Raw genomic sequence first — 121,896 nt, 5'->3', positions numbered from 1 at the left:
AGGAATCGGGGAAAGAACAGAAAAAGAATGAACAAAGGAAGCCACAATGGGATCCCTTTGTGTTTGCCACCCCCATATACTACTCCCCGGAACAAGCCTACAGCTCTCAAAGTAGAACCGAGTCCAGACACAGAAAGGGGAACGGACTCTGAACTAAAAGATGCAGAACCTAGGAGGCCCAGAGTCACTCGAGCCACCACACGTAAAGGAGGGGCAGAGATAATGGAAAATGTAAAATTATGTCCCTTACAAGAGGTTCCGATTGGGGAAGGTACAATCTGATATGTAAACGCTCCCTTAACTAGCAGTGAAGTTAGGGTCTTTAAAAAGGAAATGAAAAGTTTAATAGAGGATCCGTTGGACTAGCCAAACAATTAGAGCAATTCCTAGGGCCTAATTTATATACCAGGAGAGAACTGATGGCAATTTTAGGAACGTTATTTTCAGGGGAAGAACGAGGTATGATTAGGAGAGCGGCTTTATAGGAATGGGAAAAGAAGCACCCAGTTGAGGAAGAAGGGGCCCCAGCAGAACAGAAATTCCCAAATGTTGACCCTCATTGGGAAAATAATGACAGAGAAGATAGGGAGTCAATGTGGGATCTATGAGAAATGGTAATATTAGGAATTAAAGAGGCAGCACCTGGATCACAAAACTTTGTAAAGGCCTTTGAAGTGTGACAAGAGAAGGATGAAACCCCTTCTGCATTTCTTAAAAAGCTGAAGGAGGCCACAAGGAAGTATTCGGGAATGGATCCCGATAATCAGATAGCACAGGGACTCTTAAAGATCCAGTTTGTAACTAAATCATGGCCGGACATACAAAAGAAATTACATAAATTAGATGGATGGAGTGAAAGACAGATGGAAGAACTGTTATGTGAGGCACAGAAAGTGTATGTGAAAAGGGAAGACAAGAAGCAGAAACAGAAAGCCAAAATGAAGGTGGCGGCAGTAGAAGAAATAACAAAAAGGAGAATGGGATCAGGGGATAACAGGAAGGGTAGGGGAGGACACGAAAGACAAAGGTCGTACACCCGGGAAAGGAGGCAACAGGCAGGGTATTATCATTGCGGGAAAGTGGGGCATTTTAAAGGGAATGCCCGGAATTAGCACGAGAAAAGGAAGCCGTTTCCCTAATGACTTTAGATGAAGATTAGGGGAGTCAGGGGTTCCTTCCTCCTGAGACCCACCAGGAACCCTTGATAAATTTAAAGGTGGGACCTGAAAGGGAGGAGGCAATATTTTTGGTGGACACGGGAGTGGCACAGTCATCCCTAAGTTTTAGACCTACCGGCATTAAATTGACTAAGGAGTATCTTAAGGTTTCCGGAGTAAAAGACGAAGAATTCTTGGTACCTATTTTTGAACCAACCCTAATTAGAGGAAATGATGAGGAAGTGATAGGACAATTACTATATATTCCTGACATTGGAAGTAATCTATTAGGTAGGGATTTGATTATATTGCTGGGCTTAAAAATTGGGGTGGAGCATAGTGTAGTAACTGTAATGATGGCTATGACAACCCAAGGAAGATGGATCCTTCCGGATGGAAGGGAGTTATTAAGTAAACCAGTCATGAGAAACATCCTAACCACCTTGCACCAAGGCAGTCATTGGGGCTCCCAAGCTCTGTGTGACATAGTGTTAAGGAAGTACGGATGTAAAGGGATATACACATAGCCAAGCAGGTATGCACAGGATGCCCGACTTGCCAAAAGATTAATAAGAAAGTAACGAGGAGGGGGGGGGGGGGTGGGCAAGAGGTGGAAGAAACCCTGGGGTAAGACCTTTTCAAAGATTACAAGTAGATTATACAGAATTTCCCCCAGTAGGGAAACAAAAAGTACTTATTAGTCCTAATGGATCACCTAACTGGGTGGGTGCAGGCATTTCCAATGTGGAAATGTGCAGGCATTTCCTCGATATGGAGTGGTGGAAAGTATAGATTCAGACCAAGGTAGCCATTTTACCTCTAAGATCCTACATGAAGTAATGGCGGGATTAGAAATCTCTTGGGAATTCCACACTCCTTGGCATCCACCTTCCTCTGGACGGGTGGAACGAATGAATCAAACCTTAAATATTGTCTAAGCTAGTCCTAGAGACTCGATTACCATGGACAAAATGTTTACCTATCGCGTTGCTATGCATTAGGACTGCGCCTAGGCGTGATATAGGCCTCTCTCCTTATGAGATGATGTTTGGATTACCTTTCTTGGGTGGAAAAGGGGAATTGCCAACTGTAGAGTTCAATGATAAGTTTTTAAAGAACTATATTGTGGCGCTCGGCTCTTCTTTGTCTGTCCTTAGGAAGAAGGGTCTGTTGACCCAGACACCTCTACTTGAGTTCGCCGTACATCGAATACAACCAGGTGATTGAGTCCTGATAAAGACCTGGAAAGATACCAAACTGCACCCAAGCTGGGAGGGACCATTCCTAACCCTCCTGATACTGAAACAGCTGTTCCGAACTGCTGAAAAAGGGTGGAGTCATCACACTCGTGTTAAGGGCCCGGTGGACGCTCATTCCCCTCCGGCAGAGTGGCAAGCACATCCTACAGACAACCCTGTGAAAATCAAGTTGAGCAAAAAGAATGGACTGAGATAAGAGACTATTAAGTATTGGTTAAAAAAAACTGTATCTCAAAACAATTGTAAGTGTTGCATGGACTCACTCCTCCCTGGTATACAAAGGGTTAGGGAATAGACAGATAGGGTTGTGAGCTGAAATGAGTGGTCAGCTTTATATTGTCACAATAATATTGGCACTAGCTGCCAAGGGGAGTGGGAAAAATCATTTTACCACTTTATGTCAGAATTATGCTAAACTAAAGGGGCGTACCGACTGTTGAGTACGTGCGGAGATCCCACACCATGGGGAATCCGGAATTCCTCTCACGGTAATACCACTTACCAAAAGAGAAGTGTACGATGTACAATTTGACTCGGATTCAAACAATACAAAATGAAAATCTGACACAGGTAATTATAACTTTGTGGGATGGTTCCCTCGACCAGCCCCGAAAACTCTGGGTGCTATTGATGGCCTTAGAGTTTCCCCACTGAAAGGAGCAGTAAATATCACTTGTTTCTGTAATCAGAATAATACCGCACCCTTCTGATTAGGAAAATCATCTTGTGTCTACACCAACCATTACCCAAGTATTAAATGGGACATATTGGTTGGGTGGCTTAAATTTATCCCCGGCGAGAAGTACATTCGGAGTGGCGGATGTAATGGGAATGGGTGATGGGACCATCCAGTTCAGACACTACCTCAAAACCAGAAAGGTGGAGTGGCTGCTGCTACCTTGCCTTTATAATTCCCCAGTTGAGGCTGTTAAAGAGAGCCCCAAAAATACCTTGGAATAAACAGGGAGGAAGGCAAGTAACCGAAGGAGATCGCCTCCTCTGGACTTTGATATCTATGTATAAGACCGCTTGAACAGGAGTAGAAATAAAAAAGTTGGTGTCTTCCCTGGAAGAGTTGGCCAACAATACTGCTGCTGCGTTGGCCGAAACCCAATCCCAAGTAGCAGCCATAATGACCGAAATGATTGCCACTAGGCTAACAACTCTTCAGAACAGGATGGCTCTAGATTATATTCTGGCAGAGAAAGGTGGTACCTGTGCACTAATTGAGGAAGGTGGTTCGTCAATCTGGCTATCTATGGATTATTGATATTAGTGGGTCTAGTGGTAGGATTCAATGTCCTAAAATGGGTAATGAGCCGACTGATGACATCTCTTGGGGAAGGAACCCAAATAAATCATCAGATGCTTTTACAATCAGCAGGTGATATGTAAACAAAGAGAAAGTCAAAGAATGCTTTTAGAATTCGAGGGACGAACAACACAAATGTAAAATGTAAGATTGTGAACCTCATCGCCAAAAGGCGTAAGAGGAAAGAACATAAGAAAATGAACTGAAGGAGACTTAATAAGTGCAGAAACAACAGTTTTAAAAAAAAAGTAAAGGGGGAATTGTGGGAGGTTAGAAATAAAGTTTCTGCAGGTGGGAGGGGTGGGACATTATACAAACGGTCGTGGAATTCTTGTAGCATGTAGCATACTTAAGGCTCAGACTTTAATGAATACAGAGGGTCTTTTAAAGAAAATAGTTTTAAGCTAGGAAATAACTTTAAAGTGTTGTAGTTGACCACAAAAAGAAGCAGCAGGGGCATTTCACAAGAAAGCTTATAGTATGATAAGAGAAACTGGATAAAAGAACAAGCTGTAACAAACAAGGAACAAAGAATGCAAACATACAAGGACAGCAGATGGCCAGATAAGTGTGGGATATAGGTAAATTAATGTTACTTCTGCAATTCTGCAATTTCATTTTACAAAGTAAAATGAACTCACACCAGTGTGTAATTGTTTTAGCCAAGAGCTGAGTCAACAAGAATGGAAACGATGTGGAGGAAATATATAATTGTTTTTGTATTAGCTAAATACAAGGTAGAAGGTATGTCAGAAGGTAGACATTACGGGCAAATAGACAAGATGTTGTGAGGGGATGAAGTTAAGCTAGATACGCCTGTACAAACATCTGTTTCCCACTTTTACAGAGACAGAGGAACAAACCCCAATTAAAAGGGTCATAGGGATCAGAATGGCCTCGGGAAAGGCACAGATGGAGGGGGTAGATAATGATGAAGAAAGAATATGCCTAACAATGACCTACAGCGGGGTGAGGCCAGGAATAAGCATTTTGTCACAGACAAGGCCAGATAAGGCAAGCGATAAACAGGGGTAATGGGGGCCGGTCCTAGGGAAATGGACGATGTAAGCAGGGGAGGAGCAATGTAAAACAAAAGACATCAAATCATATAAATATTATGTATAAATTGAACTTGGTGTGTGTATGTCCTCTACCTTATAGGCACTGGACATCTCACCCACTTGCAAGTGTAAAATAAAGGACACTGCTGATTCAGATTTTGTCTCGGACTGCAATTATTGAGGTGTGTGAGCTTTATTTCTCACATAAGAAAATAACGAGAGAAAAAACACAAGTGAGGTAGTTGGCTTATGATAGGCTGGGAAAAGGGAGGTGTGATTCCGCAACTTGTAAACTGAATAAGAAAGCTAACATGCTCTGTTTTTGCGTGTATTTCTGCTTGATTGAAGAAGCGTCCTGTACTTGCAAGGCTGTAATAAATTGTTCTTGTTTCCGAGGCTTTGTCTCAGGCCGATTTATGAGTGAGTTCTGTTTCTCACATCGCTGATCATAGCCAAAGGCCTACGTAACAGGATAACTTGTTAAAGATTTATGGGAAGTGTTGAAAGAAAGATAATTTGATTGGAAAACTTTACTTTTCCATTTGATTGCTGTGAAAACACCTCTTGAAATGTTACAACATCACTGTTTTGAATGCCAGTTTGCAGAAGACAATCATATAATTGTGACAGTATGGAAGCAGGCCATTCAGTCCATCAATACCACACATCCCGTAACACACTGAATGGGGTAGCAGCCTCTTTGTCTTATCTCACGTGCAAGTTCAGTTTTCTATTTCGTGTGGTGTTGCAGTTCCTTAAAAAAAAACTTGTAATTTTTCATTCATGTCCTTTGTAGTAATCAACTAGGAGAAAGTGAGGTCTGCATATGCTGGAGATCGGAGTCAAAAGGTGTGGTGCTTGGAAAAGCAGAACAGGTCAGGCAACACCATACTACTCGACTCCCTTGTAGTAATGACAAGAAGATTTAATGGTTAAATTAAGTCTGGGGCCTGTTGATGTTCGACTCGAGTCCTCCGAGACTCTTGGAGCAGTACAGTCTCCTGGTCTACTCTTGACCACGTTCGTACAGTTGTTGGCGTCGCTGCGGCCAGCCTCACAGCTGACAGCATTGTTTTGGTGGGCTTGGCCACCGGCCAATGAGAAGTCCGATTACATCAGCGAACGGGTAGAACGCCGCCGGTCGCCGAACTAACGTTCGATCTGATTGGTCTAAAGGAAGTCCCCTGGGAACCTGATGACGTTGCGGCCACATCGGCTGAGTGGAGGTGAGAAAAGGCCGACAACAGGATGGAGCGGCATCGTACAGAACTTCGCTGCTAACGCACACTCAGGTACCTACCTGGTCGTCATGAGAAACTGCCTACGTATACGGAGCCTGAATGGCTGTTCGCGTATCTTCGCTTTCCGGAGTTTTTGGTTGCTACTATATGGGCCGTTTCGTGTCGAACTTTTCAGAGGTGACCTGCCGTTTAATAGATCCGGGCGAGCAGAAGCTCTGAGCGGTGGTTGATTGCTTGTTGACCCGTAAGAGTGCTGACCCAAGTTGGCCCTATCGGCGGATACTAGGCCGTTCGTCCTCCTTTCATCAACTACAACCTGCCGCTGGGCCTGTCTTGTTGACCTGCTGCTGATTGGTTGGTTGTTCAGGCTTTCGTCCAACAAAGTCGCGACAGGGGTGGGCGCGCTTTCTGAGTGGTCTGATTAACTGTCACTCAAGGAGCTGTCAGCTGCTGTCTGAGGCAGATTCTGCTGTTTGGAAACTGGAAATGACACTCTTTCAGCTGATGGGAAACTTCAAACAATCTGCGCATAATACATTGCAATTTTGTGTTGTCATTACGTTAGAAAAATTACTCAATTCGCGACTGATCAAAAAATCCCATTTATCGAAGTAGTATCAGTTTTGTGTTCCCAGTTATGTTAAGAACTGAAAGATTTTTCCTCTAGTCGTGCGTCTTCTGATTTAGCTTATGTTTTGTGTGGGACTGATCAAACATTGGACGGTGACTTCCTCAAACGTTCAATTATTTTATGCTCTGATTTGATTCAAGAACTCATTCTAAACTAAAACAAAGAACTGCTGATGCTGGAGATTTGAAACATAACCAAAAATTGCTGACAAAACTCAGCAGGTCTGGCAGCATTGATGGGAAAAATAGTTAATATTTCGAGTTCAATAATTTTTAGAATAGAATCATAACCATTCTGATTAAATGTCACCAGACTCCGCTTTCTTCAGATGCTGTCAGATCAGCTAGGTTTCTCAAGTAATGTCTGTTATATTTCAAAGACTCATTCTGTCTGTTTCATAATTTATCCAAGTAAATTTCCCATAAATGATCTAGCTAGGTGTTAGCTTTTCCTTCCTATGCCTTAAATAATGGATTACCCAAAGACACTATTTCTGAATCTTGAGAATTTTGTAAAACCTGACTAATACATTTGGAATTTACTCACCTAAACTATCTCTAATCTATTTGTTTGCTTCCTCCTGAGTCATATTTTATTTCACTAAAGAAAATTTTAATAATATTCTGATCAAAATGGTTCCCTTAAGGGAAGGCAAGTGAAAGAGCACATCCAAACAGTCTTGCTCACTGGCAAAACATGATGTTGTCAGAATTCTTGGAGAATGGGATTTAGCACCAGCCCTTGGGGAAATAGAATGTGAGATTCCAACATCAAAACTGGTATTGTATCATTAAACTTACACTGGACCAAAGAAAAGACTAGTTTAAGTGCAAGGTAAAATGCTACTTTCCTAGATTAGATTAGATTAGATTACTTACAGTGTGGAAACAGGCCCTTCGGCCCAACAAGTCCACACCGCCCCGCCGAAGCGTAACCCACCCATACCCCTACATCTACCCCTTACCTAACACTACGGGCAATTTAGCATGGCCAATTCACCTGTTAGTATTGGCACTGAGCTCACATGCAAACACCCAGCACCAGCTTTTGTGTTTGAACTGGTGTCAGATGGAACAATTCTGAAATGTTTACTTAATTTTCTTCCCATTTCCCTTTCTTAGAGGTTACATGCTTTCATGTCAGCTTCCAGGTCTTCTAAAGTAGCATTTGGGGCAGAAAGTAAAGAGATGTGGTTTTACAGAAGAATTTCAGTGGACTTCACAGTTATGAAAACCAAGCTCGCAGAGTAATGAAAGAAAGTTCTTTTTTCAATATTATTTCTGTCATATTGTTGTTGCACTTGAGAAACAGTAGGAATGTTATTTTCTTGATCTAGTGTACTTTGTTTTTCCTGACAGGTGATACAATGGATGTTTTTCCAGTAAGCAAGAAAAGTGAGTTTTGTTAAGGAGCAGCTAAGAGTCAAACAGAGTGCGTTGTTTTCTAAAGCACAGCCACTCTCTTTCTTCCAAGTTCATCTTTGAGACTTTAGAAAAACTTAAATCTCTTGGTGGTTTGGAGCTGCTTTCAAAGATATAAGTCTAGAACCATGTTTGCAAAATTAAAAAAGAAGATTGCTGAAGAGGCAGGCAACACCTCACGTCCTGGTATGGGACGGATTCCAAGATCGGTCAGCAGAGACTCCATTACATCAATAGGAGCTGACTCTGGAGATGATATCGTATGTATGGTGATTTCTATAATTCAATATATTTTGCATGTCTAAAATTGAGATGTTGGAAGGGGCTTTGTGGATATACTGTAATTTCATTAGGCTGAATCAATAGTTACAGTTAGAGTCATAGAGCTGTATTACTGGATCCAACTTGTCCATGTTGGCCAGATATCCGAAATGAATCTAGTCCCATTTGCCAGCATTTGGCCCATATCCCTCTAAACCGTTCCTATTCCTATACCCATCCAGATGTCTTTTAAATGTTGCAATTATACCAGCCTCCACCTCTTCCTCTGATGGGTCATTCACCACCCTCTGTGTGAAAAAGGTTGCCTGTTAGCTCACTTTTAAATCTTTCCCCCCTCACTTTAAGCCTATGCTTTCTAATTTTGGACTCACCCACCCCGGGGAAAAGACCTTGTCTATTCACCCTGTTCATGCCCCTCATGATTTTATAAATCTCTGTAAGGTCACCCCTCGACCTCTAATGCTCCAGGAAAAGTAACTGCAGCCTATTCAGTCTCTCCCTGTATTTCAAACTCTCCAACCCTGGCAACATCCTTGTAAATCTTTTTTGACCCCTTTCAAGATTCACAACATCCTTTCTATAGCAACGAGACCAGAATTGCACATAGTCTTCCAAAAATGCTCTAACTAGCATTCTCAATGCACTGCCAATAAATGCAAGCATACCACTGTCACTGTCTACCTGTGAGTCCACTTTCCAGATCTCTTTTTTTCAGCAGCACTACCCAGGACATTAATATTAAGTGTATAAGTCCTGCCCTGATTTGCCTTTCCGAAATGCAGCATCTCACATTTATCTAAATTGTACTTCATCTGCCAATCCTCAGCCCATTGGCCCATCTGATCAAGATCCTGTTGTACTCTGATGTAACCTTTGCTGTCCACTACACCTCCAACCTTGGTGTCATCTGCAAACTTACTAACCATACCTCCTATATTCACATCCAAATCATTTATATAAATGACAAAAAGCAGTAGATCCAGCATTGATCATTGGATCCAGTAATGCAGCTCTAATACAGCAGTAATCCAGTAATATGACTCTAACTGTAACTGGTCACAGACAGTCAGTCTGAAAAGCAACTCTCCACCACTGCCTTTGAGCCAGTTCTGTATCAAATGGCTCATTCTCCCTGTATTCCATGTGATCAAACCTTACTGACCAGTCTACCATGAAGAACCTTGTCGAACCCTTTATTGAAGTCCATATACAGAGGAAGCTCAATTATCCGAATACTGAATATCCAAAAATCGGATTATTGGGTGGAGATGTCGAGGTCCCAACAGAAATATTGCACCAAAGACGTGTGTCCAACATTGATTGCGTGTTTAGATTAGATTAGATTACTCACAGTGTGGAAACAGGCCCTTCGGCCCAACAAGTCCACAACGCTCCGCCGAAGCGCAACCCACCCATATCCCTACATCTACCCATTACCTAACACTACGGGCAATTTAGCATGGCCAATTCACCTGACCTGCACATCTTTGGACTGTGGGAGGAAACCGGAGCACCCGGAGGAAACCCACGCAGACACGGGGAGAACGTGCAAACTCCACACAGACAGTCGCCTGAGGCGGGAATTGAACCCGGGTCTCTGGCGCTGTGAGGCAGCAGTGCTAACCACTGTGTCATCGTGCTTTTGTTCACAATGATTGGAAGTGCTGCCGAGAACAGTCCTGGACTGATGGGAGCGCAGACACTGTCTCTAAATGACCTCCCACCCCCTCCCCCTCTCTCCCCACAATTTCCCTGGAGTTCCACATAGGAGTTTACCCTAAACCCCCCATTCCCCAGATAATCTCTCCAACATTGTCCTGTACAGGGCAAAGGTGGACACTACGAGGCATTTGATGCCCATGTCAGTTTTTCTGCTGTACACGAGGCCCTGCGTGCCCTCTTCATTCTACCTCATCAACATTTCGTTCCGTTATTTTCTTCCCTTGTGTGTTTATCTAGCCTCCTTTTAAGTGCATCTGGCTATTTGCCTCAACTGTGTGCGTGAATTCCACATTGTCACCACTCTCTCTGTTAAAATAAATTGTTTGAACTTTCTGTTGAATTTATTGGTGCCCATCTTACATTATTTTTACAAAAAACGCTTGTGAGGAAATTAGAAACTAACATTCATTCAATCTTTATTGAATTTGCTCTTTTTAAAACCAAATATAGTTTATTTGAAATATAAAATAGAGGTTATGATTGCAACCAACATGACAGTAATGCAGTACAAAACTGAAAGTATCGATAAGTATATATTTTGTCCTCTTTTACTTTCGATTGTATCAAGCTCTCAAGTTGGTTTCATCTCTGTTTTTCACTTTATGCTAAATGCATGCCAAACTTGTGATGATCCGGTCACCATTAGTTAAACCAATGGGCAGTTTTTTGAAAATAGGTTTGAAGTTTCAAATTATCAGCAGTCAAGACTAGTATATTCGTAGCAGAGGCAGGAAAGCAACTTTAAAAGGATTTTGCAAACCAAGCATTCTGTATATACCCTCAAGGGGTGATGACAGTTTTTTTTATCTGAAATATTCTGTTTCTGAATGTGTGCTCCAGGCTATTTCAGTAAAGCAAATTTCTTCGAGTAAATTGATTGATTATATTTTATCAGAATTGATATATTTGGAAAAGAAGTGAGAAATTTTCAAGCACCAGCTTCTGTACTTTGACATTTTTGCTTGTGTTCTCAATTGACACTCCCATAACATTTAAATATTTAATAGACCTTTGACTCACCCAGCCAACCTGTAATCTCCCTTATCACACCAAAGCACCCTATGTCTTTCAGTCACTCATTTTAACAGATCTATTTGGAAAATGACTGAAGACATTTGGCTATTGTTACATTGCTCCATCTTGAAAAAATTCACATTTCAATCATGATTGGAAGCCATGTAGTAGTTTCACGCAAAAAACACCAGCTAAACAAAAGCAAGTTCTTCAGATATCACCTAGTAAACAGTGAGTTACCCAAACAAATTTCAAGAGCTTATTGGACGGAGTCTGGCCCTGCTTTTGTAGCATTTGAGTGATCCTACTGGTCTAATGTACAATCATTTAGAGGCACCCAGAATGTATTGAACAAGCTAAGTTTTTATTACTTTTCTTCAATTAAGTTTAGAAGTCTCTGTCTAATCTATATATTACTCCTATCTGGCAGAAGTGTGATTGATTCTTTCTTGCTGAATTATGGTTTGATGATATATAAATGATTTAGAAAGCAACACTCATTCTCATACCAGCAATTGATGGTCCAACCGTTGAATTCAGGATTTTTCAGTGAATACGGTGTAGCTCAAAAATGAGGAATGTAGACTTACCCACCTCTCTGTGGCTTCCTTATCGTGTGGTGAGTTGCGAGTATTGAACAACACTTGTGCAGCTTCAAATGTGAGGCATATTCTACTATTGTATGTAAGTGTATAGTTTAATTTGACTGTGGTTTTCTTTATCTCTGTCTGTAGGTCCAGATATGAAAACAAGTCAGCCAGTACTTTGGGAAATGTCAGTGATCCTTAAGATAACTATCTGTTTTCACTATGAAAATAGTAGGAGATTGTACCTTGATTTGTTGAGCATTATTGATGGTTCACGTAGAAAATATTTGTGGGTTTTGACTCGAGACTTTACTCCGTAATTGTAATAATTGGCAATGCGTGAGCTTGAGAGGTTTTAAATTTACAATACAATACAACTGTGATAATGCTTAATTAGTCAGTGAGGTGATTCAGGAAACATTCTGAATTCAGTGGCTGACTCCATCAACAGTGGAACCATCAATTGCTGCATGGCAAACCATATGTTGTGATGTGTTTGGCATACTAAAGTTCAAGTAAGTAATGTTGACATTTGGTAAATTGATGTGAAGTAACACATGTTGTATCTTATAGTCATTGTATTTTAAAAAATGTAATAGAGGCTCAAAAGGGTTTAGATAAAGCATTTTAGGTTTTAGATCACTCCATAGGGAGTGAACAAGCTTCTGGTTTTGGTTAAGGTAACTTAAGGCTATCTGCAAGACATAGTAGCATTGAGTTTAAGTAGGAGAAATATGAACCACATAAGCTGTAGTCATTTACTTTTTTAAAAATTAAGTCTTTTTCTCTCCTTTTCCAAGGCCTCGGACAGTAGCTGTACGCGAGAGGATCTGTTGTCTCAGCTGCTACGGCGAAATGACCAAGTTCGGAAGTTGGAAGTAAAACTGTCAGGTACCTGCTTTGAGAAACCAGTTTCAGTTTGCATATTGCAGTCAGCATTTACGTTATATTCTGGGTTCATCTGTTTCAGCTTAAAGTGTCTTGGTAATTTACCAAAAAGAGATGAAAAAAGTACAATATATCTGTATAGAAAATATTGAAATAATGTTTTGTCTTTTAAATGTTCATATATTCAAACTATGGTCAAAAGCTTAATCTTTAATCTGTTTTGTTTACATTAGTGACTCAGTTTGGTTCATGTTAACATCACCAATGACTTGTGTTGAATTTCACAGGCCATCTGTAGCTGAGAATACAAGTGGGTGGACACACTAATTAGAATGCTGGGGAGGTGTTGTGTGGGTCACCTGACCATGGCAAAATTGAAGCCAATGAGTGGGTAAATAATGTCCAATTAGACTCATTATGTCTCCACTTGTGTGACAGGAGAGGCCGATGCTCTGTGTGTGTAGTTCAGTTTTAATCCAAATAGCTGTTGGCATAATTAGAGATGGCATGCAGTGATTTAGGAGTCTCTTCCCAAAAGTTTTGTCTCTCCCAACCACTTTATATATGACTGTCTACTGTGTCCAATATGCCCCTCACCCTCACATGGTTCTGTCAGCTTGGCTCCAGAAAGATCCTAGATTTACCTGAATGTTCAGGTCCACCTGCAGAACTGCCTTCTGGCGGTGCCAGCCTCTGGCTTGCATTTCTACCAGGTGGGCTTCCTCTTGCAGATGGATAGCAGTTTCTCATACTAATTAAGAGGTCTATCACCAGAAAAAATAAAGCAGGGTAAGCTTGCTAGGTGGCGGTATGCTTGCTCCTGATATTTACACTGGGTGTGGGGAGCCTGCCATTAATGTATAATCTAGCCCTTGAATACTGCATTGACTATACACTGATGTTAAATGATGATAGGGCCTTGTGTAATGTTGCAGAACAGAGGTACTTAGGGATGCAGGTATATAACTCTTTGACATTTGCAACAAGTAAAGGTTAAAAAGGCATTTGGCACACTTGCCTTCATTTTTAAGTATAGGATTGGGAAGTCCTGTTGAAGTTGTACAAGACGTTGATGAGTTCTCTTCTGGAATGCTGTGTCCAGTTTTGGTTGTCCAGTTATAGGAATTACATTATTAAGCTGGAGAGGGTTCAGAAGAAATTTACCAGGATGTTGCCAGGTATGGAAAGTTTGAGTTATAAAGAAAGGCTCGATAGTCTGGGACCTTTCTCATTGGAGCGTAGGAGATTGAAAGGTGATTTTATTGAAGTTTATACAATAATATATATAGACAGAGCTAATAGTAGTTAGATTTTCCCTCAGACGTGGGATTTCAAGACTTGGGGGCACATTTTTAAGGTGAGAGGAGAGAGATTTAGAGACATAAGGGGCGAATTTCTTACAGAGGTTGGTTCGCGTGTGGCATGAACTCCTGTGGAAATGGAGGGTGTGGGAACAATTACAACATTTAAAAGACATTTGGATAAGTACATGAATAAGAAAAGTTTGGAGGGATATCGGCCAGGAGCAGGCAGGTGGGATGAGTTTAGTTTGGGATTATGTTCGGCATCGACTGGTTGGACTGAGGGGTCTGTTTCCATGCTGTACGACTCTATGACTCTGCGTACACCATACTAACAAATGCTAGTACATCTTGGGTCTGTATCGTGCAATAGGACTCTAAGCCTCATTGTTTTCTACAAAATAAAAAATGATTTGTGACTGTCCTAAAAATGGCATTTCAGAATGGAACCTTGCAGTAAGCATTGTGCACTTGAACACAAATTATGAATGTATTTGATTTAACAGCCCTTCTGATGGCTGGAGTTAAATCATTGTAGGCTATGCAGATGAAATACTTATTCGACGAAAATTAGTGGAAATTATAATTATCTTGCATTGCTGTTTATGAGAAAGAAAGCCTAATAAATAATTTGCAACAAAGCAGTGAGGTAATTATTAAGCTCCTCTTACAAGTATGGAAAAAGACCAGTTTGGTTAGCAATTGATAAAGGATGATAATTTTGACAATTATCCTTATTTAAATAAAGCATGCTTATGTGACAGTTGTTTTGTGAGATCTTATGACTTGCAAAAATAGATTTCCTATCAAGACTATGGCATGTTAGCCAGTAACTTGTAATCATTCGATGTGACTCTTTCATAACAAACTTCTATGAACACCTTTTAACATTACTGAGGAAACAACAGGAGTATTAAAAGTTTGATCCCAAATCGCAAGGAGGTATTTAAATCGATGAGTGTTGAGAGTGTGTTGCTGGAAAAGCACAACAGGTCAGGCAGTATCCAAGCAGCAGGAACCCTTCATCAGGAATGAGATGCCGCCTGACCTGCTGTGCTTTTCCAGCAACACACTCTCAACTCTGATCTCCACCAACTGCAGACCTCACTGTCTCCCATTTAAATAGATGGGCAAAAGTGAGGACTGCAGATGCTGGAAACCAGAGTTTAGATTAGAGTGGTACTGGAAAAGCACAGCATGTCAGGCAGCATCCGAGGAGCAGGAAAATTGACATTTCAGGCAAAAGCCCTTCCTGATGAAGGGCTTTTGCGCGAAACGTCGATTTTTCTGCTCCTTGGATGCTGCCTGATCTGCTGTGCTTTTCTAGCACCACTCTAATCTAAACATTTAAAAAGATGACCTGAGCTTTTGAAAAAGTTGATTTTAGGGACCACCTTAAATTGAGAAGAAAAGACAGATGGGTTTATTTATGGAATTCTGTAACCAGGGATGCAAACTACTGAAAGCATGATCGCCAGATGGGAATTGGGAATATACAAGTGGTCAGAATTTGATGAGTGCAAAGTTTTCATGATTTAGAGCTAGAAAAATGAAAATTTTAAATTTTAGGTTATGCCAGATCAGGAGTCAAGTTACAGAGGTGACATGTGAATGGTTTGGATACAAGCAGCAGTGTCTTGAAAGAGCTGAAGTTTGAGTACAAAATGGGAGACTGGCCAAGAGAATAGTAGAATAGCTGAGTTTCAGTTAACAAAGATATGGATGAATCGTTAAATATTCTCCCTGTGAACTGTATTTAATTATCCTTGTATTTGGATGTGGGTGTCTTTCCATGATTGAAAATAACTAAAACTATTTACAGCTCATTGCAGCAATGACCAGTGACTGTAGAGGAAGAGGTTAAATTTGAGAGAGAGGTTGGAACCTATGCTCAGAATGAAAGTAAAGAGTTAACAAATAATTTTAAAATTGTACCATCCTGTCAGGATTTCGCATGGAGCAATAACAATGTATAAACAGAAATAATTCAGTAAGTCTGTTCAACTTGTCCCAATATTTGGATTATGTTTGATAAAACTTTTAATTTGTTCTAGCTTCCTTGGCTCAGTAACACCAAATCTTGAGTTTTGGCATTGCCTCAACAGCTTTTTCAGATAGCAAGTTCTAAATTTCCAGTAGTCTTTGTGTGAAGAGTATGTTACTCCAGAGTATGCCAGCTTTAATTCTAAGGCAGTGTCCAGAATTGAGTACAGTGCTTCAGATTGGATCTCATTAGATTGTTCAAATGTAACTTCTCCTCCACCCTTTGAATTCTGGCCATTTTGGGCTAAAGATCCATTAGCCTTTTCAGAAATTAGTTGTAACTTTTTACGAACGTTTACTTATTTCTATTTTATATTTGGATGCATATTGTAAATTTATTGAATTTTTCTGTTAAATGAGCATTGCTTGAAGTCAGGAATGCTGTTGACAAATCAATGAAGGATAAATAAATTGTCAAGCTATCCGGAAACTTCAGCTTTAAATACTGCATTATTAATACAATCTAGTCCAATCCATTTTTAACGTTAACGTGCTGTTTGAAGAGGGGATTGTGTTTTCCATTGCTCTGACATCTGTTAACATGCTGAGAAAACTCTGAACTGTTAATAGTTCATCTGATGGATGAGTGCAATGCTTATCTTGAATTAATATCTTCAAATTTAACTTGTCAATGTATTGAAGGAAAAATGTGTATCATGTTATCTAATTGTACTGATACGTTTTCTTAACCTACTGAAATATAGTAACATCTTTTTGCACAGAAAATAAAATTATCTTAACTTGAAAGTTAACTTTAAAGTGAGATACCTCAATATTAATCAAAGTACTTTACTTTGTGAAGTGTCTATAATAAAATTAACTTTCCAATGATTATTTGTTTGCTACTTTGGAGTATTTATGTCTTTGGACTTTTGCATTAACATGGTAACGTTTGGATTGTCATTAGGGAATGCAGGGGTGAGTTTTCAGCACATAGTTTGACTTTTCTTTCTATTTAGTTTGATATGTTTTCTTCATTACTGGCTTTTCACACTAATTTCTTGTAAGTTGGATGCTACAGTTTAATTTGTATACCACCTCAACTTGCCTTTTTGCAAATGTAATCTATATGCAGATTCAAAGAAGTTTGAAAGACCACATTAGTTTCTGCTTTATATCTTTATTAAACTCCCGCTTTTTGGGTTGTAAATCAAGCCTCCATAAAGAGTTGAGAGTATTTTTCCTTTGGATCTAACACCCTGACACTGAAGCAACTAGTAGATTTTTGTTCATTGAAACTGAAATAAAGTGATCTGTATTGACTCGGTAAGATTGTCTTGTCACAACAAGATTGCTGCAATAATGGTTTAACCATTGAAGTAGGACCAATGCTAAAATAAATAAGAATATATATGAAATCATCTCTACTGTGTTCTATCTTCAATTTAAGAAAATTTCACTTTTCTTTGTTTGTTATATTTAAAGAGATACTGTGGTACAGAATGTTTATGACAGTAATGTTAGGTGCAGTGCTAGTGCGCTGAGCTAGAAAAACAAGTTGCTAGATGAGAAAAGGTGACGTAAGATTGCATTGCAAGGCTCAAGCTCCCTTTATGGGGTAATTGAAGTGGGCAGGGAAATATTGTCAGCCCCTCAAGTCTGCCCTGCTGCTCTATAAGATCGTGACTGATCTGTTCCAGAACTCAACTTGTCTTTCGTGCCTGCTTCTCAGCCCTCACTTTGCTATTCCAAAAAAAATTATCTCCTTTCTCTTTGAAAACTTTGTGTTCCAGACATTCACTACCCTCTCAGAAGGAATTCCTTCATATATCAGTTTTAAATAAATAACCCCTATTCTGAATCTATGTCGAAAATGTGTTGCTGGAAAAGGGCTGATGCCCGAAACGTCGATTCTCCTGTTCCTTGGATGCTGCCTGACCTGCTGCTCTTTTCCAGCAACACATTTTCAGCTCTGATCTCCAGCATCTGCAGTCCTCACTTTCTCCTCTGAATCTATGTCCCCTAGTTTGAAGTTTCGTCAATAATGAAAACATCCTCTCAACATCCAACCTGTTAGGTCCCCTCAGAATGTTATATGTTTTCTAAAATGTAATGAATAAAGGCCTAACCTGAGTGGCCATTCTCGATATGTCAACTTATTCATCCCAGGAATCAGCCTAATGAATTTCTCTTGAACTGCCTGCTATGCCAACACATCCTTTCTTAAATATGGAGACCAAAACTTGACATAGATGTTGGCCTCACCAACATCCTGTATGATTGTAACAAGTCTAAGCTACTTTTAAACTCCAGCCCCGTTAGCAATAAAGGCCAAAATTCTGTGTGACGACTTAATCCTTTGTTGCACGTGCAAGTTTCATGCACAAGAATATCCAGATCTCTCTGTGCTGCACCTTTTTGAAGCTTCTCTCCATTTTAGTGCTAGTCTGCCTTTTGATTCTCCCTACAAAGGTGGCATGATCTTGCACTTTCCTGCATTATACGCCATCTGCTAAGTTTTCACCTGCTCATTAACCTACCTATAGTCTTCATCACAACATGCTTTCCCACCTGTTTTTACATCATCAACAAATTCCTCCAAAATTCCCTCCTCTAAGGCATTGATATAGATAGTAGTTAATTGGGGCCCTGGTACTAATGCTTGTAGCACTCTTCTAGTTACATCTTTCCAACCCAAAAAGAGACACATTAGTCTCGACTCTGTCTTGTGCGTGTTAGCCAATCCTCAGTTCATTGCCAACACATTATCCCCAACATTGTGAGCTCCTAGCTTGTACAGTAATTTATTATATGTCATCTTATCAATTGTGTTCTATAAATCCAATACACAACATCTACTGGTTCCCCTTTATCAACTCTGTTTGTTATATCATCAAAAGACTTTAGCAACTTTATCAAACATTTTTGTTTTCACACCCAAAAATATTCCCTGTTTGTTATTGTCCCCAGTTAACCTAGGAGTTTAATAATGGTATTTGTAAAAGGAAACTATTTACTGCAATTGTGATGGATCCCTGGAGTCTGCAGAAAATATTTAGAGCTGAACAAAAAATGGAAACCGACTAACAGGCAGCTGTTCTGGTATATGTGGTAAACCTCTATGTTTATTGCTATCATAAAGGACATATAAAAAGACAAAGAAATTAGAGAGTGCAGTCTAGCGTTGGCACTTGACTAGTTCAAACCATACAGAATGTGGGTTATTATCAGAATAATTGACACACATGAATTTGTTATCAGGTGTAGTTGTGTTTTATAATTTTCAGTGTTGATGTCTGTTGTCAAGTTGCAGTAGCCACTGATCATTATGGTAGTGAATGGTGGGCCACATGTAGTGTTGACATTTTCTCTTTTCATCAACTTGTGTCTCCTAAAGCTTTTGCTTCAAAGCTGCTTGCAAACGAGACCTATTGTTTGTGTGACTACTGGTTTCTTCACCAGGTAGAAAATATCCTTCAGTATGCAACAGTCTTCCATCCTGGAAACATGGTGAAGCCGAGCAGTTTGCCTCTGCTTGATGATTACCATTATATTTGGGAGCTTTGCTGTTGAGTGGATTGCTGCATTTATGGTTTAGTACTTTTTTGTTACGCATGATGGGCTACAACAGTATTTTAACTCCTGACAACCATGATCCCGGATTTATAACTTTAAATAAAAATGATGTCACAATTTTCATTTGTAGGTGTAATATATTTTTATTGCTTTTAATTATAATCTCCCTGTTCTGAAATTGGCAAAGACAAAAGGCCTATGTCATCAGCAGAGGAAAAGGACATAGGCAATCTCTAGTAAGGGAAGTATGTCTTCTGGTTTTCTAAGGATTCGGGAGATTTTATTTATGGAAGCACTGGTGGCAGAAGAATGATCAGAACAAGCCTTGTTGCTGGTGACTGATTTAAGAAACTCTTTGTAGGGTGAGGAAAGTGTAGGAAGACTATAATTTACTGTTCAGTGAAATGGGGATTGGGGACCCCATTGAAAAGTGGAGCAGCTGTGTATTTTGCTATAAGGGCCGCAATTCTGTAGAGATTGCGATATACTAAAAGGAGAATGTTCCACTCTGTAATTTAAAGTATAAGTTGTCTATAATCAGAAAATAGTGTTTTAGTCAACTCCACTCAGTAGTTTTATTTTAAATATGAGCACTTGAAACACTTGGAGGGGGGGGGAAAGGGTAACCAAAATAAGATGGGGAGATGCAGTGAAAGAAACACTGGGAAGAATAAATGATGACCTGATTAAAATTAAAAAAGAAAGAATTTATGTACTATCAAGAAGTATGTAGCATTAGATTGTTTTCCACTGATTGTCAAGATGACAATAAACAGGACACAATTCTAAAATAATCCAACATAGAGGCAAGATTAGAAAAACTTCTGTAGAGGCAATGATTAGAATGTGGAATTCTCTACTGAAAACCATTAGTGAATCCAAGTGCATAAATTATTTTTAAAAGCAATCTATGCGCATGTGACTGAAAGAAATATTAAGAGATGGGCAGCAAGGAGAGTGGGATTAGCTTGATGGTTCACATGGAGAAAACGATGGGCAAAATATTTTGGACAAACTTCCTGTTTCTGGGCTGTAATATTTAGTAACTTCAAATAAAATTGACATTACTATTTTCTTTTTCTGGGTAACTTGTACTTTAAACAACAGAGAGGAACATTTCACTTTTTTGTGTTTATCGCTTCTCCAAAGAAATACAGGCTGTTGCAGCAAAAGACTACAGTTGCCCCTTGCTTTCTGTGGGATCAAGTATCCCCATATTACCAAGTCATAATCTAGTCTCCAAGCACTTTCCTCAATTGTTGGAAAGTTTCTTTCATTTAACAACAGTAGTAAAGCCTGTTCTGATTGTTATTTGTCCTGGCCATGCCAGAACAAACCCCTCAGAATCTTTAGAAGACTGCAGAGAACATTTCCCATCTGCATCAGCTGTGGTAGCTAGGAAAGTTAAGCAACTTTTCCATCTGACCAGACAAAACTCATGTCAGTGTGTGATATTCCAGATTTGTAGGGAAACCTGATCACAAAATGACTACCTCTGCTCTCTTTGTCCATGGTAACATGAATGCATTAACTTTGTAAGTAAAAATGTTAATTTTACCATTCCTTGATTTCAAATCCTTTTCATCTTTGATGTAAATAGATAATTTATAACACATGTTTACACTCCTGCAACTTTCAACACCATTTTAGGAGATTTAGGATCTACTCATGTTATACTTGGAATACTGCCATTGTCTCAAATGATAAATATCTTAGCAGCACCTTTTTAGTAAAACAATCTAAATCATCTTTTCATCTCCAGTATTGAAACCATACAGCCCATGGACTTCAGTACAGGTCTCATGACCAGCTTCAGTTATTCTAAATTTAAAGCTACAGTCCTAAAAGATTCAGTCCTAAAAATGTCCTCTTGTAAACCTTCTATTCGGAAAAAAGCCTGTAGTGGGAAATTTTGGCAACACCCCATTGTATACGTTCTGTTGTTAAATTTATGTTACATTGTTTGTATTGGTTGAGATGGTAACAATCTTATCATTATTTATTTTGTAACCCTGAATAGTCTTGCAGACTCTCAAGTCATTCCTTAACCTCATCTCGACATGCATGAGGAAACTACCAATGTTTAATTACTGAATTGCATGAAAAACCTTAATCAGTTGGATGAGTTGAATGAATTGAATTGAATTATATGTATTCAAACCCACTGTAATACTTGTTTGTTTTTGTTGTGTTGCAGAGTGCATGGAATATAGTAATTAAGTTTGACATTGTATTAAGGCAAAACTGCTAATGTTCATTCTATCTGACTTAATTTAACAAATGAATTTGGTTTTATACTTTTGGCTTTATGAAGATACCTTTCTTACAAATACAATTGAATTCAATGTTTCTCTAATAGATTCAGTGATGTGGTTGGTTAGATATTGTTTGTTGGTTTTAAACTGTTCAAGGCTTTGAGAAATCGCTTGTGAGATTTGGTGAGTGAACAACAAATTAAAATCGTTTTCCAAAAGCCTAATTTATAAGTTCATATGACACGAACTTGGTTGAAACGACTGAAACTGTTACATGTCCGTTACTATTAGTGTTTCTTCCAGGTGTTCAGAAAGATGCTTTGGTTCAATTCAGTGTTTAATCTGTACATGCTACAGTATGTATTCAACATTACTTTTGCTATTATTCTTTATTTGTAAAGTAGGTTTTTCTTTTTGCCATTAACATGTTAAGGGAATGTCATCAACACATGTTCTCCTTAACAATAATGATTTTCTGTCAGGGAAAATCATTTACTTCCTTCACTCATGATTATTCCTCTGTTTTGTTTTCTTTTTGCCTGTTTTGAACTCCTGACCTGCGTCCCCTCTCCCCTAACACAAGATTATGCTGAGCAGCTGCGAAATTTGCAGAAGACAAAAGAGAAGCTTGAGATTGCATTAGAAAAACATCAGGATTGTACGTATTTTGATTTTTATTGTTTTTATTGAGAGATTGAATTCATTGAGTTTTTGGGATGGTAATCTATTTCTTTCATTAATAACATAAATAATTAAAGTCAAAAATTTTACTGAATTACTTTGTCTTTGAAGACATCAGTAGCAAACATAGACAACAATATGATTCCATTGTTAAAAATTATGGAAGAACATTTCCAAAAGTCTTTTTTTTAAAAAAAGAACCAATGTTATTAATTTTAGAGTAGAAAATAGTACCTAGTGTCGGTTTTTAAAAGTTCACTTAACAGGACAATACAATTAGATAGTTAGTGAAATTTCATTTACCATAAGATAATAGTATGTAATATTTTTATTCCAAATTTTAATCAGCCTCAATGAGGAAACTTCAAGAACAGAATGAGGCATATCAAGCCAACAGAGCAAAAATGGCAGAAGGAATGGCACAAGCCTTGGAAAAGAAGGATCAGGTAACCTGAATGAAGTTGCAGAATGAAGTTAACATTAGACTATAATATTTCTGATGCAGGTTCACTGGACTCAAAGCATTAGCTCTATTTTTCCCTCGACACATGCTGCCAGTTTCTCCAGCCCTTCCTAGTTTTGTGTCAGATTTCCATCATCCTCAATTCTTTGTTTCATAACAGATTTGAATGTTTTGGATTGAAGTAGCCATGCAACATTACATGTATGATTACTGATTATTGCAGGCTTCAAAGTCATTCTAGAACTCCTTGCAAATTCCTAAAGAGCTACAAAATATTTTTTAAAATGCATCGTTATAATCTTCTGAGAACACCACATTCTGCAGGTCATTGCTCTGAGCTTTGCAGTAAGAAAGAGGAAAAGCGCTGTTTAACATGCATTCTAAACTTGTTTTGTTTCCCATGCCTCCATGAAAAAACTCCTTTATTTTAGCGGTTTAAACTTACAACCTATTTGGACCTTACTAGTTAATAGTTTTAGATGTAAGAGAAAGTGAGGACGGCAGATGCTGGAGAGTCAGAGTCAAAAAGTGTGGTGCAGGAAAGGCACAGCATGTTAGGCAGCATCCGAAGACCGGAAGAGTTGACATTTCAGGCATAAGCCTGAGTTTCAGAACACAGCGTCCTTACCATCATCCCTGTCTGACAACTTAATGTATGTCAAATTTACAAGTAAAGGGGCAGTTGGAAGGTGGAGGCCTTCAAAAGTGAGATAGTGAGAGTCCAGAAGCACGGTGTTCCGATTCGTGTGTAGGGAATTTGGATGACTAGAGAGATTGAGGCTCTGGTCAAAAAACAGTAGGTATATGGGCAGGTATAGATAGCTGGGATTGAGTGAATCCCTCGAGGAGTATAAGGGCAGTAGGAGTATACTTGAACGGAAACTCAGGAGGTCAACAAACAGGGTTAAGGAGAACCAGAAGAGATTCTACAAATACATTAAGGGTAAAAAAGTAACTAGAGAGAGAATAGGGCCCTTAAAAAATCAACAAGGCTGTTGTCTGTTTTGACTTCAGCAAAGCGTTCAATAAGGTTTTGCATGGTAGACTGTTTACCAAGATTATATTACATGGAATCCAGGAAGGACTAGCTATTTGGATACAAAATTGGGTAGAAGGCAGTAGACAGAGGGTGTTGGTGGAGAGTTGTTTTTCAGACTGGAGGCCTGTGATCAGTGGTGTGCCACATGTCAGTGCAGATCCACTGCTTTTTGTCATTTATATAGCTGATTTGGATGTGAATATAGGAGGAGTGGTTAGTAAGTTTACAGATGATACCAAAATTGGTAGTGTAGTGGACAGTGAAGTTGGTTAGCTTAGTGTACAAAGGGACCTTTATCAGATGGGCCGATGGGCTGAGGAGTGGCAGATGGAGTTTAATTTAGATAAATATGAGATGTTTCAAATCAGGGCAAGACTTAAAGACACTTAAAGACTTATACACTGTGGTGTGTTACTGACCAAAGAGACTTTGGGGTGCAGGTTCACAGTTCCTTGACGTGGAGTCACTGGTAGACAGGGTGGTGAAGGAGGATTTTGCTACATTTGCCTTTACTGGTCAGTGCATTGTGTTGGGTTGGGTTGTCATGTTGGGGCTGTACAGGACATTGGTTACACCACTTTTGGAATACTGCGTTTAGTTCTGTTCACCCTCTTGTAGGAAAGATGTTGTTAAACTCAACAGGATGCCAAAAAGATTTACGAGGATGTTGCTGGGGTTGGACTGATTTGGAGATGCCAGTGTTGGACCTGGGTGTACAAAGTTAAAAATCACACAACAACAGATTATAGTCTATAAGGTTTAATTGGGAGCACTAGCTTTTGGACCGCTGCTCTTTCATCAGGCATTGGAGTGTTTGAGCTATAGAGGAAGACTGAATAGGCTGAGGTATTTTCTCCAGAGTGTTGGAGGTTGAGGGGCGAAGTTAAAAAGTCTTAAAATTGATAAATCTCCTGGCCCCGATGGGATACACCCTAGAGTTCTGAGAGAGGTTGCTGAGGAAATAGCAGAGGCATTGGTTGAGATCTTTCAAGAGTCACTGGAGTCAGGAAAGGTCCCGGATGATTGGAAGATGGCTGTAGTAACCCCCTTGTTCAAGAAAGGATCAAGGCAAAAGATGGAAAATTATAGGCCAATCAGCTTAACCTCGGTTGTTGGTAAAATTCTAGAATCCATCATTAAGGATGAGGTTTCTAAATTCTTGGAAGAGCAGAGTCTGATTAGAACAAGTCAACATGGATTTAGTAAAGGGAGGTCATGCCTGACAAACCTGTTGGAATTTTTTGAAGAGGTAACAAGTAGGTTAGACCAGGGAAACCCAGTGGATGTGGTCTATCTAGACTTTCAAAAGGCCTTTGATAAGGTGCCACGCGGGAGGCTGCTGAGCAAGGTGAGGGCCCATGGTGTTCGAGGTGAGCTGCTGGGATGGATTGAGGATTGGCTGTCTAACAGAAGGCAGAGAGTTGGGATAAAAGGTTCTTTTTCAGAATGGCAGCCGGTGACGAGCGGTGTCCCGCAGGGTTCGGTGCTGGGGCCACAGCTGTTCGCATTATATATTAATGATTTGGATGAGGGAACCGGGGGCATTCTAGCGAAGTTTGCTGATGATACGAAGTTAGGTGGACAGGCAGGTAGTACTGAGGAAATGGGGAGGCTACAGAAGGATCTAGACAGGTTGGGAGAGTGGTCCAGGAAATGGCTGATGGAATTTAACGTGAGCAAGTGCGAGGTCTTGCACTTTGGCAAAAAGAATAAAAGCATGGACTACTTTCTAAATGGTGAGAAAATTAATAAAGCCAAAGCACAAAGGGATCTGGGAGTGCTAGTCGAGGATTCTCTAAAGGTAAACATGCAGGTTGAGTCTGTGATTAAGAAAGCGAATGCAATGTTGTCTCTTATCTCAAGAGGGTTGGAATATAAAAGCAGAGATGTACTACTAAGACTTTATAAAGCTCTGGTTAGGCCCCATTTGGAGTACTGTGTCTAGTTTTGGTCCCCACACCTCAGGAAGGACATACTGGCACTGGAACGTGTCCAGCGGAGATTCACACGGATGATCCCTGGAATGACAGGTCTAGCATATGAGGAACGGCTGAGGATACTGGGATTGTATTCGTTGGAGTTTAGAAGATTAAGGGGAGATCTAATAGAGACGTACAAAATAATACATGGCTTTGAAAAGGTGGATGCTAGGAAATTGTTTCTGTTAGGCGAGGAGACTAGGACCCATGGACACAGCCTTAGAATTAGAGGGGGTCATTTCAGAACAGAAATGCGGAGACATTTCTTCAGCCAGAGAGTGGTGGGCCTGTGGAATTCATTGCCACGAAGTGCAGTGGAAGCCGGGACGCTAAATGTCTTCAAGGCCGAGATTGATAGGTTCTTGTTGTCTAGAGGAATTAAGGGCTACGGGGAGAACGCTGGTAAGTGGAGCTGAAATGCGCATCAGCCATGATTGAATGGCGGAGTGGACTCGATGGGCCGAATGGCCTTACTTCCACTCCTATGTCTTATGGGCTTTTAGAGATTTATAAAATCATGAAGGAATAAGATGAATAGTCAAGGTGTTTTCCTCAGGATAGGGAAATCCAAAACTAGAGGACTTAGTTTTAAAGTGAGAGGGGAAAGGTATAAAAGGAACCTGAGGGGCAATATTTCACACACAGGTTGGTGCACGTATGGAATGAGCTGCCAGAGGAAGTGGTGGTACAGTTACAACATTTAAAAGGCATCTTGATGGGTACTTGAATAGGAAGGGTTTAGAAGGGATATGAACCAAATGCTGGCAAATGGTACTAGATTAATTTAGGAGATCTGCTTGGCCCAGACATGTTGGTCTGTTTCCATGCTGTACAACTGAGTCTAAATGAATCAACCAAAAGATGTGCTTTATGGACTCCATAAATGCTGTGTTAATTTATGTGCATTGATTTTGCGTCTGTACCTTTTTGAAAATGTTTCTGCAATTCTAGTTTTGAAAGAAAATTAATTATCATTTTTATTTTCAGGACTGGATGCTGAAAGTTTCCATTCTTGAAAAGGTATTGCATTTTCATAGCCTTTAAGTATTGTCTATTATTATACTATTCACTGGCTAAAGAGAATTAAGAAATATGATATTTAAGCTTTTGATTTTCTGATTATACAATACAGACCAGATGTCCTATGTGCTGGAAGTACTCATCCAGAATGGTATTAAGTCATTTGTGATTTTCTGACACCCATTTTGTATGCAATGAGATCCTTCAAACAGTGGTTAGCTAAATGATGGTTAATTTGTTTGATCATATTGGATGAGGTGCAACTGATGACATGACAAAGCATTGCAGCTCCAAGTGACAGAACACTCTGGTTGAAAGACTCCTAGATTCCACCCATGTAACAGTATCTTCTCCCTTCATCAATGTTAGCAGGAAAGAATTCCACTTGTTTCTTGCTCACCTTGTCTACAAGGAACTGTATTATGTTTGCTTGCTTTCCTCATAGCTGCTATAATGCGTCATTAAGGTAGTCAACTATTACCAACATTTTCATTATCACCGTTATTATGTATGTGACTACCAGGGTGGTACTTTGTGCACTAGCTGAGGTTATCAAGAAGGTCCAACCTTCTCAAGCTCTCCCTTCACCTGAGATATGGTGACTCTCCGATAAACCACTACCAGTCATCTCCCTCTAGTGAGAGAGTGCATCCATGCACACATAAAATAATTTTCAGAATTGCTTAATGACATTGATTTTTGAAATTATAGATTTTAATAGCCTTTTCTTTCTCTTTTATTAACTTATGTAGGAGAACGCAATGCTTGAGAATCAGCTGAAGCAAATGAAGGATCACAGTTTAAATCTGTTCCAGAAACGAGATGAGCAGGATGAACTGGATGGATTTCAGCAGCAGGAACTTGCCAAAGTCAAACATATGGTATAAGAAACAGAACATGAGTATTCTCACAATTCTCCATCATTTAGAAAGCCTCATTGCTTTGTATAGTTTCTAGCAAAGATAAATTTTCTTCTGACGGAATTTGGAATGAGTTAATTTTTAATCACCTAATGTACCTGATATAATGTTACATTGCTCAGAACCCTTATTAATGAGGTTAGTGATGTAACCCTTAGGCCACTGGCAAGCAATTTCTTGTTGCCCTGTAACTTAGTTTTGTTTGCACTTAAATTACTTGGCTTGTTAGGATTAAAGGTGTCATGTTTAAACTTAAACCTATGTTAAAACATTTTAATTCTGATCTAAAACTGATCAATAAAGAATCATTCTTTTATTTGCTTGACAGCTCTTGAGGAAAGAAGAACTGTTGCGCAATATTGAAAAGGAACTTGAAGAGCAGAAAATAGAACTCAATCAAACCAAAGAAGAGCTGAAGCTCTCCAATGAGAAACTCCTAAATCAAGACAAAATGCTGGAGCAGCTGCAGGCACTAAATGCAGATATTAGCAAAGAAAGGTACAAAATGTTTAGAAAAAAATGTCAGAGTTCTGAATCTTTTTTTCCCCCATCTTTACAATTTTGTGTTAATTCAAAATTAACAGATATTTCTGGCCATGCAGTGGTTCTATTCATTGCCATGGAATCATTCACAGCCCCTTTGGTTTAGAGGTGGATACAGGAGTTACAGATTTTTTAAAAATGCCTGAATGCAACACTCCTCAGTACTGTGAGCTTGGATTATGCCTTGAAAATTTTAGTTTTGTTGTACCAACAAGGTTCAGTGTAGGAAATGTGGACATTCAGCTGAAAAGTACATTTACATTGTAATATATTCATGTTTGTGGTTTCTTTTATTGCAAGTAAAGTGATCATTTTATAACTGCTATGCCGTGTGAACGTGGGAGCAGAAATTAACCGTTCACTCCATCAACTCTGCTCTGCCATTCACTTAGTTCATGGCTGATCATTTACCTCTGTCACTTTCCCATACCATCAACATATCATTTGATCTCTGTCAATGTCTTCAAAAATCTATCAATTTCTGTCCTGAACATGTCAATGCTTTCATGGTCCTTTAGGGTAGAGAATTTTAGAAATTCACCAACTCTGAGTAGAGGAAGTCTTCTTCATCTTGGTCTTAAATAACTTACCCTTACTCTGAGACTGGCTGTCAATCTTGCCAAAGTGAACATCCTGTTTACATTCGTCCTGTAAGAATTTGAAGTTTCAATGAGATCACCTCTCATTGTTCAAAACTCTAGAAAAATACAGGCTAAGTTTCCTCAATGTCTGCTCTTAATACCGTCCTGCCATCCCAAGGATAAATCTGTTGAACTTCTGTTATTTGTGCCCAATTAACATATCTTTTATAATAGATTGTAACACTTTCCTGACCACTGACATGAAACTAAGAGATAAGTTGTTCTCCATTTTCTCTCTCCTTTCCTTTTCAAGTAGTCTGGTTAGATTTGCTACCTTCCAGTCTTATAGGAACCTTTCCAGAATCTGTAGAAGTTTGAAAGATATTCACCACCCATTATCTCCACAACCTTCTCCCTCAACACTCTGGGATATGGATCATCTGGGCCAGGGGATTTATCAAATTTTAATCCAATTAACTTTTTAAGTGATGAGCTCTTTATTAGTGCTAATGTCTTCAATTTCTCATTCTCTCCTGTACCTTGGTTTCATGGTATTTGAGGAATTTTTCTGCTCTTCCTCCTTGAAGCCAAACAATGTTGCAAAATAATTGTCAGAATTGTTAACAGATTATGTTTGCTGTGTTGTTTTCTTTTAAATCCTGTTAAATTTTGTTTAATGTGCAGAGAAGAATTTGAGACTACAAAAAGAACTGCAGAAGAGAAAATAACAGAGTTAGAATGCAGAACACAGGAATTACAGGATGTGATTCAGAGACTGTCAGCTGATTTACAGAAGGTACAAATGTTTAGAGTTTCATTCAGTAATCATTGGTGTTATGGACCAGGCTAGAATCCATCAATATATTTTAAGAAAGGAGCCTAGACCCTGACTTTTTCTTATTTTAAGGGAAGATATGCAGAGGATATTCTAGGTATGATGCAGCTGGTCAAACCATTCAGTTTTAAGCAAAACAGAATTTATTTAAATGCTGCAGTTGAAACACGTACAAAAGCAAATGGAATTTAGAATAACTTAACTATTCAAAAACTTATTGATTCAAAACAGCAACTTAACTAAGGAGTTGTTCTTCAATTCCTGCAATATCCCATAAACATACCCCTTAGCAAAACGTAAATTCAAACACAGATTCTTACAGGCAGAAGTGATTTCAGAGAGGAAAGTCAGCCAGGGGATCATCTGCTGAAGCATGGAAGCGTTTTGCACTGTAACAGCTTCTGCGACAGCTGCCAGCAGCTTCTCTGCTATAACTAAACCAAGCTAGAAAAAACCCTGAACTGAGAACTGGCCACTCCCCTGCCATTGTTAAAGTAGACATTTCCAGACATTTTGGCACTTCTGCCTTTCCGACCCCTTGGAAAACCAAAGGACAAAACAACCGTGTTAAAGTGACAGCATCATCACGTTGGTAATCCACTTCTTTGTTCAGCCTGATAGTCATTTTAATTTGAAGAAAATTCATGTTGAAATTTGCTCCCATGTGGATTTCTGAATCTGTTTATTTCTTCGTAACTAGAACCATGGAAAGTGCAAGGTTATAATTTAGCATGTTTAGATGCTATGACCAATGACTTTTGCCTTTGGTAATGTAATGTAGGTTTGTACTTTATTAGTATTTGAGATTTTAGGTTTGAAAATGAGGGAAAAGTGGATTTTGGTTTTCAGTTCTGTGAATTTTGTGTGTTACAATTTTCTTTTTATAAAGATCAGATAGTAATTTTGAGCAGTGAACTAAAGATAGCTTTCCTAAGAAAGCACGTGATTTAAGTTAGATGCATTCTTCACTTAGTTAGTTGCTGAATGTTTGTTTACTAATTTGAGTTTTTATGATACAGGAACAGTTTCAGAGGCCAATAGTATTTTAAACTCCAGAAGAAAAGTCAACCCAGTAGAAGGGAGGTTCTCTTTAATTTAGAAGTCTCCAAGCTGTGAGAATTAGGAAAAAGCCCCAAGTTGTCAAAATTGGAAAGAGGTAACTGGGCACTTTAGAGGTAGAAAGTGGTCTCCTGGCCATCAGAATTGAATAGAAATGTTGCATTGCTGAAACAGCTTAAGGAGGACTGGAAAGAGTCATTTGAAAAGATAATTAAAGTGAAGATAGGATACTTCATTGGGACTGAGTGACCACATAGAATGTTGCTGGGAAAAGGATTGAATCTATTTGCTGTTTATGTTGATATCTTTCTCAATTGTCTTGGGTGTGCGTATTTAGCTTTTTTTTGCCTTAATGTAATAAACTTGTACTTCTCTATTCAAAGAACTTTGGCAACCTAGTCTGAATAAACTCAGTAACTGACAATTACAGGGACCAAACCTTAAAAGTAAAACATGATCTACCAAGTCAGTTTTCACTTTGAGATCTGACTTGTCCAGTATTATCATCAGCTGGGGTCATAACAGTTATAATGAAAAAACATGTTGTTACTACAAGTTTTACTTAATTTTCATAGTTCAGTCCATCAAACAAGTATGTATTATAATCCACTAGAAAATAATGATTTACATGGGCCATCTCAGGAAGTAAATATTGTGCTGCAGTTAGTATAAACCATATTGTTAAAATACTGTGAAAACAAATCAAAACAGTTAATGCTAGAGATGGATCATATTGAACTCCAGAAATGCTTTGTGATGCATCAGTTAATTGCATGATGACTACTACCTGTCTGTGGTAAACAAGTTTCATCATTCTCATTGCTTTTAGATATAGTGAACCTTGCAGCTTATTGTGATTCGCACATGTTAGCGAGTTCGCGTTTTTAGTTATTGAAAGCTCTCATTAGTTGCCTTGATTTCTCACTGTATCCATGTTGTTCTTTTGAAATAGGCATCTGCAGTGACAGAAGAGAAGGGAAAGTTTATAGAGCATCTGCAAGCAAAATTATTTTCCCTAGAAAAACGGTTAGAGGGAAATTATTCAGAGGATGAACATATTCAGGAGCTGCTTGAAGAGGTATTAACAGAATGAAAAATGCCTATATTATGCCATACAATAAATGTTTTTTTTAAGAGGTTTTCTGTTGTTTGATTATCTCTTGAAACAAATTATTATGCATTTGAGTACTACAGCATTTTTCTCTCATAGCGTGAATCATTTTACTCTGTCTTTATTGAATATATATCATATAATTAAAGTTGAATTTAAATCATAATTATGTTGCTAACAAGTTATTGTGTTGTGCAGAAATCCTGTCTGGAACGGCAACTGGAAGAAACAAAGCATCAGTTGTTGGAAACTAAGACTAGCTACACTGTGACTATTAGTACTCTCAAAACACAGGTATGCGCTTTCCACTGGTGGAACGTTTAAGTATATAAAGTAATTATTTTCAACAATTCATTCAACCAAATACTGATCGTGTCAACACGTAAGTTGACCTCAGAATACTTTCAGAACCTTTTAACCTGGCATGAAAATCTTTTGTTCTCTCTCTTCTGTTTAACTGTATGTCAAGTATAAAAGGGAATCACTGGCATAGATGTGAGTGTTTTGCATTTTAAAATGTTATTGACATCCAACACAAAGCATTAGCTTGTGTTAAATTCTTGCGCATCTTCCTAACACAACTTATATCTGTGTTTGATTCCTTGCACCCAGTTATGGTGTGAAAACTTGAAGCTGACGACTGTCTAACATATAAGGAACGGCTGAGGATCCTGGGATTGTATTCATTGGAGTTTAGAAGATTAAGGGGAGACTTAATAGAGACGTAAAAGATAATACATGGCTTGGAAAGGGTGGATGCTAGGAAATTGTTTCTGTTAGGTGAGGAGACTAGGACCCGTGGACACAGCCTTAGAATTAGAGGGGGTAAATTCAGAACAGAAATGAGGAGACATTTCTTCAGCCAGAGAGTGGTGGGCCTGTGGAATTCATTGCCGCAGAGTGCAGTGGAGGCCGGGACACTAGATGTCTTCAAGGCAGAGATTGATTCTTGTTGTCTCGGGGAATTAAGGGCTACGGGGAGAATGCGGGTAAGTGGAGTTGAAGTGCCCATCAGCCATGATTGAATGGCGGAGTGGACTCGATGGGCCGAATGGCCTTACTTCCGCTCCTATATCTTATGGTCTTATGAATATAACATCTCGTGACTGAAAAGTGGGGCAGACTTGTATGCAGAACACATGCAAAAACATGATTTTTGGGAATGGAAAGATGGGTTTGACATCTGTGTCAGGTTGGCTGACATGCCATGTTTTAGAATATGTTCACATTTTTGCCTTTTTAACTTTATTTTGCTGATTTGTTTTAGCTAGCCAAAATAAATGATAAGGTTGTAGAAGTCCAGATTTTGATGAAGCAAAAAGATGACAAGGCTCAAGCTTTGAAAAACAGGAATGTTAGTCAGGTGCCTAGGTATTTCTAATCAACCTGTTTAGAGATGTTGTTATTACACACCTCTGGAGCAGGTGGGACTTGAACCCAGGTTTCCTGGCTCAGAAGTAAAGATATTACCTAAGTTATTGCCAACATATGACTGTAGTCCAATTACTTGGCCACTTGCCAATAATTTGTGGAATTCCTTTAAGTTTTAACGTGGCCTGAAAATCTTTTTTTTATTCTCTCATGGCTGATTGAGAAAACACATAACACCTGAATGAATGAATGAATTGTAACTATTCTCATTGATTTGGTCTTTCCTTAATGTTGGAATTCTCAAAGAAAATCAGCTACTGTTCCACCTAGTTCTAATATTCTGCTTACTTTGCAGATCAATGAGTTGGAGGGACAATTAAATTTGACCAAGGAAAAGCTAGTGCAGAAAGAAAGTGATATGAATGAAAAAGAAGTTCAATTAAAAAAGCTGGTAAGAAAATTTAAATGAATTCATTATGAATTCCAAAAATAAAATCAACTTTTTAAAAGAAAAGTTTCAGATTTCATCTCGGTAATTGTATTTGTAGTAAGTCTAATTGAGATTTTGACGATGAGAATTACTTTTTCATAGCAAGAAGAAAGTGATGCTGAAAACAATAGATTGCAGCATCAAATTGCTGTTTTAAAACATCAGCACACAGAAAGGACTAACCGAGTAGATGCACAAATTGCTGCTCTTGAAACTGCCCGTGAATTTGACAAAACAGCTTCACAGCACAAGATAGTAAGTAATATACTGCCAGTATGATTTTTTTTCGAAATGAAGATCTAAATTTTATGTTTATTTCTGTTTTTATTCAGAGGCATTTGTTTCCTACTTCAAAGGATTAAATATGTAGATACCTGCTTCTAATCCTTCGAGGCCATTAATTAGAGTTATGCAACAATTACTTACTGGCAGTCTCCCTTCACATGGTGAAGTGGCAGTACCATTCAATCCTTGTTTCCAGCTTGCCAGAATGGAGGAAATCAGGAATTGGGTTGGGGGGGAGGAGATAAATAGAATAGTGAAATCCATCGCCTTCCACACAGTGGTCAAGATTTAGTTCTCCTGTTCCTAAATATGGGTTGGGCATGTTCAGTGATGATTGACCCCACCAAACAGAAACTCGCTGGATTGAGCTCCATTCAGCTTGTGAAAAGCTGGGCATGCTGCCACAGCCCAGCTCCACAAGGGGGGAGCAGAAAGTGAGGGAGAATTATGGTTGTGGGAGATTCAGTAGTGAGATGTACACACAGGTATTTCTGTAGACACAGGCATGATTCCAATGTGTTGCCTCCCTGAGGCCAGGATAAAGGATGTTGCATGGCACCATGAAGGAGGAGGAAGTTTAACATTGGAACGAGACATGGATAGAAAGAGGGATGAGGTACTGTAGCAAAAAGTTAGGGAGCTAGGTAGCAGGTTAAGAAGCAGCATCTCAAAGATTCTGAATTACTCCAAGTGCCATGTGAGAGTAAGTATAGGAATAGGAAAATCGAACAGATGAATGCATCACTAAAGATGCAGAACAAAGGGATTTAGATTTCCTGGATCACTGGGTCCACTTCTGGGGAAGGTGAGAGCTTATACAATTCCGATGGGTTGTACACGAACTATAATTGGAAGGTTTGCTGAGGCAGTTGGTGGGCATTTAAACTAATTTGGCAAGGATGTGACCCAGCAGGCAGTGATGCACAGACAATTATAGAAGAACCATGTCCGTCTATATGGCAGTGAAAGGTAAGCTGAGAGAGAGCATGGCAAGGCTGATGCCATTTATTTTAATGCAAAGAAGCTTGCAAGTAAGGCAGATGAGTTGATGGATGTAGATTAATGCATGCATATGTGATATCATTGCTTTCACCAAGACATGGTTGAAAGGAGCACAGTTCAATATTCTGGTGTATAGAATCTTTATAAGAGATGGCGTAATGTGAAAGGGGAGGTTGTGTTGCAATATTGATTAAGTCAGTTACTGCAGTAAGGAGGGATGGTATGTTAAAAGATTTCTCAAATGAGACTGAAATGGCTGCAGGAATGCCAATGCTGGACACATGCGTCTTCTAAGCAAGAGAGACCGTTTACTTCAAAAGATGAAGTTTGGTGCCAGAACCTCAGAAATGGCTTGGCATGGGTACGAAGTGAGGTTAACGCGAGGTCAGGTCCCATGACACTCAAGTGTTTGAGTGGGTGAGGCGGTCCTGAATAAATGTGGATCACCTGAAAGCTGAACGTAGGGCAGGTTGTTAACCTGGGCTGATCAGGGGACCCTTCTGAGGAATGATCCCTCATCATCCCGAAACATTAACTCTGATTTCTCTGTATAGATGCCGCCAGACCTGCTGAGCTTTTCCAACAGTTTGTTTTGTTTCCAATCAGGCAGCCCTGGCGAACAGATATGAGCGCGTGTAGATTGCTCCTGTAAATAAAGGATGTCTTGGTAACGTGATACTGGCCTATGAGCTCTCTTACTTAAGTCAGGCCACATAGGACGCCATTGCTGTCTCGAGTCCACATACCAGCAGTAACTACAATAGCTTGCCAGCTGAGATCCTGAAGAACTTTATAGCCATTTGGCCAAGGCTCAGCTTTGCTGTGCAGTTTTGCTGTGGGCTGACCTAGGATTCCCCTGCTCCAAATATGCCCTGCGTGAAGCTCCGCAATTGCTTACAATCAAGTGATGTTTCCCAAGCTTTTGAGAAAGTGGATGAGAGTAAAGTGGTTGATGTAGTTTATATGGATTTCAGTAAAACGTTTGATAAGGTTTCCCATGGTAGGGTATTGCAGAAAACACAGAGGCATGGGATGAAGGGTGATTTGGTGGTTTGGATCAGAAATTGGCTGGCTGAAAGAAGACAGGGTTGTGGTTGATGGGAAATGTTCATCTTGGAGTTGACTTACCAGTGGTGTACCACAAGGATCTGTTTTGGGGCCACTGTTGTTTGTCATTTTTATGAATGACCTGGATGAGGGCGCAGAAGGATGGGTTAGTAAATTTACAGATGATAGTAAGGTTGGTGGAGTTGTGGGTAGTGCCAAAGGATGTTGCAGGTTACAGAGGGCCATAGAGAAGCTGTAGAGTTGAGCTGAGAGGTGGCAAATGGAGTTTCATGCGGAAAAGTGTGAGGTAATTCACTTTGGAAGGGGCAACAGGAATACAGAGTGCTGGGCAAATGGTAAGATTCTTAGTAGTGTAGATGAGCAGAGAGATCTTGTCGTCCATTTTACATAGATCCCTGAAAGTTGCCTCTCAGGTTGATAAGGTTGATAAGAAGGTATACGGTGTGTTAGCTTTTATTGGTAGAGGAATTGAGTTTTGGAGCCACAAGGTCATGTTGCAGCTGTACAAAACTCTGGTGTGGCCGCACTTGGAATATTGTATACAATTGTGATCACCGCATTATAGGAAGGATGTGGAAGCTTTGGAAAGGGTTCAGAGGCAGCTTCCTAGGATGTTGTCGAGAGTGTGGTGCTAGAAAAGCACAGCAGGACAGGCAGCATCTGAGGAGCAAGAGAATCGACATTTCGGGCATAAGCCCTTCATCAGGAATTGGGATGCCTGCAACGTCAATTCTCTTGCTCCTCGGATGCTGCCTCACCTGCTGTGCTTTTCCAGCAACACAGTCTCGACTCTGACCTCCAGCATCTGCAGTCCTCGCTTTCTCCTTATTTTACTAGGAGGTTATCTTATGAGGAAAGGCTGAGGAACCTGAGGCTGTTTTTGTTAGAGAGAAGAGAATTAAGAAGTGACTTAGTAGAAATATACAAGATAATCAGAGGGTTAGATAGGGTGGACAGTGAGAGTCTTTTTCCTCAAGATAGTGATGGCTAGCACGAGGGGACGTAGGGGACGTAGCTTTAAATTGAGGGATGATAGATATTGAACAGATAGGCAGTGAGTTCTATATTCCCACCATCCTCTAGGTGAAAGTATTTTTCCTCACATCTCCTCTAAACCTACTACCCCTTTCCTTAAATCTATCCCCCATGCTCATTTATTTCTTCATCAAGGGGAAATATTTCTTCTTGTTTACTCTTATCTATGCCCGTCATCTCCATCATGTTCCCTCTCAAACTCCTCTGCTCTCAGGAAAACAAAGCTCTTACACTAATTGAAATGGAACGTATTATGTTCCCCAGCATGGTGAACATGACAAGATATAATTTGCAATTATCAGTTTGCATATACATCCATTTGTGTTTACTTGTGCATAGAGCCAATTCCAAAAGAAAAATGAAGAACTAAGTGACAGGCTTAATGATACAGAAAACACGTTGAGGAAAGTTGAGTGTGAACTGGAAAGATCAAAGGTTAGTGCTGCTTTCTAAAATTACAATCAAGAATCGTTTTTTTAAAGTAATATTTTTAATGATTTTTTTTCATTCCATATAATGTCACTACTGTTCCAGGCTGAGAAGGCAGATCAGACTTGTTTCACAACCCTTAATGATCATGTTGGGTGACCAGTTGCTAGAACATTTCGAAAACATCCCCATTTCAAAATATAATCTTTATTTTTTAATTTGCTAAGCTAATTGCTGTATCAACTTCCTTTGTTACTTCCTTTCTACATGGAATTGATACTTTGTATGACACTTTTTTCTATTACATTAACTTATGCTAAATATCTGTAGGATTATAGTAATTGGATGTTTGAAGAGCATATTAACTAGTTAGCAACCTATTACAATCGTGATTCAAACTCCATTTTAGTGTCTATTGAATAGTCTTAACAGGTATAAAAGGTTCTGTAATGTACGAAAATCATAAAATTAAGACTGTTCTAGTTAGAACGATTAAAAATATTTATGCTTTTTCATGATTTGTAATTTCAACATATGATATTCTTCTAAAAATTAAGCATAGTTTGTAATTAGTGTCTCCTTTATTTGACTTCTCCCTCATGGTTTCTATAGCTGGGAAAATGAGAAGCTTGCATAGCTGACCTTTGTAGCTTGTGGAAAGAATGTAATTGGAATACATTGTAAAACAACATTCTGCTGTTGTGAAGCACTTACTAAAGCTATCAACAAATAGTGACCCTATCTGGTGCAGAAAGCAAACATCAAATTAAGAAACCTGCAAAATCTTTTATTATTAATTAAACTAGCATTTTGAAAACAGCAGTATTTCACAACAAAAACAGAATCGCTGAAAAGTCTCAGCAGGTCTCGCAGAAAGTAGAGCTAAAGTTTCGCATCTAGTGACCATTCTTCAAATACTTCACAATAATTTTATTAACAAAATAATTTTATAAGGATACTGCAATATTAGATGTAGCTCTAATTGGGAAATATCCAGTATGATGAACATGCATCAAAATTGTTTTTTGTAAAATGAATATTTTTACTAATATTAAATATAACTATCTTGTCAACACTTCACTATTCCAGCACATATCCTGAAGCTTAGCTTGATATTACCTCAAAATATCTAACTTAGGTCATCAACAAGCCTTTTAACTAAAAATTCATTTTTATCAAGTAGGATTAACATGTGGTATTTTGTTATTGATTGGAAGTATTCAAACTATCTGAGATGCTGAGCACTGCTGATTTCATTGGCTATCAAACATTTAAACAATGAAGTGAGTTGAGCAGATTTGTGTGCTTCTCTTTGATCCAAAGTTCCAACTGCCTAAAGAGATACAACAGTATTTAAGTAAACAATATTTTTGCTAGTGTTTAAAACTGGCGCACGATATGAGTACATCCGTCACTTCCTCACACCACAACTTGAATAGTTGCATTAACCTTGCAATTAATCACAGCAATGTTATTAGCTTGCTCTTCATACATAATAGCTAAGTTAATTTACTCCCCATAATTTAATAACACTGTTAATTTAATGTGCAATTTAAATCTGATCATTGTGAAGTTTTAATTGCGTAATTATACTTAAAAAAAAATCAAATGTTTGTTTGAATGCAGGAAGAATTAAACAGCAGAGAAACTATAAGCATTGAAATTGCCAAAGCATTAGAAGAGACCAGGAAGCAGAGGGAAGAATTGCAGCATAAGGTTTGTTCCAATTAATGATAAAGCTGCAGCATTTAGTATAAAATGGTAATTAAACATCTGTGGATTTCTTTCTTATTGTCATACTAGCTAGTTTTCCTTAATTTCTAAAGACAATCAGGACAAAGCTCAGTTTCCACAGAGTGAATCAGTGATGCTGTAGATTTAGGAATCTGCACTTTCTGAGGCTTGATTGTTTTAGTGGTAGAAGTATTCATCTGCTAGTGTGGCAATCACGAAATGCTGATGCCTAATTAAAGAATCTGTGCAATTGGTGGAGCAAATTTAATATATAAATATCAACACTGTAGGCTCTGCAAAAAGAAGTTGTGAACTTTCTGAATTTTATTTCACAATTTATTTGTGATTTTTTAAAAAAAAGTTATTTATCTTTGTTTTATTTGGTAATCATCCTTTTTAATCCAGTCACAAATCACAGAACTTTATAGCACCAAAGAAGCCATTTGGCCCTTTGTTCCTGTGGTAGTTCAGTCACGCTTAGACTCATCTCTGTTTTATTTATTCAGGACCCAAAGTTCCTCATCTCCAAATCTCTTTGGAAGTTATTTATGCATTCAGCGTCCAGTATGTTTCCTGGTCGGACCTTTCAGGTTCCGAATAAATCTGAGTGAAAAAACTTCTGCCATTCTCTCATTTAGATCCTTTGCCAATTATTTTAAATCTGTGATATCTGACTATTGATTCACATTGCTTAGATTGTATCTTCTTTACCCCCTTCTATCAAAACTTCTGACTTTAAAACTTCAATTGGGTCATGTCTTAATCTTCTCTGATCAAAGGAGAGTTGTCCTAACGTTTCCAACTTGTGCTCATAACTGAAGTCCTTCAGCTCTATTAACATCCTGGCAAACACCATCCTTGCAAAGATTTTAAATTTTCCTAAATGCAGTTCCTAAAATTGTCCAAGTACAGAAGTGTTTTTAAAAATCACTGTTGTTTAGGTCCTATATTAACTTTATATTGGCACACTATTACAAGTTTAGTCAGTTATAGATGAAGAAAAATAAATAATATATTGCTGCACATTTGATTTACTTTGTTTGTGACTGGTATTTCACTTCTTAAATTTGAATGAAACACTCAAAATTCAAGATAACCTGGTAATATTTTTGGGAGATGAAAATGTGTTGCTGGAAAAGCGCAGCAGGTCAGGCAATATCCAAGGAGCAGGAGAATCGACGTTACGGGCATGAGCCCTTCTTCAGGAATGAGGAAAGTGTGCCAAGCAGGCTAAGGTAAAAGGTAGGGAGGAGGGACTTGGGGGAGGGACGTTGGAAATGTGATAGGTGGAAGGAGGTTAAGGTGAGGGTGATAGGCCGGAGTGGGGGTGGGGGCGGAGAGGTCAGGAAGAAGATTGCAGGTTAGAAAGATGGTGCTGAGTTCGAGGGTTGGGACTGAGACAAGGTGGGGGGAGGGGAAATGAGGAAACTGGAGAAATCTGAGTTCATCCCTTGCAGTTGGAGGATTCCTAGGCGGAAAATGAGGTGCTTTTCCTCCAGCCGTCGTGTTGCTATGGTCTGGCGATGGAGGAGTCCAAGGACCTGCATGTCCTTGGTGGAGTGGGAAGGGGAGTTGAAGTGTTGAGCCACGGGGTGGTTGGGTTGGTTGGTCCGGGTGTCCCAGAGGTGTTCTCTGAAACGTTCCGCAAGTAGGCGGCCTGTCTCCCCAATATAGAGGAGGCCACATCGGGTGCAGCGGATGCAGTAAATGATGCGTGTAGAGGTGCAGGTGAATTTGTGGCGGATATGGAAAGATCCGTTGGGGCATTGGAGGGAAGTAAGGGGGGAGGTGTGGGCGCAAGTTTTGCATTTCTTGCGGTTGCAGGAGAAGGTGCCGGGAGTGGAGTTTGGGTTGGTGGGGGGTGTGGACCTGACGAGGGAGTCACGGAGGGAGTGGTCTTTTCGGAATGCTGATAGGGGAGGAGAGGGAAATATATCCCTGGTGGTGGGGTCCGTTTGGAGGTGGCGGAAATGACGACGGATGATACGCTGTATATGGAGGTTGGTGGGGTGGTAGGTGAGGACCAGTGGGGTTCTGTCCTGGTAGCGGTTGGAGGGGCGGGGCTCAAGGGCGGAGGAGCGGGAAGTGGAGGAGATGTGGTGGAGAGCATCGTCGATCATGTCTGGGGGGAAATTGCGGTCTTTGAAGAAGGAGGCCATCTGGGTTGTTCGGTATTGGAACTGGTCCTCCTGGGAGCACATGCGGCAGAGACGAAGGAATTGGGAATATTTTTGCGAGAAACAATAAAGCTATTTTGTTGAAAGGGTTTGTTGGAAAATTTCAGGTAAAGTACTGATCAGTTTGAAATTCCTGGAGATGAGACAAATCTGTTTGAAAGTTCAAGGAAGACTTTCACTTTTGTTGCACTCCCATAATGCTGAGAAGTTCCAAGAAATGAAACACAAGAGTATAGAGTCATAGAGATGTATAGCATGGAAATGGAAGTTCGGTCCAACTCATCCACACTGACCAGATATCCTAACCTAGTCTAGTCACATTTGCCAGCACGTGGCCCATATCGCTCTAAACCCTTCCTATTCATATACCCATCCAGATACCCTTTAAATGTTGCAATTGTACCAGCCTCCACCACTTCCTCTGGCAGTTCATTCCATGCATGTATCACCCTCTGTGTGAAAAAGTTGCCCCTTTGGTCTCTTTTATATCTTTCTCCTCTCACCATAAACCCATGCTGTCTAGTTCTGGACTCCCCCAGCCCAGGAAAAAGACCTTGTTATTTATCCTATCCATGCCCTTCATGATTTTATAAACCTCTATAAGATCACCCCTCAGCCTCCAACGCTCCAGGGAAAACAACTTATTCAGCCTTTCCCTATAGCTGAAATCCTCAACACTGGCAACATTCTTGTAATTTTTTTCTGAACCCTTTCAAGTTTTACAACGTCCTTCCAAGAGGAAGGAGTTGAGAATTGCACGCAATATTCCAAAAGTGGCCTAACCCATGTCCTGTACAGCCGCAACATGACCTCCCAATACCCAATGCTCTGACCAATAAAGGAAAGCATACCAAATGCCTCCATCACTATCCTCACTACCTGCGATTCTACTTTCAAGCAACTATGAACCTGCACTCCAAGGTCTCTGTTCAGCAACACTCCCTTTATGTGTAAGTTCTGCTCAGATTTGCTTTTCCAAAATGCAGCACCTCACATTTTTCTGAATTAAACTCCATCTGCCACTCAGCCCATTGGCCCATCTGATCAAGATCCCATTGTACTCTGAGTTAACCCTCTTCGCTGTCCACTACACCTCCAATTTTGGTGTCATCTGCAAACTTACTAACTAAACCTCCAATGTTTACATTCAAATCAATGATATAAGTATGTAAAGTTATTTTAAAAACTGAGCCCATATTATGAGTTATGGTCTTTATTATTCAAATGACAAAGTATTGGGTGAACGTATGTCTACATTAATGCTATAATGTTGATGAGGATGAGAGTACGAGAGAGAGAGAGAGAGAGATGATAGACATGATAGTGCAGCAGTCATTTTACTAGTATTCCAAGGCCTAGATGAGTGCTCTGGGGAGTAGGGATCGAATCCCACCATGGCATTTGATGAAACTCAACTTCAGTTAAGTCTAGAATTGAAAACTGATCTCATTAATTTGACCACAAGAGCTATATTTTGTTTATGATTACTTTGTTGCCTTCCTTTATGTATTTGTTTTGCAATGACAGGTTTTACAATTGACACAAATGCTGGATGAAAAAAATACTTCAGACTTGCAGAAAGATAAAGAGTTAATAAAAATGCAAGAAGATTTCAAGAAACTTGAGCAAGGTTTGAAAAATGTGATTTATTTAAGATCAAACAACTTTTAAGGGAAAAGCTGTCAGAAAGAAAAGATGATTTAAAATGTATAAGTATTGTTCTGCAGTTGCAGCTTAAATTATGGGAACAAGCTCAGTTTGAATTTTTGGGTTTGATTATGGAAAACGTGAATGTGGTGATTTCACTTGAACAAGAGAAAATATATCAGTGAAATAAATCAGAATGGATAATGTCAGTGCATGTATCACAAATTTTAAAATATTTGTTTGATTGTAGACTTTTAGCCTTATTCTCAAGATTGAGCTAAATCAAATACTGCTGAAAATGTTCATAATAAAATTTTCTTGTTGAGTTTTTGATTATTTTGAGACTTGTCACTTCTATTTTACTTTGCTCATTTTTGGCTTTGTGTTGTGAGTTAAAGTTGAATTTTGAACAGCATCTTATTTTTAAAAAAGCAAAAGACTGATGTTTGCTGTTGGGAACTGTTCTGGGAAGATTATGCAGGTTAAGTTCAGAGATTGGCAGCTGATTAGATGTTGATTTGGTGTATTAAGGGAGGAATTATGCTGGTCATCTAACCACAGGGAATGTTGAAAAAGAAAAAAAAACAAAGCGTGAACTAGTTCTGAGTGATTTTTGGGCAGGGGGCAGTTTTTGTTTCGGGAGCTGCTGGACTGGGCTGGGTTTTTGTTTTTTTTTTCTCTCTCCTGTTATTCTCCTGTTATATCGACTTGTTGAAAATTCTGAGAAAAGAAACCCAGTCTGTAGAAAATAAGTTTTAAAAGATCTCGAGAGAAACTGTTTGCGTTTACTAGTGGCTTCAGATTTCAAGTAAGATATGCAGTCCTACATGTCCATAATACAACCAATCATCTAAGGAATTCATGCAGTCCTGGTATTCATCATTGAAACGCTATTAAACTGACAAATTATGACCCTTTCTTAATTTATTCTTTATGTGTGTCTATTTGTCAGTATATTCAAAGAAGATTGGGTTTAAACTGTAGATATTAATTATATTGCCTTGTAATTCATTTATGCTCTGCTAAAGTTTCATTACTAATAATGAAATATTAAGTTTGTTTAAGCTATAAACTTAGTGTCCAAGATCAGTTGTTTGTAAAGTTTCATTAGGAGCAGTTGAGCAGTTTTGAGGGTCATTGAATGTTTATAAGCTACTGTGTTGCAGATCCAGTAATAGTGAAACCGATTTGGCTTGGCTTGCTATTCCTGTGCCTTGACAATTAGACCTAGACGTTTGGAAGAAGTTCTTCGAAAACTTCAGGTGCTTTCCATAAAATGTAACAAAAACACATTGAGATTTTCCCTGATTGGTCTTGTGCACCCTCTACTAGCTAATTACATAACAGCAAAACCTTAGGCCAGTTACCTTGTGAATTGGTTATGGAAATGTAAGACATAGTTTATTACAAAATAAAAATTATTCATTGTAGATTAGATACTTTGCTTTTCATAGAAAACTAGTGTACATTTTTTATATTTGTGTATACAGTAAAAAGAAATACAATATAATACGTGAGAGACAAATCTTCATGTGTTTTGCATCCGTAGTGTTTTGTATGATGAATGAGAAATGCTTAACTTGTGGAAGGGATATGTTAATGAATCTATTTTAACATACCTCTAGACCATGAAGGTGTGATATCACAGATGAATCAGCTACAAATAGAAAGTGAAAATTTTAAAAGTTCAACAGCAGAAAGAGAAGGGATAGTTCAGAACCAGTTGAGTGATCTCAAGTTGCAGTTGATCGAGAGACAAGAACATCTGGAAGCCAGTGAGCGGAAGGTATGTTAGCTGTCTCAGCCATGTGTATGATTTAAACACGCTAATTTCTGTACAGAATGTTACTGCAAGTTGCTGGATGTTCTATACTTGTAAGTACAAATCGTGGTGGTACGGTAGCTCAGTACTGCTGCCTCACAGTGCCAGGGACCCGGGTTTGGGTCAGGGTGGCAGACCCTTTTGGAGGGTCAGTGTGGACATGCTGGGCTGAAGGGCCTGTTTCCACACTGTAGGGATTCTGTTTTTAAAAATCTAATTTTATTTATTATTGATCTTCTGTGACATCATCTTTTATTGCTTCTGGATCAATATATTTAACCATCTTGTGAAAAGGAAGAACATGTTAAAAGTTAACTATTTTTCCTTCGTTTTACTGCCAAGAAGTGATCTTGCAGATATGGAACATTTCTGTGGTCCTAACTATGTATATCTGTTAGTAAAAAGTATATTAATAATCTCAACCAGAACAAACTATTACCTTGTATATGTGGTTAACTGGGACACTATCAGATGATAACTGCCAATAACACTAAAATCCAGTTCTGAAGAAGGGTCATTGGATTCGAAACATTAATTCTGTTTTCACTCCACACTTGCTGCCAGACCTGCTGAGTTTCTCCTGCCACTTCTAGTTTTGTTTGTTCCGACAATTGACATGTCACTTTTCAATTAACAAATTAATGTGGTGGCTGACCCTAACAGTGGCATTGTAGTCACCAAAGGTTTCTTGGTCCTTCAGGAAATGTGTGCTCAATTTTCAGTTTCCTTGGAATGGAGGGAAACTCAAATTCCTTGAAGGTCATCAGGTATCAATAAGTAACACAGACTGCAGCACTCACCTGGCATATCTTCTATTTCAAGAAGTCTGTGCTGTAATGCAATCCATTTATGAGTTTCAATAGTTCCAACGTATCCTTCATCTGGAATCTGTTTGATTTATCCTGTGCCCAGTCTTTTCACCTACATTCACAATTATGGGCAGCAGCTAGAATGGCCGAGAGGGGCTTTCTGTTATCTATGACCTACACCTCTAAAACTAAATGAGATGTTTCCAAGGGAGCAGTGTGGAACTCTCTTATTTTAAGTGAAATAGAAAATCCACGATCTTGTATAACAAAATTACTGGAGTTTGTGTCTTTGATAATGGGTCAGTTACTGTTTGGTGAGTTTTTAAAACTTGATATTTTTGAATTTCTTTTCCTAACTGTTTCCACCTCCTTATTTCTGCAGAAGAAGTTTGCCTATGAAATATTATTCTGTAGTCGTGTCATTCAAGTGATATCTTGCTGAAGTGGCTGTTCTTCATGTGTGAGCCAAGACTTCTAACCAGACAGATAGAGCTGAACACTGATCATTTAAACCCAGCAATGTTGCAAATGATTTTGTCACCTTTACCATTACCTTAACTGTCATCAGCTAGCCATGAATAGGCCCATCTTACTGGAGAACAGGGGAATCTATTCTATCCAACAGCACAACATTTTTTTAAAATTAGAAGGTTAATATTCATTTCCCAAGTAAAAATTATTAATTTTAAAAAAAATTTACTTCCCAAATTAAAATGATAATTTTAATTTAAGTAAATACTTTATAATTAAAAAAAATGCTGTGCTGTTGCTTGGAACAGATTGGTATTTACTCTGATGGCAATTGAATATTATTTTTCAGCTTTTATAAAATTCTGTGTTTTGTACTCTGGCCAACGCGATTCCTAATTTTGTTTCTGTGAATCATTAAAGAAATGCACATTGCTCTGACAGGTGAATGATCTGGAAGCAGAGGTGGCAGCTCTCAATGGACAATTACATCCCCCAAAAAATGATGGAAAAGAACAAAATGGAGATGTGACAGTCTCATATACCTTACAGCTTCAACAGGACAACCAAGATTTGGAACAGCAGTTGATAGAGAAAAACAAGGTTAGTTGCTGAGGAAATGGGTAGATCAGCATGGTTTGTAAATTGCCTGCCTTTGTGACAACATCACCATATGTTAAAAGGCTTTCATGTGTACAGGATTGTTTAGTTTTTTTTGTTTACTTTTTTGAAGAATTTACCTTGTAAATGTTATTCTTGTTTTTAGCCAAAATTTTCACTTCCTATTTAATCTACACCTTGGGTTACTAGTTTCAGTTCTGTTACAAGTAATTTGAGTAACACAGTTTCCTTTTTAACATTGATAAATTGCAAAGGTGTTTTATGCATTTTTTTATCAATAGCCTTTATTGTTCACCACAAACCTAGAAACAGATTTAAATTTTAAAATTTGACCACAATAATTAGTTTTATGAACTTGAAATTTGTTTTTTTTTTAACTAAATGTTTAGTTTTCCTATATCATGTTAATTAAATCCAACAAGTTTTGAATGATGGTAACTTTGATTACAATTTATCAATGTTGTGCTGAAGTAATATATTGCAGAAAACTGTGCTTTGAAAGCATTGATTTCTGAATAACTACCAATTTGCTTAACATCTCTTTATGATATTTTTAATAACAGCCACATAGTCTGCGCCTGTTTCCCATGGCCCTCCTTTTTGAGGATGGTTGCAAATAGAGTCATAGAGATGTACAGCACGGAAACAGACCCTTTGATCCAACCTGTCCATGCCGATCAGATATCCCAACCCAACCTAGTCCCACCTGCCAGCACCCGGCCCATATCTCTCCAAACCCTTCCTATTCATATACCCATCCAAATGCCTCTTAAATGTTGCAATTGTACCAGCCTGCACCACTTCCTCTGGCAGCTCATTCCATACACGGACCACCCTCTGCATGAAAAAGTTGCTCCGTAGGTCTCTTTTATATCGTTCCCCTCTCACCTCAAACCTATGCCCTCTAGTTCTGGACTCCCTGACCCCAGGGAAAAGACTTTGTCTATTTATCCTATCCATGCCTCTCATAATTTTGTAAACTTCTATAAGGTCACCCCTCAGCCTTCGACGCTCCAGGGAAAACAGCCCTCGCCTGTTCAGCCTCTCCCTGTAGCTCAAATCCTCCAACCCTGGCAACATCCTTGTAAATCTTTTCTGAAACCTTTCAAGTTTCACAACATCTTTCCGATAGGAAGGAGACCAGAATTGCACGCAATGTTCTAACAGTGGCCTAAACAGTGTCCTGTACAGCCGCAATATGACCTCTCAACTCCTGTACTCAATACTCTGACCAATAAAGAAAAGCATACCAAACGCCTTCTTGACTATCCTATCTACCTATGAACCTGCACTCCAAGGTCTCTTTGTTCAGCAGCACTCCCTAGGACCTTACCATTTAGTGTATAACTCCTGCTAAGATTTGCTTTCCCAAAATGCAGCACCTCGCATTTATCTGAATTAAGCTCCATCTGCCTTTTCTCAGCCCATTGGCCCATCTGGTTCAGACCCTGTTGTAATCTGAGGTAACCCTCTTCTCTGTCCACTACACCTCCAATTTTGGTGTCATCTGCAAACTTACTAACTGTACCTCTTATGCTCACATCCAAATCATTTATGTAAATGACAAAAAGTAGAGGGCCCAGCACCTATCCTTGTGCCACTCCACTGGTCACAGGCCTCCAGTCTGAAAAACAACCCTCCACCACCACCCTCTGTCTTCTACCTTTGAGCCAATTCTGTATCCAAATGTCTAGTTCTCCCTGTATTCCATGAGATCTAACCTTGCTAATTAGTCTCCCATGGGGAACCTTGTCGAACACCTTACTGAAGTCCATATAGATCACATCTACAGCTCTGCCCTCATCAATCTTCTTTGTTACTTCTTCAAAAAACTCAATCAAGTTTGTGAGTCATGATTTCTCACACACAAAGCCATGTTGACTATCCATAATCAGTCCTTGCCTTTCCAAATACACGTACATCCTGTCCCTCAGGATTCCCCCCAACAACTTGCCCACCACTGAGGTCAGGCTCACTGGTCTATAGTTCCCTGGCTTATCTTTACCACCCTTCTTAAACAGTGGCACCACGTTTGCCAACTTCCTGTCTTCCGGCATCTCACCTGTGACTATTGATGATACAAATATCTCAGCAAGAGGCCCAGCAATCACTTCTCTAGCTGCCCACAGAGTTTCTTGGGTACACCTGATGAGGTCCTGGGGATTTATCCACCTTTAACCATTTCAAGACATCCAGCACTTTCACCTCTTTAATCTGGACATTTTGTAAGATGTCACCATCTATTTCCCTACAGTCTCTATATCTTCCATATCATTTTCCACAGTAAATACTGATGTAAAATATTCATTTAGTATCTCCCCCATTTTCTGTGACTCCACACAAAGGCCGCCTTGCTGATCTTTGAGAGGCCCTATTCTCTCCCTAGTTACCCTTTTGTCCTTAATATATTTGTAAAAACCCTTTGGATTCTCCTTAATTCTATTTGCCAAAGCTATCCCATGTCCCCGTTTTGCCCTCCTGATTTCCCTCTTAAGTATAATCCTACTTCGTTTATACTCTTCTAAGGATTCACTCAATCTATCCTATCTATACCTGACATGCTTCCTTCTTTTTCTTAACCAAACCCTCAATTTCTTTAGTCATCCAGCATTCCCTATACCTACCAGCCTTTCCTTTCACACTAACAGGAATATACTTTCTCTGGACTCTTGTTATCTCATTTCTGAAGGCTTCCCATTTTCCAGCCATCCCTTTACCTGCGAACATCTGCCTCCAATCAGCTTTCAAAAGTTCTTGCCTAATACTGTAAAAATTGGCCTTTCTCCAATTTAGAACTTCAACTTTTCGATGTGGTCTATCTTTTTCCATCACTATTTTAAAACGAATAGAATTATGGTCATTGGCCCCAAAGTGCTTCCCCACTGACACCTCAGTCACCTGCCCTGCCTTATTTCCCAAGAGTAGGTCAGGTTTTGCACCTTCTCTAGTAGGTACATCCACATCCTGAATCAGAAAATTGTCTTGTGCACACTTAAGAAATTCCTCTCCATCTAAACCTTTAACACTATGACAGTCCCAGTCGATGCTTGGAAAGTTAAAATCTCCTACTATAACTATCCTATTATTCTTACAGATAGCTGAGATCTCCTTACAAGTTTGTTTCTCAATTTCCCTTTGACTATTGGGGGGTCTATAATACAATCCCAATCAGGTTATCATCCCTTTCTTATTTCTCAGTCCCACCCAAATAACTTCCCTGGATGTATTTCCGGGAATATCCTCCCTCAGCACAGCTATAATGCTATCCCTTATCAAAAATGCCACTCTCCCTCCTCTCTTGCCTCCCTTTCTATCCATCCTGTAGCATTTGTATCCTGGAACATTAAGCTGCCAGTCCTGTCCATCCCTGAGCCATGTTTCTGGAATTGCTATGATATCCCAGTCCCATGTTCCTAACCATGCCGAGTTCATCTGCCTTCCCTGTTAGGCCCCTTGCATTGAAGTAAATGCAGTTTAATTTATTAGCCCTACCTTGTCCCTGCCTGCGCTGACTGTTTGACTCACTTCTGTTTCCAACTGTACCCGTCTCAGATTGATCTCTTACCTCACTATCTCCCTGGGTCCCACCCCACCACCTTACTAGTTTAAATCCTCCCAAGCTGTTCAAGCAAATTTCCCTGCCAGTATATTAGTTCCCTCCCAATTTACGTGCAATCCATCCTTCTTGTACAGGTCACTTCTACCCCAAAAGAGATTTCAATGATCCAAAAATGTGAATCCTTCTCCCATACCCCAGCTCCTCAGCCATGCATTCATCTGCTCTATCCTCCTGCCCTCACTAGCTCGTAGCGCTGGGAGTAGTCCAGATATTACTACCCTTGAGGACCTCCTTTTTAAATTTCTGCCTAACTCTCTGTAATCTCCCTTCAGAATCTCAACCTTTTTCCAATGTTCAACTTGTTTTTTCAACATTGATGTGCTGGGCTTTCCCATCATTGAGAATTGCTGTTTGTGGAGCTTTAACAATCTGTTAGTTAATTGTCCCCACCATTCCTGAATAGAAGAAACAGATTGCTGGGTTTTCAGTCTAATCAGTTGTTTGCAGGATTGCTTTACTTTATCTATTGCATATTGCTTCTGCTTTTTCACATACATGTAGCTGCATCAGCTTTATCCCTGATTGATAGCTGTGCTGCTCCTGACATCCTGTCCTCTATTCCTCATTGAATCAGGCCCCAGGTAATGGACATCCCAAATTGAACTGCAAATTCTGAAAAAGAGTTACACCAGATTCAAAATATTAACTCCTGTTTCTCTCTCCAAAGACCTCCTGAGGTTTTCCAGCATTCTGTTTGTTTGAGCTGTCAAATCTGAACATGATGGCTGTGCCACACAAAATTATGGTGGGTCTCTCAGTGTGAAAATGGGGTTTCATCTATGCAAAACAACGTGGGGTTATCACTTCCAGTACAGTTATGGGCAAATGCATCCGTGATAGGTAGATGAGCAAGGTCAAGTAGAAGAATAGATTTTTCTTGCCACCTTCTGCAGGTGCAATCTGACAGATGTGTTCTTTAGGACAGTCTGTAGTGATGCTACTGTGCCATGTTTGATGTTAGCCATTGAAGTCCCCCACCCTGAGCAAATTCGTTGCCATTACTACCTTTAGTGCTTCTTTCCAGTGGTAAAAGTTAAAAGTCAACATAAGGTTCGACTTCCACATAAACCTGTTGGACTGTAGCCTGGTGTTGTCAATTTTAACTTTGTCCACCCCAGACCAACACCGGCACTGCCACATCTTTCCAGTGGTGTTCAACATGAAGGAACACTGATTAATCTGTTGAAGGTGGGAACTATGTGACAATCAACAGGAAATTTCCTGGCCCATAATTCCAGATTTATTAATTAAATTTAAATCGCACCAGCTGTCAGTGTTTAATTTGAACTTATGTCTCTGAAGCATAATCAAGGCCTCTGGATTAATACTTCTGCAATGTTACCATCATGTTACTGTTCCCAATAGATCCTATATAACTATGTTGGACCACAGCTAAGAGCTGACTTACCTATTTTGAGAAAGTGCTTTAGCAGAACCTACCAGTTTTGCCTATTACTTATTTAATCACAGACAGATTAAATACAAAGAACAAAGAGAAGTACAGCACAGGAACGGGCCCTTCGACTCTCCAAACCTGTGCCGATCATTGTGCCCTAACTAAACTAAAAAGCAAACCGTCTGCCTTTATTCACTCTGTATCCCTCTATTCCATCCCTATTCATGTACCATCCAGATGTCTCATAAATGTCGCCAACCTGCCTGCTTCCACTGCCTCTTCTGGCACTGCGTTCAAGACTCCTACTGCTCTCTGCGTGAAAAACTTCCCTCACACATCTCCCTCACACATCTCCCTTGAACTTCCCCCTCTCACCTTGAACCTGTATCCCCTTGTAATTGAAACTTCAATCCTGGGGAAAAAGCTTCTGACTATCTACCGTATCGATACCCCTCATAGTTTTGTAGACCCCTATCAGATCTCCTCTTAGCTGCTGCCTTTCCAATGAAAACTATTCTAGACTTTTTAACCTTTTTCTCATAGCCAATACCCTCAAGACCAGGCAATATCCTGGTGAACCTTCTGTACAATCTTTCCAAAGCTTCCACATCCTTCTGGTAGTGTGGTGACCAAAACTACAGACAATACTCCAAATGCGGCCTAACAAGGGTTTTACACAGATGCACCATGATTTGCCAATTCTTGTACTCTGTGCTCAGTCGATGAAGGCAAGGATGCCATATGCCACCTTAATCACTTTGGCCACCCATGTTGCCACTTTTACTGTGGACCCACACACCCAGATCTGTCTGTATGCTAATGTTCAAAGGGTTCTGCCATTTACAGTATAATACACACCTAAATGTGATCCTTTAAAATGCATCATCTCGCATTTGTCTGGATTAAACTCCACCTATCATTTCTGTGCCCCAGTTGCCAATCTGTCTGTATCTTGTTGTATTCTTTCACAATCGTCAGCAACTCCACCAATCTTCGTTTCATCTGCAAATTTACTAATCAGACCACCCACATTTTCCTCCAGATCATTTATATATACTACAAAAAAACTGAGGACCTAAGACTGATTCCTGTGGGACACCACTAGTTACGGTCTCCATTCTGAAAAACACCCTTCCGCCACGACCCTCTGTCTTCTATGACCAAGCCAGTTTTGTATCTATCTAGCCAGCCTACCCTGAATTCCATGTGATGTTAGTTTTTGTACCAATCCGTCATGCCTTAAATTCCATATAAACTACAGCCCTTACCTCAACAATAATCCTTGTCATTTCTTCAAACAATTCAATCAGTTTTGGTGAGCTTTGACCTTCCCCATACAAAACCATACTGTTTGTCACAAACCAATCTTTTCTTCCAAATGTACATATATCTTGTCCCTCAGTATCCTTTCCAAGAGCTTCCCCACCACAAACGTTAAACTCATCAGCCTATAATTTCCCAGATTAGCCCTGCTTCCTTTCTGAAACAAGGGAACAACATTGGCTAATCTCCAGTCCTCCGGAATCTCACCTGTGATCAAAGACGATGCGAAGGTATTTGCTAATGTCCTAGCTATTTCTTCCTTTGCCTATCGCAGTAACCTGGGGTAGATCCCATTTGGCCCTGGGGACTTGTCTACCTTAATGGAATTTCGGATACCCAAAACTACTTCCTCCTTCAATATATTGACATTCTCGAGAGTATTCATTCCTGATCTCAACATCGTCATGTCCTTCTCCTCAGTGAATACTGATAGAAAGTGTTCAGTAAGGATCTCTCCCACTTATAACTTCCCTCCTTTATCATTGAGTGGGCCTACTCTTTCCCTTGTTGCCCTCTTTCTTCTAATATATGCATAAAAAGCCTTGGGATTCTCCTTGACCCTGTTTGCTGAAGACATTTCATGGCCACTTTTAGCCTTCCTAATTCGGTGTTTAAGTTTTTTCCTAATTTCTTTATACTCCTCAAGGGCTTTGTCAGTTTGTAGCTGCCTAGACCTATCATAGGCTTCCATTTCCTTTTGACAAAGCTTACAGATTCCTTTGTCATCCATGGTTCATGAATCCTGCCATTTCCTATCTTTTTTAGTTTTGCAGAGACATGCACGCCCTGCACTTTAAGTGGTCTTTAAAAGTCTGCCATATGCCAGATGTACATTTGCCCTCAAATGACTGCTCCCAATCAACATTCCCCAGTTCCTGTCTAATTTGGATGTAATTAGCCCTTGCCCAATTAAGCCCCCTCACCTGAGGGCCACGCTTGTCTTTGTCCATGATTATTCAAAATCTTGTGGAGTTATGGTCACTAAGCCCAAAATGCTCTCCTGCCGAAACATTGATCACCTGTCCTGGCTCATTCTCTAATACTAAGTCCTGTATGGCATCCTCTCTGGTTGGATTGTCAACATACTGTCTCAAAAAGCCCTCCTGGATACATCTAACAAATTGCTCTCCATCTGAGCCCCTGGCTCTAAGGGAGTGCCAGTCAATAACTGTCACCCACCACAACTACCCTGCTTTTTTTCCACACCTTTCCAGTGTCTGACTACATAACAACCCACGGGACAGAGGAGCAGATGAGAGATCTGTAGAACACTCCCAACATTGTGATTTCACCCTTCCTATTCCTGAGCTCCACCCATAATGCCTCAAAGCAAGATCCCTATGATGCATCCTCTCTCAACACAGCTGTGATGTGATTCCCTAATCAGCAATGCTACTCCCTCGCCTTTTTGGTTCCCTTTCTGTCCCATCTAAAACAGCAATATCCTGGAATGTTGACCTGCCAGTCCTGTCCCTCCTTTAACCATGTCTCTGTAATGGCAATAACATCATAATTCCATACAGTAATCCATGCTCTTAGTTCATCTTTCTTACTATTTTGCATTGAAGTAAATTCACTCCAGACCTCCAGTCTCTCTGAGCCCCATGACTTTCCTCTGCCTGCTCATATACTGCTCTATGCATATCTCAGTCTCACTTTTGTCTCCAGTTCAGGTTCCCACCCCCCTGTCCTGAAGAGCTCTCGCTAACCTGCCCAGGATATTAGTGCCCCTACAGTTCAGGTGCAAGCCCCCCTCCTTGTACAGGTCCCATCTTCCCCAGAAGACATCCCAATGATCCAGATATCTAAAGCCCTCCCTCCTACACCAGCTGTGTAGCCAGATGTTCAATTATGCTGTCTCTCTCCCTCTCTTCCTAGTCTTACTAGCCAGTAGCACAGGTAGTAATCCTGAGATTACAACCTTGGTGGTACTGCATTTTAGCCCCCTACCTAACTTCGCAGCACCCCTTCCTTCTTCATACCTATGTCATTTGTGCCAATGTGGACAAAGACTTCTGTCTGTTTTCCCTCCCATTTCTGTGCCCGCTCAGAGTCATCCAGGACCATGGCACCAGGGAGGCAACACACCGTTCTAGAATCTTGTTCATAGCCACAGAAACGCCTGTCTCTGCCCCTGACTATCGAGTCACCTACCACTATCATTCGCCTGGAGTTTGCCCCATACTGCTGTACAAAAGAAACAGTTGTAATGCGGCAGGCTTGGATGCTGCTTGTTATTCCCATGAGAGGCTTTGCCCCCCTCAACAGTATCCAAAATGGTATACCAGTTTGAGAGGAGAACAACCACAGGAAACTCTCACATGACCTGCCTGCCTTTCCTGGCAGTCACACATCTATCTGTCTGGACCTGTGGTGTGACCACCTCTGTAAAGCTTGTGTCTATCACTCTGTCTGCCCCTTGTAAGCACCGCAGTGCGTCCTGCTTCTTCTCCAACCAAACCACGCAGTCGGTGAGGAACTGCAGCCGGTCACACTTCCTCAGATGTAGTTATCAGGGACATTAGACTGATCCTGGATTTCCCACATCCAGCAGGAGGAACGTACCAATGCCCTAACTGCCATCTCTGCCTTTGTACACTTAAAAAAAAACAAGAATCTTACCTCGCCTGTCCTCCTCAAAAGTGCCTTTTTTTTTGGTTAGAGGAGGTGGGAGAGGGAAACATTACACTATACTGATGTAGTGTTTCTAGTGTTTCATGCTTAACCATTCCCTGACACCAGTTGCTCTTGCAATATTCAAACCATTCGTGGTGACTGCAGTGCTATCTCAAAGAATTCATCTCAGCGACGTCTCTGCTGTCCTCTGATTCGATGAATTTGGTTCTTTATTGTACAACAGTTTATTCCAGTGCCTTAGCACCGGGTGCACTTTTCATCAAACTATTGGCATTCATTGGGCTGAGAAACTCCAACCAGTGGAGTAATTTTTGCTGACAATGCAGCTGAGGCTAGACCAATTCAATTTTGCAGCAAAGACAGAAAGTTGTAATATTTCCCCTTCAGCAAGTAATCTGGAAAGCTAATAGAATGCTGTGGTTTATTGCAAGGGGAATTAAATGCAATAGTAGGAGGTTATGCTTCAATTATCTAGGACATTGGTGAGGATGAATTTGGAATACTGTGTACAGTACAGGACACTATATGTTCAGAAGGATTTTCATCCATCAGAAGAATTTCAGAGCAGGTTGACTAGACCAGAAAACAGGTTAGACGGGTTAGGCCTGCCTGGACTTTAGAATAGCTAGATGTGACTTAACTGAAAAATATAAGATCCTGAGCGGAATGTTGAAAGGATATTTTCTGTTGTGTGACAATCTAAAACTACAGGTCATAATTTAAAAATAAGAAAGAGTGCATATTTAAAAGTGAAGAAACATTTTCTGTGTGGGTTGAGAATCTTTGGAATTCTCTTCCACAAAGACAATGGAAGCAGAATCTTTAAAAAGAATTTGAAGTACAGATAATTACTGATTATCAAGGGAATGAAAGATTATTGGGGATATCTAGGAATGCAGAATTGAAGTTAATGTCGATCAGCTATGATTCTATTAAATGGCAATAAGTTGTGAGGTGGTGGACTTTGGCAGGACAAACAAAACAAGGGAATGTATGATGAACAGTAGTATCCTCGGAGCACCAAGAATCAGAAGGACTTTGATGTCCATGATCCCTTAAGGCAATTTATTAGCCTAGTCATGGAGTTTAAAGCGTAAGGAGGATATGTTGCAGCTGTATAAAATGTTGTTTAGGCACAGCTGGAGTTCTCAAATCCGCATTATAGAAGGGACGTGACTGCACTGGAGAGGCTGCAGAGGGTGTTGTCCGGGCTGGAGAGTTTTAGTTATGAAGAGAGATCGGATAGACTAGGCTTGTTTTCCCAGGAGCAGAGAAGACTGAAGTGAGACATGATTGTGACAAAAAAATGGGGACATAGCTCAGGGAGACAGAAAAAAGACTTCACCCCTGGGTGCAGTGATCTGTGACTGGGGGTATACATTTAAGATGAGAGACAGGAGGTTTAAGGGTGATGTGAGGAAAATGTTTTTTATCCAGAGGGTGGTGACATTCTGAAAGCCAATACTTGAAGAGTGGTAGAGGAGAACGCCAAGGCATACAAAGCTATGGGCCAAGTGCTGGAAAGTTAGATTAGCATAGTTATGACTGCTGCACTTGATGACTTCATGGGCCTTTTTGTTTTTTGCTGGAAATCTTTGATTCTGGCAGAGTAGGCTTGAAGGACTAAATAGTTGACTCTTGTTCCTTGTTTGTATGTTCACCACTTAATTTTGCTAACCTGAGTTGAGATTAAGGTATGTTAAAACTATGTCTTCTCTCACTCGCTGAAGTTGTGAATAACAAATTTGCAATGTTTGCTAATGATTTCCCTAATCCTTTAATGCATGGTTAAAATTGTAACTTTAAGTTGTTTCACCTAATAATTTATACACTTACTGTAGATTTTATATTTTAAATCTTTTTCCTCCATCAGACTATTAAACAACTGCTGCAGAGGCTAACAGAATTAAAGAAGACACTGCAGAAAGAATTGGTAAAGAGTTTGCATTAAGTTACATCTTTTAAACAGATTACTTAGGATTTTTCAATGAATCAAACCCGAAAATGGGTCAGAAGTAGATTTTGCACATGTGTAAAGTGTGGCAAGTGTCATTGTCCTAAATTGGCTGGCTGATGCCTGCAGCCTAATGTCTGTACCCGATACTGAAATAACATTGTCTTGAGAATTGTTCCAAGAATACTTCCCTTTTCATCGCCTCGCTGTAATTCAAAAAAAACCTACTAATTAATAGATTTATTTTTCGTTTAACAAATCCAATTTAGTCCCTGCAGGTTAGGGGCCATCTGTGGAGAGAGAGAGATAGTTATTGTTTCAGGTCAATGATGCTTGAAGGTCAGAGACCGGTAATGTTAATTCTGTTTCTCTCTGAGGATGCTGCTGGATCTGCTGAGTATTTACAGCATTTTCTATATTTCCTGTTTTTGAAGTTGCCATTCATTTTTGTAAATCTTTGGTTTTAGTTGCTTTCATCCGTGTTTCAAATTAATGGCAAGGTTTTTCCAGTTTAAATTGTTCGTGACTTTGGATCTGACAAATTAAAACTAACTATGTTTTCATTTTTCACCTGTTCAAACAACTGAAGTTTTAAATTTTATGGTTTACTATTATTTTGCGCAATGTTAGATATTCGTTCATGGGAACCAGCTTTAGCATATCTTTTTCCAAGTTTTTTTTTGAAGAAAATAATTGTATATATTTACAAAACTGCTTTGTTCTCATTCTTCATTTGAGAATCTGGAAAGTGACAATATGCAGTTTTACTGGATTAAGTTCCAGCAGTAGCTTTGTACATATTTGAGGGTTTTTAAGTGTTTGTTCTTAGGAAGCCTATATTCTCTGGATCAGGCAAACAGAAATTCTACATGAATAAATTCCTCAATAGCTCAATGCTGAAAAGATGCTTTCACCTGTGAAAGAGACTAGAAGTAAAGGACATAGTTTAAAAATAAGTTGAGAAAATTTTGAGAATTTTTGTCTCTCGAAACATCATGTGTCAGTGGAACTCTATTCATCAAAGTGGTGGAGACAGAGTCCTCGAATATTGTCAAGGCAGAGTTCATTCTTGAATAACAGGTGAATCAGTCATATGGGGGATTGGCAGGAAAAGAATTAAGAACACCGTTAGATCAGCCATATTTTCAAATGGTAGAATAGGCTTGAGGGGCCGATTGGCCTATCTCTTAATTCATATAACAACTGAAAGAACTGCAGATGCTGTAAATCAGAAACAAAAATAGAAATTGCTGGAAAAGCTGAGCAGATCTGACAGAATCTATGGAGAGAAATCAGAGTTAACATTTTGGGTCAAGTGACCCTTCCTCAGAATGCTGCCAGATCTGCTGAGCTTTTCCAGCAATTTCTATTTTTGTTTCTGATTTACAGCAACTGTAGTTCTTCATCTGCACAGCATCTGGCAGCATTCTGAGGGAGGATCATTCGACCTGAAATGTTAACTCTGATTTCTCTCCACAGATTCTGTCAGACCTGCTGAGCGTTTCCAGCAATTTCTGTTTTTGTCTCTTAATTCATACGTTTGTAACTGGAGTTGAAACATGATAATGGATTTCTGCAAAATAGAAATATCGGCTGCTCAGACTTTCTTTTGATTTTTTTTTTTAAAATGGAATTATGATTGATGCCATATTAAATCTTTTCTCAATTAAAGAAAATGAAACCAGAATTGGAGCCTGCTGAAGTCCGGGAGAAATCTTACTTTGAACCACCAACCAGCATCAGTAATTCCACCACAGTTGTAAACAATTCAGATCTTAATGACTCCAGGGAGATAAATTTTGAATATCTTAAACATGTTCTTCTCAAATTTATGTCTGTGCGAGAATCTGAGGTGAGTTACTAATGATTGCAATAAGCTACAAATACTCAAGAGAAAACCTGTTTCATTTATCATTGTTGGGAATTAGTGCAGATCTGGTTTTAAACGTTGAAGGAGAATGATTCTTCAGTGATTTGATGACTAGTAGATGTAGAATTCAGATGTGCATTTCAGCACCCGATAATGACTGAGAATCAGACATGAAATATCTGGAAAATGACAAGTAAAGCCCTACTGGAGCATCAGGCTGAACCCATTCTGACAATGCTACAAGCTTAATATACAATCAACCTTATTGCACCACCTTCCTCAATGGTTATGCACCTTTCTGGGAGAGATGAAGTGAAACCTAATATCCACATAGAGTAAAACCACCTTAATATCTCAAGGTCATCTCAAGCTCCACTGGCACTAACCCAACTACCTTCTAATGACTTCTCCAGCTCCTTTTCAAAGGTTTGTGTGATTCACACCCAGCACAAACCTATTCCAAAGCTGGTTGATGTTTTAAAGTTCCTAAAAGCTATGTTATGCTTTTATAAGCTGCATGGATACTGCCAAAAACCTCTAGCTTTTCTACCTCAACTTAAATAATTCATTATTTTATACAAGTCAGTCATATCTTCACTTTTTCAAAGTATGAAGGACTACTTCTCCCAGTATATACTGATAATTAGAGTATTTAATTTGGGTAATAATCAGTTGCCCTTCTCTAGTACAATGGACTTTACATGAGAAGACTAGAACTGGACACAATTGTAACTGACTTAAGTTCTTGTACAATGAAAGGATTGTGTGGAGTGAAAAACATTCTTGACATCGTGTACTGTGATTGTTTGCTGTGCACTTAACACAAGTGTGCAGCAAATACTGTTTCTGCTTTCAGCAGTTTAGTTTCAAATGCAACCTAGAAAGAAATGGTCTCTCAAAACAAATAGTGTCTTCAAATGAAGTGAACAGACAACATTTGAACGTTAAAACATAAAACTTGAGAAGCACATGGGTGACTGTCTTCAAAACAATGTTGGAAAAGAGCTTGCCATCTGTTTCCTTTACCTACTTTCAAAAACTGCCTTTCGCAATAACCATGGCCTCACTAAAAGTTTCCAAGCATCAAAATTCCATGGGAATTCCACTAGTAGAAATAGAGGCTAGAAAATGGAGTGCAATCTTTTTGTGGCTAGCTTCAATAATATAAAAAGATGGTTGCTAGGATCTGAAACCCAGGCAAATAATTTTTATAATTCTATTGAATGAGATTTTAAATTTTTTAAAAAAGGCATGGGTTGTGGGTATTGTTGTAGAATCGGCATTTCTTGCCCATCTCTGACTTCCTTGAGAACGTGATGAGCTGCCTTCTTGTAAAGTGATTACCCTCTGTAGGTCTTTATCCTGGAACACTCCTTTAAATAATTTTTGCATTAAAATTTAGAACCTTTTGAGAACTTAGTTTTTTGACTTAAATACTTAAGATTTACATTTAAAATAGTTTGTGAATTACAGGAACTTTGTTAATTTCCTTTTGAATTCGTGGGTAGTATTTTGCTTGCAGAAAATTGCAGGACAACTTTCAATGATCTAATAATAAAGGAAAAAAATCAAATCACTGTTTTGTCACAGGCTTATCAACTGGTGAAAGCAGTATCCATGCTACTTAACTTTACACGTGAAGAAGAAAACTTGCTAAAGGAATCCTTAGAATATAAGGTATGGCATAATCTGTTGCTACTTATTCACTGAGTCTTACCTGCTTCTACTCTTAACGAATTAACATCGAGTGGGTTTACTAAATATTGTTCTATTTACACTGTAGATGTCTTGGTTTGGGTCAAAACCTACTCCTAAAGGTATTATACGTCCATCAATAACTGGCCGACCTCCCCCTCACTGGCAGTGAACCAAGTGCAGTGTCAGGAATGTGCACATTGAAGAAGCTATCAACATAATTCATTTGATGAACACTATAGTTAATAAGATATCCTTATTAGTGTTTTCAGTCACTGTTATGACAGTGTTTTAATACAGGATTATAGGTTTTCCAGGTGTTTACAAGTATTTAATAACTCGTACTTTATTAATACAGCTTTTAAATGCAAATGAAAATGTTCTCCTATGGGGAACGAAATTCATTGTGAACAAACAAATATTATGGGTTTGAAATTCTGTAGTTTCTAAACATACAGGTGGAACAATTCTTTTTGACTCTGTAGCATTATTACAATCCTGAGCTGATTTGAATGAAACACTGTTTGAAGTGATATGCTGTCATTATCTGCATCTTTGCATATGGGCTTCTCCTTCATTGATAGACATTAATGCTTAAAAGTTTTTGCTTCCTCACTGTTAAAGTCATGCTCTTTCCCAACCATCCCCATTGTTACCACAGAGCAGGCCAGCAGTGCTGACCGTAACTGATTTTGAACTCAGTATCATGGTCCAAATAGAACATATTTTTAAATTATATTTACATTTTTAGTTTAATCATTTGGTGTCATTTGGATTAATAAAGCTGGAAACCTGCAAGATAAATCATACCAATAGGAGATGCCTGAAAACAAGAAACCAAGTTAAATATTGCAATTGGTTTTCTGTGTATTGGTCCAAAGTATCACTGTCATCCATTTTCTATGTTTCTCTCAAATATTCTAATAATTGTAAAATGAGCGGTTATTGATTAATTACCAAATTTAGATCCCTTGCATGTGTTCTTGCTGATTAATTGTTATCATGTGGTTTTATTGCAGTTTAAGAATGCAGTAGTGTTGTGTGAAAATGCTGGAACAACCAAAAACCAGGGATTTGATGCCTTTATAACAGTAGGCAAGGATGATATAGTTACCTGGGTTAATGCATAAGAGAAAAAAAAATTAAACATTCCAAAGGAGCCTTTATAAAGAGTACCTGTATTGTGTATAGAAATTAAGAAAGGTTGTTACACATTAGGACTGGATGTAAAAATAGATGCATAAATTATATACAGCCTTTCAGAGGTAGAAAATGTTGCTTTTGAAATAATTATGGTCCATCAGTATTTTCTTCATCCTGCTGTTGTGAAACCAGGAATTCTTGAAAGCAGGAGCAACATTGTGTGTAAATATATATATATGTTACATATGAACTAATGCACTTTTATTTGTATAAAAAAATGCTGTTCAGTGTAATCTTTATAAATGCATCGATTGGCCTTAGCAACTAATTTCTCTCCCTTGGTGTTTTAAACCTGGTTTGGATAAAGCAAGTGATACTTCATCTGACCTGTGTTTGCTTGGGAATGATTTGTAGGTGCAATACTTTCCAATTAAAATTCGTTTAGACTTGCTGAAATTGTGGTTGAATTCTTTGATTAGGTAAAATTTCAGTTCTTCAAAAATGCAGGAACAATTTCATGAGGAAAGTATACTGAGTTGAGGTTTTCAGTAAAATTTCAGCTTGTCCACCTCAGTTAGCTTGAAAAGAAGTATAAGTAGTTCAGAACGTGTTTGCAATTTCAATTGTTGAAAATGGTACCTGTCAATTGACGTGGACTGGTGTAAAAAGTGACAAAGGTATTTGAATTGCTGTCTTATATATTTTTCTTGCAAGAATGCACAGAAATTGAATAATCTTTGAAAGATCAAATTATTTCATTATTCCTGCACCAAATGCTGATGCCAATCTTCTAAATGTTTCACCTGAGTAAATGTTAAGGTTTAAAGTTCACTTACATTAGAAAGAAGCTTTAATTGGTTCAGACTGAAAGACCATCTTTGCTTCTGCCATTATTCTATGGAAAACTAAAGTAATAATTTCATCCTAACCAAATGGCATTTTTTTAAAACCTGTGGCAGTGCTGCAATTGACTTCAGTTATTTTATGTGACTGCAATATCTCTTTATTTTATTGACTAGCTTCCTAGTAATAATGCTTTTGAAAGTCATTTTGTCTGTGAGAAGTTGCATGGAATATTTGAGTGCTGGAGCTGCCATCCTGGTTTGTTTTTGAACATTCAAGCTCTAACGAAAAATCTACACAAACCTACAGGCCAAACTTCAGCAGGTTGTGTTTAATTCAAATCCCAGTGAGATCAGTGTAATTTTACCTTGACTGACCCAAGTTTTGTTATCCATCTCCTGGACCACATTATTCGAGTTTAAGCCAACAAAATGCAATTATTCTTGCTTGAAGTAGGTTACCTACTTAGACAGTGGAAGTAAAAACTGGGTGATCTTTTTTTTTCTTGACAAGCTGTCAAAGATTGCATGAGGAGTCATTATAATTAATTATTTCACAAATTTAATGTGCTTATGAGATGGAAATGTAAAAATTTAAGAATGGAATAGGTATAGGAATCAATTTAAAATATTAATAAATTGCCTAACTTTATACAAGGTGGTCATAAGGACCTGGGCTTCCAATGCAATTCTAAATGTATCATACTATTCAAATATTGTAAATTGTGGTACTATGTAGTTAATCTGGACTGGACCTGAAAAACCTGCTGAGACTTGTATTTGCATAAACATTTAAGGACAAATGTCAGATTTTTTTTACTTTGAAAATTGCCTTCTAATTGGTTGGGACATGTCAAAACACCTTAATGATTGTAAGAGAAGGAAAGAATGGAGAAGATGTAAGCTTTTAAAGATCAAATGGCTTATAACCTGCGAATTTTGTTTAATAATAGGAAAACAGTTTGATTTTACTAGATTATGTTTATATGACACATCATACAAAGTGAATTTTACATTAATTTTCCCAGAACTGCACACCACCAGTAGTAACAAATAGAGCAGCTGAATTTAGGAATATAATATTTCATTGGTAAATCCATTCCATGGGAATAATAACATACATTATTGTGAATGGTATTCAACCAGTTCAGTTGGTCTGCACTGTTTACTGTATGTCAAGTTCTGATTTTTAAACTGCCTCAATATATATGGCCATAATTTTTAGGCCATGTGTTGTGGTCAGGGTAGCTGAAGAGAGCTGTTGGAATATAGAATTTAAAAGGAACATTACACCCATTAAAAGTATAACATCAGTGCACTTTTCAATATAGATTTCATTTTTCCTAGTGTGCAGTTCAGCCAATTCATAGCTTTATGAAGTATAATACTGCAAAAGCAAATCTGTATTAATAAACTGCCTTTAAATTACTTCTGAAATGTTACTGTTCAAGGAAGGAACAGATGATTTTTGAGCGAAACACTTGTTAACATTCCCACTGCTCATCTCAGCCAGCATTCTGAGAAATTCTTCACAAGAATGTGTGATTACTTGAACTGGCATTGAGACTGAATTACATTAGTTAATTATAGCCAGCTCTGTACTACAAAGCCCCATGAGGGTTTCAGTAATGCATAAACAAATTAACTTTTATTACAGGATTTATTAAATTGACATTACACTAGTTGCATCTAGTAGAGATATCTCCTTACTGCTTTAAGTTAGAAATCCAACCTTAAAATTTTGACATTACAATACAACAAAAAGCTGTCAGATGTTGATCCAAGAGCTTTATTTTGCAGCAGGCACTTCACAATAAATTCATCCCTGGTAGTTCAACTAATACTATTGCCATATTTATCACACCAAGTATCCAATAACTGTACAAAAGACAATATGAAAGTGACCCAAAGAAATAAAATATTATAATACTGCATGTACTGACAATGAAGTCTTAATAGACCACCATGTGGCACAATTCAGGGTAAAATGCACATCAGTGTTTTTTCCATCATGTAAATGTACCTTTTATTAGCCACACTATTTGGTTTCTCAATAGATTTTAAAAAGGTAAAAACAAAAACTAAGAACTGAAAATGTGCAAGACCTTGCATGTCATACTTAGCCAAAACATACAGTAATACAAACTTTCCACCACAACCTATTGAAAGAGCATTCCAAGGTGATTTTTCAAAATAATTTCATTTAATATGAATTAATCTTTAAAGAATGGTTCAAATATTTCTCGTTGTTGCTTCCTTGTACTTTCCAACAGCTTTGTCCTCAAGTCAATGCATCATGTAACTTTTTAAACCGTTTTTCTTGCAGTGAGAACTCGTACTATGCAACCTACTCCACCCACTGCTAATGCCTGTGAGGGATAAAGGAGGAAAATATATTCAAGTCATTATGTTTAATTTAGAAATAAAAGCTTAATCACAATTTGTATTAAAACATCAAAAAGGTGATTTACTAAAGAAAACTGACACTACCAACATGGGAGATATTAGGCCAAATGACTCTGGTTGTAAGTTTGCTCACTGAGCTGGAAAGTTTGTTTTCAGATGTTTTGTCACCATACTAGGTAACATCAGTGAGCATTCAGTAAAGCGCTGGTATTGTGTCCCACTTTCTATTTGTGTCATGGTTTCTAAAAAAGGTAGTTGATATCATTTCCGGTTCTTTTTCTCAATGGTAGATGGGGTCCAAATCAGTGTTTTATTTATTGATGGAGTTTCAGTTAGAATGTCAAGCATTAAACTGGCATTCTGACCAGAACTCCATAAATAAAACACATTGATTTGGACCCCATCTACCATCCTCTGAGAAAAAGAGCCGGAAATGATTTCACCCATCTTAAGAAACCAGGATGTAACACCAGCATTCCACCAAAGGCTCACTGATGATGTTACCTAGTCTGGTGACAAAACATCTGAAAACAAACCTTCCAGCTCAGCAAGCAAACTTACAACCAGAATCTCAACATGTCAAGGAATGATCAAATATAAAAGATAACAGTATTAATGGTTTCTATACAAGATAAGGTGAAGCAAGAGCAGGAGGAAACAGGTGGTCTTGATGTGGTGACGATATATGTTAGGAATATTTACAGCAAATTTATGTAGCTGAATAGTATTTGATAAAAAGGGGGGTTGGTTAGCTCAGTTGGTTGGGCAGCTGGTTTGCACAGCAGACTGAAGCCAATAGCACAGGTTCAATTCCTGCACCAACTGAGATTACCACGGTGACCTCTGGTTAAACTGTCACCGGTCATCTCTCTCAATGACAGCAGCTCTATGGTAGTCTTGAACTATACCAACTTTATTTGATAAGTGCTGTATAAATGTAGATCTTTATCAGAAAAATTCCTTAAGTGATTCACGACTACTGAATTACACTTTGAAGTACAGCAGCCAATTTGTCCACAGCAAAGCCCTACGATACAGCAACTGAATGAGTCTCAGGTAATTTCTTGGTTGAGTTGGGAAGAAATTCATCCAAATTAACCCTCCCTGTTCGTTAGTGTACTTTTCACACATGCATAGGATCTAAGGTGAGTATTTCACAACATATACCAATACAAACCCACAGCCTTCTAACTCTGGTGAAGTTACTGCAAATCAAGCTGACATTGTAAATCTGACCTTGACCTATTTTTACATATACATTTTATTCAGCAATTATAATCAGTGACAGCATCACGAAACCAGATTCTTTGCCTGCAGGCCAGATTTTATGAAAGCAACAGAGTCTTAAATGGCTGTCCCACTTATCATTGGCCCAGGCATGGAAACAAGTCATCCACCTGTCTCTCTCTAATCAAATCCATTGCAAAAAAACTATAAAATAAAATTAAAGACAAAAAATAACTTACCTTTTCATGCCACTGTAGCAATATTGCACTGCTGTTTTCTGTGGGTTTTTCAAAGCCTTTATAAATGTACTTCATTAATAGATCAACACCATTTCTATCTAATGATTTAACAGCCTGTTCTATCTCACTACTTTTAAAGGATGTAAGGACTTTGAGAACTATTGCCTGTGCCCGTTCCTGTGGAGAAAAAAAATTCAATTTATAATGTATTCTGTATGTTTTTATTGCATTTTTATAGAAAAGAATTGTCATTCACAGTCATTAAACAACTTTTATTCTTTACCTTGCAGTATTGAATATAATGTACCAGACAGTACAGAATTTAAGAGGAAACACTTTATTAGCCATTACTTGAATATAGTGGCCCCTATTTTCCAAAACAAAAAGGGCAGCATAGTGGCTCAGTGGTTAGCACTGCTACCTCACACAAGGGACCCGGGTTCGACTCCAGCCTCAGGTGACTGCAAACTCCACACAGACACATTCTCCTCATATCTGCGTGAGTTTCCTCTGAGTATTCCAGATTTCTCCCACAGTGCAAAGATGTACAGGGCAGGTGAATTGGCCAAGCTAAATAGTCAGGGTAAGTGTAGAGATAGGGAAATGGGAATGGGTCTGGGCGCGTTACTCTTCAGAGGGTCAATGTGGACTTGTTGGGCTGAAGGGCCTGTTTCCACACTGTAGGGATTCTATGATTCTAAAAAGTTACTGTTCAGCTGTCTAACTAGTACATTGACTGTAGAGTGTGGGATATAGGTAAATTAATGTTACTTCTGCAATTCCATTTTACAAAGTAAAATGGACTCACGCCAGTGTGTAATTGTTTTAGCCAAGAGCTGAGTCAACAAGAATGGAAACGATGTGGAGGAAATATATAATTTTTTTTGTATTAGCTAAAATTGTATGTCAGAATGAGATGTGCCAGCACAACATGGTAGACATTACGGGCAAATAGATAAGATGTTGTATGGGGATGAAGTTAAGCGAGATACGCCTGTACAAACAGTAGGTATAAACATCTGTTTCCCACTTTTACAGAAATACAGGAACAAACCCCAATTAAAAGGGTCATAGGGATCAGAACGGCCTCGGGAAAGGCACAGATGAAGGGGGTAGATAATGATGAAGAAAAAATATGCCTAACAATGACCTACAGCAGGATGAGGTCAAACGACCTTGTGAGGCCAGAAATAAGCATTTTGTCACAGACAAGGCCGGATAAGGCAAGAGATAAACAGGGGTAATGGGGGCCGGTCTTGGGGAAGTGGAGGATGTAAACAGGGGAGGGAGCAGTGTAAAACAATAGAAATCAAATCATATAAATGTTGTGTATGAATTGAATTTGGTGTGTATGTCCTCTGCCTTATAAACACTGGATATCACACCCACTTACAAGTGTAAAATAAATGACACTACTGATTCAGATCTTGTCATGGACTGAAATTATTGAAGTGAGTGGGCTTTGTTTCTCACAAGTGGAACTTTTATAATACATTTAGGTAATTTTCACTGCAGGTATTCAGGAAAAAATTCCAAGTGCTCTACATTATGACATTCGTTACCCCATCCACCAATGCTTTGTTTTAAATACATAACATACCAAATATTAAAGGTCTGTACGAATTAGGGAAATAGCAAACAGATATCGTTATCCTTAAAATGTTATCAAAAGGCCATTAACTGAAATCTGGCAAGAAGTTCTGAACTTAGTTGATGTCATCCCTTAAATTAATATAACAAAACCAGAAGTATAATTGAATTAGTTTAGCTGCACAAAACTTATCCTGTGCAGATAGAAGAGGTCTGCTCAAGACATTCGGGTGCATTTTTGGAGTCAAGCCACTGCATTTTGAGAATATTTATATTCGATACAATGTTAAATAATTTAAACTAGATTAATCAAATACCTTAACTGCTTGATTCTTCATGTTGACTGGAGGATTTCTTAAAGCTGCATGGAATGCACTAAGCATGTCACCTGTACATGATTACAGGTCAAGGAACAATAAGTTTTATTTCAAACATTTAAATCCAATGTGTGTTCTTTAGTGACAGGTTTATACACAAGTTAGTGAGTATTCCAAAATATTCCCTTAAAGTCTTTCACTACTTGTTAATCAATCTATCCCCTAACCTAGGATCCCAGTACACATTCTCTCACCTTTCAGGACCACATTCGTTCTCCTTAACAAAAACAAAATTACTGGAGAAATTCAGCAAGTCTGGCAGCATCTGTAGACAGAATGCAGAGTTAACATTATGGGTCCAGTTACCCTTCTGAAAAAGGGTCACTGGACTCATCATGAACCCCTACTTAATTTCTTCAGCAATTTGTTTTTAAGATTTACAGAGCCCACTTTTTTTTTAAAAGTTGCCCTTAAGTTCAATACATTTAGTCCCACTCTTCAAATTGAATGTAAAATTCTATCATCTAGATCTCAGAACTAATATTAATCATTCAAAAGTACAAATTCCATCTAGAAAAATACTTCTGTTCAATTAAGAAACATCCCATGAATCAGCATACATATCAGTTCTGTGAGGAAAATGGAAACAGATCCAAAGAAGATTGTGCACAACTACTATTATTATCCAGAAATGTGAACCGGACTTTTCACCTTACCCTTCCGTTTGCACTTCAAGTTACTGGAAACATTATACACTGACAGCAGCTTCACCTTTGGGAGCTAATGAACATCATGTACGATAGTTTATCTCAACCAAATGGTAAGGTTTTTAAGGCAGAGATGGATAGATTATTGATTAACAAAGTGGTGAAACATTATTGGGGATGGAGTTGAAGGTATAATCAGATCAGATGTGATCTTACTGAATGGCTGGTCAAACTCGCAAATGTAACAAGTGATGGGCTACAGGATCAGTATTGGAGGGGAATCTATTTGAATTTACTGTCACGTGTACCAAGTCACAGTGAAAAGCTTTGTCTTGCGAGCAATACAGGCAGATCGCATAGTTAAGTAAATAATACGTAAACAGCAGCAAAAACAGAAACACAGGTACAGGCGAATGCTAAGGGTTTTGAGAGTCCATTCAATATTCTAACAACCCCGGCTGTTTCGCAGGGGTTTCAACTTCTTACAATTTATAGGAACAGCTTGGACGAATGGACCAAAGGTATGTTCACTAAGGACACAAGCGTAGGGAGGAAAGTAATCTCAGAGAGGACGTAGTTTAAATGAGTCAGCAAAAATCTAGCAAATGGTATACAAGGACAGAAAAAGTAAAAATGCCCATTTTGGCTGCAAGATTAAGAAAGAAGCACATTATCTAAATGGTGAGAGCTTGCAGTGCTCCAAAACAGTGTCCTCATCTATGAATCACAAGTTGGCACGCAAGTATTTAGGAAAGCTAATAGAATCTTACTGTTTATTGTAAGAGAAATTTAATACAAAAAGTAAATTACTCTTCAACCTTACAGGGCATTTGTGAGACCACATCCAGAGTGCTGCAAATAATATTGTTCTCCTTACTGAAGGAAGGAAATATGATGTACCTGAAGCAGTTCAGAGAAGCGTTAAATGACTCATAATTGCAATGAGTCAAAACGTGTGGCACTGGAAAAGCGCAGCATCCAAGGAGCAGGAGAGTCGATGTTTTAGGCATAAGCCCTTCATCAGGAATGTTGAGGGTAAAGGGGCTGAGTGATAAATAGGAGGGTGAGGGGAGGGGGAAGGTAGCTGGGTGTGCGGGGGGGGGGGTGATTGTGATAGTGGGGAGGAAGATCGACAGGTCAAGGGGGCAGTGCCAAGTTAGAGGGTCGGATCTGGTATGAGATGGGGGAAGTAGTGAAGTTGATGTTGATGTTGATGCCATATAGTTGAAGAGTCCAAGGTGGAAGATGAGGTATTCTTCCTGTAGTTGTCAGGTGGCTTGGATTTGACGGTGGAGGCGGCCCAGGACTTGCATGTCTTGTCGGAGTGGGAGGGGGAGTTGCTTTTCCAGTACCACACTATTCGCCTCTGACTGTCCATCACCTGCAGTCTTCACTTTCTCCTCATAACTGGAATGAGCAGGTTGTCTTACGAAGAAAAGCTGAATAGGCTAAACTTGATTTTGAAGTCTAGAAGAGTAAGAGAAACATAATCCTGACAAGCCTTGATAGGCTACGTATGGAAAGGAAATCTCCCCTCATGAGAAGATGCCAGAACCTTTTAAGAAAGATAAGGAGAATTTTCCAGAAAGTCATTAGTCTTTGGAAAGCTCATCCACAAAAAGTGGTGGAAACAGAGTCTTTGAATTTCTTTTAAGGTAGAGATAAATAGATTCCTGACATGTGTGCTGAAATGTTTGGGGGTTGAAATGTTATCCCCACTTACCTATTACATGGAATAACCAGATTAGGCATGATCCTATTGAATTTATTTTGTCAATATCAGAAATATTATGGTAAACCTGTGCAGCTGCCAGGACTTAAACCCAGGCCTTCTGGCTCAAGTGCACAAGTACCCTCATGACCTTATTGAGTGACAGGGGGATCAAGTGGCCTCGTCCTGTTCTTAATTTAAGTGTTTGTAAGAATGCAGGACCTGGCTAAGAATACTCAAATTCTGGCTGGACGTTAACATTGCAGCTGAAAATGATTGGGGTTATTTTCTAGCTTAAACAAGACCTCAAATCAGGTTCCAAAACAGTAGGCTATCGTGCCAGTTGGATGGTGGAACAACATTTTTGGAATCATGATTTAATTTTAGCAATGGTACGTTTGGAGCTCGAACTGAATTCTGACAAGTAGATTTCTTAGATGTCATTTTGGGTGTCTTCATCGTCTGTCTCCGAGACTTGACTGCCACTACAATCACAGCTTGTACAATGGTGGATCTTTTGCTATTTTTAAAGAGACAAACCGAGCAGTATTGACCTCGTCCGTCCTTCCTCCAATTTCCACACTCGGATCTGATCAAAGTTTGAGGTCTTAAGGTGCTGATCACAGCGGGGAAAACATTGAACATTCAAAGTGACTAATTCTGCACAAGATATAACCAACTCACACTGAAGTCGTCAGTTAAACGACACCTCGATGAAAATGAAGCAATCCAGTGGAGGATGAGTGCGAAACCAACGTCATTAATTTCACTCGAGGGGAGCTCCAGGCTGCCCGGCAGCGCCGTTAATAGTCGGCAGCAGTTTGAGAGCGGATGCGGTTCCCAGGGGGAAGAGTGAGGGGTCCGCGGGCACGGGGAGGGGAGAGCTGTCACCTTCCCTCCCAGGGTGTGCGGCGCTCTGCCGGCCCCTGGTCTCTCTCTCTCTCTCTCTCTCACACACGCGCGCTCACACACAGAGGGAGACGGCCCCCGCGGCCAGAAGGATATTGCCTGATGAGAGTGTCCACCTCCAGCGAATCGGGCCCCTGCTGCTCCACCGCCTCCTCCTGCTCATCCACAAACTTGTTCTCGTCGTACTCATCAACGTCGACTTTCCGAAACCTGTTGGAGAGCGTGTTTTTCGCCATCTGCCCCTGCTTATGTTAAAAGAGCAAGTGTTAATGGGGACGATAAGCCGCACCCTACTGAGCCGGAGGCTGCATCGGCACCGGGCGATCGCGCTGCTTCCACTCAAACCCGGGGCCTGCTGAACCTTGACTCGGAACCGGAAATAACCTCTGGAATGTGCAATCTGTGGGAGAGGGCAGGAAACCAAACTCAACAAAACCCGATGAAAACTGAACCTCGTCGTTAAATTAGTTACAACGATAAATACAGACAAGCAAAAATGTGTTTCTAAAAAGACGATGATGTTTGTGTAAAGTTAAAAATCTGACTTAATGGATATCTCTGCTGTCTGTCTCCTCCCCTCCTTGAAATGGATGGTAGAGCCGGTCACGTGGAAATACAGGCCCCGCCCCTCGGCCTACCTTTTCCTGCGCCTGCCCAAGATAATGGTAGGAGTTTATCTGTTGCCTGTTTCTGTCCATTGGAGAATCCGATTTAATCCTGAAAAAATATCGCTCGAATGGCTGCAGTAACTGGCTCCAGTCAATCACCGGGCTCCCCTCTATCGTGTCGGCCTTTTATTTGTGAGGCTTTGTCGATTTTTACGTTTAAACCATGACCGGGTGATCGATTGATCGGCCGCAGGCCGCCGTGTGTCTACTTACATGGCGCCGGTCCCGTCCTCCCCGCGTGTTGGTCCCCAATAGATAACGCCGCCACTGGGAGTTTTGGAGATGTGGGCCTTGCAGAGCAGAGTCTGCGGGTGGGGGCTCATCCGCTTTCTGGGCCTGAGTGGGGCTTCAGACTCCCAGCAGGGTCCCCCGTGTGTTGCTCAGTAACATCGGCCTCGGCTTCCCCTCCCCCCCCCCCCCTTCCCCCAAAAGTCTTGGTTTTGCTCCTTTTTGAAATGACGGTTAGCACTAGGAGTGTTCATCTTGCTTCCCCCTAACCACCGTGAGCAGCAGCTTTTGCGTTGGTTCCTCAATTGCAGTGCTGTTGGCTGAGAGGTTTTGGGGGCTTCCTAATGGGACAGTTGAGTGCCATGAGAGAGAAACTTATTGATATGATCCTCCATTCTCCCTTTCCCCATTCCTTTTGGTGACAGTGGTGACTGAGCTGGTAAGGTGTTGTTCAAGTAAGCTTGGTGAATGCTGCTGTACTACCATTCCAGTTCTGGGTGCACTGTTCAAGCATATTGGTTTGTAGTGATGGTTGTCTGACTTCTTCAGAGTTGTGATTGAACCCGTCCAGTAAAGTGGTGAATGTCCTTCTGTCCTGCAAATTTGATACTTGGCACACTTTCTCAATCTCAGCAAGTTACATGAATTGAATTTATTGTCACGTGTATCGAGGCACAGTGAAAAGCTTTGTCTTGCGAGCAATACAGCCAGATCACGTATTGAATAGTTTTTTAATTCATTCATGGGATGCCGGCATTCATTGCCCATTCTAATTGCCCTTGCGAAGGTGGTGGTCGGCTGCCGCCTTGCACTCAGCTAACTGAATGGCTTGCCCGGACCTTTCAGAGGGCAGGAGAAAGTTGAGGACTGCAAGCCTTGGAGATCAGAGTCGAAAAGTGTGGGGCTGAAAAAGCACAGCAGGTCAAGCAGCATCAGTGGAACAGAGAGTCAACATTTCGGCATTGTTCCAAAATGTTGACACTCCTGTTCTTCAAATGCTGCCTGACCTGTGCTTTTCCAGTGCTACACTTTTAGTTTCAGAGGGCAGTTGAGAGTCAACCGTGTTGCTGTGGGTCTGGAGTCAAATGTAGGCCAAACCATGTCAGGATGGCAGATTTCCTTCCCTGAGCCAAATGGACTTTCCTTTTTCCCACCTGACAATTGACAATGGTTAAATGGTCAATCGAATTTTTTTATTAAATTCCAATTCCACCATTTGTTATGGTGGTGAGTTGGGATTTGAACCTGATCCCTAGCACATTAGCCGAATTTCTGGATTCATAGTCATTTTAATACCACTAGGTTGTCACCATCTCCTGTTGTATGCAGATATTACTGTTGGTTTTATTAAAAGTTCTGATGAAATGACATTGAAGAGGACCTTCGCTTTGGTGATGCTATTAGAAAGGAAGAATATTATGCTTTAGTTGTGCTGTGCTGTGATCAGACTCTCTGGAGTGCTTTCAGGAGCTGCATCCTTGGAGGACGTACACCATGTTGATCCACCAGAATTAAATTGAGGTCAGGCACAGTAAACCTTGGTCTTGTTCTCTTGAATTAAGATTGAAGGATTGAGCAATTTGAAAAAGGGAGAGTAATTTTAAAATTGATGTAATTTAGCCCAGGTGAGCTTCCCACCATATAGCCATGCACTGACTTTTCTTAACTCTGTGACCAACTCTATCCTTTCCCCGGTTCATCAGCTCAAACTCTTATACTTTTATTTTTTCACCTAAACTTCCAACAGACTCTTCCCAAACCTTGCATATTTTACCCTAGGTAGGTTTGTGAATGTTTGAAAATGTACATGTTCAAATTCATCTATTGGCCTATTCATCTATTCATCAAGCTATGAGATCAATGCATGTTTGGTTATAGATTATCTGAATTAGAAACAGGTAAATAGGGTTAAGGATCACATTAGCAAAGATCTACTTGAATAATTTGAGTTGAAGGACCAACGCTTGGTCTGTGTAGCATTAACAGCTACTTGTATTGTCTTCAGGTTTTTGAATGCATATAATATTAGTTGTCTTCAAGTGGAAGCTTGGTTAGTGTGATAGTAACATGGTGATTCTTATTAAATGTAGGCAAAAATCAAGGCACGTGATCTGCGTGGCAAGAAAAAGGAGGAGTTACTGAAACAGTTGGATGACCTCAAGGTTGAACTCTCCCAGCTCCGTGTAGCCAAAGTAACTGGTGGAGCCGCATCCAAGCTGTCCAAAATGTGAGTATATAGGCACTGGATTTGGGTTTTTTTTTGCACATGGCTAGTGATTTAAAAATCTTCCTGATTAGAAGGGACAGGTTTGGAGTCCAGCTTTTAGTGAGTCAGAACTCTGGAGGTTTGAATGATTTTGCTGCTATTTGGCAGGTATGACATGGTGCTCTAAAAGGACTCTTGACTTTCTGAAGTACTTGGGTTCCTTGTTGTAGTTTAAGTGAATTTCTATGTAATTCAGTGCAATCAAATACGTGTTGCAGTGTGAGATCCATCTGAGCTGTAGTATACTTTTTTAAAATCCTACCTCTTATTTTCAGAATTGGAGAAGATTTGTAATTATGTTACAATTTTTTTTCTCTCTAGTCGTGTAGTGCGGAAGTCCATTGCAAGAGTCCTGACTGTTATCAATCAGACGCAAAAAGAGAACTTGAGAAAATTCTACAAGGTGAGTCCAAGTGTTTATGCAATGCACTTTTTGTAACTGTTGTAATTAAAGCATGCAGCGATCCTGGGACAGTGTTCATGAAAATAACATGCTGATGAAATGAAGCAGTTTAGTGAACAGTGTATGCTGTTCATTTATAACATTCATACAAACTTTTAAAATTCTTTTAAAACATAAAGTTGACTTCAAAATGGAGTCACCAAGCAATAGGGAGAGTCAAACACACTTGTGTTAATATTAATGCATTTGATTTGGGTAGATTTGAGATTTGTTTATCTCTTAAACGAACTACTTCCATCACAGGTGGAGCCTAGAAAAGTCCAACAGTCGCAACACAGCCAACAGTGTTTCATACAGTAAAACTGAATCCGCAATAATTGTCCAAAGTTTATCTTCCAATCTGTGTTCCTGCCTCGTTTCCTGATTTCTCAGGTTCCATTCCTTAAGTTCAGTCTCTGATATATTCTCCATTTGTCAGTTTTTCATGCCTTACTTTCTAGATGCCCATCTCTCACTTCTAGCTGTCCAAGTTTGCCTTTTCCTTTCTTTCCTTACATTTTATCTGCTGTCTTGTGCTTATATCACTACTGCCAGACTGCTCTATTTCTTCAAAAAATAGATAAAGATGCTGGAAATCTGAAATAAAAATAGAAAATGCTGGGGCGATGGGGGAATACACTTAGGTTGTAGAGCATCGGTGTAGAGGAGAAAGCAGTTACGTTTCATGCTTTATGATGGGAAAACTTAGAAGTTACTAGTGGAATGCGGTCAAAATGAATGAATGTTTCTAGGATGGAAGACAGGGGAACCTGAACTACATAGAAGTTAGTCCTCCAGGCCCAAAGGGGATAGGGATGGGACAAGAAGAGAAACAAATGTGCCTAGAGAAGGTGAGCTATTGAGTGAAAAGAATGGGAAATAAATTGAGGGTGGCAGAATGCTGCATGGTTAGAACAGTCTTGCAGTGCCTGAGACTGAGGTTCAGTGCCTGCCTTGAGCGACTGAGTGGAGTTTGCACATTCTCCCCATGACAGTGTTTCTGGCATGTGCTTCAGTTTCCTCCCGCAGTTCAGAGATGTGCAGATTAGGTAGACTTGTCATGCTAAATGTCCTGTAGTGTTGAATAATGTGCAGGCTTGGTGAATTAACCATGGTAAATGCAAGGTTAGGGGGATTGGGTGGAGGTGGACTGAGTCTGGTTGGGATCTCTTTAGAAGGGCAAACATAATGGGCCAAGTGGCCTTTTTCCACACTGTAGAGAATCTGAGGGCCAGAGTCTGTCTCTGAAATTTTTGAGTCCAGAAAGTTGTAAAAGGTCCAGAAAAATGTCTTAACGAAGAAAGGTTTTTTTTAAGCTTATGTTGAAACTTAACTGGAACAATGCAGCAGACCAAGGGTAGAGATATCATTGTGAGAGCAGGCTGGTAAATTAAAATGACATGCCACAGGAAGCCTGGGTGTCATATTTAGGGACAGAACAGAGATTAGCAAGTTTTGAGAAGACTGGGACAAAACATCCTAGGACAAGCCAAACAGACATTCATGAGAATTCCTAGAAACATGGCATTCCAACCAGAACTCTTATCAACAAACACATTGACTTGGATCCCATTTACCACCCCAGAGAAAAAGAATCGAAAGTGACATCACCAACTGAAGGAAACCCAAACATATAAATCGTACGTAGGAAACACCAGCAGTTTTTCTTCTGGAGGCTCACTGTTACCCAGGACGGTGACAAAACGTCTGAAAATGAACCTTCCGGCTTAGTGAGCAAACCTACATCCAGAGAGAACAGAGGTCCCGTCATTGTGGAGGAAACCATGTTAAGAGTAGTGTACAGAATAGACAAAACATACACTTGCAATTCTTACTTGAAAAGAGATTCTTCACGATTTTGAATGGTGAAGAGGGAAGAAGAGGCAGGTGGTAGATCTGACTTTGTATTATAGCACCTTTCTATGTAGTTGGTTCATACAATAAACAGGGCATAGACGTAACTTCTTGTAATTAAAAATTTGTTACCCAAATCTTTGTGCATACAACTTTTTAATCTCTCTTTAAGTCTGCACACTGGTGAACAGATTATGACATTTTGCTTTAAACTAATATGTATTTAATAGGTGAGTGAGCAGTTTGAACAGTTGGTGTGCACAAGGCCACATACAGGTGATCTCCATTTGATCCTGAATTGAGTAGGTCATACGGTATGGTTAATGTTTTGATGATTTGGGTATCAAGGGGCTTTGGGACAGAACAAACTGGCTGATAGACTGCTGTTTCACCTTTGGAGGATGTATTGGAATTTTAAGATTTTAGCATCTCTGATTGGAAGATTGAAAGTCAGCAGTGAGTTTGGGTTTTTGAGCAAAATTTCATAATGCTGCAGTGTTAAGGTACAGGATACAGTAGTGTAATGGTTATCTTGCTGGACCAGTAATCCAGCTGTTTAGACTAGTGCATCAGAGAAAATTTAGTTCCAATCCCAGAATGGCTGTTTGAGAATTTGAATTCAGGTTTTAAAAAGCTGAAGGCATAAATCTAATACTGGTAAAAGTGACCTTGAAATTGGTTATTGGAAATAGAAACTTGCTGTCTTCAGTGGCCTGTCTGTCAGATTCCTGTTTGCCAAACAGAAGGAAAACACAAAAAGCTTCTAAAACCTACTCATCAGGTATGCACACTGGGGCAAACATAATCCCATTCACTTTTATTTTCATTGCTCTGTTGGCCACAATTCCCCATTTTAAAATGCTTATCCTTTTGTGGCTGTATCCAATGTCTCTGTGCTGAAGAGAAACAATATATTAAATAACTTACTGTTTAAAATGGATGCTGAAAATCAGTTCTGTGTATGTTGATCCAATTATTTCCTGATTTCCTCTGAAAACTGCATGATGTCCATGTACACCAGTACAGAAGTTTAACTAGTCAATATGATTACTTATGTATGTGAGATGAATAAAGAGTTGGGTGTCCTTTTGGTTGTGCTGCATGATGATTTCTGTGTGTTGTTCTTGTTTCCCCTACTTGTTAACATGGGAGAAACTTGATTAAGTTTTTAAAAGTCCTGCAAAGTTTATTACTGTCATTGAAAATATAATTCAGAATCAAATCTGAGTTAGACCAATTATTATAATGTGATTTGGTATATCTGTTCTTTAGTTACTATTCAACATTCAGTGGCATTGGTCCTCTGTACTTTAGGTTATTGCTAATTATTGTTAAGTAAATTGTAAAATCAGGGCTTTTCCTGTGGTGATGGGTTACATATGTTTAGCCATTACTGATCAAAGGTTTTTTTTTACTCAGGGCAAAAAGTATAAGCCTTTGGACTTGCGACCCAAGAAGACCCGTGCCATGCGTCGTCGACTAAACAAATATGAGCTGAGCTTGAAGACCAAGAAACAGCATAGGAAAGAGCGTCTGTACCCCATGCGCAAATATGCTGTAAAAGCATGAATATTCTGTCACAGAAAATATTAAATTTAAGAATACCTTGTGTTTTTTAGTTTTTTTTTCTCTTCAGTGTTCAGAAATTTGGTATACTTTTCCAATAAAGGGGTTGGATGTAAGATTACTCCCAGTATCTTGACCATCTTCTCGATCTGAGTGATTTTGCATAGTAATTCATGTCTGGGATGGTTGGCAGATAGAAATCAGTGTACCCACAACCTGTGTTTTCCGAAGAGCCAGACAAATTAAACAAAATCTTTTAGAAACTGACCCATGCAATATATTTAGTTTTAATACCTTATAAAGTTAGCCATTAAAGCTGCCATTCAAATGGGGTCTAGATTCAATCAGGAAAGATGTTGCATGGTATTCTGACAGTTGTGCGTGGGCACTGACCTGCCTGTCAACTACACTTGAATTGATAAGTCTAGATTTGATGTGTTCTTCAATTTTTATGAACTGTTGAGAGTTCAGTTCTATAGCAGCTAGGTAGAATAATATTCTGTCGTCCACCTTTTACTGCTGTTACTTGCCTTTAATATAGACACTGAAAATTGTATCCATTTAAACTTAATAATGGGGTGTTTGAGGTGATGTGCACCACAGCTAACATTTCTTTTGATTCAAATTTGTGACTTTCTAGCTTTTTAATTTCAATTAAAATGCTAAACTAGGCTGGCAGTCTCACTAATTGATTACTGTTATTATATCATGAGAGAGAAAATGGGTAGGCTTTGCAGCCCTTCTAGCTTGCTCCATTTTAGACTTAGTCTTGAACATGTCTCCTCATTATAGGAAAGGTGTTACTCCCATTATATCTACCATTGTTCTCAATGAACAATATAACTATTGGTTCATCAGAAAACTCCTGAGTGTACTTAGTCATTCTACTCTTAACTTGCAATGCTATCAGTATGTTTTCTCTCTGCCATGGTTGTCTCTCTCAATGGTGTACCCAGCCATAACCATAACCTTTGGTGCTTAATGCTTCAGGAGCATTCCTGGATAATCTATTCAGTGCATACTTAAAATAATACTATGCCTCTCTGTTAAAATCTGCATACTCCAAAGATGTTGATAATGGAGTGAAATTTAATCAAAATTATAAAGGCAGCAATATCTTTCAGAGTAAGAGGACCTGAATATAGGAACAGGGAAGACTGGGTGCATTTGCAATAACTGGAATGTGTGCAGTTTTAGCCTTCTGATATGAGGGAAGATGTTAGATTAGATTAGATTACTTACAGTGTGGAAACAGGCCCTTCGGCCCAACAAGTCCACACCGCCCCGCCGAAGCGCAACCCACCCATACCCTTATATCTACCCCTTACCTAACACTACGGTATAATTTAGCATGGCCAATTCACCTAACCTGCACATCTTTGGAGTGTGGGAGGAAACCGGAGCACCCGGAGGAAACCCACGCAGACACGGGGAGAACGTGCAAACTCCACACAGTCAGTCACCTGAGGCGGGAATTGAACCCAGGTCTCTGGCGCTGTGAGGCAGCAGTGTTCTGGCTATTGAGGGAATAAAACAAAGATTTGCCAGACTGATTCCTGGGGTGGCTGTACTGATGTGTGAATGAAGACTTAGGTCAGTTGGGATTATCTTCACTGGAGTTTAGAAGGATAGAGGAGAACCTCATAGCAACCTATGAAATATTAACAGGACTAGATGAGATAAATGCAGGAACATAGTCTTGATGATTAGAGTGTCCAGAACCAGGGTCATGGGGCTCAGTGGTTAGCACTGCTGTCTCACAGCATCAGGGAATTGGGTTCAATTCCAGCCTCTGATGACTGTGTGGAGTTTGCATGTTCTCCCTGCACTTGTGTTGGTTTCCTCTGGGTACTGTAGTTTCCTTCCCACAGTCCAAAGTTGCAGCTTCGGTGGATTGGCCATGCTAAATTGTCCATTCTATCTAGGATTATGCAGGCTAAGTGGATTAGTGATGGTAAATGCAGGATTGTGGGCGGCACGGTGGCACAGTGGTTAGCACTGATGCCTCACAGCGCCTGAGACCCGGGTTCAATTCCCGCCTCAGGCGACTGACTGTGTGGAGTTTGCACGTTCTCCCCGTGTCTGCGTGGGTTTCCTCCGGGTGCTCCGGTTTCCTCCCACAGTCCAAAGATGTGCAGGCCAGGTGAATTGGCCATGCTAAATTGCCCATAGTGTTAGGTAAGGGGTAAATGTAGATGTAGGGGTATGGGTGGGTTACGCTTCGGCGGGGTGGTGTGGACTTGTTGGGCCGAAGGGCCTGTTTCCACACTGTAAGTAATCTAATCTAATCTAATTACATGGCCAGGGTAAAAAGGTGGTTCTGGGGGGATGCTCTTTAGAGAGTTGGTGTGGACTCTGGCTAAATGGTCTGCTTCTACACTGTAGGGATTCTACGATGAAGAATAAGTCATTTACGACTGGGCTACAAAGAAATTCTTTGGTGAGCCTATGGAATTCGGTGCCACAGAAAATAGTTGTTTTGAGGAGGAGTTAGATGTGTTTTAGACCTTAAAATTTACAATCAAAAGCAATTGATTCAATTCCCTTCAAACACTTAGGACAGATGTACTTTAGAACACAGTTCTTGGAACTAAAGGGTTGGTGGGAATATGGCAGTGAATTGGATGATCAGCGAGAACCATATTGAATGGCAGAGCAAGCTCGAATGGCTACATTTGGACCTGGCTTTATTTTGTATGGCTCATTCTCTTGAATTGCTCAGTGGCTTACTATCCCTAGGCTGAAGTTTTCAATTTGAACTGGAGGGTTATTAGCATCTTTACATCCATCACCCACTTTGTGACATGAGTGGCTGCCAATGACATTGTATCATTGCTACAACGTATGATATCACAATCACTGTGATCATTTTGATTTTAACCTTAGTCTCAGATATTATAATGAAGGGATAAGGTAATATCAATTTGCTACAAAGTTAATGGAGGCTTTATTATAGTGATTAATAAGATGCAGTGACTTAGGAAATTGTCCACTCCCCTCAAAGACCAAGGCTTGGATCTAATGTGTAAATATTTGAGCAACCTTTGTCTGAGTGGCAGGAAGCATATTGAATGGCAGAGCAAGCTCAAATGGCTACATTTGGACCTGGCTTTATTTTGTATGGCTCATTCTCTTGAATTGCTCAGTGGCTTACTATCCCTGGTCAACAAGTGTTTTTGTGACTGGTAACCTGTATCCAATAGGATTCCGCAGGGAGTGGTGTTGGAGGCCTTGCTATTTATGGTACATATAAACAATTTAGTCTTGAATGTAAAACTTGATCAGTAAGTTTGCAGATGACATAAAAATTGATGGGTTGGTGAATAGGCAAATAGCCTTTGATTACAGGGGTGCATAGACAGTAGCAAATAGAATTCAATCTGAATAAGTATGAGTTAATGTTTGACTGAAAATTACCAAGTGCTGAGTTTAGGCTAATTGTAGCCACTAAGTACACAAGAAACTTGGGCAGGACAGATGAGAGTACACAATGAACAGTGTAACACTGGGAAGCACTAAGGATCAGATGGACCTTGGTGAGCAGCTCCACCAGTCTCTTAAGGTAATGGGACAGGTAGATAAAATGGTTGAGAAATTATATGAGATACTTTTGTTTGCAAAGGCACAGTGTTTAAGAGAAGGGAGGTTTCACTGAACAGTGTGAAACTTTGGTTCAGCCACAACAAAAATATTCTGTACTATTCTGAATTATATTATAGGAGGAATCTGCTTGCACCACAGAAGCTGCAAAAGAGATTTACCAGGATGTCGCCTGAATTTGAAAGTTTTAATTATGAAAAGATTTGGACAGACTGGGGTTCTTTCCTTTAAACGGAGGAAATTGAAAGTGGATGTGATTGAGATGTGTAAAATTATGAGAGGCTGAGATGGGGTAATCAAAGAAACCTTTCCCCTTATTGGAAGGTTCAATGACCAGTGGGCTTAGAGTTAGGTAATGGGCAGGAGTTTAGTGGGGATGTGAGGAAAAATGCTTTTACCCAGAGGGTGATAGGAATTCGGAAACTCACTGCCTGTGAAGGTGTTAGAGGCAGAAACTCTCATAGCATTGAAGAAGTATTCAGATGTGCACTTGCGCTCATAAGCCAACTGCTTGAAAAAGAGATTAGAATAGTTTGGTGGCTCTTTTTGACCAGTGCGGGCTCAATTGGCTTTTGGATTTTTTTTTTCTGTGCTGTGGACCTCTGACTATTCTTTCAGCTTCTGTTAGAGCAGTTCTAAGTGGACATTCAACCACACAGCAAATTGGCAAACTTACACAATAAAGGACTCAACACTAGGAAAAATATTGCTCACCTGAAATTGGGAGTATTGGAGGGGGTTGACAACCAGCTGCAACTCAGTGTTGCCACTGCTGAGATCAGCTGGGAAGGAAGACCAATTTGCATTGATATATTGCCTTATTATGACACACTGTTTCACATACACTGAATTGCAACAGTTGTTATTTAGCAAAACCTGGAGGAGGCCAACAGTTTGATCTCAACATAAACTCCATTTCATTTCCGGCAATGCCATCCTACTTTTTACTGATATGAGCTGCACCAGAATATTTGGAAACTGTACATTCTGATTGACCCGAGCTAATTTTCTGACCCCATGTTCTCTCCATTACTCAGACTTCCAACTCTTAATATTGTTCATCTCCATCTTTGCCTTAGCCCATCAGCTGCTTCCCTTAACCTTGTAGGGCAGCTGCTGCATTTTAAATAAAGTAAGTGGGTAGTTACATTGTGGAAACTTTTTGTGGATACAGGGATGGGCTAGCTACATAGTTGCTATTTGATGGCATTATGTCCAGACTTGGCAAAGGCTACCTAAGCCAATGCAAAGTGATTGGAGACATTGAATTATTGGGGTATATAGGTAGGACAAACATCTCAAAATGCAAAGACCCCTGGGAAGCTTGACCGAAAATTACCAAGTGCTGGGTTTAGGCTGAATCATTGACCTAATTGTAACCACTAAGTACACAACATATGTGGGCGGCACGGTGGCACAGTGGTTAGCACTGCTGCCTCACAGCGCCAGAGTCCCGGGTTCAATTCCTGCCTCAGGCGATTAACTGTGTGGAGTTTGCACATTCTCCCCTTGTCTGCGTGGGTTTCCTCCGGGTGCTCCGGTTTTCTCCCACAGTCCAAAGATGTGCAGGTCAGGTGAATTGGCCATGCTAAATTGCCCGTAGTGTTTGGTTAGGGGTATGGGTGGGTTGCGCTTCGGCAGGGCGGTGTGGACTTGTTGGGCCGAAGGGCCTGTTTCCACACTGTAATGTAATCTAAACATATGTTAACTTCTGCAAATGTGTAAATAATGTTGATTTCATGTCTGTTTTGATGTAAAGACTATTCAGTTATCTTAACAAAGGTCAAGTGATTTTTTTTTTCTCCAATGTAAATGTATATGTTCAGCTTTTTTAAAGTTTTGTGTCATTTTGCTTAAAACTTCTATAATGTGCAGAATATCATTAAGAAAGAATTTTGCAGTTTGCAGTGCTATGGCTGCTCTATTAAATGTAAGACAGTGGAGTAAGCAGGATGTGACCCCCATGTGTACACCAGAACAAACCATGGTTTCTGTGAAATTAAACTAGTTTTGAAGGAGTTAGCCATTTGTTGCTGGGACCTTTCTACTCTAGGGAGGGTTGCCAAGGATGAAAGTGAGCCAATGAATCATAGCCTGCTGCTATCGTAGAAATGGGTCAATTATAAAAGGTGTAAAGGCAGGGCAGGAGTTATTTCAACATAGTGCTCAGTGAACTCAGGACCACTGATGCAGCTCTATAAGGAAGTAGGCTAGCCTAGACAACTATCTGAAAAGAAGACGGACATGGACAGAGTGACTACCTGAGCTTGTTTGTGTCTTGGGGAAACTAAACAACTAAAGCTTGGAGTGGGCATTCACCAATGCGAGCATTATTAGTGATTATGCAAACAAAAATCAAATATTGAAAATAAGTCAATTTAGGCAAAATCTTGACTTTGGGGTCATTGATATTCAGAGCTGACCTCTGAAACCAAGTAATAAGAACAGTCTCTATTTGTCATCTCCATAGAACGTTGCAGTGCAGTACAGGCCCCATGACCCTCGATGGGATTCAAATAGTGAAAGCAATCTGAAGTCCATCTAACCTACACTATTCCTTTATCATCCATTTGTTTATCCAATGACCATTTACATGCCCTTAAATTTAGCAAATCTACTATTGTCACGGGCAGAGTGTTCCACGCCCTTATTACTCTCTGAGTAAAGAACCTACCTCTGACATCTGTCCTATATCTATCACCCCTCAATTTAAAGCTATGTACCCTCATGTTAGCTACCACCATCCAAGGAAAAAGGCTTTCCACTGTCCACCCTCTCTTATCCTCTGATCACCTTGAATGTCTCTATTAAGTCACCCATCAACCTTTTCTCTAATGGAAACAGCCTCCATTTCCTCAGCCTTTCCTCATAAGACCTTTCCTCCATACAAGGCAACATCCTGGTAAATCTCCTTTGCACCCTTTTGGACACCTCCACATCCTTCCTATGATATGGCAAGCAGAACTGTAAGCAATACTCCCAAGTGTATACGCAGTACTCCAGAGCTTTATGCACAGTACTCCAGCTGCAACATGACATAATGGCTCTGAAACTCAATCCTTCTACCAATAAAAGCTAACACACCATATGCCTTCTTAAACAACCTATCAAACTGGGTAGCAACTTTAAAGGATCTATGCACGTGGACACCAATATCTCTCTGCTTAGCCACACTAACAAGAATTAGCCCATTACTCTAGATTCCTATTAATCCTTCCAAAGTGGATCACCTCACACTTTTCTGCATTAAACTCCACTTTCCACCTCTCAGCCCAGCTCAGCAGCTTATCAATGTCCCTTTGTAACTTGCAACATCCTTCCACACTGTCTACAACTCCACCGACCTTAGTGTCATCCGCAAATTTACTAAGCCATCCTTCTACACCCTATCCAGATCACTTATAAAAATGACAAACAGCAGTGGCCCCAAAACAAATCCTTATGGTACACCACTAGTAACTGAACATTTCCCATCAATCACCACCCTTGTCTTCTTACAGCTAGCCAATTTCTGATCCAAGCTGCTAACTCGCCCTCGATCCCATGCCTCCATATTTTCTGCAATAGTCTACCATAGGGAAACTTATTAAATGCTTTACTGAAATCCATATACCCATCAACCGCTTTACCTTCATCTACCTATTTGTGGTCACCTTCTCAAAAAACTCAATAAGATTTGTGAGGCACGACCTACCTTTCACAAAACCATCCTGACTATCCCTAATCAAATTATTCCTTTCTAGATGCTTATAAACCCTTTCTCTTACAAACCTTTCCACACAACCAATAATTGAAGTAAGGCTCACTTGTCTATATTTACCAGGGTTGTCTCTACTCCCCTTCTTGAACAAGGGGACAACATTTGCTATCTTCCAGCCTTGTGGCACTGTTCCTGTAGGCAACGACGACATAAAGGTCAAAGATAAAGGTTCTGAAACTTCCTACCTAGCTTCCCAGAGAATCCTAGGATAAATCCTATCCGGCCCAGATGACCTATCTATTTTCATACTTTCCAGAATTGCTGACACCTCCTTCTCAGGAAGCTCATTCCCGTCTCGTCTAATAACCTGTATCTCAGTATTCTCCTTGATAACACTGTTCTTTTTCCGGTATAGCACCTCTCCTATTTCCTGGGACTCCACACAAAACTTCCCACTACTGTACTTGACTGTCCATAATGTTACTCTAATCATTCCCTTATTCCTGACATACCTATAGACAACTTTAGTGTTTTCCTTGATCATACCTGCCCAAAGACTTCTCATGCTCTCCTGGCTTTCTCTTTAAGTCCTTCCTGGCTAACTTGTATCTCTCAAGTGCCCCAACTGAGCCATCATATTTCAGCTTTACATAAGTCTCCTTCTTCCTCTTGACAAGAGATTCAACTTCTTTAGTAACCATGGTTCCCTTGCTCGACCATTTCCTCCCTGCCTGAGAGGTGCATACTTATCAAGGATATGCAGTAGCTGTTCCTTGAACAAGCTCCATACTTCAATTGTGCCTATCCCCTGCAGTTTCTTTTTCCACCCAATGCAGCCTAAATCTTGCCTAATCACATCATAATTGCCTTTCCCTCAGCTATAACTCTTGCTCTGCTGTATATACCTATCCCTTTCCATCACTAAAGTAAATGTAACCGAATTGTGGTCACTCTTATCAAAGTGCTCACCTATCTCCAGATCTAACACCTGGCCTGGTTCATTACCCAATACCAAATCTAATGTGGCCTTGGCTCCTGTTGGTCTATCTACGTACCTTGTCAGGAAACCCTCCTGCCTACATTGGACAAAAACTGACGCATCTAAAGTACTTCAACTAAAGCATTTCCAGTTAATATTTGGAAAGCTAAAGTCCCCTATAACAACTACTGTGTTACCTTTGCTCCTATCCAGAATCACCTTTGCAATCCTTTCCTCTATATCTCTAGAACTTTTCAGAGGCCTATAGAAAACTCCCAACAAGGTGACCTCTCTTTACTGTTTCTAACCTCAGCCCATACTACCTCAGTAGACGAGTCCTCATCAAACATTCTTGCTGCCACTATAATACTGTCCTTGACTAACAATGCCACATCTTCCCCTCTTTTACCATCTTCTATGTTCTCACTGAGACATCTAAACCCCGGAACCTGCCACAGCCATTCCTGTCCCTGCTCTATCCATGGCCACAACATTGAAGTTCCAGGTATCAACCCATGCTGCAAGTTCACCCACCTTATTCCGGACGCTCCTAGCATTGAAGTAGACACATTTCAAACCACCTTACTTTCTGCAGGTACACTCATAGACTTTGAAGCCTTAATTATGACCTTACTACTCTCGACCTCCTGTATACTGGAGCTACAATTCAGAATCCCATGACCCTGTTGAATTAGTTTAAACCCTCCCCACCGCCCCCCCCCCCCCCACCCCCTCATCTCCAAGGATATTAGTACTCCTCTGGTTAAGGTGTAGACCATACTGCTTGTGGAGGTCCCATCTACCCCAGCATGAGCCCCAATTATTCAGGTATGTGAATCCCTCCCTCCTGCACCATCCCTGTAGCCACAAGTTCAACTGCTCTCTCTCACACACCTCACTAGCACATTGCATGGGTAATAAGCCAGAGATAACAACTCTGTTCTATCTCTAAGCTTCCACCCTAGTTCCTTGAATTTCTGCCTTACATCCCTTTTCCTACCTATGTCATTGGTGCCTATGTAGACCAGGACTTGGGGCTGCACCCCCTCCCCCTTAAGGATCCTCAAAACATGATCCAAGACATCATGGACTCCAGCACCTAGGAGGCAACACACCAACCACAAGTCTCTCTCCTTCCCACAGCATCTCCTATCTGTCCCCATAACTATGGAGTCTCCAATGATTCATGCTCTACTCCTCTGCCCCCGTCCTTTCTGAGCAACAGGCACAGACTCTATGTCAAAGACCTGTACCCCATGACTTGTGCCTGGTAAGTGGCACCCCCCACCACCACCATCAACAGTATCCAAACTGGTATAGTTGTTATTGAGGGGAACAGTCACAGGGGATCCCTGCATTGTCTGCCTGTTCCCTTTCCGTCCCACACTGTAATCCATCTACCTTTTTCCTGTACCTGAGGTGTGACTACGTCCCTGTAACCAATCTCAATTAGTCTCTCAGTCTCCCAAATGATCCGAAGTTCAACCAGCTCCAGCTCCAATTCCCTAACGCAGTTTCCGAGGAGCTGGAGTTGGGTGCATTTCCTGCAGATGAAATCAGCAGGGACACTGGTGACCCTTACCTCCCACATTCTACAGGAGGAGTATTCAACTGCACTGACATCCATTCCCAAAGAGACTACTGAAAAAATACTATTAACCTTACCAATCTGGCTCACAGAATCTTCTTTTTAGAGGAGAAGGATGGTGTTGAGAGACACTGCCTAATTAATATTTCAGGTAAAACAGCCACCCAAATATATTACCTCACTTACTCAGCCATCTCCAGACTGAACACTTCCATGGTCTCCTGGCAGCTTCCAAAGTTATCTCTTCTGTGCAATATCACTTCCTCCAAAATCCTGCTGTCTTCACACACATCAAATCCCATTCACTTATCTCCCATGTGCTCACTGACCTTGGTTAGTTTCCAGCCTGGCAATGACTTTGTTCGAAATATTTGCTAATATCATTCTGAACAACTTCAAGCATAATTTGAAGGTTATATTCTTTGTTCTGGCTTTCAACACTAATGGTTAATGAATGAAATATGTTTGGATAATTGGGTCCAACTGCTGATTATTGAGTAATTGACCTTGCCTTATTAATATAAAGTAGACTCAGGCAAAGTTTACTGAATGCAAATATTGTTTGCAGTCACACCCTGTTGGATATCTCTCAGCAAGCTTTTGGCTGTCCACAAGCAACTGTAGCCATTCAGCATCAACGTCACCCCATTCTTGCTAAAGCATCGTTCCTCATAGTTTATAGTGGATATATTATGTGTAATAGGCCAAGAATCTGCTGAAACTTGATTGTCATCTGATCAATGGCAATGGTGGAAATATTAAATAAATACAAAAAAGTCAGCTGTATCAATTAACCATGTGGAAGAAATTAACCTCATACTTGAACAATGTTTCTGTGAAATACTTATCCTCACATCAAGCAGAGGTAAGCAGCAAAGTAATTGTCATTTAATCCGAAATGTTAGAAAATTTATTGTATATTTCAAATATTTGTTGTCTATATGTAGTCATAAGAAAAATCATGGTGATCCATTGCATCATATTGTTTAACAGCACAGAGAGAGGTCAACATCCTCAGCTATCCACTTCAATTCGTTCTTATGGATTTAATAAAATAACTTTCCAAATATTTATTCACTCCCCTTTAAAAAAAAGCTATTATGGATTCTGTTTCCGACCTAACAATCTATGCAAAATGATGTCTCCATATTTTTCTTTTATTCATTTCCTGATAATCTTAGAACTTTCTCTAACGCATATCAGTGAGAATAGGTTTTTTTCAAGTCATAATTTCCCTTGATCTGTTCTGGTCAGAAGGGCTCCAACTTCCTTAGTCTCTCTTCCCGATTAAAGCCTCCTACCCTGGGATTAGCTTCTGTACCCACTCAACGATCTTTCTAAATGAGAGTATCCAAAACTGGATTCAATATTCTAACTGCTGCCTAACAAATTTTATGTGTTGATTCACATACATTTACACACAGAAGACCCAACAGACTTCTTTTCACAGCCATTTAGTGATGACATCCAGGTGCATAAAGTCAGCAAAGTGCAGTACCAACCATAGAATGCTGCTGACGTGGCAAGAATGTCCACAAGAGGGGGAGGTGGAGGGGGGGCGGGGGTTGGGGGGGGGGGGGGGGAGCGCAATGTGTTGAACTCGATAAGCCCAGTGCTGCAAGTGTAAGTAAATGGGGCCATATTGCCCAAAATTGCCAGGTACAACCCAAGCAAGAGAAGGGGTATCTAAAGGAGGCAATTCAGAGGACAAGGAATAAAGTACATGCTGCCAGTCAGAGAGTAGACCAGGAGTCAGCCAACTGTGCAGGACCAGCAGAAGGTCAGTAGAGTTCCGCTTAAACACCCTGTTGATACAAGGTGAAGCTGATCATTTCTAGGTTCTCCCCAAAGTAGAAATGTAGACTAAAAAGATGGATGTGGATACAGTTGCAGCAGTGTCTCTGATTCCCGAATTAATATATAAGGAAATATTAAAGGCATGTTACTGAAGTTAGCCAAGTTTACACTACAGACATGCATGGAACAAGTGATGCTACTGATAGGCTATTTATTGGTAAAAGTATGGTTAAGGCATCAGTGTGTTGAATTGCTTCTGTATGTAGTGAAAAGCAACTACCCTGCATTATCCAGATGCTCCTGGTTACAAAAACTAAAGTTAAATTGGGGCATAATTAATAGGCTGGAGGGCTCAAAAATGAGTTTGCAAGAGATTTCAGACAGGTATAAAATTGTTTCAAGGGAACCCTGCAGAAATGAAAGGAATAGAGATTAAATTTTGGTTGAAGCAGGAGGTTTATCCAAGGAGTCTGAGTCATGTCCAGTACCTTATACCATCTAGTTTAAAGTGGAGGCAGAACTGGAATGGCTGGAGAATCTGGGAGTGTAACCATCAATGAATGGGCCACTCTCATCATTCTTGTCTTCAAAACAAATTGCATTGTAGGGGGTTGTGGTGACTTTAAGGTGGCAGTCAGCCCAGCCCTGTGTGCAGATCAGTACCTATTTCCACTCATTGAAGAGCTATTCAGTGGACAGGCTGGGGGAAAAAAATTTTCAAAAGTGTATCTGTCACAGGCCCACCTACAGATAGAGCTCATAAAGGAGTCCCAGGTGCCACCAACAATAGTGACACACCGGGACTGTTCTGCTACAAGGGGCATTACATTAGCGCCAGCTCTGTCCTAGAGAGCCATGGATCAAATTTTGAGTGGATTGCCTGGAATCCAGTGTTATCTGGATGATATTGTGGTTGCTGGATCCTTTGAAGAGGAGAAATCTCAAGTATAAAGGAAGAAATGTGAGTTTTAAAAAAAAGATTCCGTGGAGTATCAGGGCCATGTATTCGATGAGGAACTACACAAGGCACCCAAAAAGATGGAGTCTATCATGAAGGCTCCTGGACCAGAAAATATGTCTCAACTGAGAATGTTCTTGGGCTTGTAAATTTTTATGACAAGTCTGTGTCTGATCTGGCAACCGTGCTAAAACACATACATTAGTTGCTGGGAAAAGGGCAACTGTGGAAATGGACCCAGGAATGTGAGGAGGCTTATCGGGAGGTGAAGCAAACCCTAAAAAGATCAGAAGTTTTGACTCATTTCAATCCAAAGTTGCCACTACAATAATGGGGTTGGTGCTCACCTGGAGAATCTCATCTGGACCCTCAACACCAGCTCCATAGCCAAGAAAGCACATCAGTGTCTCTACTTTCTGTGTAGGCTGAGAAAAGTCCATCTCTCACCACCCCATCCTCAACACATTCTACAGAGGGTTCATTGAGAGTACCCTTAGCTGTTGCATCACTGCCCGGTTTGGGAATTGCACCATCTCAGATTGTAAGACCCTACACCAGACAGTAAGGACGGCTGAGAAGATCATCGGAGTCTCCCTTCCCTCCATTACAAACATTTCCATCACGCTGCATCCAAAAGGCTAAGAGCATTGTGGAAGACCCAACACACCCCTCACTTAAACTCTTGTCCCTTCTGCCATCTGGCAGAACATACTGGAGGACACGGTCTTTCACCACCAGACTGCGCAACAGTTTCTTCCCCACGCTGTCAGGCTCCTTAACACAGTTATAATTAGACTCCTTCCCATATGAAATTCTTTTGTATTGTTGCTAGAAAAATGTCTGTTATTCATCATTCCTCTGTCACACTGTAACTTGTGTGTTTTGCACTTATGCACTTTATTCTGTGTACGATTGTGTAGATTGTACTGTCAATGTAGCACCCTCGGTCCTGGAGGAACACTGTCTTGTTTTTACTGAATCAGTTGTATATGGTAGAAATGACAAATAAAAGCTACTCTACTTTACTGTACTATCACACATCTTGCCGAATGAAGAGAAAAGGCCCATTGTATTCGCATTGAAGTCACTAACAAAGACAGAGGAGAATTATGCCCAAGTGGAACAGGAAGGATTGGGTATCGTGTTTGGCGTTAAGAAGTTCACCCACCTCCTTTATGACAGTACTTCATGCTGCTGACAGACACTAACCTCCAATACTGGCCTGGACGTGGGAATACCATCAACAGTGGCAGCACTCGTGCACAGGTGGCACTGGCTCTGCCAGCCTACTCCTATGAAATCAGGTACTGACAGTTGGAGAAGCACAGCAATGTAGATACTTTGTCAAAGTTAACGCTACCAGGAAATAAGGATGTTCCTGACTGGAACCTGAAAATTATGTACTTTTCCCATGAAGACAAGGTACATTGTCAGCGGGTTAGGTGCAGAATGCTACCTGTATTGAGCCGAATGGACTTACTCCTGACAGGAAGGATTTATCATAGAAACCATCCAGAATTACACCCTTACCTATCCAGGTAAGAAAGTGGGAGCTGTTTGTATCAGATGGGTGTTTAATGAAGAGAATGAGAGTTGTTATCCCTCCCCTGTTAAGAGGAACAAATGCACCAAGGGTACCCTGGCGAATGAAGGAGATAACCAGGAACTACTTTTGGTGGCAGAAAGTGGACTCCCATATTGAGGATAAAGTGGGAATATGCCAATCCTGTGCATTAATAAGGCAGGCAGCACCATCGTTGTCCCCTTTGTCCATGGGAATGGCCTCATTCACATGAATTTCATGGGACCAGTAGAGGGATGGATGTTACTAGTGGTCTTAGATGCCCACTTCAAGTGGCCTGAGCTGGTGGTAATGAAATTGGTATCAGTGGAAACAATGGTAGACTAACTGAAAGATTTGCCAGTTTGAGAACCCTGAACAATTTGTGAGTGACAATGGTCTGCAGTTTGTGATGCAAGAGTTCAAGGAGTACCTGAAAGATCACAAAGTCAGACACATGAGATCGGTTCTGTATCATCCTGTGACAAGCGGCCAGATGAAGAAATTTATTCAAACCTTGAATCAGGCTGTAAAGGCCTCACAAGGGGAGGGTTTACTTAGACAGTGATTCATCAAGTTCCTCAGCGTGTACAGAAATACACCACACACAACAACCCAGTGCTCTCTGAAATTCTTAATGTTCAACTGAGAACCATATTTGACTTACTATGGCTGGAAGAGACCAGACCCACAAACATAATAACTTCCTGTACCCTTTGAATCCCCTAGTCAAGTACTTTCTAGGTGACAGTGCTGCCAATGCAAACAGCTGAACAAAACCCATTTGGAAATGTTAGTTCACACCTTTGGGGCAGGAGGGACTTGAACTCCCACTGCATCACAGGACTCCCCTAAGGAATGAGTGTTTTAAAAATAATTTATTATGCAGACAATAATCTAAGAGGTTCAAAGACAAAGGGCTTTCCACTTGAAGATGAAGGGATAGCGACTAAGACACAGGTAGAGGACCAATTCTCTTGATATGTCTGAGCATCAGATTCACACGTGTGTCATACACTCATTTTAGATCACTACTTACAGCTGGATCCTTATGGTGCAAGACTGCCTTCCTAGTGGGCCAATTTGCTATACATTAACAACAACTAACAAGATGCCTGTCACTGGAGACCTACACTTTGCTTTCCACATTGTGGATTTTGGACTTTTGAGAAGTTATGTTGACTTTTTTTGCAAAAAGAGAAAACAAGATGGTTGGAGTATTTCAAATGGATTGTACTCAAAAGAATGAAGGGCAATATTTTTGTGTGTTATTTGTGAGGTGTAAGCTTGAGTGAGCATTAGACTGTGGGTGAACGGAATTACTGGCTGCTCAGATGGGGAGATGAGGTACCTGCAGAGAGAGGAGTCTATAAAGCTGCAAGGTGTGTGAACCTAAGGAGTGCAGGAGAACGCCCGGCAATTCAGTGTCATGCCAATTGCCTGACATACCTTCCTAAGGTCCTTGTTCCTCAGGATTCACTGTTCTCCAGGTTAGAGAGGCCAAACATCTGCTGCCGACTTTCTTGGTCCATGTCTGCTTGTCTTGGAGGTCCTCTTCCTCTTGCACTCAGTCCCTCAGTCTGTACCCCTTGGGCACACAGTGACTCAGTGGTTAATACTGCTGCCTCGCAGCATCGGCAACCTGGCTTCGATTCCAGTCTTGGATGACAGTGTGGAGTGTGCACGCTCTCCCCATGTCTGCATGGGCGTCCATTGGGTGCTCTGGTTTCTTCCTCCAGTCCAAAGATGTGCAGGTTAGGTGGCCTGGCCATGCTAAATTGCCAATAGTGTCCAGGTTTGTGCAGTCTAGGTGGAATAGCCATGGGAAATGTAAGGTAGTGTGTTGTTGGGGGAAGAGTGGCCTGGGTGTGTTGCTCTTCACAGGGTTGGTGCAGACTTGATGGGCTGAAGGACCTCGTTGTGAACTACAGGGATTGTATGATTCTCAGGTAGGCTTTCAGATAAGAGCAAGAGGCTTGTGAAACAGCTTTTCTTGGTATCATCATGATTACTTTGTGGCTGTTTCCTCAATAAGCCAAGTGCTAGTAAATTTTCCGGAACATGTATATTCTTTAATCACATGTCCTGCCTCTTCTAGAACAACAGTATTACTCTATCGCACCTCCTAAGTTAGAGGAGGAACGCAGAGGTGGGCTGTTAATTAGTTAGGTCAGATAGATTAATTGAAGAATGGGCTCTTATGGTAGTATCCACAACTTCAAGCCAGAAGGCCTGAGTTCAAATCCACCTGCGCTCCAGAGGTGAGTCATAATATCTCTGAACAGATCGTTTGGAACATAAATTGATTGAAGAGTGAGCAGTAGTCATTTTCTAATCAACCTAGTCAGGGGCATTGTTACTTACCTCTGCAACAGCTAGTGATATTATCACTGGACTGTTAATCCAGAGATTCAGGGGACCTGGGTTCAAATCTTGCCACAGCAGATAGTGGAATTTGAATTCAATAAAATAAAAATCTGGAATTAAAAGTCTAATGATGGCGATGAATCCATTGTTGATTGTCAGAAAAACCCAAAAACTGGTTCAATTAAGGGAGGGAAACTGCCAACCCTATCTGGTTAGCATATATGCGATTCCAGACCCACAGCAATGCAGTTGACTCTCAAATTCCCTCTGAACAATAAATGCTGGACTAGCCAACAACTCCATTATCTCATGAATGATTTTTTTAAAAACTACCATCCCCAGGAGTGAGTTGTATTCCTGTGAATTGACCCAAAAATGGTCTCACATCTGAAAAACCGTACGGTGGGAATATTCTGTCTTTTCCTGTTGTGAAGCTTTAAAATGTTGTGCTTTTTTAAATGACTTTGTTTGAAACAGTTTAAAACTCCACTGGTGTTTGAAAATCTATGAGGCTAACTGAAGCCGAGCTGATTGATATACCTTCTTATGAAATGGTTTATTTTGTGCAGGTGAACCAGTGCACATTCTCTCGTGACAGCCAGCTTCTATTAACAGGTTCAGATGATTGTAATCTCTGTGTCTGGGATGTTAAAAATGGAAAGCTTCTTTCTAAAGTAAAGGGTCACACAGGTACAAGATTTCATTGATGTATTTCATTTGCCTGAAATTCTTAACACACTTGTAATTTGTCCATAACCATTAACAGCTGAACACAATTTCACAGCCTTGTATATGATGCATATTTTGTATTTTTCTATTTTCATGTGTAGTTTTTTTAAACTTTCAATGATTTGATACAGGTTGAGTTGCTTGTAGTTGTGGCTCAATGAATATCTCTAAATGGGTTTGACCATTGTCAGTAATATTCTGGTCAAATTTCTTTGTTACTGAATTACTCCATTTAAAACACAGAAGCCACATTAATACCATTGAAGAAAAAATTTGCTGAAGTTACTATTTCTAATACAATCATAAATCCATTGTTTTAGACTCTAAGCATTGCTATATTAATATGGTAAAAGGAAGAGAAAGCTGTTGTTTTGTTTATATGTTACTATTATGTGGTAACAGAGAAATCACCACAAGATTTGTAAATGGGATTGACTATACTTCATACTGTTATTGGAACGATTACAGAATAAATATATGATACAGCAATTTGTAATTAGTACTATTGTTTCTTAGAAGTCCATCATTATGAATGTATAAATAAGCTAATTTCCCCTCAGTGGGAATTTGGGGCTGAACCTGTTTGTGCATGTATCTGACTTGCACATTTCTGAATCTGCAGCAGGCTCAGCAATGTATCAAATGCTGGATTAATGGTGCTGGAAGAGCACAGCAGTTCAGGTCCTGATGAAGGGCTTTTGCCCGAAACGTCGATTTCGAAGCTACTTGGGTGCTGCCTGAACTGCTGTGCTCTTCCAGCACCACTAATCCAGAATCTGGTTTCCAGCATCTGCAGTCATTGTTTTTACCGAATGTATCAAATGCTGCATTTGAAAGGCATTTTGGCCAATGATGGGAATCTTTGTGTTATTGCAGGCCTTTGAGGGGATTTAGCTAATGATTGATGCTCAGGAAAATAACAGTGAACTATTGTTGTACTACAACTTAACAAAATAATGGGAATTGGCAATGGCAGTTATAATACCAAAGGAGTGTCTGACTTCTTAATTTGCGAAGAATCACAATAGCTAAGATGTGGCTCAGAACATTTGACAGAAATTAGTTGACCATATTAGAGCCAGTAATATTGGATAGGAGCTTCATATTAATGTCATTGCTGTTGCTGATCAGTATAAACTACAGATGGTCAGCAGGCTCAATAACAGTGAGACCAGAGGCAGGAACAGGTTGAAAGAGCTGGGGATGAATCTGTCTTCTGAAAGTATTAGGTTTGCTGAGCAAGAGAAGATCAGAATTCATTGCAGATGCTAAGATATCCTCATTCAGCGCAATTCCCTCTGCAATTTAATATATTTGGATTTTTCAAAAGATGGCATTAAATGTAACATTAATAGAATCCAACTAAAAACAGTTTGCTGTAACCATGTTCATAGTTGATAGAGAAATACTTAGGTTAAGATCTTACTTGGGTTTGTTAACTGTGGCATTGTTCACAAGAGTGGGCCATTTTCGTCATGCTGCACTTGTATCAGAATTGTTTAGAATCACATTTGCTTGGCTATGTGATGCTATATGCTGTGTAATAGTGGAATGTGAATATTTCTGTGTGTTACTTCTACTCCAATAGGCCCAGTGAAGGCTTGCGCATTCTCCAATGACTCTAAGCTCTTTGCTAGTGGGTCTTCTGATTGTACCGTAAGAATATGGAGCACAAAAACAAGATGGTGTCGGCATATTCTACAAGGTATCTGTATGTGAAACTACCCTGATTACATTATATTAGAGGAAAGGACATACTTTTCTCCAGCCACATGGCCAACAGGTGTGAAACAGAGGTAAAAAAAACAAATTTGTATGAACCAGTTTTCAAATATTGAATTGACTGAATTTCCATTTCCAGTACAAGCTTGGTCAGATCAAAAGTGTATGGTAGTCAGCACCATCTGATTTTATGGTTTGTTCTGTCTTAATTTTGTGAGGTTGGAAATTTGGGGTGGGCTGATCTATGTTGTTGCTTCTGTTATAAGCAAACCCTGACCCTTTGACTCTCAGACCTGTAACTATCAGCACTTTGCCATATATGGTGACATGGATTTGAATGTACTCTCCCTATCTCCACATTATAAGACCAGAAGACACTGCAACAGAAGAAGGCCAATCAGCCTATCAAGTTGGCTATGCCATTCAATGAGTTCGTGACTAGTCTGATAATCTTCAATTCCATGTTCCTGGTTTTCCTCCAAAACACTTGATTCCATTACTGATTTAAAATTCTGTCTATCTCAGCTGTGAATATATTTAACAACACAGCCTCTACAGTTTACTGCAGTTAAGAATTCCACAGATTCGAAACCATCTGAGAGAAGAAATTCCTCCTCAAATCTGTTTTATACAGATAACCTTTTACTCTGAGATGATGCTCTCTAGTCTTTGACTCACCATCAAAGAGAAACAACTTCTCCAGATCTATCCTGTCAAGCCAACTAAAGATATTATGTTTCAATGACAGGTTTAGATGATTGTAATGTTTATGTCTGGACGTTGGAAATGGAACATTTCTAGCTAAAGTAAAAGTCATACAGGTACATGATTTCAGTGACGCCTTTCACTTTCCTGATAATATTCTTAAACATTTCTAATTTGTCGATAACCTGTAAAAACTGGGCACAGTTTAACAGCACAATAACCTGCTGAGTGATTCCAGACATTTGTCTCTATTGCAAGAAATATTTTGTCTCTATTGTAAAAACTGAGCACAATTTATGATTAGATGTATATTTTCTATTTTTCTATCCTTATGTTGACTTTTTAACAATGTTTTAAATGATTTGTTATAGTCTGAGCTCCTTGTACATTGTAGTCCAGTGAATATTCTTAACTCCAATTTGTACAGGTCCAACCTATTCAACCTCTCCTTATAAAAGAATCCGTATATTCCTGGGATTAGTCTGGAGAACCTCCTTTGGACTGTCTCCAATGGCAGTATTACTTGCCTTAGATAAAGGGACCAAAACTGTTCACAATTAAGATGAAATTGTAAATACATTTTGTGTGTGATGTGGTGGTAATTTAAAATGAAAGAAGAGCATCAAAAATTAAGAGAGTGGCATCAACACAACAACACAACCCTTGTTTGTACCCAATCTCTAAAAGTGTCTGGTACAGTTAAAACAATGACTGATCCACCCCAAACTTCTAACCAACCAAATTGTATTCCAATCATTCATGTTGTGTTGAATTCCAATTCACACCAATATTCCCAGTGAATAAAGTGCAAAGCAACAAGCTAGATCTTACTCACTCACGTTGTCCAGAATCTTGGTCTGGTCATTACAGTTAAATATAGCTTTTGATTCCTTAATCAATTCTTAAGCCCTAGTAATATAAGAGTAACTCTCCAGCAATCTTTTTCAAGTAACTTTGAATATTTCAAGTTTCTACTGCAAATACTCTGTCTTTTGTCTGATTCATTCTGTGCTCCCTCATTCTACTGTACTAAACCGCAAACTAGTGCCTCAGATTTACCCTTTGTATGCCAGATACTTTATTACATGGACTTTCTTTAAGGTCATTTAAAACTGTTTTCCAAATATTCCTAAATTAGATTAGATTAGATTACTTACAGTGTGGAAACAGGCCCTTCGGCCCAACAAGTCCACACCGCCCCGCCGAAGCGTAACCCACCCATACCCCTACATCTATATCTACACCTTACCTAACACTATGGGCAATTTAGCATAGCCAATTCACCTGGCCTGCACATCTTTGGACTGTGGGAGGAAACCGGAGCACCCGGAGGAAACCCACGCAGACACGGGGAGAATGTGCAAACTCCACACAGTCAGTCGCCTGAGGCGGGAATTGAACCCGGGTCTCAGGCGCTGTGAGGCAGCAGTGCTAACCACTGTGCCACCGTGCCGCCCAAAGTTTCCATTTTCACTCAAGAAATCCTTGGGTCTCCCCTGCACTGCCTCTAGATTAATATTAAGCCATTGTGACCAAAATTGTAACTAATGATATGATTTCTTGCAATAGAGACAGAAATTTCTGGAATCACTCAGCAGGTTATGGCAGTATCTGTGGAAATAAAAATGGAGTTAACATTACAGGTTCATGACCTTTCAACAGAATTGAGAAAAGTTTGGGACATAATAGGTTTTGAGCAAGAGGTGGGTGATACAATGACAAAAGGAAGGTCTGTGATAGGGTGGAAGTCAGGGGAAATTGAATGCCAGAAGTATTAGTCTTTCAGGATCAAAAGCAATGGAGGCAGAGCAAGAAAAGAAACAAAAATGTGCCTGAAGAATGTCTACTGCCAGCTGTAAGAGTAACTGAGAAAAATTGCAACATTCTGAATTTTGTTCACAAAAGTAATATTCTGAAAGAAAGAGAAAAGCAGAAGAAATTGGGTGGTTGGAGACAAAATCCCTGATCTTTTAATTTTTACTTAAGATTTAGATGTTACTATTAAAGACTTCAGTTACGTTTACCTTGGTGATGGAAAGGGTTTGAGCTGGGGGAAAGACAATTATGATGTGATTAAGCAAGATTTAGGATGCGTAGGATGGGGAAGGAAACAACAGGGGATGGGCACAATTCAAATGTGGAGCTTGTTCAAGGAACAGCTACCACGTCTCCTTAATAAGTATCTACTTGTCAGGCAGGGAGGAAATGGTCGAGCGAGGGAATTGTGGTTTACTAAAGAAGTTGAATCTCTTGTCAAGAGCAAGAAGGAGGCTTTTGTAAAGATGAAACATGAAGACTCAGTTAGGGTGCTTGAGAGATACAAGTTAGCCAGGAAGGACCTAAAGAGAGAGCTAAGAAGAACCAAGAGGGAACATGAGAAGTCTTTAGCAGGTAGGATCAACGAAAACCCTAAAGCTTTCTATAGCTATGTCAGGAATAAGAGAATGACAAGAGTAAGATTAGGGCCAGTCAAGGACAGTAGTGGGAAGTTGTGCGTGGAATCAGAAGAGATAGGATAGGTGCGAAATGAATATTATTTGCACAGGAAAAAGAAGACAATGTTGTTGAGGAGAATACTGAGATACAGGCTATTAGACTCGACAGGAATGAGGTTCCTAAGGAGGAGGTGTCAACAATTCTGGAAGGTGTGAAAATAGATAGATTCCCTGGGCCAGATGGGATTTATCCTAGGATTCTCTGGGAAGCTAGGGAGGAGATTGCAGAGCTTTTAGCTTTAATCTTGATGTTGTCATTGTCTACAGGAATAGTGCCTGAAGACTAGAGGATAGCAAAAGTTGCCCCCTTGTTCAAGAAGAGGAGAAGAGACAACTCTGGTAGACCAGTGAGCCTTACTTCGGTTATGGGTAAAGTGTTGGAAAGGATTATAAGAGATAGGATTTATAATCATCTAGGAAGGGTAGGTCATGACTTATTGAGTTCTTTGAGAAGGTGACCAAACAGGTCGATGAGCGTAAAGCGGTTGATGTTGTGTGTATGGATTTCAGTAAAGCATTTGATAAGTTTCCCCATGCTAGGCTATTGTAGAAAATAAGGAAAATGGGATTGAGGGTAATTTAGTAGTTTATATCAGAGATTGGCTAGCTGAAAGAAGACAGAGGGTGGTGCTTAATGGGAAATATTCATCCTGGAGTTCATTAATTAGTGGCATACCACAAGGATCTGTTTTGGGGCCATTGCTGTTTGTCATTTTTATAAATGACCTGGATGAGGGCATAGAAGGATGGATTAGTAAATTTGCGGATGACGTTAAAGTCAGTGGAGTTGTGGACAGTGTGGAAGGATGTTGCAGATTACAGAAGGGCATAGATAAGCTGCAGAGCTGGGCTGAGAGCTGGCAAATGGAGTTTAAAATGGAAAAGTGTGAGATGATTTACTTTGGACGGTGCAACATGAATAGAGAGTACTGGGCTAATGGTAAGATTCTTGGTAATGTAGATGAGCAGAGAGATCTTGGTGTCCAGATCCCTGAAATTTGCCACCATGTTGATAGGGTGTTAAGAAGGCATACAATATGTTAGCTTTTATTGGTATAGGGATTGAGTTTCGGAGTCATGAGGTCATATTATAACTGTACAAAACTCTGCCGTGGCTGCACTTGGAATACATTTCTGGTCGCCACATGATAGGAAGGATGTGGAAACATTGGAAAGGGTGCTGAGGAGATTTACCAGAATGTTGCCTGGTATGGAGGGAAGGTCTTATGAGGAAAAGTTGAGTGACTTGAAGCTGTTTTCATTCGAGAGAAGAAGGTCAAGAGGTGACTTAATAGATACATACAAAATGATCAGAGGAGTCGATAGGGTGGACAGTTAGAGCCTTTTTCCTCTGGTGATGGCTAGCACAAGATGACATAGCTTTAAATTGAGGGGTGATAGGTATAAGACAGATGCCTGAGGTAGGTACTTTACTCAGAGAGCAGTAAGGACAGCAACAGCAGTAGACTTGCCAACTTTAAGGGTATATGGATGATGATGGTATAGTGTCGGTTCGTTGGGCTTCAGATTTGTTTCGTAGGTTGGTGGAACATTGAGGGCTGAAGTGCTTGTACTGTGCTGTAATATTCTATGTTCTAAGACTAGGATTTGTTTCCCTTCTCTAATTGCCCCTGACTGAGTGACATGGTAAACCATTTCAGGGAGCATTTGAGAATCAATCATGGCGGATCTGGAGTCACATGCAAGTCAGACAAGGGAGAGATGACAGCACTGGCCTAATCCTGTCCGAATACTAACTCAGTGACATTATCACTACATCAGTGTTGCCACAAAAGCCTTTGATCACATACAACTCAATGGAGATCTTCGGGAATTATAGAGATAGTAACTAACCTCATTCAGAAAATGGAAGCAAATATAGTTCTGAAACACATTCACTTGTTCATTTATAGAGGAAATGCTGAATAAGGGACAAAAGTTAACGGAATATCATTACCTGCTTTTTCAGAAGTTGGATAAATCATTACAGAAGTTGAGGTTAGTGCAAAACAGTCAGAAAAAGAGATAATAGAAGACAACTCAATAACGTTAGGCACAATGTAGCACTGAATAGAAAGTTTCTGGTGTAATATATTTCAAATTACATGATGACATGGATTCATTAAACAGTGGTTTTGATAAAGAAAGAAAATGAATTCCTGGAAATAATTTTGACAGTCCCTACATGTATCCATATAATTTTTAGACCTTTCATTAGTATTCTGGTTACTCTTGTGGAACAAACACAAATTAATAGAGAGACAAAATAAAATCCAGAATGTAAATGACAAGAACTTCAATGGGTTTTAGTTTCATCATTCAGTTTTATTTGGTTTGAACATTGATTCTCACGTGTTCAAATCACAAAGCCCTATTTTATTGATGTTGATCTGAAATTATTCTCTAACATTGTTTAATGATCTTTGTTGTTATTTTTAGGACATACTAAAATTGTTGAGACAGTGTGCTTCAGCCATGATTCAAGCTTGCTCGCATCTGGAAGTTGGGATTATACAGCTATTCTGTGGGACACTGTGGTTAGCAGACCTTTTCGTTTAATTATATTTTCCAGCATTATGTTCTCCAGCCATACAGATTCCAACCTATCCATCTTCCCTCATCTCCAACCCGAACCAACAACTGCCTTCTTATCCTTGTCCTTGTGTTTACTTTGGGCAAGATTTTCTGTGTAGACTGTTCGGTCTATTTAGGAGAAACATTTCTCCATTCCTCATTACTCTGCAGGCAAAGCAATTCCCAAGTACTTCTAAGCCTAATTGGCTTGAAGGCAGGTTTGGAGGGCAATTAGTGGCTTTCAGCAGGAATTGGCATGTGCTAGCTTGATTTAATGGCTTGACAGCAGCCATTAATGTGGCAGCTCATTTGCCACCCAATGGCAGGCAGACGTCATCAGGAGAAGAAGCAGAAGCCAGGTACCTGAGACAGGGCTACTTCAATATCACTCTTGAAGTCACATTGTTTGTGAAAGACAAAGGAGCTTGTTCCCAAATGTTGGCAGAAGAAGGCTAGCAGTCAAATTTAATTGACCTGGCTGTGATGCAAGATGTAAACAGCTACAGTATTGCCAGGGTGCAGTGGCTCTGAAGGCAAGTGCGATAGCCTTGTATAACTCACATCAGTAGTTCCCTGTGAACATCTAGGTTGGATGACACTGGGTGAAGATCATAGGAAAGTAAGAGCTGGAACAGTCCATTCAGTCTGTTGAACCTGATCTGTCATTCAATTAGATCAATAGCTGATCTCTATCTTCCTCAATGCCACCTCCCTGGCTATTCCCGTATCCCTTAACACCACTGACATCCAGAAATCTGTCAACATCTGAATAAATTCGGGGATCATGAGTTAAGAAAGAAGAATACATTCTGTTCGTGTGGACCATCATATCTCATGCACGAAACCCTCCATGAGAGAGTGACCATCTGAGAAGATGCTGGAAGTACAGAGAATGTGTGCACTTCTCAGTAACACTGATTATCTAGTGCCAATGATGGCAGAAAAGCACATTGAGTAGATTCCAGTTGTATCCCAGGTTGTTGTTTCCCCTCCAGTGATCCTGAACACCATCTAAAATGATGGAACAGTTACCAAAGAGAATAGGTGAGCCAGAGGCATAGGTGTTTCTGAGGCAGAAATCTCAAGTACCATGTGGCTGGATATGTGCAATTTCCTGCCGCACTGATTCTCTGACACGTTTAGATTAGATTAGATTCCCTACAGTATGGAAACAGGCCCTTCGGCCCAACAAGTCCACACCGACCTTCCGAAGAGTAATCCGCCCAGACCCATTTATCTCTGACTAATGCACCTAAGACTTTGGGTAATTTAGCATGGCCAATTGACCTGACCTGCACATCTTTGGAATGTGGGAGGAAACCAGAGCACCAGAGGAAACCCACACAGACACAGGGAGAATGTGCAAACTCCACACAGACCGTCACCCAAAGCTGGAATTGAACCTGGGTCCCTGGCGCTGTGAGGTAGCAGTGCTAACCACTGAGCCACCGTAGTTTGATCAGCAGAATACTCAATTCTGAGGAAACATCTCCTTCCTTCTTCTTACTGTTTTCATGCCTGGGGCTCTGCAAATGTATTTAAGGATATTGATGCTTATTGCTAGTTACCTTAATCCTCTGTCCAGCTGTTGTTTGCAGCCAGCTGCCCTCTCATTGCTCACATTGGCAATCTCTCTTATGACTGCATGGTTCCTGGAGCATTATGATCTGCTCAACTGACCAAGCACATGCACAGACCATATGCTGTGCTAACTATCTGCTCATCTGCTGATCAATGGTTGGAGGTCCCTGTCAACTCATCTCATTGAATGGAAATGGCTGCCTCCCACGGTGTCACTGCCTTTCTCCATTTAGCAGTTCTAGACGAACAAAGTGTTGATGATCAGAACACTTGGTGTCAGGCTAGGTTTGAAATGCTAACCCACCCAGTGGCATCAGGTTTTGCCTCTATTTAACTATCAAGCTCTGTCCCTGGTCTTTATATATTAAAGGGTTTCCATCAACATGTGTCAGACATGACTTGGGCATATCCTGAGTCAGAAGGTTTTGAATTAAATTTCACTGCAGGCACTAGGCTGTTGTCAGGCTGCTCTTTCAGGGCCTCCTAGGTCTGAATCCATTGATAAGAAAGGAATCACTTGCTGATTTTCAACACAAGTGCTTTGAAACCTTGTTTGTAAGTTTCTGCAGCGTTTCAAATGTATTAATTTGCTTAAAGGCAAGCTGGTTTTTCTGAATGATGATTCTGCAATACATTTCTGTACTAAAAGAGCTGTGATGATGGCCTAGTGGTATTTCCATGGTGAACAGATAATTTTGATAAGTATGACATCTGGGCTATATATGACAAGTTCCAAACTAAGGAACTGAACATTCAATGCTGTCTGCCTGAGCGTGCAGTCTCCTCATTTGATACACAATACCTACATGGAGACTGATGACTTTGCAATGAATACTCTGATTGATTCCTTTGGTTTTATTTCCCCTAAGATCCCTCTCTTGTAAGTGGCTGTTGCTGCAGGAAGATGATGTGGGTCAAGATTTATAGCCCCCAGTATGGAGGAACATTGAAGTGGACAGTTTGTGGGGACTATCCAGGACTGTTTTACACCAGTAATGGGTAACCACAATATGATAGAGGCCAATTCAGATTTATTCTGAGAGGCTGGTTTTCATTCACACTACTGGCACCTGGAGGTGTGGGGTTAAGAGGCAACAGACTAACATCAGAGCACCAGATAAATCTAGAGACATCTTCCCAAGTCCTCCCCCCTGCCTGGTCATGGGATAGGCCCAAGGCACATGTGGAACTATAGTGTGCTGGTTGTACAGTCTATTTTTTAAGGGGATGGAGAGAGGGTGCCTCCATCTTGGAATGCCATATCTGTTTTGCCTGAAGAGGCTTTCTGATTCAGTGCTGAGAGCCTGCTATTCTTAACTGAATGCTGAGCCCACCTTCTGAATGCTAATTAGATAATTTAAGGAAATCATAGCCATCAACTGGTTCCCCCACCCTGTACTTTCAGTTCCCATTTGAACTTGTCAGCAAACTCCTGAAACTCACAGAGAATTTGCTGGCCTGTCTCCTCACCTTGGCCTATACTTGGTGGAGTGGTGCCCCTCCCAACCTATAGAACTATTTACTCTGTCTAATGAAGAGAGGCCTTGGTGGCCCTTTGTAAATCGTGGCTTAACACTTGTCTTTTCCTGTCAATGTACAACTTACTCTTTAATCTATTTAATGTCTTATTTCTTTTAACAGTCAGGCCAACCTGTGAAGACTTTTTCTGGGCATCAGAATGTCATCAAAACCTGTGCATTTTCAATCCAGAGAGATCTTTTGGTAACTGTTTCCTACATGATTATACTTATATTGTGCCTCTAATTATCACATCATATTTACTACACAAATTCATTTAGTGCTACTTTAGGAGCTACTGCCATATTTTTATTCATTTGTTCATGGGATACAAGCATCACTAGCTAGGCCAGCATGTAATGTCCATTCTTAATTGCTAAGAGAGTGGTTAAAGCTCAACCACTTTGCTGTGGATCTGGAATCATGTATAGGCCAGACCAGGTAAGGACAGTGTATCCCTTTTCTAAAAGACATTAGAGAACTGGGTGGGATTTTTTTACAACAGTTGACAGCGTTTGCATGGTTGACATCATGTTAGATTTTTTTAAAATTCAGATTTTTATTGAATTCATATTTAGCATCTGTGTGGGGTTTAACTCATATCCCCAGCATATTAACCTGGGGAATCTAAAATACTAGCCCAGTGACAGACCACTGCACTACCAGCTCTCCATACGTAGTTGTTATAAAGTAGTGAAAGGTGGGGAAAGATTAAAACTGGATAAAATGAATGATGGAGTGCATGTTGGATTGTATTGCAGGATTTAGGAAAGATGTGTGGAAGCATCATTATGGAGATAAGTTCCAACGTGTTTAAAGGTGGAGAGAGAGGTGAACATATAATTAATCAACTTGAAGCTGCTGATGACAGAGTCAGATTTCCCACTCATCAATGATCTCCACTGGCCTTAGCTGTAAGCTGTGAGCATTTCAGATCTGGGCAGGGTTGTGTTCAGCTATAATTCACCACAAACAAAGGCCAAACAACACTCACAGTCTTGACCCACCCATAAGCAATGGATGAGGTAACAGAGGTTGAGGGAATCTCAGGAACCACATCTCGGGCAGAGAATTGGCATGGGACAATGCAAGACTATTGAAATATGAAAAAAGTACTGTTTAATACATTTAAATTTATAAAGTATATTAGGGATGCAACTGAAAGTCTGAATGGTGATACTTTTAATGACAGTATTGAACCACTGTGATAGCAAATACATTTCCAAATAACATAGTTGCTACAATCACAGCCATCCTTGTAAATCCAGGCCATGCTTTTTCAGTGTTGGTTCTTAGAGAATTTTTTGAATAAACTGTTGATCTTCTTGTACAGGCCACTGGATCCTGGGATTATACAGTAGGAGTGTGGAATTTACGAAGAGCGGGACGAACATTCATCCTGGAAGGCCACAAGGGCAATGTGAGCTGTGTAGCCTTTTCTGGAATTGGAATGCTGGTGAGCTGAATGATGAAATGAAATAGAAACTGTAGATGTCAAAATACCATGTACACAGGATGACCAAAACCTTACTGGTTATATTGAGTGTATGTTGTGGTATGGAGCCAATCAAACTAAGAAAACCGCTGGCTGAAGTTAAGCTACTTGATCTGACAGTAGTGTCCTAAAATTTGCCTTGGCTCACCTGGATTACCAGGGAAGACATTAAATCCAGAGAATGCTGGAGAAACTCAGTAGATCTGGAGCATCTGTGGAGAGGGAAACAGAGTTAACCTTTTGAGACCAGTATGATTATTCTTCAGAACATCAATCACACCGGACTGGAAACAGTAACCCTGTTCCTCTCTCCACTGATGCTGCCAGACCAGCTGAGTTTCTCCAGCTTTCTCTGTGTTTGTTTCAGATTTCCAGCATCAACAGTATTTTATATTTTATTTTAGGGAAGAAGTCAGTTTTGCTCCTACTTTGAAGTGTCAAGTTAGAAAGTTAGTAAGTGCCTGATGAATAAAAGATCAGGCTCTGTTCTAATGACCCAATGCATTGTCCATGGTTTGACAAATGATGGATAATTTGTTGGTGAAGATACTGGAATTATTTACGTAACCAAGCCACATGAAGTCAGTGGCTTCAGGAGGGAAAATTAGCAAAACAATATCATATAAAAGATATGACATGCACAGACAATCAAGTTATTACCCAAATTCTAATAAGGGTAAATTCTTCTGATTGTTTCATAGGCTTCAGGTTCCTGGGACAAGACTATACATGTATGGGATCCAAGAAAGGGATTCCTGATCTTTCTTCTGAAGGAGCACTATGGCCGAATAACGGCCCTCTCATTCTCCATGGATTCAATTCTATTGGCAACAGCAGCAGAAGATGAAACAGTGAGTGTGAAGGGATTGACTTGTGTTGGAATTCTTGTTGTCCAAAGACAGCAAGGCTGACTCCCTCTCACTTTGTTCTCATAGATTCGTGTGTGGGATTGTGAGGACGGAAAGTGTAAGAAGGTCCTTATGGTAACATATTTTCAAGCCTTTTCTATTTGATATGAACAATTTGCTATCTAGTCAATGGTTAGTTTACACTGATTACAAGGTGGCTCTTGAAGTAGTGTCCCTGACTCTGGAGCAGGAGGCCCCGGTTTAAGTCCCAACTAATTCAGAGGTGCATAATAACATTTCTGAGCATGTTGGTTAGGAAATAAACTGATTACGAATGTTTATGCTGGAAAAAACATTTTCATTGTAAATGCAATCTGTACCTTAATTTCAGACTGCTGTGATAGAATTTCCATAATTTGAAGATTTGTTTTTCTTTTCATAGTGTGATTTGGATTTCATTTCCACCTGCCAATTTTCTCCAAACAATACACTTCTGGTTGCGGGAACATCTAGTTGTTTCTTGGCAGCTGGTTCTACAACATTCCTTCTGCATCAAGAGGTTTCAGAAGTAAATGTGAATAGACAAATAATATCAGAGTAGTTATTCATGCAAATCACTTTAATGTTAAAAATGCAATGACATATGATGACCACAGTATTAAAAGTAACTTTGTGCAAAATGATTCAACTGTTATATTTAAAATCAGAGCTATCTTGGAAGGAGTAATGTCACAAAAGGGCATGTTTTATATTTTAATCCTTTGCAGGTGGTGTTTGGTATTTCACCATTAGGTAAATGCTGAGGAAAATTAGGAAATACGTTTTGATATCTCTTGCTGCAGACACTGAACCTATATTCTAGGCTGACATCTCATTACAGTACTGGAGCTGCACATTTGGATTGAGATGTTAAATAGACATCTTCTGCTCTGTCAGTTGTGTGCAAAAAAATCTCTTGGCACTTCTTGAAGAAGGCTGGGGATGATTTCTCCAGGTATTCTGACCAATATTTATCAGTGAATGGGTGTCGTTGAAAAGGATTAAACAGTCATTTGTCACATCATTGCTTATGGGATGTTGTTTTACACAAATTGGTTGCTGTGTTTCCATATTACAATAGTGTTGTACTTTGAAAGTCTGAGGTTGTGAAAGGCTCGATATAAACACAAGTTCTTTCTGGTTTCAAGATTTGGTCATTAAGTAACATGTTTCCAAAAAGGGGGAAAAATATCCCTTCTTTGCTTCATAATAGAGAATTTTAAACAGATTTACTGACTTGCCTTCTTTTAATCATAATTTTGAGTACATTCTAGAAGAATGAGTTTATGATTTCATTAGAAGTAACAACCAATGGTAGTAATCTAGTTTGTGTTTTTTAAATGAAGTAATTCTCTGGCAAAGGCAACAGGTAAGAACATTATGAACAATTCCCTCCCTAATGACATTGTGGGTCAACAGTCAGCAACAGACAGCAGCGATTCAAGAAGGCAGCTCACCACCACTTTCCCAAGGTAACTAGAGATGGACAATAAATGGAAGCCAGCCAGAGCCACCCAGGAGTGAATTAAAAAAAGACCAGTAACAGCTTAAAATATGTTCATTGAGTGATAAGTTGGTCAGACTGTATTAAATCATTGATAAACTAAAGATTAAAAAAATCCAAAAATATTTCAATTTCAAATTGTTCTGATGAGTTCAATATGAAAATCTTTGACTAAATGTCTCTTCTGTCAGCACTGCACAAGTTCTTTAGTAACAGAATTCCTACAGTGCAGAAAGATGTCATTTGGCCCATCAAGTTTGCATTGACCCTCTGAAGAGCATCTCACCTCGAACTGCCCTCCCCAATCTATCATAATGACCCTTTAATTCCGATGGCTAATCCACCTCACCTGCACATTCCTGGGCACTGTGGAACAATTAGGTATGGCCAGTCCACACAACATGCACAACTTTGGATTGTGGGAGGAAACTGGAGCATCTGGCAGAAACAGACACGGGGAGAAATGCAAACTTCGCACAGTCACCAAGGCTGGAATCAAACCTGAGTCCCACATGCTGTGAAGTAGCAGTACTAACTACTGAACCGTTGTGCTGCCCTTATTACCAAATGGTTACTTGTTTACAGAATTGATAAATGATGTACAACTAAGTTTGATGTCAAATTCTAGATTATAGATCATGGCCAAGTCATAAATATGTACTGAATACCTAAAAGTGAGTGAAAGGTGTCATTCAAATCTCATATTTGTGTGACCTTGTATCATAGATAAAAGATGTTCACTTTGAACATCCCAGACAAAAAACATTATGGTCATCAGAACATTTTAATAGGAGCTGACTATCACTGTAGAATTTCAGTACTTCACCTGCTCAAAATACAAAAAGATTTCCAAACGAGGTAATTCAATGAGCTCTACGTCATTGCTTTTGGGAGATTTCCCAACACTAATGCTCGACCCAAACCATCATGCTCCTTATTTCATCTAACTTTACCAGCATAACCTTCCTTCTTTTATCTCCCATGTATTTATTTAGTTTCCAATTAAATCTATTTCTACGTTTCACCTCAACTGCTTCACTTGTCGTGATTTTGACATTCTAATTACAATTGCTTATTGGATCTATTACTAAGCAACTTCTACTCAGTGTTATTTGTTTTAGTCTGCTCACAATTGGAAAAATGTTTCCCTATCAGACCCTGTTGATGCAGTCAAAAAACTGTAAATGTAGTGGTGATTTGATGGATTTCAGGAGAAAATGATGAAGACAGCTGACTGCACTGACGTTAATGTGATGAAGAGTGGTGGGGAAAGAGGAGATATACAACAACTTTAGTGTCAAAATATGAAAAGATTATTTTCTCTGAAACATAGTCTGTCTTTCCATTAAACCTCCAGAATTTCTTCTCAAGATACTGACACCTTAGGTAAATGGAATCTAAACTCAGAACAGTTAGTAGCTGATCATATGACTGTCAGCAACTTCTCATCAGAAGCTTGTTGCACCCTATCAGATCAAACTACTGATTTTAAAGGAGTGAACTAATACTCAGTTTCAATTTGGCCAGGGCCACTCAACTCCTGACCTCATTATCGCCTTGGTCAAACATAGACAAGTAAGCTGAATTCCAGAGATGAGAGTGACTCCCCTTGCCTTCAGGCAGCATTTGGCCACAAATAGCATTAAGGAGTCCCAGCAAAACTGAATCAATGGGTAATGAAGAGTGGACTATGGGTTCTCCATTGGTTGGAGTCATGCCTAGTGGATGCTTGTGGTTGTTGGAGGTCAGTCATCTCAGTCTTCAAGCCTCACTGCAGGAGTTCCTCAGCGTGGTGTCTGAGGCCAAACCAGCTTTAGCTGCTTTATCAATGATTTTCCCTCCATCATAAGGTCAGATGTGGGCATGTTCCCTGATGATTGCATAATGTTGAACAGCAGTAATGTCTCCAACAGATCCTGAAGCTGTCCATGTTCAAATGCAAAAAAGTCTGGACAATATCTAGGTTTGTGCTGATAAGTGGCATGTAAAATTAACACCACTCAAATGGCAAGTTATGACCATCTCCAATAAGAGGCAATCAAACCACTGCCTTTTGGTATTGAATGATGTTACCATTGACCAGAAACTGAACTGGACTTGCCACATGACTATAGAGGCTATAAGAACAGGTCAGAAACCAGGAACCTCATCTCCTGACTCCCCAAAGCCCACCATCTGCAGGGCACAAATCAGGAGCATGATGGAATACTCCCTTCTTGCCTAGATCAGTTCAGCTTCAACAATGCTCATGCAGCTTAACACCATCCAGGACAAAGCAGTCAAGTTGATTGGCACCATTGATGCTCAGTAGTAGCAGTGTGTACAACCTGCAAGATGCATTACAGAACTTCACCAAAGACAGCACCTTCCAAATCCATGACCACTACCATCTAGAAGGACAAGGGCAGTAGAATACTACCACTTGCAAGTTACTCTTGTCATGGAGAAAATGTAGAGAATCACCAGGAGACGCGAAGAGTTCTTCAAGAAGTAGGTCTTTTATTTGTAAACAAAAAACCATGTCACTCAGAAAGCAAATTCTTGAATGCCCTTGAACCTCAGGGTCTGTGGTTCTTTATATCTTTTTGTTATCATGTTTTTGTTAGCTTATCAGCATGCCCAACTATGTTAGTCAGAATTACCTCACTTTAGATTTACAATAAACCAATAATGCTAGTTTTTATTATTTCTCTACTTGTGCCACTATAGTTTTTCCTACATTCTACTTAATATTATTCTAATGTCATGATTAGATATTTTACTACCCCATCTATCATAATGGTCTGCTGTCCCAGGCTGACTCTACTAACTATTAATTAGATATTTAATGTCATGTCATTAATATTATTGCCATAAACTGTCCCAACCCGCCATGATGAAATTTAGCAAGGCAAGGCCATTAATTGTTATCTCATCCTGCCATGGTGACCTTTCAGCCCCAACCTGACTCTGCTAATTTGTGTAGGAAAATTCCACTATTCTTATCCCATCCTGCCACAGTGACTAGTGTAGCATTCCACAGACCCCTTGTAACAGATCACCAGTGGGTCTTCATGCTTTAACCCTTCCATACCTTTCAAACCATTGACTACATTGATTTGGAAGTATATTGCTGTCTTTCAGTTTTGCTGGGTCAAGATCCTGGAATTGCTTCCCTGAGGGCCTCATAGGTTTACCTATAGCACATGGACTGCAAAGGTTCAAGAAGGCAACACGCCACCACTTTTTCAAGAGCCACTAGGCATAGGCAATAGATAACAGCCCAGCCAGCAATGCCCACGTCTCACGAGTGAATTAAAAAAAGAAACTTCATATGATTACAGAGGAACCTCGATTATCTGGCATTCAATTGTCCAAATATCGGATTATCCAGCAAGATCCCATGGTCCCAATGCTTGGCTAAGCTATGTTATCCGGTATTCGATAATCTGGAATTTGATTAACCAAATGAAATACTCCCCGCCCATGTCCTTCGGATAATCGAGGTCCCTCGGTACATGGTCATCGGTCCATCATAAAATTACAAATTTAGGGAACGTGTGATTGGGGAAGTATGCTGGCTTGGATTGAGAACTGGTTCACGGACAGAATGCTGAATAGAAATAAATGTATTGGCAAAATGTGACTGCTGAGATAGCACATGATCAGTGCTTCCATTGCAGCTGTTCAGAATCAGTTACTTGGATGAGGGGACGGAATGTAATATTTCCAAATTTGCAGATGACTCAAAACTAGGTGAAAGTGTGAGTTATGAGAATGATGCAAACAGACTTTACTGGGACTTGCGGAGGAAAAGCAAATGGACAAAAATTTGGCAGATGGAATCCAATGGGAAAAAAATGTGAGATTATCCATTTTAGTCAGAGAAACAAATTTGGAGTATTTCTTAAGGGATGAGGCTGTGTAATATTATATTTCAATTGTTCATGAGTCATTGAAAATTAGCATGCAGGTGCAGCAAGCAATTAAGAAAGCAGAGTATATGCTGGCACTACTTACAAACATATTTGAGTGTCGGAGTAAAAGTGTCTGACTGGTGAATTATATGGAGCCTTGGTGAGGTCATACATGGAGAATTGTCTACAGTTGTGGAAAGAAATATTTGCCATTGGTATGGAATGAGCTGTCAGAGGAAATCGTGGAGGCTGGTACAATTACAAAATTTAAAAGGCATCTGGGTGGGTATATGAATAGGAAGGGTTTAGAGGGATATGAGTCAAATGCTAGCAGGAGGGACTAGATTCATTTAGGATATCTGATCAGATCGGCCTGGATGAACTGGACCAAAAGGTCTGTTTCCATGCTGTACAGCTCTATGAGTCTATGACTCTATGAGAGAGTGTGCAACCAACATTCAGCAAACTAATTCCTAGAATGGAAGGATTGTCCTATGGGGAAAGATTAAAGAGACTAGGCCTCTATTCTCTGATGTTTAGAAGAATGAGAAGTGATGTCATGCAATTATACTAAATTCGCACTGGGATTGACATGGCAAATGCACAAAGGAAGTTTCCACTGGCTGGGTGTTGTGTCAAGAGCCAGGGACACCAGTATCAGAAGAAGTAGCATTTATGACTGTGATGGGAAGGAACTTCTTCACTCAGAGACTGGTGAATCTTTGGAATTCTCTGCAGATGATCAGTCATTGAATATGTTCAAATGTCAGATTGATAGATCTCCACATATTAAAAGCATCTTAGAACATGGAGAGAGTGCTTGAAAATAGTATTAAAGTCAAAGATGAGCCATGTTGTTGTGATTAGAGGAGTAGATTTGGAGGACTAAATACCCTTAACCTGTCCCTATTTCTTGTGTTCTTTTTTTCTTATGAGTGACATCATCTCATTATCACTGGAACTATCACTTGTGAGATCATAATCTCCATTGATCATTTTATTTTGAAACATAGTCCCTCAAATATTAGAGTGAAGAGACAAGGTAATACCAATTTACTCACAGATTAATACTTAATACTTAATACTTAATGTTAATGATAATTTTATAGTGCAGTGACTTAGACATTGTCAACTCAACTCAATGATACAGCAATAAAAATAGAAAGTGTTGAAAATATTCAGGTCAGGCAGATTTTATGGGACTTCACCGAAATTGGAAGAGTTGTTTCACAGAATGATCAAAGAATAGCCTGACGTGGTCAAGCTCACGGAATCACAACAATTGCAGTGATTCAAGAAGGCAACTCATCACCATGGGAAATAAGTAAGTCTATCCAGTTCACATTCCACAGGTGAAAAAAAAGACCAAAATCAAAACTATAGGTAATATCCGAGGAAACATCATCACCATCCTTGGGCTTTTCCTGTCCTGCTGCCAGGACAGTCTCACTTAATGTGGCTTTATAGTGGTCCACAGGTAAGATGGAGTTTCCCTAGGAGGTGTCAACATTGAGTCAAATCCCTCCTAAAGTTTCATGGCACCAGGCCAAACATGAACAAGGAAACCTGGTGATGACTGTAAGATCACAAGGAGGGAAAATTCACCAATGGTTGCATACAGTTCAAACTCCTAGCAATTTGGATACAGACCTGGTCTGAAGGTAGAGAACTGAGGGTGGTGATGGAGGGTTGCTTTTCAGACTGGAGGCCTGTGACCAGCGGTGTGCCACAAGGATCGGTGCTGAGTCCACTGCTTTTCGTCATTTATATAAATGGTTTGGATGTGAACATAGGAGGTATAGGTAGTAAGTTTGCAGTTGACGCCAAAATAGGAAGTGTAGTGGACAGTGAGGAAAGTTACCTCAGAGTACAATGAGATCATGATTAGATGGGCCAATGTGCTGAGGAGTGGTAGATGGAGTTTAATTTAGATAAATGTGAAGTGCTGCATTTTGGAAAGGCAAATCAGAGCAGGATTTGTAAACTTAATGGTAAAGTCCTGGGGAGTGTTATTGAACAAAGAGACTTTGGAGTGCAAGTCCATAGTTCTTGAAAATGGAGTCACATAGGATAGTGATGAAGGCATTTGTTATGCTTTCCTTTATTGTTGAGTGCATTCAATATAGGAGTTCAAAGATCATATTGTGCTGTACAGGACATTGTTTAGGTCACTTTTGGAATACTGCATGCAATTCTGATCTCCCTGCTATTAGGAGGATGTTGTGAAACTTGAAAGGGTTCAGAGAAAATTCACAAGGACGTTACCAGGGTTGGAGGATTTGAGCTAAAGGCTGCATAGCCTGGGGTTATTTTACCTGAAGTGTCAGAGTCTGAGAGGTGACCAGAGAATACAAAACTCAAGGGCACAAGTTTAGGGTGACAGGGGAAAGTTTAAAAGGGATCTAAAGGGCAACGTTTTTGCACAGAGGGTGGTGCGTGTATAAAATGAGCTGCTAGAGGAAGTGGTGGAGGCTGGTAGAATTGCAACATTTAAAAGGCATCTGGATGGGTATATGAATAGGAAGGGTTTAATGGGATATGGGCCGAAAGCTGGCAAATGGAATATCTGGTTGGTATGGACATGTTGGACCGAAGGATCTGATTCCATGACCTATGGCTCTATTTGCCACTCTTCAAATACTGAAGCATTCTATGTCCATAATCAGCAAAGTCTTGACAACTCAGTTTGGCCTGATAAGTGGCAAGTAACATTTGTGTCACACAAGTGCTCTGAAACATTAACATTCAACAGAAAAGACTCTAACCATCTACCACTGACATTCAAAGGCATTACAACCACTGAATTCCCTACTATCAACATTCTGGGGTTAACCATTGACTAGTAACTGAACTGGCCATTTAAATACTGTTGCTCAAGAGCAGGTCAGAGACTGGCAATTCGGTAGCAAGTAATTTATCTCCTGTCTCCCAAATTTGCAATTGTTTCATTGCAATTTCCCCTCAAATCCAACATCCACCTTGAAAAACATCTTTGGAACTGTAGCACCATTCCTTCACTCTTCCAAACTCCAAATCTTGTAACCCTTTTGAACAACACTGGAAGTGTGCCTACTCAATATGGATTGCAGCTGTTCAAGAAGATGGCTTGAGGGCCTTCTCAAGGCAGTTAAAGACCAGAAATAAATATGGGTCCAGCCAGTGACACAAAAATCTCATGAAAGAAGTTAAAAAAGTTCAATACCTTCCATCAGAATCTCAGGATTTGCTCTCAAATGCAACCCAGACAAATGTGAACAACCTCACTCCTCTATGCAGGTTGGAGTAATTCCAGCTCCCGGTCCCCAGTGCAGAGGAAACCACAATGTGAGCTTTGAATATAGTAGACTAGATTGATTGAAGTGCAGGTAAATCATTACATCACCTGGAAGGTGTGCCTGGAGCCTTGGATAGTGAGGAAGGAGATAAGTATCTGTTACACCTTCTGCGATTGCATATCAAGATGCTGTGGGCGATGTGTGTGTGTGTGTGTATGTGAAAAGATTTTGGAGTGGGGGAAGAGTGGACCAGGGTGTCCCAGAGGGAGCAGTCCCTGCAGAATGCTTACAAGCCTTCACCTTCATGCCCATTTGAGTTCACTGTAATGTCATGCCTGAAATTCATTGAGGTGGGACGTGGAGGAATAAAACTAAGGCATTTGCTGAGTACAGACAATTTGGCATCAGTGAGTGGAAGGTCAGAATGGGCTATTTACCATCTCAGAGACTGGCTAGTCTTTGCCCATCTCAATTAATTTGTTGCTGATATCCTGATTCATACTTATGTTACCTCCAGACTTGATTATGCTGAGACTGGTCTCTCACAAAGCATCCTGCACTAATTAATTGCTACCCAATATTCTGCTGCACATGCAAAACTCATGGCATGTTCCCTTCTCCTATTAGCTGTATGTCACTGATCTATATTAACTCCCAGCCAAATAATGCCTTGATTTTAAAATTCTCAGTTCAGTTCTGATCGATAGTAATTAGAATGTTGCAGAATGGGGTTTTCAGAGATAGTAACGCTATTGATTGTCATTGTGAGAAGGTTAAATTCTTTTTTGTTTATGGTGTTGATTACTTGGCACTTATGTGTTGCAAACTTGCCACTTCATGGAATCCCTACAGTGTGGAAACAGGTCCTTCATCCTAACAAATCCACACCGACCCTCTGAGGAGAAAGCCACCCAGACCCATTCCCCGACCCTATTGCTTTATATTTACCCCTAACTAATGCACCCAACCTACACATCCATGAACACTATGGGCAATTTAGCACGGCCAATTCACCTGACCTGCACACTCTTGCATTGTGGGAGGAAAACAGAGCACCTGGAAGAAACTCACACAGACACAGGGAGTATGTGCAAACTCCACACAGATAATCACCCAAGGCTGGTATTGAACCGAGGTCCCTGACATTGTGAGGCAGCAGCGGTAACCACTGAGCCACCGTGCCACCCATTTAGCAGTCCAAGCCAGAATATTGTCAGATCTTTGTGCAGACTGCTTCAATATCTGATGAATCGTGAATGTGCCATCATCAGCATGCCTCCCCATTTTTTGACCTTATGTTGGAGATAAATGATGAAGTAGCTGAAGGTATTTGGACCTCAGTCACTTCCCTGAGAAACTCCTGCAGTGATGTCCTGGGACTGAGATGATTGACCTCCAACAACCATAACCCAAGTCCCTTTGTGCCTGGTATGAGTCCAACTACTGGACAGTCTTTCCCCCTGATTCCCATTGACCCCAGCGTTGTTAGGGCTTCTTATGGCCACCTGTGATTGAACTCTAAAAGTCTTGGATTCCATCACCTGCAGTTCTTATGTCTCTAAACAAGATCTTGAAGGCCGTCACTTCATCTCTGGTGTTTAGCTCTTTTGACCATATTTAGACAATGGTTAAATTTGTTGTTAGTGTTCTTATTATTCAATGGCTTACATATGTGATACATTTGGAAAATTGAAAATTGATTAATGAGTAATCTGACATTCCCTTGAGATTATTAGAGGAACACAGATTATTGAATGTAAATATCAAGCGCAGTCACATTAGATATCAATGAGGTTGGGGTTGCCCAAAAACTACTGAAGACACTTGGAATCAAACTTCACCCCCCCGCGCCCCCCCCCCCCCCCCCCACCACCCAACAATTCACCAAGAATGACTTCTCATTATTTATACCAGGTTCTGAACTACTGCAAATAGTGGCCAATAATCTGCCAAATCTTTCTGATCATTTTATTGAAGACAACAGTGAAAATATTCAGCAAAAAGAAAAAGTCAACTATATCATCTAATCATGTGGAGGAAACTGGCCACACACTTCAATGAAATTTCTGTGAAATATTTTTCCTCGCACACAGCAGAGGTAGGTAGCAAAGTGAACGTCTTCTCTCTTTAGATCTTGGATACGTGTTGCAAGCTTGCAATATTTATTAATATTTTTTCTCTGCCATAAAATGTTGATGATCCAAAGTACACTAGAAAAACATGACAAATAGCAAGGAAATACATCATTTCAACTGTGTTCTTCAACTCACAGCTCTGCCTCAGCCTCAGATTACAATTTACTTGCAGTCATTTTCTGGTGATAACTATTTTTCTGATAATCTGGTGGTGGTGGATCAACGAATTTATCATCTGGTAATTTCAATTATTTAATTTATCTTGAGCATGTGATATACATCAAAAAATTACTTTTAAAATCATATGCTCCTTACAGCACAGGAGTAACTCATAATATCCATTGTGCTTGTTCTATCTTTGCTAGAGATGTCCACATCCCATATTTTCTCTTCAACTCTGTGTTCAATTGCCTTTTGAGGGTCCCTATAGAATCTGGTCCATTATTCTTTTGGGTAGCACCATCCAAATTTTGACAATTTTGTGTTATTAATTGCATAGCTCTCTGGGGTAGAGAATTCCAAAGATTCACAACAATTGGAGTGAAGTCATTTCTCCTCACCTCAGCATTAAACGACCAACTTGCTCTTCTGAAACTATAAATTTGAGGCTCCCCAGCAAGGTGTGATGTTTTCAGTTATGCATAAATGTAAATATATCTGATTGTGTTTACACTGTCCATGCAGAAAAAAGTACATACTATACACACTAAAAGATAAGCACATTTCCAGTGTGTGCATACTTCAGATATATGCAGAAATATATATAGGCATTTCATACTCCAAATCACTCTTGAGTAACCAGATGACATTAGTGTTTAATCCCTATAGACAATATGAAGCACATGTACTTTATGAATAAAGAACCAACATTTATTGGTCCTTTTATGTCTCAGGATGTCTTAAAATGGTGGACATGCACAGTATTAAAGGGACATAAACACAAATACATACAAGAAATAAAGGCCCATGCCATTGCACATGTACATCATTTACAACTTTGACAAAGAGTCAGTTAGACTCGAAACGTCAGCTCTTTTCTCTCCTTACAGATGCTGCCAGATTTGGATACAGAACTCAAAGATAAAAGACAGAGGGTTGTGGTGGAGGGTTGTTTTTCAGACTGGAGGCGTGTGACCAGTGGTGTGCCACAAGGATCGGTGCTGGGCCCTCTACTTTTTGTCATTTACATAAATGATTTGGATGCGAGCATAGAAGGTACAGTTAGTAAGTTTGCAGATGACACCAAACTTGGAGGTGTAGTGGACAGCGAAGAGGATTACCTCAGATTACAACAGGATCTGGACCAGATGGGCCAATGGGCTGAGAAGTGGCAGATGGAGTT

At 39.9% G+C, this 121,896-nt stretch overlaps 4 protein-coding genes across 7 annotated transcripts; 3 read left to right on the top strand and 1 right to left on the bottom strand.

Moving 5' to 3' along the window:
- The first annotated feature begins 5,927 nt into the window (after positions 1-5,927).
- On the top strand, positions 5,928-62,972 carry golga1 (golgin A1). 4 transcript variants are annotated; one of them, XM_072565822.1, is made up of 23 exons: positions 5,928-6,081; positions 7,783-7,907; positions 8,020-8,351; positions 12,488-12,578; positions 22,274-22,348; positions 22,720-22,817; positions 26,840-26,872; positions 27,625-27,753; positions 28,121-28,290; positions 29,601-29,712; positions 31,763-31,888; positions 32,120-32,215; positions 33,648-33,743; positions 33,885-34,037; positions 37,512-37,607; positions 39,228-39,317; positions 43,040-43,142; positions 44,785-44,945; positions 46,703-46,861; positions 57,728-57,787; positions 59,481-59,660; positions 61,269-61,355; positions 61,462-62,972. In XM_072565822.1, the coding sequence occupies exons 3-23, from the start codon at positions 8,211-8,213 to the stop codon at positions 61,543-61,545; spliced, it is 2,340 nt and encodes a 779-aa protein (XP_072421923.1). In that variant the 5' UTR covers positions 5,928-6,081; positions 7,783-7,907; positions 8,020-8,210; the 3' UTR covers positions 61,546-62,972. The 4 variants fall into 4 exon arrangements, with proteins under 4 accessions (XP_072421923.1, XP_072421922.1, XP_072421924.1 ...); XM_072565821.1 differs by lacking the exon at positions 7,783-7,907; XM_072565823.1 differs by lacking the exon at positions 7,783-7,907 and having other exon boundaries at positions 5,931-6,081; positions 8,020-8,342.
- Positions 62,973-65,131: 2,159 nt separating this feature from the next.
- Positions 65,132-72,839, bottom strand: arpc5lb (actin related protein 2/3 complex, subunit 5-like, b). The gene is made up of 4 exons (XM_072565826.1): positions 72,561-72,839; positions 69,138-69,210; positions 67,231-67,407; positions 65,132-65,727 (listed from the first exon to the last, which is right to left on the bottom strand). The coding sequence occupies exons 1-4, from the start codon at positions 72,698-72,700 to the stop codon at positions 65,665-65,667; spliced, it is 453 nt and encodes a 150-aa protein (XP_072421927.1). The 5' UTR covers positions 72,701-72,839; the 3' UTR covers positions 65,132-65,664.
- A 158-nt stretch (positions 72,840-72,997) lies between these two features.
- On the top strand, positions 72,998-79,531 carry rpl35 (ribosomal protein L35). Its single transcript, XM_072565825.1, has 4 exons — positions 72,998-73,129; positions 75,451-75,587; positions 75,948-76,029; positions 79,342-79,531. Exons 1-4 carry the CDS (start codon positions 73,013-73,015, stop codon positions 79,489-79,491), a joined length of 486 nt encoding a protein of 161 aa, XP_072421926.1. The 5' UTR covers positions 72,998-73,012; the 3' UTR covers positions 79,492-79,531.
- Positions 79,532-96,053: 16,522 nt separating this feature from the next.
- LOC140469248 (uncharacterized) lies at positions 96,054-113,559 on the top strand. The gene is made up of 7 exons (XM_072565587.1): positions 96,054-96,728; positions 98,356-98,472; positions 104,129-104,226; positions 107,486-107,566; positions 108,696-108,818; positions 109,559-109,708; positions 113,473-113,559. Exons 1-7 carry the CDS (start codon positions 96,545-96,547, stop codon positions 113,557-113,559), a joined length of 840 nt encoding a protein of 279 aa, XP_072421688.1. The 5' UTR covers positions 96,054-96,544.
- Positions 113,560-121,896: the final 8,337 nt, after the last annotated feature.

Source organism: Chiloscyllium punctatum, chromosome 49 (assembly GCF_047496795.1).
Source record: "Chiloscyllium punctatum isolate Juve2018m chromosome 49, sChiPun1.3, whole genome shotgun sequence".
Classification (NCBI taxonomy): Eukaryota; Metazoa; Chordata; class Chondrichthyes; order Orectolobiformes; family Hemiscylliidae; genus Chiloscyllium; species Chiloscyllium punctatum.
The sequence above is the reverse complement of the archived record's forward strand: the minus strand, read 5'-3'. Positions and strand labels throughout refer to the sequence as shown.

Coding starts and splice junctions, on each gene's coding strand:
- golga1 (XM_072565821.1), top strand. CDS start 8,211: ATGTTTGCAAAATTAAAAAAGAAGATTGCTGAAGAGGCAGGCAACACC. Junction 37,608..39,227: donor GTGAACTGGAAAGATCAAAG/GTTAGTGCTGCT, acceptor GTTTGAATGCAG/GAAGAATTAAACAGCAGAGA. Junction 43,143..44,784: donor TTTCAAGAAACTTGAGCAAG/GTTTGAAAAATG, acceptor ACATACCTCTAG/ACCATGAAGGTGTGATATCA.
- arpc5lb (XM_072565826.1), bottom strand. CDS start 72,700: ATGGCGAAAAACACGCTCTCCAACAGGTTTCGGAAAGTCGACGTTGAT. Junction 69,211..72,560: donor GTGGACACTCTCATCAGGCA/ATATCCTTCTGG, acceptor GTAATCATGTAC/AGGTGACATGCTTAGTGCAT. Junction 67,408..69,137: donor TGAAGAATCAAGCAGTTAAG/GTATTTGATTAA, acceptor TTTTCTCCACAG/GAACGGGCACAGGCAATAGT.
- rpl35 (XM_072565825.1), top strand. CDS start 73,013: ATGGATATCTCTGCTGTCTGTCTCCTCCCCTCCTTGAAATGGATGGTA. Junction 73,130..75,450: donor TGCGCCTGCCCAAGATAATG/GTAGGAGTTTAT, acceptor TATTAAATGTAG/GCAAAAATCAAGGCACGTGA. Junction 75,588..75,947: donor GCATCCAAGCTGTCCAAAAT/GTGAGTATATAG, acceptor TTTTCTCTCTAG/TCGTGTAGTGCGGAAGTCCA.
- LOC140469248 (XM_072565587.1), top strand. CDS start 96,545: ATGAGGCTAACTGAAGCCGAGCTGATTGATATACCTTCTTATGAAATG. Junction 104,227..107,485: donor CTATTCTGTGGGACACTGTG/GTTAGCAGACCT, acceptor TTCTTTTAACAG/TCAGGCCAACCTGTGAAGAC. Junction 107,567..108,695: donor CAATCCAGAGAGATCTTTTG/GTAACTGTTTCC, acceptor CTTCTTGTACAG/GCCACTGGATCCTGGGATTA.